We start from the raw sequence: 144179 nt of genomic DNA, 5'->3' as shown, positions 1-144179 counted from the left end.
CAGGCAGAAGTAATGGCGATTAAAGAAGCACTATCCTGGCTCAAAGAAAACGTTATATCTTGTAAGGATATACGAATCTTCTCAGACAGCCAAGCCGCTCTTAAATCTCTCGCGTCTGTCTCCACAAACTCTCAAATAGTCCACGATTGTCGATCATCTCTGAATGAGATGACGGAACAGTTTAATATTCACCTCATTTGGGTGCCGGGCCACAAAGACATTCCAGGAAATTGCAAAGCCGATGAGCTCGCCAAAAACGGAACACTTCTGCCTAATGTTAGACAAAAACATAACATAGGAACACCATTTGCTACATGCAAATATCTTCTCAAGCAATATGCTCTAGAATCAACAAATGCTAGACGGTCACAGAGTAGCACCTGCCTAGCAACCAAGCAAATATGGCCAAGCATAGGCTTAAAACCGTCAAAAAGCTTGATATCCCTGAGCAGACAGTATAAGCTCTACAATTGCAGTAATAACACAACACTGCCTAATAAGAAGACATGCCCTGGGGCTAGGGGTCTACACAAATGACTTTTGTAGAAGCTGCATGGACGAGGAGGAGGAGGAAACAGTCCAACACCTTCTATGTACATGTCCAGCACTCTCCATTAGAAGGAATAACTTTCTCGGTAATCCCTTCTTCGATAACACCAGTTAACTGGCAACGATTGACACAAAACGTCTCTCTAACTCCATAAAAGTATGAAATGGTTTGTTTAAGTTCATTACTCTCCCATGAGTAACCCCATTAGTGGTATCACAATGGACCCTTGAGGTCTACGTGCGTCAATGACAAATGGACAGCCACTTCAACCTAACCTAACCTAAGACCCGAAAATGATTCTTGAATCGGCATTGTGTGCACTAGAATCATTGAAATCATTCGTGGAATCCAAACGAAATGATTTTGATAATTACGGGGAAGCACAAGACGTAAATCTGTCACACAAAGAAAAATACAAAGTATCCGCCTTCATCTCAGTGATTGGCCAGCTATCCATTTCTCTTACTGAAAGATAGCATGCCTATGAAGCTGTACGTTCGAGATTTGGATTCCTGAATCACATCGAGAAGATGCAACAGATGCATTATTGAAAGTGTATCCGGATGATTTAGAGCCTAGTCTTGGATGAGTTGGTTCAATTTGTGTCTTTGATTGACTCAAACAAAAAAGAAAAGGAAACGCCAGAACTATTTTACTACCAAGTTCTTGAAAATCGAAATTTCAGAGCTACATTCCCAAACCTCGAAATTGCAATGAGAATGTATTTGGTCTTTATGGTAACAAATTGTACTGGAGAGCGCTCATTTTCAAAAATAAAAATTATAAAAAATAGGCTTCGAACCACGAGGGGACAAAACCGTCTATAGAAGCTTTCTCTCCTGAGCATTGAAAGCGATTTACTGCGAGAACTTTATTTAAACGATATCATCAACAATTTTTCGGCAAAATAAGCTCGAAAGGTTCCGATCGTTAACCCTAAAATTTTATTTTAGATAATTCTGTTTATGTTTCTATGTGTTTGTTCAATACTAAAGGAATCTACTTGGTTTCACAATAAATTATTTATTGAAAAACTCGAGTGAACAAAATTTGGGCCTACGCTTCTTTAGTGCCCCAAGGTTTCCGGCTTGCATATTATCAATAAAGCTTATGAAGTTAAGTTGTAAAAGTAAAGATCTAATGATTTGCTAGTAATTCAACGATATTCATAAAAAAGTCGTCTGATGTCAAAAACAACTTAAGTCATGGTTTTCACACAATTTAGAACATGTAAGAACTTTAAATGTAATGGCTACTTGAAAAACAATCAACGTTTCATGTCAACATATATATATAATATAAAAGCTTATTTGTTTTTGTTTAATTTTAAGAGAAATTATGTACTTTAATGCACCTATTTCCTTAAATTCAAGAACCAAATATTTGTCTCTATAAAATTTGTATGTTTTGTTGACACCTTTAAGATACAAATATTTTCCAAAGGTTTACGCCAAAAAGTAATCTTTTTTCGAAATTGTCTTTTAGCATGAGCTCTAATCTACGAGTAAGCAAATTTATAACGATAGCAATAGTAGACTCCCAAAAATTGAGTCTGGAAAAATTCGTCAAAAAAAAAACCAGACAATTCTTCATTCAGATTCAGTTTCATTTTCCAACGAAAAAATATTATATTTTGCAGGAAAACTTTCTCATTTTCTTAGTTTTTGCATCTATATTTTTGTAGCGTTCTTGGCATTTATAGAAATGCCCTGAACAGAATATTATTATTTTTGGAAAAAAAGCTACGTTTCTGATATTTCTGTGTGAAATGCATTAAAACCCTTTAAACTATTGTATTTTAACATTTTAATATGGCATATTTAGAATCGTGTTGGAGTCTTGGAATGCTTTCTATGCAGGGAGTCGTTTAAATTGAATAGTTAAACCGTATGTTGCTGTACAACTGCGTTCTAAAATCATCTAATAACTTAAGTTTTCACTTGGACTTAAGCCCTTGAAATATTTATATACATATATGTATAAGGTTAAGATACACATTTTGTTGTTTAAATTTTGTCAGCCTTCTTCAGATAACATTAAAAAGTATTTTTAAGCGGTGATCAAAAACTCAGTTATGTGTTAAGTGTGTGACCCCTTATTAAAAGTGTGGATCCGCCCTTGATTCTAAACTGTTATTTTTTTAAATTGCTACATAATTCCTGCTTGACAAAATTGACTTCTATTTGTATTTCATCAGCTAAGTAATAGATATTATTGAAGGAAATCTTTTTTCTGTTTTTAAACATTATCTACAATAAGAAATCCCAAGAAAAGAACAATTTCTGGAACGTTACGTGCTTTGGATGTGTTTTTTTTTAAATGGAGTGGTTAGTACTCTTTTTACCAAAGAAAAATAAAGCGTAAATTTAAAAGGTTTTAATTGGTTTTGAATTTTTCAATATTGCAATCTCTAACTAAGAAATAACATACAGATTTTATAGTCAGATATCTAGACGTTTGCGGTGTTTACTTTTTTTCTGTGAAACTTCTTCTATTATTACCGTCCACTTTGTGCAGACTCAAAGAATCTTTATTGATGATAACCAGATCATGTATATCCTCAGGAAACGTGTCATTTTTGGGAAAATCGCGTACATGATCGTTTCACAAGAGGTGGTTGATCATACACAAACCCAAAAATTCGAGATGACAAATGATGACAATATTGAGTAAGAAAGAAATTGAACATCTGAGCTAAACTATTCTTTGACAAGAAGCAGACAAATATTTAAAAATAACGGAGCACATACAAGGTCAGCCTATAGCATTTTCAAAAGAATGGAACCAATTCGTTAAATTAATTTTTAAATAAAGTTGTTATTTAGTTAAATTTTCAGTTATTTTTATATCTAATATTCGAGAATGATGATTATTTTTCATTACAAATTATAGAAAAATTATGAGTAGAAAAATTGTACCACTTATTTAAAGTTAATACAAAGGTGTGTGCAAATTCTCTGTTCCACACTGTATTGAGTTTGTGAATCAAAAAATCATTAAGTCATAAGCTAGTAGATTACTTATCAATTAAAAAGCATTTAATTCACAAGCTTGTAGGTAATTTATGAATTAAGAATCATAAGATTGTTTCAAGGCCAGTTAGTGACTAATGAATAAAAAAAAAAGGAATTCTTAAGCTAGTTAAAAATCATGTAATTCATAAGCTAGTTAGCATATGTAATGTGACTTAAAAAAAAAAAATATTCATACGCTTATTGGAAGGTTATGAATACAAAAAAATATTCATGACGTTCTTACTGACTTATGAAAAATTGATTGGAATTAAACAAAAATAGATTCATTACTATTAGTTTTCGTTAAAACATATAATTGGATTTATTGAAAAGCAATAATTTTAAAACTTGATGTAATGACTTGTGAACAATTTTGTAATTTGATCGTGAAAAAAATGAATATTTTCATGTATTAACCGGTGCCTACATATTTCCATACTTTTCATGTTTCTAACAACCTATTTTTTTGAGAAATAAAATACTAAATTTTGTTAATCTAATTAAGATGACAAGAAATGAAAATTTTGTAATACTATCGGGAGCATAAAATCGGGACCGGCTGAGCAGTGATCTTTAAACACGGACAGAAGATCAAGTACCATCCTCTGTAGCATAGTGAAGATTATGAATGTATACTTCATCAACTACTTCAGGGCTATTAATAAATGACTGACGGAAATTGGTTGCGAAAGCGTTACACCTATCAACACATTTATCTAATGAATTGTCCTTGTAAGTTACTTGTAACCAAATTTTGAAACTAGAGTATAAGGAATTAGAAAGAGAAGTTGATTGAAGACAATTCTTCCGTGTCCTAAGAGTGGCTAAAGTAAAAGTTGGTATATCTTGATTTCTTTAAAGATAGATTTCTTTCAAAATATGACTAATATTTTATAAAAATGTATTAAATCTTCAGACAACTGTAAAGCTCTGTGTCGGAAAAGCCTACTTAAGTTTTAGTAGTTTTGTCCTAAGTAATGTTTAGGTCCTATCACCAGATTTGTGGCATCTATTTTTCACTGTAACTGACATGGTCAGATAACCAATGACTGCATTTGTCAAGTTCGTTCTTTATTTTGTAAACTTTATTATCGCTCTTTTTGCAGCACTATCAACGACATTGAATAACTTGGAGGTTTTATAGTCAATTCTTTATTAATGTTTAGGTTTAAAGAATTTCGGTTTAAACCCATACTTCATTACAACTAAGTCGCAGTTATTAAAGATACCGTAGTCATCCAATCCATACAAATTAAAAACAAGTTGCACGGTTTTTAAGAACTTGTAACTTCCAATAGACTTGAATTCGATTCCGAATTTCCTTTATTTAAAAAAGTGTTTCTATATTAACGGCAAACAATAATAACATACACTAAGAAAATTTGCATTTAAAGTGACCTAGCGTAGGTTGTAACTTGAAACTTTCGCACAAAGTCCCATCAACATAAGCGTTTCGCTTCGGGATGAGAGAGAGTAAGCTGCAAATATATTTAAAGCTCTTTTTTGGTGTTCTCAACAATGTATAAAAAGTCTCATAATGTCGTAAGTTATGGACCATCAAAAGCTGCGAAAAAAAGTACCTAAACGATCTATACTGGGTCACTTTAAATCTGAATGCAATTTTTGTCGATAGTGTAATTCCCAAAACGTTGAATAAAATGTATAAATAATATTTGTTTTTTTAATTTTTTTTTTGCTTTATTGCACAGCCTTGTCAGCTTTTTATAAAGATTTTTAATAATCCTCCTAAATTTTGTTTTTGTTTTTATAATATTGGCTTAAAATATTTACTTTGTTTGAGGGATATGATGCAAAATTGTTTGATTCTTAATAACTAAAAACGTAAAACTATTTTAAACATAAAGAAAAATGTGCAGCATTGTGTTTTTTTTTTTGTAATATTTATTCGTAATTCATATAACGACTCATAACACATCTGACACTAATTGTTTAAAAAAAAAATCTTATTTCACAAGAGATTTTTGTGTTGATTTCTATTTTGAAATATATTTCTTTAGTGCACCCGCCCATACGTATATGCTCTAACGTTACTGTTATTTAATAAAACATAAGAGAAATTATATTTTAGTAGTCAAAAATACCTTTCTTTATTTTTACATAAAATCTATGATATACTAACTTTGTTTTGTTTTTTGAATTAATTGTATTTGTTATAAAAATATATACATTTAGTACGTCTATTTTTTTATTTGTTTTATTCTACTGAAAACATAAAAGAAGTGTCTAGTTGGTGATGATGAAAACTGTTTTTTTTAGTTATAATTTTTGTAGAGAGCAGAAATTAGTTGTTTTCTATTATATTGGCATTTTTCTTTAAAAAAATTTTTTTAATGTTGTAAATATGTTTTACTCAATTGCGATAAGAACTAAAAAAGAAGAAAGTATCGTACATCATTCAAAGTCCTAAGACGAAACAATATAACAAAGTTTCTGTTTTCAATTGCATTAAATACTTACATTGGTATTAAAATTTACCTGAAGATGTGTATCAAGACTTATTGATTACTTGTGTTTTAAAGGCATATGTTAAAGGTTTTTTTTGAATTCTTGAGGAAATTTCTTAAAATTATATACAAATAAAATATTTTAACGAATTTTGAAAAAGGCGAAATTATAATCCCAGAAATATTATCTATGAAGCAGTTAGTTTTCTTTCTGACCTTACATTATGAACCCAAAGAACTTTTATGGGAGATTAGTTTAAAAAAAACTTTGCAAGGTGTGCATTTATATACATTATGAACTATTGTTGAAGCTCATGATTTGGTGCTCCTTCAGACTTTTTCTTTCATTAATACCTATTCATTTTTACTTTCATTAGAAAAAATATATTTTATTTATGAATTCCATTTCCTTTTACAATATTTACTTATGTTCAAATGATGCTTTGCAATTTCTGGTACTTACAAAATCGAAGGATACATAAGAACTTACTTATTTAAAAAAGAAACTTTGCTATCTTATCGCTTTTTATAGAAAACTTATTGACCAAAAAAATGTAAAATAGAAGAAAATTGAAATTATTGTATTATCCAAAGTATTGAAAACTAAAGATTTATGTATGTAAAATAAATATGCCAAAAACAACGAAATTCTTTTATTTCGTTTTTATATTCCTTATTTTTTTTACATGTATAGTTTTATGAAGGAGAATTCGAGGAAAAGACACAGATATGTGAAATATATATAGCGGTACAAAAAAACTATTGTTTTCATTTTACCTCATATTTGTTATTCTTTTTAATAATCTTCTTATTTTGTTCCTTTTAAGTACTATTTCTAAATTTACAGATTTCAATCATTGTTGATACTCAAAAGAAATAAAACAATAATATACATAATAAAATATTTTGATTTGATTGGACATTGAGAAACAGATCACTATCACTTCAATTATTAGAAGAGGACATTTCAACACTCACTCCCCTAGATTCATTATTGTTGTTTTGTTAACACGTTATTTTTATTATCAAAACTCAATTCTGATAAAATAAACTTGATGTTATTAACAAATAAAGAATAATCTACTTAAATTACAATTATGTCCGAGCGCACACTCTTTTTAAAAATTATTTTGTTTTATAATAAATTTAATTTTTTGTGTATTGTGTGAAAAATAAAGATGATTTCTCATTATTTTTGTATAAACACTCTTTTTATGTTTTTTCCTTTCTTTAAGTTAACTTATTTGCGCTTGCTACTAATATTATGACACCTACTGCCCTTTTGTACTCTTCGTGCTTTCTTTGTTTCATTACTCGCAAGCAGACTTAGAGATGTAACATCTGCAGCGATCACTGGTGGCTGATGGTTTCCTGCGCCATCGTCAGGGCCAGCAACATTGAGATCATACACTATTGGTGATCCAGCCGTAGTGGACATATTTGCTGACGATGTTCCAGCTTTGTCAGTGGATCCATAAAACAAACTAGCTGGGCATCCAGTTGCTACAATGTTGCTGTTACAAACTACTCCTCCTCCTCCTATTGCAAACCATCCACTGTTGCTATCTTTAGCATTCGTGCCATTGCGTAACATATCTAAATTGAGATCATTTATGTTGCTAGAAGTCGCGATTGATGTGGATGCTAGCACTGTGCTCCGTTTGCCATTGGCATTGTCAATGTTCGCCATTAAAAGGTCACTATTTGCAAATGTTCCATTATTTCCAATGCATTGTAATTGATTGCCATTAAATGAACTAGAACTGCTAGTATTATTGATACTGCTGATGCTACTACTGCTGCTACTACTACTAATACTACTACTACTGCTACTATTACTACTACTACTATTATTGTGGTGGCGTTTTAAATTCTTTGATGCTGTATTGACAGCTATCAACTTAGCGGTGGTCGACTCATCAGGAAACGCAAATTCTGTACTCAACGATATAGTATTACTACTTGTGTCACTCTCATCGGTGTCGTCCAAATTGATGTTTATATCTTCGGGTTTGACACCTTGGTTCACCAAAGCTTGGTAATCCTCAGGTGGCACAATTGGTGTCATTTTTTGACCACATGATGTACACATAGGCGTAGCAGGGCTCTTTGATCGCCAATACTGAAGTTCGGTTTTACATTTGTTGAGTTCCTTAAATAAGAAAATGCGTAAGTGATTAATTATTTAATTATTATTAATTTAACTTGAGTTATAAGATTTACTTTAAAAGGTGCACTTACTATGTCTTTTTTTAAGATCTTTCAGGTTAGTATCTTATATTTTTAAAGATACGGTTAAACGGTTATGGTAATTGCTTTCGTATTTTAATTTTTTTTTTTTTTAATTTTTGTTTATGCAAACACTCAAGAGGATTTTACTATGATATAATGCAAGTAATAGTTAAGGAAGTGCTGTCGGTGCAAATATGTTTGAATTCCGGAACATTGCAATACAAATTAAAGAACAGTTATCGTTGTGTGTAACACAGCAACCGAGAATTTTGGTATATTTAGTTTACTTGATTGAAGTGCCACTCATGGAAAGTGGCAAAAATAGTAAATTAACCTTAAAATTACTTAAAAAGGAATTACATAAAATATTCAAGTAAATTAAACTTCTTGATCAAGGAAAAATAATTATATTTTGTTTGTATTCGGAACTAGGACTTACAAATTTCAAGTGCCAAGAAACCGTATTTGAATAATGGTACAAATCTGTTAATAAATTTAAGCTGTTGCATGTGTATTTTCTCTTGTAGGTACTTCGACAATGAGAATTAGTTGGTCCCGGTGCAGAATCACCAGAAATTAACCATATAAAATTGGCGTGGAGAATAATCAATCTTTTAATTAGCATTTTTAAAGGGTGTTTCGATAGTATTTTGCCATTTATAAATAAATTAGGTGGCGCAACAGTCCTTGGAGAACCGCTGCCTAGTGACTTTTAACTCTCAACCATTTGTGTGTGCGAGTAATTGCACACACGAATGGTAATATAGATATTCTTTATAGTAGTCTCTTTTTAAATGCGGTTTAATAATGTTTTGTCAGCCTGAATATAAATTTAAATTTAAGACATATGTATTTCCATACCTGCAACAAAGTAGAAAACTTCCTTGACATTTCTTCGTTCTTTTTATCATTTTCGTCCAAGCGATTAGCATATTCCAAAGCTTGTTTTTGCTGCTCTGCCAAAAGCTTTTGTTGTTCAGCAATTTGTTTTCCTTGTTCTGATGATTTCCTTTTGCAATTTCGTAACTCACTGCGTAGCATCGACAATTGATTGTTGTACATTTTCATTCCTTGTTTTATTTTACGAATTCCTTTTCGTAAAACCATATTACTCTGTGGAGGCGAGGGTGAATTTGAAGAACTATCAGATAGTTCTGACGATACCTTTAACGAACTACTACTTGCTATCGATAAAAAAAGTAATTTTAATTAAATCTACCAAAACGCACATGAGATAACTGTTTGTCTTACGTCTCTTTGTGCTTGGCAAATTAAAAAAATCCTTATTAAAATAGGCAATGTCAGGAAGATTTGGTTCAATATGATCCTTGAAATACTCCATGGCCATTGTTGATAGATCAAATAGTTCGTCAGTTACACGATAAGGTTTTTCTAACCTTGATGTGTTTCGAATGTAACTCAAGACATTATAAACTTCATCTAAAATCTTTAAAAAATCATACCTTAAATAATTATATCTTCTAAGAAAAGATGGATTTACTTACTCCTCCTGGGAAAAAGCAACAATGCTTGCGTTCGATATGTTTACCGAACGTCATTTGTAAAAGAGATAGCCTCATATAGCATGTCTCAATGATATCACACTCGCAAGCAAGCGGGTGGTTTCTGCGAGCAGATTCACGACGCGGCATCTTGGCTTTGATGTTTTGGAAACGATTTACCATTTGATTTATCAGTTTTGAAAATGTAGAATTCAATACTGCCATACATATATCATTCATTTTGTGAGAAACCTGTTAAAGATTATTAAAAAAAGTAATTTAAGCTAGAAAATTTGCATTTATTTACATCTATCTATATACATATATATACATAAAAGACTGTTGTTAGGCAATACACTTGAACACTTTACAATGTTACCAAGGAAACGCAAATAAAATTACATTATATAAAGCTATGCAACAATAATATTTTAAAATGGGTCTAAGGACTACCATTGAACATCGGTAACTCGTCATAAACTCTTTTAAAATGGCTGACCCCGTCAAACATGATTCCGGAAACAGTGCAGCATATCGTACAAAAATGTGTGCATCAAAATTGTTTGGAAAGCAAAGGAAGTAGTGCGCCGAAAAAACTATTTACTTAAGCAAATAACGCAAGGTAATTCGAGAAGTGCAACATAACCCAATGTTATCTGCTCCAAAGGTAGCTTCAAATGGTACTTGAGGAATTGGGCAAGTCGTGCAGTGCCAAAATAATTCACCGCTTGTTTTATAACAATGACTTTCATCTGTAATGTAATTTCAGTAAATGTCGCTGACCAGGAGAAAAAATGGAAACATCACATATATTTTCATTCTGAACCCATAATAGCCTAAAGATGAATCTCTTCAATTTACCATGATAAATGAAGGCAACGAGATTTTCGTTCAACGTATTATTTTGTATCAAATAATTATCTACATAAAAAGATATCGATATTTTGAAGTTTGTTCTGAAGGAATAAATTATAAATAAATTGGGTGGCGCAACAGTCCGTTGTGAACCAGGGCCTAGTGACTTACAACTCTCAACCATTCCTGTGTGCGAGTACTGTTGTAAGGAATGAAAGTTCTGAACGAAGTTGATCGAAAAATGGAACAGACTAGAAACTGCATTACTAAGCTGAGATTGGTGTTTTTTTAAGTTAAAATGCGGAAATGTCTTTATGAGTGCACTAATTTCACTTACCACAAAAAATATTTCTAAATATCATTGCTTTAAAAAACACTGAATAATGCTTAAAGCAATAACTATCATTTAATTAAAATGCTTCAAAGTATAAAAAAGTTCAATGTCTTTTTCTATTTATTTTCTAGTTCTCTCGATTGAGTGAAAAAAATACATCCACGTATTGACATGAACAATGCATACATGACATTTAAAATCAAAAGTTATCTTTCTCAATATAGAAAATTACTTATGCAAAAACAAAGTCTGACTTAATAAAATACAATTCGAAAGATAACTTACCACTCTCAATTGCCCAACCTTCTTATAAGTAACATAAGAGAAAATTTTGTCCAAGATTTCCATTGGCATATCTAATAAAAATATGTTTTGTGATGTAGTAGAAACATTAGATACTCTTCCAGCAGGTGTCATTAGAGTGGAAGCTGATGATTGTGATTGCATTTGCGGTTGTTGTTGGAAATTTGGATTTGTTAATCCATTATTTGAAGCTCTTGAAATAGTGGCGACTCCGCCTCCCGTAGATGTAGTTATCATCACATTACTACAAGAAGCTGCTTGCCTGGTTATAACTGAAAATCTCTGCATGGATTCCGCTTCAACACTGTTATTACTAGCTCCACTATTGTTTCCCGATAAACTTGTACTCATTTGACGCGTTGAAACCATTTTGTCTATTGTAATTGATTTATTTCGATCAATTTTTTTTTAATTTATTGGCACAAATAGCTTAAAGACTGATATTGACTTTATTTGAGTTATCTCTGAGCCAAATTAGTGGATATTCTGAAAAAAAAGAATACATTCATTATAGATATTTTGCTAAACATTTTATTTTATTCAAAATTTAATAATCGAATTGGAATTTATTTCGACTATTTGCACACATACAACATTGCAACTTTGATATTTTAAATTAAATAATAGGAAAATAAAACTTTGGGAAACTCGATGGAGTTGATGTTGTGCCATAGTTGGTCGCTATTCGGCAATTATTTAAAGAAACGTCAATATTATTTCGCCTTACCAAAGTAACGTTCATTTTGAAACAAACTCCTTTAGGTTTCTCATTCTAGTGCTTACTAAACTCCACTAAAAGAACTTGTGGCTGGAGGCAGAAAGTTGACCAAAGAATTTTTTTTAAATTAAAATCACCTACTCCATTAGAAAAACAACAAGTAGATCGGTAGGGAAAAAATTGGGCTACGTTTACAATCCCCGTTTTTCTTTTATACCGTTTAGATTTGATACCATTTTTACTGCATTTTAATTTATTTTCTTTTATTGATTTGCATAAGAAACCCCTTCCTATTATATTTACAAATGTTACACATATCACTGATGATTTATGCATTCAATATTTATACTTTTCGTTTAAGCTACATATTCAAGTTTTTTACTTAACACAAAGTTTTAGTAAAAGAAGAGAATAATTGGTAGGGCAAAACCAAATATGACCAATAGCGTGTAAGGGTATGTTGAACATTCTATACATCTAGGCAACTACATAATACAGATAGACACATTTTTTGTTTTATGTTTTATAGAAATTTCTCACTTAATAATAAAACACGACAACTTTGCATTCTGCCTGATACGAAAGTTCATAATACTTCAACAGAATATTAATTTGTAATTGATTAAAAAAAAAATTAATTGCAAATTAAAGAAAAAAAAATAAACAAAATTATTTCAACTCACTTAATTCCTTGTTTTTGGAAATATAGCGTATTGAGAAAAGAAAAAAAAAGGCCAACAATTTCCACTAATATGTTAATATAAAATAAGAGTTTTACAACTTTGTTTGGTCTACTTGAATAAAGTAGACAATCCAAGCGCTCAGTATTACGTAAAGTTGGGTTAGAGATAGAAATCCTAGATCTATGGCATGACAGTCCTACGAACTTGGCATCACACATAGTTTTGGTAAACAGCTTTATTAAAACAAAAAACTTATGTGCTTTATACTCGTACAGTATAATGTACATAGGGTCGCAGAGCGACGAAAGTTTAAGCACTGCGTGGACTGGGTCAAAAATGTTTTTAATAAAACAAATTGTCTGCAATTTGACGTTTTTTTAACTAAATCACAAAAGAAGGCAGAATAGAGAGAGAATAAACAATGTTGGTATGTGTCAAATTTGTAAGTGAAGAAAATTGTGATGTTAATTTAAGCAAAAATACCAATGGATCACAGATTTATTGAACTTTTAAAATATTTGTATTTATTTGAAGTCTACGTACGACGAATTTTTCTACCATTCCATAAATCAAAAGCGTTTTATACCAAAATAAATGATTTAATGTTGTTCAATTCTATTAATGTTACTCTGCATACTGACAAAGTTTCTACCATGCAATGATTTAGAATTATATAAAAAATCACCGACAAAAGTCGACATACGATAAGCAAGCGTTTTTTTTTTCTTGATGAATACTGATAGGACTTCATTTTTAATTTTCTTTGACTTCTAAAATACAGTATTTAGTTGAAAATTGCCAATTTAAGTCTATAGTACATAAGTCTTCAATTTTAATCATTTTTTCTCATGAAGAATTTTTAATTGAAATCCGAATTATGGTTCTTAAATACAAAAATGAATGCAAATATTTTGGTGAAATGAAAGCTTTTGAATTTTAGCAAGTCTTCAGTCCAAATAATCTTTATTAACTTTGAAAAGAATGTCACAGTTGAAAGATGCACAGTGGCCGTCGAAAGAATCTTAATTGTATATATGTCAGCAATATTTTAAAGGAAGTAAACAAAAATCTACGAATCATACAAAGAACCTTAAATAAAATTGGTTACCATAGCCAAAATCGAAAACTTAGCTTTGAATTCCCGCAAACGGGTATTGAAAAGGACATGTATTTTTGGAATCGAGTTTTGTTTACTGACGATTCGAAATACAACATGTCTGGAAGTAATGGTGTAATGGTGAGGAAGTAGAAGCAAAAGACCAGATATCGCTCTGAAGAACCAGCTCCAAAGATAACAGTCATGCGCAGGCCTCACAAGCCGACCATGAAAGGAAATTTTAAAATTTGATGAAAACACAAGTAATTGCCTCGGATGAACGTACTGATAATGTTGACAAACCCCCCCCCCCCCCCACAAACGAAAAACGTACAACGATTTACGTGTATTTACATGGAATGTGCGTACACTCAACCCGCCACGGAAAGCAGAGCAGCTTGCCGAACTCAAAGCTGACGTGACAGCATTCCAGGAAATGCGATGGAATGGGCCAAGCAGTAGGAATATTGAAGGCTGTGATTTTTAATATGGGAAGTGTCTATTCGATGGAAGGAAGCGCTTATTTGGATGTAGTATTGCTGTCAGAGGGAAACTAAGGCAAAGAGTTTTAAGCTTTCGGAAAGTAAGCGAAAGAGTGACATTAACGCCAAATGAGCCTTATCAGCGAGCATGCCCCGACGGATGAGAAGGATGACAATACATATGAACAATGTCCAAAAACGACGTTAAAATTCAGACATTAGATTCCGATAACTACCTAGTTGGTGCTAAACTGCGCGTACGAATATCCATGGGACCACTTAGGGGAATAACAACCACGAACAGAAGATTCAAAGTTGGAAGACTGCAGCAGGAGGGTACCGCCAATGCCTTTGCCTAACGAGTATCCCTAGAGCTTGCGCGAAACCCTACAACGGACGAGATGTGCCCATAGACCCACTGGCAGCTTTGCAAACAATGCTGTAGAAGAGGTGCAGGTTCGACAAGAGAAGAATGAGAACCGCTTGGTCAGATGTTTTAACAGGAAACCGGTGCGGAGCTTTTATAGAAGAGTCAAAAAGAAAACAACGAAATTCACTAGCCGCCCTGGAGCCTACAAAGATAAGGAGGGGAATACCGTAGTCGAGAAGCAGTCAATGCTAAAAATCTGGAGTGATCATGTCAACCAGCTGCTTAATGGAGATGAAGTCAACGATTGCGCCAGCAAGTAGCCACGTCAAATCCTTTTGGTTGACGATCTAGAGTTCAAAATAGCCGTCACTAGGCTGAAGTCGAACAAAGCGGCCGATGATGAACGGAGCTTTTTAAGTACACTGGAGCAGATCTGGTAAGGAGCATGCACCAGCTAGTTACTAAAATTTTGTCGGAAGGAAGCATGCCCGACGAGTGGAACTTAAGCACCATCTGTTCGATCCATAAAAAAGGTGGCCGCCTTTTTTGCACCATATAAACTTCGCATACAAGAACTTGTCAAGCGTATTATGTGAACGCCTGAAGCCATTTACTGACGAACTAATTGGCTCTTACCAGTCTGGATTCAGGTCTGGAAAATCTACCATCGACCAAATTTTCACTCTACTCTAAATTCGTGTCATGTTGAGTTTTGGTATCCCTACCAAACTGATACGACTTATCACGATGACGTTGGAAAATGCTCGTTGCTGCGTCAATACTGGAAGAAACTCAACCGAAACCACCAGAGGACTTCGACAAGGCGATGTGCTGTCTTGTAGCTGCTTCAATATTGTTCTTTAAAGAGTGGTGCGTAACACCAACGCCAATACAAGTGGCACCATCTATCAGAAATCCACACAATATTTTGGATATACAGATGACATCGACATTATGGGAAGAACAAAACGAGCAGCGGCCGGTGGAGTGATCAATTTGAGGCCGACGTACGTGGTATTCGAAACTGGAGGCAGCAAGCTAGAGATCGAGTAATCTGGCAAAGGTATTACTTGAGGCCCAGGAGCACAATGCGCTGTAGCACCAACTAAGGAAGTAATGGAAACAAACGTATGGCGAAAAACAATTTCAGTGATGTATCCGAAGAACTTAGTTGCTACTGTTAAGCATGGTGGAGGCAGCGTAGTTGTTTGGGGTGCTGTGGCAGCTTCTGGTGTTGGAAATTTGAAATTCATAGCACTTGGCTTGAATGGAGATAAAAGATGTGCAAAATAGTGCTGCATATTGCAAATTATTGCTTCAACTAGGTTGTGGAGTCGAAATTTGTTACCGTTTTCCAATTCATATAAATAAAATCAATAATAAAATGAATTTTTCGTTTTTAAGAGTACTAGCATGAAGAAAAAAGGAACGTTGATAGTTGCAATAATAACGAACAAAATAAATTAAGTATAATATTTTTAGGTTTGTTTGACTACGTGAAATATGTTGTCAAAACGTCCAGCAAAAAATACAAGTTTGTGAAAGTTGGTTTCAAAAATTTTAGGTCACCAAATTTACATCTAAACTATTGTAGTAGATTTTTCGGTATTAACTCTTATTCCATGGTTCAGTAAACTCGTGGAATAGAGGTTGACTGTTTTGTGTTTTTTTTTATTAATATTTCTGTAAGTTTCCGGACCATTGAGAATAATATTTAATATATTCTTAGTATTCAGAAAAGTGTTACTAGGTTCGGTTATGTCTGTCATGAATACTTAAAAAAATATGGCCCATTGTCATTCAAATAAAAAACTAAGTAAGTAAGTAGAAAAATAAAATGTCTTCATAGACGAAGCACTTTTCTCACTCGATGGTTATGTTAATAAGCAAAATGTTTGTATTTGGGGTTCTGAGAATCCTCAAGTAATTGAAGAGAGGCCATTACATCCACAAAAAGTCACTTTGCTCCGGAGGTGTGATTGGACCTTACTTCTTCGAAGACGACGATGGACAACTGTCACCGTCAATTCGTACCGTTATGGTCATATCATACGCGACTTTTTTTGCCAGCTATTGAAGAACACGAACTCAAATGAGATGGTTTTATTGCAAGAGAAATTTCCTGGCCACGTAACTTCTCGTCGATCATGCCATTTGACATCGCTGGACTTTTTTTGTTGGCTACGCAAACGTCCGTGTTTATGCAGATAGACCTTTAACTCTTTAGCACTTATAAAACAACATCCGTTAAGTTATGGCAGAGATACCGCCCAATATGTGTCAAAAAGTGGTCGAAAATTACCTCAACAGAATCGATGCTTGCAACAGTTCGCGTGGTGGCTATTTAAATGATGTAGTGTTTTACACATAATTTCAACGAGTTAACTTTATAAAACAAGAGAAATATCATGAAAAAAAAATATTTTATGTGTTTTATTTACGTTGACTTTTGACACCGCAAAATGGATAGCGCTGTATAATGCGAAAAAAAGGTCAGCCTAGGAATGAGAGATAATACGCTGGAAACTCTTTGTCTATCTTTGCCAAGATAGCAAATACACTTTGCTCCGTTAAAAACTGCTGCGAATCGTGCTCACCTTTGCCGGCGCATGCATTGAAGCATTATCATCGTTACTTTTTAAATGTAACCTATTTAAGCTTGTGGTGCACTCAGTAACTTTAAAAGCAAAATGTTTTCTCATCGTTGATTCCAATTGGATCATCTATAAACTTCGCAATCTAAAGTTTGTGGTGCATATCTTAAAGTTTGGAAGGATTATGGCAAATAGCGATGAATTTGTACATCTTAAAAGTGGACAAGGCATGTAAAAGATGTTCAAAATTATGTTAATATTGTCTTTTTATTTTTCTTATTTTCTTTTCGTTCACCATTTGAGTACATTTTGTGGGAAATTCGCATTACTAAAAACTAACTACTATCGTTTAAGAGTAACGCTCCCCAAGTGGCAGTATAAATGTTAGTTACCTATAACGGAGAATGACATCCTTCATTTCTAGATTGTTCAACACAGACCATCTTTTGTGAAATGATCATATAATTTTTGACTATGCAAGAAGTTTTTACTTCTTCCGATTTGTCTGTAATTTATTAAGCATTTATTTGTTTTAAACCCCAAAACAATTTTCTATTTTTTTGTCTTTTCGTGTCTCAATAACGCACTTGAGTCAATTAGATAGAATTGGTACCGTTGTCTCACTAAAACATCTCTCTAACAGAGCTAAAACCTCTCTTTTGTACCCCTATTTTTATATTCAATACTTTATTGAAATAGCCAGCCATGTTTAAAAAAAATATATACATTTTACTAACAAACTGGCTTTTACCCGCCTACTTCGCTGGGTGCTTTAAATTAATACAAAATGGAGAACGGATCAAGATTTTGCATTTAATATAAATACAATTTTAAAGAAGTTCCAAACCAAAACTTCATGGCGCTTGATAAAAGAGTGATTTAAGGGAATGTACATGCCATTGAAAACCTTATGGGAGACATCCAAATCCAGCTCTTGGTACCAGTTCAACTAGCAATGAAAAATTGACGAGTTGATGAGAACTTGATTTTAATATTAATTAAAACCTACAACTTTAATCTAGTCTAATTCAAACCACTTGGAAATTGCAGAAATCAAAATGCAGAACACGGAAATTCACTTCTTTTTAAGTTCGAACGAATAAAAATCGATATCGTCTAAAGTAAATTTTAGAACTCCAACTTAATGCTACTATCTTTTCCGATATACAGCTTGGTTCCACATTTAACTTTTTTCCGAAATGAAATTGAAATGTAGAACCCAGCTGTGTATTGGAAAGCGGAAAAGATTGTTGTGTCAAGGACCGCCGAGAACAGGAATGGGAAAACTTTATATAATAATTATAGAAATAAAATTTGAGAGTATTTCAAAATTAAATACATAGCAGAAAAGTTGAAAAAAATAAATAATGAGTTCTATTAAATACATTGCATCAAGTTATACCCACAAGCTTACATAAGTAACGTATTTTTACTTTTTAATAATATATATGTATGTATTTACATATACATATGTATATAATACATGTAATGTTTTTTTCAACTATTGCTTACTTCGTGAATGGTAACACTTAGCTTATGTCAGATTTGACACATAATTAGGTTTATCCTTCCGCTGAACGAATGTGGTTGTGTAAACGCTTGAACAACGTGGGAAAAACGCTTAGAGAAGATGCCGATTTTGCCAAAAAAATCATCTTGGGACATAGAAAACCGGCCCGCATATCTACTACCAAAACGTAAATGGACTTCGGACAAAGTCCAACATTGTTTACAAAAACATTAACAATCTTCCTCGCGATGTCATAATATTGACAGAAACATGGCTCAACTCTTTCTCGGACTCGGAACTTTTTGACTCCTCTTATCAAGTCTTTAGATCGTCATAACTGGTGGCGGAATTCTTGTCGCTATCAACAATATTCTCACTAGTTACCTGATAGACCACTTTCGATCAACAGACATCGAAATACTCTGCTTTAAAGTTAAAAAGGCAACAGGACATTTATTTATTGTATCAGAATATACCCCCAAGCTCCAAGAACGAGGTTTATGAAAAACTAAACAACGGTAAAGAAAGTATTTATATCCTCTTGGAGCTTGAAGACGAAGTTTATAACTTATTATGTACGATCAATTGGGATCACTTATTTTGTAACTTAAATATTGACGATATGTGTAACAATTTTTATTTAGCTCTTTTTGACTGTCTCTACAAAACGATTCCATTTAAAAAGAATCGAAATAACTTGAGTGTTCCACCATGGTTTGATTCTCACGTTAAGAACTTAAAAAACAAAACGAACAAGGCTTGGTTAAAGTACAATCAAACAAGAAATGGTGATGCTTATAGGACGTTCATTATAATAAAACAACTTTTCACTGACTACTCTTACATCCTATATGATGACTAAATTCGGAAAATTGAATTAAAATTTAAAACTAATCCTGATAGTTTTTGAAAATTCGGTAATCGTAAGAAGACATCATGTGGGTGTAGAATAATTGCTAACATGTTTGCAAACTACTTCAAAAATGCTTTTGTAGATTATAATACTATTAGTTTTCCTAACACATTTTTCCCACTTAAATTCTATCTATTTTGTTATTAGTGAAGATACTGTCCTTAATAGTATCTTACAACTTGACGAATGTTTTAGTCCTGGTCCCGACGGTGTATCATTATCCATTTTAAAGAAATGTGCTGCGTATTTAGCACACCCGTTATGTGTTTTTTTACACATCTTTCATAATACCAGTACACAAAAAAGGCCTTGAAAACGAAATAATGGACTACTAACCTATTGCTAAACTATCTGTGATACCTAAACTATTTGAGTCAATCTTATGTAGCGTCCTTTATTTTCACTGTAGTTCAATTATCTGTGATAACAAGCATGGTTTTGTTAAAAAGCGTTCAACTGTAACTAGTCTGTTTAACTTTATGTCCTTTTGTTTAGATGTTTTTGAAAAAAGTGAACAAGTAGATTGTATCTTTACTGATTTCAGCAAGGCCTTTGATAAATTGTGTCATAAAATATTACTTTTCAAACTATCACAGCAAGGTTTTAACGACAGTTTCTTAAACTGGATCTTCTCAAATTTGCAAGATAGACGTTATAGCGTTAAATTTAGTAATGAGTGTTCAAGTTCATTTGTTGTGAATTCTGGTGTCCCCCAAGGTAGTCACCTTGGTCCTATTCTATTTGTTTTATTTATAAATGACTTATTTTCGATCATACGAAATTCGTCCTAATATATGCTGATGACATTAAAATTTTAAAAAAAATTAACTCTACATCTGACTGTCTTCTCTTGCAAGAAGACTTAATATTATTCAGGAAATGGTGCAATAATAATCGTCTTCTTTTAAATGTTGGCATAAAAGTTCCAATCGTTTTTAGTTACATGTTTGATTCTTGTCCTTTAAGTATAGTTTATGTATTTTCTGACTTGGGGGTTGTCTTAGATCCTAAACTAACATTTAATAAACATATTAATAGAGTTCAGAGTTTTATTAAGAGATTTGGCCGTAATTTCCGTGATCCATTTGTTTTAAAATTACTTGTTTTTTCATTTGTGAGATCAGTCCTGGAATCTGCTTGTACAGTATGGTCACCTTACTATGCCGTACACGTCACAAGACTCTAAGGCACTCAGAAAAGATTTTTGCGTTTTTGTCTACGATCCCTTCCGTGGTTTCATGATATTCATAAATTACCGCCTTATTCACAGAGACTTTCTCTCATAAATCTTCCTTCTTTGACAAATCATAGGAAGTACTTGCAGTTTTGCTTTGTTGTTGGAATAATAAAAGGACAAATTTCATCACCATCAGTTCTTGGTAGTTTAAACTATAGTTTTAGCGTTCAAGTATAAGACTCCAGAAACCATTGAATACTAATTTTAGCAGATCAAACGATGGTGTACATAGCACCTTAAATCAATTAATTGAAATCTATAATAAATTTTACTCTTGGATTAATTCACCTAATGATAATATGAAAAGTATAAATTGCAAATTAAAATTTTTCAACTGTCTAGTTTAAGTTTTTAGATTATAAGTATATATTAAGAATTGTTAACGTTAGTATTTAAAGAATTATATATATATTATATAAATTAAATAAATGTGAAGCCAAAACGATTCGCAGTTGGTGCGCATTTTGTTGCAGAGGCATAATTGAGCCATTTTTCTTCGAAAATGAGCAAGGAGTGGCCGTTACAGTCAATGGCGATCGTTATTAGGCCATGTTGAACGAATTTTTGTTCGCAAAAGGAGGAGGAGGCTATTGGCAACATTTGGTTTCAAAGGGACGGAGCTACTTTCCACATTGCAAAAGCTACACTCGGTATTCTAAGAGCATTTTCAAAAAAAAAAAAAATGTTATTTGGCGGACCCCATATATGCCACTAATAGTTCATCAAATTCATATTCGCACAGTAGTCGAATTGTTTTACACTTTTTTAACCAACCCTTTATGCACAAATTATTTTTAACCATTAACTTTATTAACGATAAATAACCAACTTTTCGATTTATGTGAAAATATCAGATCAAATTCATATTTGTACATAATTTTTTATTCGCAAAAGTAATAACAAGTAACCGTTAAAAATAATGCGAAATACATTTCTATCATTTGGACGTCTGTATATTTCAGTATTGTGTTTGGGAATAAAACAATGTAAAACTTCGGTTTGGCTAAAAAAAAAACGATTGTAAAGTACCATAATGATGGTAAGTCATTAAAACAAGTATCGGACCTTGTTGGCAATCAGTAGTTATGTAAAAGGTTTCAAAATGAAAATCGCATTGAAAATAAGCCGAGAAACAAACGCGAAATTTTTAACACTCATGATAAACGTGTTATCATGCCTGAAATAACCAAAAATACTTTAGCAACAGGGAAGCACGGTGTTAAATCGGTGTTGGTTTGGGGTTGTTTTCCTGCAGCTTAAACTAAATTTGAGAGAAAGTGCACACAAATTGGGTCTACAAAACCAATTCACTTTTTATTATCTGGATGTGGCTGGTTTATAACTGCCCTAGAGTTATGGAAACTCCATTTCAGTCACTTGATATTAACTCAATCAAAAATTTATCGGACAAGCCACAGAGGAAACAAACCATGCAACTGATGTAAAAAGAAGATAGTACAAAATGGTTTAAAATTCGAGCAGAAACAACAAAAAAAAACTTGTCCAATCCTTACCAAATAGGCTTAAGAATGTGCTACAAAGTAAGGGATATGCCACAAAATAATTAAATGTTGTCAAGTTTTTTTTTTGCCAAGAAAAGTAAAATGTACAAACATTAATTTGCTATCTGTTAATTAAAAAAAAATTGATTTTTTGTGATTAAATGTTGTTTTTGTTAAAGGATTTATTTTTGTTTTTGTATAAAATAGGTGATCACCATATCCTTGCATTTAAAACCAAATAACACTCAATGCTTATGTGGTTCGTGAATTAACCGGAAGAGTTATTATTTTTTTTTATTGTAAATATTTATATTATATAAGTTCTATTAACATAAATGATTTTCAATTCACTCCTATTGAAGATTGCGAATAACAAAAGAAACCTTACTTAAGATACAAACGCAATATGGGTTATAATTTGCGAAGTTTTAAAAATTGTTTCTCTTCTTTTTCAAATTTGTTGATGAACATCTTTACACAAAGCTTTGAAAAATAATGAAATTAAGGTGTCAATTGAACGGAGAATCATAATCAGACTTTTATCAAAATGTTTAACTAGACTCTACTTGCGATAAAATTCACAAATCGATGAGTACATACTATAAGAGCTGATACAACATTTTAGCAGAGAATACATAACCCAAATAGGTGTCCCTAGGGTTACACAGAAAAGCGTCTTGATATGTAAGTTATTTCTTTCAGACTTTGTGAATTTTTACTGTCAAGATTATAACCAGTTCAATTCTAATAATAAATATGAGGATTGATGCAGTCAGCTATAATAATTATTTCGTTTTCTTTTTGACAGACGCCACTAAAACTGGTAGCAGCAAATCAATTCTTAATAAACGGCATAATAAAAATAAGAAGGGAAACCTATAGTTTACAGATGCTTGGCTTTCAACATTACCTCAGACAGACGTTCCCAAAAATGATCTTGAGCTGTTTTAAATGATAAAGGTATAACAAAATTTGTGAAACATACAAAAATTATAACAATTGTGCAGCCTATCGTCCCAGAACTAAACGTAACGTAGGTATGTACTTAAATAAAAGTTTTGCATTTCGAAAATGCTAACAAGTCTTCTTACTGTAAATAAATATGGAAGTCCTGTACGTCCTCAAATTCAATAATGAAAATACCATTAGTTAACATAAAAACAATAGTAAAACATACATAATATGCAAACTATGCATACCTGCATAGAGCATACATAATATATTATATGAAAAATATAAATAACAAATTAAAATATACATTACTGCATACATACGTTTATCGTCGAGAGGTTATACCTCTGACAAGAAGACATACAGTATAATATTCTATACTTATTTGTTTATGTATTAATTAGGGACATTCCAAGTTTCGTTAAATTTTGTTTTATTATATAATTTGTAACGATACAATTTGACGTAGGTACAACATTGTACATATTAAATTTTTGGAAACAAGTAAACTAAACTCAATTTTATATTCAAATTCTCAATACTAAATTTCCAAAGAATAGCAGTCGGACACGCTAGTGGTTAAATTAATGGTTAAATATTCCTGAAATAAAGCATTTTTTTTATTTTTTTTAAATCTAAATAAAAAAAGTGCATCTTTTCAAGACACCCTTTCCCTACTAATTCTTCCAGAAAAGTTGGCAGTCTGTTCTACTGTTGGTCGCTTCAAGTTAGTGTGTAATTATTCAGTTGTTGGAAATCGAGATATAATAGTTTTTGTTCTCAAATGGCTGGCTATACAGCAACAATTATTTCTTATCTTAAAAATAAAAAATTATTGCAATTGATTGTTGAAAAAAATATTAGGAAATGGAACCATTATTTTAATTTAAACAAAAAAAAAAGCTAGGGAGCTCCTTTCTCCTAACCGGGGAGGTCATTTATACTTTTTTTTTATTTCTTTTTCCAAAAGCACCCCTTGTAGGTAGACTCTCGAAAATAAACTTTTAATAATTTAATATAATTTATTTAAAAGAAAATCTTACCTTTTTCTTTTGTTTGTGTGGTTTAGCTTCCTTCTATATGCAAGTTAAAACAAACTATGTGAAGCTTAATGAAAACGCTCGCGATGTGATTTCGACAAAAAGGTTGAAGTAATTTTTAAAATTTTGATTTAACACATTTTAAAATTCACTTTATTGTTGCTTATTCCCCATGATGATTGAATTAAAAACCATCGTCTATATCTCGAAACACTTCTATATTCTTTTTTCTATAGAAATGTACAAATGGCTGCGCGATGTCATAAAGGAGAAAGAAAAAAGAAATTTCTGAAGATTTCAGATTCAATGGCAAATATTTTTTAAAGCCTCAAGATATGAAGGCAACAATCTTTGTGCATTCGGTTAACATCTATCAGAAAAGCAAATTTAATGCTTTGCCATAAAATAATTTTCAATTTATAGTTTTTGTAACATTTTAGTTCTTTTAAAATTATTTTAGAAAGAAAAATTCGGTTCAACTAAAAAAATGGCGGTTTCAACGATGAACTAAAACAGAAAATCTGTGGTATGTGGTTCTGTAATTGTGGACGGGAATCTCCGCGCGACTCAACACTTCGACAGAACAAACGGCAGAAAGTATGAAATTTTCTAATTCTCATATGTAAGAGCAGGAGAAATTATACGGAAAAGAGTGAGATAGCTATAAAAAAGAATTTTCCTTGAGAACTGTCATTTGGTTCGACAAAGTAATTTCACCAACTGTATATTAAGGGCTGTTCACTGTTGAAATGTATGCTGGTGAACTTAATATATACGAAAACAAACGGAGCCAGAAAATAGAACAGAAACAGAGCGGGTACCAATTTTCAAAAAGTGAATGATTTTCGGACCAACTTTTATGTTTCACTTTTGAACATAAATGTATCAGCAGTATCAAACATTGCGCACATAAGCAACTACGAAAGTAATAAACGAAATAAACTAATACACAGGAAACATTTATTCACTTTTTCTATCTCATATACACGAAGCAAAATAGTTTCAAATTTGTCCTTTGTTTTTGCTTATGGAAGAAAAGAGTAGATAAGTGGCAGACAATATTTGCCCAATCAGCATTTGGAAAAAACCCAGGAACTTCAAATCGATACAAACCATCTCTTTATCGATTTTAAAGCCGCGTATGACAGTATCTACAGGAAAGAGCTCTACCGAGCAATGTCTAATTTTGGCATCCCTGTCAAACTTATCCGTTTGTGCAGAATGACGATGGAGAATGCACGCTGCTCTATCAAGGTCGGAAAATATCTTACCGATGCATTTGATGTCAAAAAAGGTTTTAGACAAGGCGATGCACTGTCATGCGACTTATTCAACATAGTTCTGGAAAGAATGGTGCAAAACTCAACCGTCAACACTAGAGGCACAATCTTCCAAAGGTCCATCCAATTACTCGGATACGCAGATGACATAATTGGAAGATCAAAGCGTGATGTCAGTGGAGCGTTTTTGAGCGAAGAAGATGGGTTTAGTCGTCAATGAGGGCAAGACCAAGTATATGCTGTCATCAAAAAAGGACACTGAACGACGACGTCTTGGACAAAACGTCACCATGGACAGCTATAACTTTGAGGTAGTTAAGGACTTTGTCTACCTAGGCACCGCTATTAATGCAGACAACGACACCAGCGCTGAAATCAAACGAAGAATAACTCTTCCAAATCGCTGCTTCTTTGGACTTAGAAGGCAATTGAGAAGTAAAGTCCCCTCTCGAGCATGTAAAATCACCATCTATAAGACACTCATCATCCCGGTTCTCATTTATGGCGCTGAGGACTGGACCATGTCAAAGAAAGATGAAAGCTTCTTAGGATGCTTCGAGAGAAAAATTCTTCGGGTGATTTTTGGTCCCGTACGCATAGATGGAGAATGGAGGAAAAGATATAACGACGAACTGTACGGGCTGTACAGCGACACTGGCCTAGTTAGCAGAATTAAAGTCCAACGGCTTAGCCCGAAATGTCTTCGAATCTAACCCTGAGGGAGCGCAGTAGAGGAAGACCGCGACTCAGGTGGCGCACCCAGGTGGGAGAGGACCTCAATCAACTTAGCGTGCGAAACTGGAGACAGCTAGCTAGGAACCGAGCTGGCTGGAGACGCTTGTTGGTTGAGGCCCAGGTCCGCCCCGGAATGTAGCGCCACCTTAAGTAAAGTAAGTAAGCGCTTGTCAAATTAAGTTGAATTATTTAAAACAGTTATGTGTCAAAACTCAAACTAAAAAGTTGAGCAAATGGGCGACAGAATGGTTTGTGCATGTGCGCGGAATCTTATATAAATTTATAGTGCTAAGTTTAGAAACCAAACAGTTTCGAAACTAAAATTTGCATGTGCGCGCCTAGACTAACAGCAGAAAGTCTTGCAAAATTTAATAAGCCAAATGAGTTTATATCGGCGCTCGTAAAAGTCGTTTCTGACTTTGATATTACGTTTTTCAACAAAAGTAAACAATCATTAATTTCAGACAGAAAATAAATTGAAACCCAGTCATACACGAGTGAGTCAATTAGATCCAAGCCATTTGGAAACGGCAGAGACATATTTTTATATGGAAAGATATGTTTGTGCGTAGTATATTCAAATATTAGTTAATATACAAAAATAAAAAAAAACTATGAACATATCCTATTATTGTTTAATCATATTATGTGGGCCTTTATAATGATTAAATCTCTTTACTGGTGCTCCTGCAACTTACTTAAGCCTCTTGGATAGTATTGAACGTAGAGCATTTAAATTGATAGATGATAATATCATCATAAGTTCATTTACTTCACTTGAACATCGTCGTAAGGTCTCTTGTCTGACCCTTTTTAACCGTTATTTTAACGGCTTATGCTCTAGGGAAATCGCCAGTTGCATTTCTCCCCTTTAACAGTTCAACCGTAATACTCGCGATTCTAGGAATGCTCATCAGTTTACTCTCGATCCTTACCTTACCACGCTCTGTCTTTCCTAGTCATTGCAATATTCAGGAATTCAAAACGAATGTACACGGACATCTACTTTTAAACCCTCTCTCCTTTTCCTAGTGCTCACACTGCGCCTCTGCGTAATAAGGGTAGTGTGTTTATTATAAAAATAAAATAATTTGGCAGTTTCAATACATCTTTATGATGAACTTAATATTTTTGAATGTTATTTGTAAATATACATTTAAAAGTTAATCGTTTAAAATTGCTTTTTACTAATTACTTATACTAAATTAATCTTTTTATTTTAGTTTTATGTTTGTTTACTTTTTTCTTCGAGTCAATCACCGGTTTGACATTTCTTCTCGGCAAATAATTTCCGCATTTATGTATACAATGTGAACATACATACGTAACAAATTTCATTTATTTTTTCTACAAATGCAAGTGCTGCCTAAATATTGCATGAGATAAAATCAGGCGTCTGCAAGGCTGCCACCATGACCGCACTAAAAATGAAAAATGAAGTTTAATGTGTCTATTTGATGGATAAGTCAAAATGAGAAATTGAAAATTCTTCTTCAGTACGTTTTCAAAAAAATATTTAAAACTAATTCAAAATTTATTTACATCTATAATTATTTTTCGTCAAATTATATTTTTATAAAATAAATAAAATCAAAAGACCAGGCCATACAAATCAGGTTTTTAAAATTCATCAAAATTACCGCGTATAAGTAAATTTAGCACAGGCGGACCATTCAAGAAAAGCACCCTCAAGAACGTTCAAAATAAGAAAATCAAAAAATTAAATCTGCACAAAAAACTTTATTTCGTATGCATATTTATGCATGTTTAAAAGTGTTTCTCTTTTGCCCTGGCTTTGATTTAGTTTTGGATCTGGCTAGCGATCGTTGTGGAATCCAGTTCAGAATACAGCACTATTTAAAAACTAAGTAAAAAGCGGGAACAAGTCACCAATAATCCTTTAAAATATGGAAAAAGGTATGTAGATAATTTTAAAATTGTTTAATTACATAAATTAAGTTATTGACATAAATTAAGTTATTGTAATGAGCTTATGTAAAGTTAAATTTGTTTTTGAATTCAAAATTGAATTAACCAGTCTGCCGATGTTGACGAAAACAACAGGGTCGCCGCGGGTAGTGAGTCTCGTTAGCTATAAATACGGTTAAAGAAATTATATCAAAATTTTAGATACACTGATAAAATGATTTTCAAATTATTATAATTTAAAACTTATCATCTCTGCGTTACGCGGTTCTTTTCACAATGCAGTGTATAGAAATCTATGTGGGTATACAATGTAGTTAAGGGGTGGTATAATTTGATTCATAACTTGATACTGATAATAGAGAACCCTGAGGAGTTCCATTTTAAACTTCGGCGGTATTTGTGTCCAACTACTTCTAGTTATTGCTATAACACATCTTGTCTTTTCTAAGTTGCTTGGAATGCAGCGATGTAATTTGTTCTCTTTAAGTTGTCAAATAATTGGTTTTCAAGTAGGTGGATCAGTGGACTCTCCACTCCCATATTCGCCTTGCCAAATTCTTTGAGAGAACAGGTACCAAATAGATCTTTGGAATGAGATAAAAAATATTCCCTTTTCAAGAAAAAAGTGATACAATTCTCAATTTGATTCAATTTTATCGTTTTTATAATTCTGAGAATACAAAATTTAAAATTTATTCCTGAAAACTGCGACTTCATTGCAGCAAAATTTTAATAGATATGATTCCAAGGCTATGTTCTTGAAATAATATTCTCAAAACAGTATATTCATAGCTTAGCTGTGTAATCGTATTAAAGCTGCTCGTGTAGCTTAGTTTTTATATCTCAGTGTTTATTGTCTTTCTGTACAGACGTGACTACTCTAAGAATTTCTCTTCTCACCCTACCTCGAGCCACCTTTTATAAAACACTTCATTTAATCCTTTGGAGATATAACAATGTATGAGGAATTGATTCTTTTGTTTACCTTACTATACGCGTTATAGTTAAACAAAGAGCACATGTCATGATCAGAAATTATTAAGAAGAATGTAGTAATGGTTAGTGCATAGAACTGTCAAGTCCAAGGTCTTGCGCTCAATACCTTGACGAATTGACAAATTTTTCATTCCTGACATTACTCGCGCTCAACAATGGCTAAGGGTTGTAAGTCGCTAGGCCCAGGTTGTCTAGGAGCTGCTGCGCCTTCTAACTTATTTATTTTTTTATTTAGATGGATACTTAAAAAATACGTTAGTCACTTAACGTAATTAAATAATATAATATATAATAATATGTAGTTAAAATATTTTAATATCTTAGGAGTTACAGGGGAAATTAAAAATAACTTCTGAGAAAATAAATTCAAGCGCTGTCGCACCAACAACTCGATTGTGGTTAGGTGACTTCCGACGGGACTTGTTTGATGCAGGCACCATGCCTGCGTAGCTTTAATAGGCGAAAACTTGGCACGCGGTGACAGTAAACATCTTTTATCTTCACACTAATATTCAAATCAAAAAAGATGCTGAAATGCGACCCACACTGCTAACTTCCCATCCAGAAAATATTAGTATTTATAATAACAGTTTGTTCTTCTAATTCTTGATTCGAAAACCATTTCTTATCAGGTTTTGCTGTTGTAGTTGGCTTTCGTGGTTTGTTAAAAAGTTGTTAATTGTATTTATCTAAAAAATAAATAAAAGTTACAAGTTTTTGTTTCCGAGGCATTTTATTTGAAAGCTTAATTTTACCAATATTACATAGTAGGATTGCTTAAAAGTTTTAATTTATTATATACAAAAATTACAGATATTATTTTTCTAAGACCGTTATCTTAAGTTAACAACAAAATTTAATACATATTCAAATCATTTTGAAGTTAATCCCTTCATTTATTCAAGAGATATCGAGAATCAAATATCAATTTTTACCAATTTTGTGTTAATTGATTTTTTTTTTTCAAATACGTCACATTATACAACATTAAAGTTAATTGAAGTTGCTAACGTCAATTTAACTAAAGTTTCTAGCGTCATTCGTTCGTTAGATATTTTTGGTCAACCAAAATTTGCACTTTTTTAAAATTGCTATAGTAAAAACAACATCCACTCAATTTTTTTTAAAGTCCTTTCTGCACCTTTCTGTCTCTTTATCTGAAAAACGAAAATTATTTGAAGTTGATGTCAAATTGATTTATTCAGTTAAAATTACAATTAGTATATAATATTTATGTACATATGTATATTTATACAAATTTTAGTAGTTCAGTTCGTTATTTAAAATCATATAATATAAAATTACACATTACAAAAGTACATATTAATCTCAACTCTCAACTTTATGCGGGGTTCTTTGAAAATGACTTCGGAGTTCGAATCGAAACCTAGTTTCTCCATTTAAAGTTTTCAAGTTTCTAGGCAGAAGATTCCACAGAAGAAAAGCGTAAACACAAAATTGTTGTTCAGAGGTACGAAAGGAATAATGAGGGTGCATAAGCATTAAGGATCTGCTTGAGGAACTGAATTGAATCCTATTATATAAACTAGAAGGTTGTTGCGTGTTTATTATGTTACAGAGTAGGAGTAAAGTCCTGTACCGCATGAGATGATCGAAGGAAAAATTGTAAATTTGGCGTGAAAATTCCGACATACGATCAAAACGACGTAGACCAAAAATGTAGCGAGCTATGTTATTAAAGGCGACATTCAATTTTCTTCTACTGTTGGCATCGCAGTTGCTAAAAACTTCGCAACCATAAGTTAATATTGGGATCACAATCGTTTTGGCAATCATCATCCGAGTGTTCAAGGGCGTAAAATGTTGTGACGACCATAACATTCTAAGAACCCCATAATCCTTACCCACCGCCACATTGATATGGCTGTCCTAAGTAAGTCTCCTGTTAAACAACATGCCTAGATTTCGCGCATTCGATGTAAATTCAGTTGGTATACCATTCAAGCAGATGCTTGGAAAATACTCCGGATTAATTGCTGATTTATTGATGATAACACATTTTGACTTGGTAGGATTTAAGAAAAGACCATTATTCTGAGACCAGTTTGATATTTTTTCGAGATCTTGGTTGATAGTATAGTAGAACCTTTGGTTCGACAATTGCGTCTGGACAAGTCAGTTTCGTTTTAAACGTAAATTTAAAATCGTGATAATTAAACCAGAAATTTGTTTTTTCATGTAGCTTTCATAGATTTTGCTTCCGTTTAAGAACTGCCAGCAATGGTAGTTATAAGTAAATAAGTCGATGGAATGTAATGCGTTTTTGTGTTAATTAAGCAAATGCGTCTAATCTGACGTAATCGTCATGTTATGTCTTATTATGTATATTATTCGAGAGAATAAAATTATGTTTTTTTTTCAATATTTTAAAAATAATGGGCTTTCTACGTTTTGCTCACTTTTTAAAACATTTTTTTTTCACGTTTTAAATTGAACAAAAACTGTCCACACTTTATTTATCGAAATAAAATTTAAAAAAAAAATGTATAAACCTATTTGGTTTTTGATTTTACTAGTACACAAAGCTCACGGAAAAAAGCCAATATGCGAAAACTTTTTTCAAGTGAAGGTTTAAAATGCAGTTTTCTTATCTTGGAACGAGATATTTAAGGCTAAATTACTACATTTTATATTGTTAACACATAACTTTCAAAACTTAGATGCTATTGGTATTTAAAGATCATGCCCATTAAAAAGGCTATGACACTTATCTATCTCAAACTCATCGACTATAAGACATAATTTCAAATGAATATTAAATTACTAAGATGTCGATTTTTCTAGTGATCAATGTGATTTCAAATAATTGTATTCAATTGTTCGCTGGTATTTCTTTTGAAAAAATGTTTTTTAATGTTTTTATGAGTGAAGTTGAAAAGATTTTTGTGCGCAATGACTATCGATTGGGAAGTTTTAAATATAACTTGCACTTATGCCGCAGCAGGGGACATATAACAAATATATATAATAATATAATAATTTCTGTACGCGCTTCTATACGTATTTTTTTATGCAAGTGCCCGAAACGAGTAATCGCTACCTGGAAAATAACAAAATTGGGAAAGTACTTCTCTTTCGGTTGGATTTAAAACCGTAAGAGGCTTAGTAGGTTCTGAAGGTAAACTTCTTGTAAGTGTAGTCTGAACTATATATGTTCGCTGTAATAATAATTAAAAATGGTTTACTGCTATGATTAGTAACATTTTATGGAAACATAATCAAGCCTACAATCGATATCGATCTTAAGATTTAAAAGAAAGTTACTGCTGCTTTTTGTGTTAAAAATCAAATCTCTGAATACAAAAAATATACTCCAACCGCATTAAGTTTGGCTTTAAGTAGGTAGACACCAGTTGTGGAAAGATGCTGGTGTAGGTGCATGTTACAGTCGCCAAGAACAAGGTTCTTCAACCTAATCTTAGTGCTAGATTTTTAATTTCATTTATCCACACACTGAATATTACACTTTGTTTGATATTTAACCATATTGGCAAAGTAGAATCCAAATGATCACGAATGGTTCTCATAGCCTCGTTTTGTAAAACTTGCAGTTGATTTATGTGCTCATTACAACCTAAACATATAATTATGAAATGAATTGGAAGTGTAGTTTGATACTTATTGTATTACAAATATTAACGGCAAATTAGTCCTGAATTTACTAGATTTCACTTACTATTATGAATATTGTCCGACAAATAAAATGCCGGAATGATCTAGTATAATACTAATATTTTAATTTTTGACATTCTTTGAATGGTTTTCGATATTTTTCTCAGGACGATTTGATTAAATTTAAAAACTAAGAAAGTTAAAAACAAAACAAAATTATTTTAAATAAAAAGCCAACATACAACTGGACAAATTTTTGTAAGGATATTTTTTCAAAGATTGAATGTAAGTAATAAATACAAAATTTCGGAAAATCAATTATATATTAATATTGAATTTCCGAATGGTACCTATGGATGATTGTAAGAGCGGAGGATTGGGCGCATTCATAAAGCTAGTGACTCCGAAGTCAAAATTCAACTGGCTTTGTGAATGAAAATTACACTACAAAGCTGTCAATCTAGTTTATTAAAAATGGAAGTATACCAAATTCGAAACATTTGTTTTCTGCGAACTTTTAATAACCTTTTTGTTTTTTTATTCAATAAAATCTAATGCAAGACAGAGTATTAGTGATCTATTTTAGTATTTAAATACCAAACGATTAATTTAATTTTAAGTTTGTGGGTCCTTCTGAGCAGCTGATTGTGAAACGTCAAAATCAGTGTCAACTAACTTTGTAGCCGATATTCTTACACTACGTCAGATGGGAAATTTTAACTAATTTTGTAGTTGGAGGTGGCCAATCAGAATGCCTTCACTACGTAGTGACTACATTAGTAGATGCACCTACTGTCATGCTAGTGCTCTTAGGTTCAATTCCTGCTAAAGTTTTTTTTTTCACGGGTATTGCCTTACGCGTTAAGCACACAAATTGTAGTTTCCTTGCATTCCTGACATTACTCGCGCACAGGAATGGTTGAGAGTTGTAAGTCACTGACCGCTGGTTCCCTATGGACAGTTACGTGACCTTAATAACTTAATTTTATAAACATTCCAAAAGTAATGTTTCAAACTAAACTAATTGTCTGAACCTTTGAAATACTTTTTTCGAGTTCCTATATCAAGAAGTAGCAAATATATCGACTTAAAATAAATTTTGTATTGTAGAAATAATAATCATTTAAGAAAATCGAAAAAAATGATAATAATAAAAAATAAAAAGCATTTGGTTGACTCCAATGAGAGAGGTCCCAAATAATTTTGATCCTGTTAGCATTTCAAAATTGTCTTCTGAACCATTTTTTGTTTCTTATTAACAGATGACTAAAAAAATAATAAATTCAAATTAAAACAGACAAAATAAATCTTTCTCAAGTGACCTTCACTTGTGATCTCTACATATAAAGTAAATAAATAGTTATGCAGAAAAATAGATAATTAATTTCGAACGAAGTTAATGTGTTTGCAATATCAATATACATAAATGCTCCATTTTTAGTTTCATTAAAATAAACGTTCTTGTCATCTACATACATACAAAGAAGCTTGCGGTTTTTGAAGAAAAGAAGATATATATATAAAAAACTTACCATTGAAAGGAAATGCTTTGTTCTTTGTGATTTGGCTCTTTGTACACAATTTCACGCTTCATTTTCCATATTTTTTGTTTGTTATAAGTAGAGGTAGCTACGCAAACACATAAGATGAAAGCAGTACAAAATTGTTATGTTTCTAAATGCGAATTACAGGAAGTGCAGCAATACAGATATGAAGCTGTCTTCTTCCTTATGGAAGCACTCTTTTACACAATCATTTTTTTTTTCATAATTTCACATGAAAATCAGTTAATAATGAAAATTTATATCTACAATTATATTAAAATGATCAATGAAGTGTCAATCAATTTCAAAGATTTAAATTCAACTTCAACTGCAACGAAACAACGAGCTTGCTATAAAAACTTTCCATTATGTAGCGTAGATTGAAAGTGGATAGCTTGATTGTTATATTTTCAAACTAACTATCCATTTCTTTTGCAACTATCTAAAAATGCTACGATATTTTTGAAGTATTGATTTCTTGTTACTTTATATTCTTTGTTTTGTCAGTTTCTATCTGTTCTGTTTCATTTTTAAAACTTCTATCGCTGAGATAGGAATTTTATTAGCATGTTTTGCGATTGTTTTGTTACTTCAACAATTTTAAAGTATGTTTTAGCACCACTAAGTTATAAGTGTAAATGAGTTGATGGCTGTTATTAGTATTTTGATTTATAACGTTGGAAATCACTAGACTTGTATTGATTTCGTAGGTGCTGTTTTTGATGTTTCAATATAAGGCCGAAGCGTTAAGTTTAGTTCTTCGATTTACATGTAATTGCATACTTATTCTAAATTGTTACACAGGTCTTCAATAATTTTTGTTTGAAGCTATATTTTACATACAGTAAATTAATTTAGCAGTGATACATTTTCCATCCAATGTGTTTTCAAAGTTATGAATATGAATTAAACGAAAAATAATAAATAATAATAATATTTTTTCATTTATATAAATTAAACAAAAAATAATTCTTGTTTCTCTTTGAAAATTTGTTCACCTTATTCAAGTTGCTTTCAAATTGTTTTTTCGTAAATACACATCAAGAATGTTTTTCAATAACCGGGCGTTCATGAGTATACAGCTTTAGTTTTGTTGTTCTCCTATTGACCACCTGGTGGTGTTACTCTGTAACATGTCTCGCATGCTACTTACATTTATTTCATTGGAATTCAGAATTCAGAAACAATTCACTGACAGATGTCGTTCTAAATTTGACATAAAAATTCATTTCGATTTATTTTTCGTTTTGCAGTTTGTGGGGTTAGTTTTACGCAATTTTTGATCTATCTTTGTGGGAGAGGCCGAAGGAGCAAAATAAATTGTGAAATCCTTCAAATTGTATGTGAACATATTGTAGAAATCCAATAAAAAACCATATAATTATGTCGGGCTACGTAGGATTGCGTGCAGTTACTGCATTTGGACAAGCTTTGGTCAGACGAAACATCATCAATAAATTGGTTTTCAGTAGCAGGAATTTCACATGTGATTTCTGTCGTGTTGTTCCTTCGATTTCAACGGAGTGTTCAGGACCCTTATTTAATCAATCGTTTCGTAAATTTGCATCAGAAAAAAAGGTCTTCGAGCGTTCTAAGCCCCATTGCAACGTAGGTACAATTGGACATGTTGATCATGGCAAAACAACACTTACCGCAGCCATAACCAAAGTTCTATCTGACCGAAAATTAGCTGAGAGCAAAAAATATAATGAAATTGACAATGCTCCGGAAGAGAAGGCTCGTGGTATTACTATCAATGTGGCCCACGTTGAATATCAAACTGAAACCCGTCATTACGGTCACACAGATTGCCCTGGGCACGCTGATTACATAAAGAATATGATTACTGGAACAGCTCAAATGGACGGAGCTATCTTGGTTGTGGCAGCTACCGATGGTGCTATGCCCCAGACACGAGAACATTTGTTGTTAGCTAAGCAGATTGGTATCAGCCACATTGTAGTTTTCATAAATAAGGTTGACGCAGCAGATCAAGAAATGGTTGACTTGGTAGAGATGGAAATTCGCGAACTAATGACAGAAATGGGTTACGACGGGGACAATGTTCCTGTGGTGAAGGGTTCTGCATTGTGTGCATTGGATGACAAGAGTCCAGAAATCGGCTCAGAAGCAATTTTACAATTACTGAAGGAGGTGGACACTTTCATTCCTACACCAGTTCGTGAATTAGACAAACCGTTTTTGTTGCCTGTGGAGAATGTTTACAGTATTCCCGGTCGTGGAACTGTCGTAACTGGACGCCTGGAGCGTGGGGTGGTAAAAAAGGGAAACGAATGTGAATTCGTTGGCTACAACAAAGTTATTAAGTCTACAGTCACTGGTGTTGAGATGTTCCATCAGATTCTGGATGAAGCTCAAGCAGGAGATCAATTGGGAGCTCTTGTTCGTGGTCTGAAGCGTGATGATATAAAGCGTGGAATGGTAATGTGCAAACCGGGATCTGTGAAGGCTCTAGATCAAATCGAAGCGCAGGTTTACATATTGAACAAGGATGAAGGTGGTCGAACAAAACCATTTATGAGCTTCATACAACTTCAGATGTTCTCGCGAACTTGGGATTGCGCTGTACAAGTGCAAATACCTGATAAAGAAATGGTAATGCCTGGTGAAGATACCAAATTGATTCTAAGACTCATTCGTCCAATGGTTTTGGAGCAAGGCCAACGGTTTACATTACGTGATGGAAATTTGACTCTAGGAACTGGTGTTGTAACTAAGGTTTTACCTATTCTTTCTCCAACCGAACGAATGGAATTAACTGAAGGAAAGAAAGCACGCGAAAAGAAGCAAGCTGTCAAAAAATAGGAGGCTTAAAGTTTAGAATAGATATTATTTTGTATTTTTAGTTCTTATTTGCATATGTTATTTCGATAAAAAAGGTTCATTGAAACTATAATAAATTTAAATAAAATACTTAGTTTTGTATTTCAATGGTTGATGAAAAATATTACTTGACACTAGAACTCTCAATATATTTTAGTTATACTCAAAAGAATTAAAGTGCTAATAAATACCTTCTTAACGGGTGAAATCCCGATAGGAATAGCAAGGGAATTTTGCTCAAAGTGAGATCATAGAATTAGGTGAAAAGAGTTCAATAATTATGACCATTGGAAATGCAGGAAACGCACAAATCATTCTTATTATATGAAAAATTAATTCTCTAGTTAGGGACATGTATAAACACCACACTATTCATAAACTTCAGCTGCTACCGTAGCGTATAATGTGTTTGTACATATTTTACAAACATTTCAAGAAAAACATTATTGAAGTTATATCTAAATGCATTTTCAAAAACAAAACATTATAAAATTGCATTCATTGCCCAATAAAAGAAATTCGTCTTCAAAATTATAGACTTGCTATCCGATTTGATCTGTATACTCTAATTATTTTTTTATTTTATTTTGAAAATTTGGTTTTGCTAAAAATATTCAGCCTTATAACAGGCCCCGTCGAAATAGATTCGTAGTATGAACCCCGAAAAAAAGTATCATTGTTCCCGTCGTACTAAAAAATTTGCTACGAAAGTTTTACTATTGTTTTAATGTGAAGGCTGTATGAAATGTTTCAAGAAAAACCTGAAATTGCCTAGGCCCACCCTCTAAGGTGGAGAAAGGTAAATTGAATAGATTAGTCCAACCTTTTTTATAATTAGATTGGAAAGCATACATCAAGAGAACAACACTTTGTCATCAAGCTCCAAGGGGCTAAAAGCATCCCTTAAAATTTTGCGTGTTCGTCGTCTTCGTATATTTTCTTCATATAGTGCATAGATTGCAACGACAATATTATCCATTTTTAAAGACAAAAACAACTTATCGAAAGATGAAAAATTAACTTTTATTTATTTTTCTTATTTTCACGCAAATCGAATGATTTTGACACTCCGAAATTAGTATTTCTGTGTGGAAAAGCTTTTTTGTTTTCGTTCGGGGCCTAAAATGTATTCGTATTCGTAGCGGGACTCTGTGATAGGGGTGATTTTGTTAAAAATATAGTACATACTGTTAAGTTCGCATAAAGTGACTTCAATTTTAGCGACGAAATTTACACTAAGAAGATAAGTACCAAATTTCTTAAATCTTCCAGTTGTAACGACTTGGACCATAATGACCGAAATCAAAACAACAAAAGATTTTTCCTAGATTAGTCAATTTTTCTGTGAAGGTTTATTTAAGTGCATCAAAAGATTTGTTTATTTTATTAGGAGCTGTCGGCATAGTGGCCAACGCTTGGGATCGTGTTAGCAGCATCACGATTATTAACAGTCTCAAGCATTCTATCTTGTAGACTTTAAACAACTCTGGAGATGAAAAACTGTTTGTAAAGCAGTTACGGTCCGTGGAAAATACATTAAATGAGCACTGTAATGAGTACCCGTGGCATGATGGTTAGTGCGTTGGACTGTCATGCAAGGGGTCTTGGGTTCAATCCCTGCCTGTGCCACGTTAATTTAAAAAAAAAATAATTTTCGCGGGTACTGCCTCTTGCGAGGAATTGACAAATCCTTCAAGAGTAATTCTTGTCATGAAAAAGTGCATTCTCAAACTAGCCGTTCGGATTCGGCCTAAAATTGTAGGTCTCTTCCATTCCTGACAACAGTACTCGCACACAGGAATGGTTGAGAGTTGTAAGTCACTAGGCCCTGGTCCACAACGGACTGTTGCGCCACCCCATTTGATTTTTGAGCACTGTAATGATTATGAAGTTATTGTTTACGAAACAAACACTTTAATAGTTGAGGTGTTAAATGCGATCCATATTGTTAAGAATGTTTGTTTTTTTCTCGAAAAAAACAAACCAGAATTTTTAAATAATGTAATTGAAACATGAAGGAAATTATAGGTTTTTTACCTTAAAGCAAATTCATAATTTAGTTGTAGAAATTGGATTAATTTTATTTAAATAAAATGAAATAAAAATATGTCCCTTTAACAAAACGGATATTTTTAAAAATTGTCTCGTTCCGATTTAGCGACATCTGTTTATAGAGTCGCAGAAAAGTAGCCGTTACAACCAAATTCTTCTGCACTGCAGAGTTGGACAGTTTATAACATTAATCGATGGGATACAAATGCAAAAGAAAATTATTTCGTTGCTGTTGTTCCACATACCCAATTTCATCATTACAACCGAAGGTTTTGTGCAATATTTTACTAAACACAGGCATTGAACTTGTACCATAAAGCTGGAACATAAAGTGGCTCCACGTCTAATGGGAAGCATGAAATATAAATTTTCGCAAATTCTAATCGGCACATAAAATACATTTTTTTTTTTCAAATTTCCAGAAAGAAATGTTCTGTTACATAAAATATGTGTTCATTAGGAAACTATGTATATAAGTCTTTCATTAATATTTTTTTGTTACTTATGATTGGCTTTTTATAGTCTAAATGCCATTTCGGTCCTGACCTCGAAGAACTCTTCTTTTGGTTTTTGTTATAAGAGGGGGTTTCGTGGAGTAAGAAGCTTCTCATCTTTTAATTATGATACGGACTGTGGAAAGGCTTTGCACAATTTTTAGTACTTCTAGTACTGATTTACTGTTGAAGATAAGATTATTTTATTTAAATATAAGATAATACTACGTTTAATCTCAGATAGATAGGGCATCCGGATAACTTGTTGGTAGTGGCTTACGTGTAAAACAACAGCTGACATAAAACAGGTCGTCCACCGAAAAAGTTATGCAAGGCTGTCGAAGAATTGGCTAATTTATTATTCTAAGATAATAATAATAGAGCAGGATAGTGAAATATAAACTCAATTCACTGTTCATTCTCACCTAACAATCAACTTAGCTTTGCATTTCTTTTCATCCTTTTTAAAGTGTTTTATAGACAACTTTTAAAACATCGAATTTGAAAATTCTGTTCTGATTTCTGACAGCAAAAGTGAGAAAGAGGAATGGGCATTTTTGTATGGGCCGTGGTCCCGAGAACAATAAAACAAGCTTCCTCTGATGACGCTCAGGTACCAAGTTCTATGCTGGCTTAAGGTCCAAAACGGGCTATGTTGCATTAAGGTTAGTGTAAGAGGGTAGCTAGCTATTCAAGGACTTTTTGCCAATTTTTTAAGTATAGGTTAAAAAAAAAAGACTTATCTCCACGAAATAATACTCATCTCAATGATTTAAAGCCATAAAGAGACATAACAAAGCTTTGTAGGTAGGGCCTACTAATCAAAAATAAAATAATTATACAGACCTTTAAATCAGCATGTTCTTGATATACGCTGCAAACCCTGTTCGTGATATTGATAGATCATCTTGGTGGTGTCTTCCGTGGTACAGGCCTCGCCAACACATCACACAGTTACGATTTTGCTGTTCCAGTCAATCCATTGTATTAGCAGATATCAACGTTTTAAGTGGGTAACAGAGCAGTGAAACGTCGTGAAGAGCACAATATGGATGAGGGACTGAGTGAACAGATTACTATGCATCCAAGGGGTGTTTTGTCTTATGTTTAGGGCGTACTAGATCGTAACCAAAGCACTCTATGTATACATAATACATATGTATACATACATAAAATATATAAAGTGTCTTTGATCCTTTGTATGAAAAAGTCAAGCAATTGCCCAATTAGATGTGTATAGTTGGAAGGCTTAGCCCTACATCATTTTTTTTGTATCAAGTAGCTTTAATAAACTGAAAACACCCAAAATAAATTAACTTTTATACCGATATCCAATCAAAGCGAGTGACATCATGGCTGGCGAATAATTCTGATGAAAAACGAGTTTAAATAGAACCGAGAAAATTCTGGAAGAAATAAAAAACGTGTAAATGCTTTGATATTCAGAAACAAAATGAAATATACATACATTTATTTTCATAATAAAAATAAATTACAAACAACAGAGAACAAGTAAGTATTCTATGAACAGTGTTTGAGCTAGAATTATACCCAAGTATTCATTTATTATTATCAGCTAAAAGTTTTTTGCCAGCTATTTCAATTTAGCTATCCCACTAAAAAATATGTTTTAACTTTTGGCAAAGCTAGTAAATTACTAAGCCAAGCTAGATAATTGTGCAAATAAGTTTTTTAGATTTAGTAAACTAAAGAAAGATTTGCCTAAAATTTTTCGAAGTTCTTTGAGATGCACGTTTACAAATTGGTAGATATCCGAAAATTTTGTTGATTGGGTTTAAGGACAGAAATTGTTATGGTTGTCTTTCAATATTGCGGTATTTTATCTACTTAAATCAAGGAATTATTATATGAATAATTAAATAGGTAAGTAGAACCCTTCCTGGGGGCTTTCCTTTTAATTTGCTGAGGCGGGATTCTAGCTTTACTAGCAAGACAATGTTTTCATGATAATCACTTGCAGTTCAAACAATGCTAACATTTTTGTTATGAACATCTATACACATATTTCTTGGTTCATTGAATTGAAAACAATTATATTAAAATATACTCTTTTAGATAGTTGATAAATTCTATATAAAATGTTATTTTGGTCGTAATTTTGTTTAAGAACATCATTAAAAGAATTCAAGGGTAAAGATATAAATATTTTAGAGCTGATTTTACTTGTAAAATTTGTACTAATACTACTTGTTGAAACTAAAATAATTTAAATACATTTTTTTTTCCTCAACAGATGAAGTGGACCTTAAAAATAATGAAATAAGTTTAGAAGATATCTTAAAGTCAGATGAAGATGATGCTGGTGACAGCAAAGATAACATGACAGAAGAAGATTTTGAAAACGAACTAGAAATTGAAGATCAACCAGAAGAAGACGATGAAATTGAAGAAGAACATGATGATAACACAAATGGTTTTGAGGAAGATTATAATTATGACGAAGAAATCGGAAGTAAGGAAGAAGAAAAGAAAATACAGACAAAACGACAACTAAATGAGAAATGCATTTTGCAAAATCCGCAAACTAAAACTATAACCATTGTTCGCAAAGATATCAAAAAATCCGCCGCGTCTTCATCGACATACAGAAACTATGGAACACAACCTACCATCTTGAACAATATGATGCAAAATAAGGTTTTAGGATCTTCATCAGGTTTTATAAGGATTGCTCCGAGATCAACTACAGTCACCAATACTTCATCTTCATCATCATCAATGACAACCGTTGCCAAAAATGCAAATGGCAAAATAATATACTTACAGAGACCGGGAGGTAAAACTGTCCCTGTTCGTGTTCCAACCACTATAACAACAAATACTCCCACATCCAATCCATCAAAGCAGACACTTGCAATTCATGTTATGCGCAATGCGGAGGGTAATTTTGTTCCCTACAAATCAGGTAAGGATGTCAATGTCCCAAACGCCATGCCGGGGAACAATAAACTAACTGCAAGTCCTGGAGGCGGAAAAGTACTCGTGAAAGCTCCAATAAAAGCTCTTCCTAACTCTACTACGCAGTCGGGATCAAGAGCAATGGGTTCAACTGTTATATCGTCCGTTGAATCAAAACCAAAAGTAAGACAAGTTGTAACAACAAGACAAATTATGGCGAATCCAAATAATGGAGGTGGCAAGGTATTGGTTCAAGGTACGTCTGGAAATGCTCGTCAAGTCATGGTATCAGGGAATATGATAAAATTGTCACCAAACACTTCGAGTGGGCAATTACAAACTGTTCAGATACCTGGAAAACCCGGTTTTCAGTACGTTCGGGTATTGAATAGCTCGCAGAGCGGAATGTCTCAGCATAAAATTTCCTCATCTGATTCTTCGACTACGCACAAGTACACAGTAGTAAACCAGGCTAACAAGCAATCAATAGTTGTTAAATCTCCATTAACTGACAAGGATAGGGTTAGTTTTAGACTTAAAATGTATAATTCAAAATATTATTATATTTTATTTAATTTGTTTAGCAAATAAAAATGACAACAGTTCCGACTTATCGTAAAATAAATGATGTAATAGTACGAACAAATGAAGGTGGAACACAGAATTTGGTAAGAACTCAGAAGATTTCCCAAATCAATTCGCAAATTGGGAGATTTTGCGGCACATCGAATACAAAGATCCAGATTAAACCTGATGCATCCCAAAATAAATGCTTTGTTGTATCGAAATCATCTTTGATTCGCAATTCAGTAACTAGTCAAAATCTGAAATTAATGCAACAACGTCAATCGATAATTGACTCCCGTACAGATACAGCATCCTCAGCCGTATCTAGGTCCAATATTTCACCTCCACCGGCAAAAAAACTTTATAGCATCCTTCGACCAACAAACGCTGAGTCACAACAATTTAAATCTGAAGTAAAGGCAGAACCCTTGCCTTCAAAGCAAAAGGCTGAGCCTTTTATTTCAAAATATGGTAAACCAACTACCACTGTTTCATCTAATATTGCTGTTGGCAAAACAACACCTAGGTTATCGCTGACAGGAACATCCCCACCACCATCTGACGACTCTAGCAACGTGACTATTAGGCGAAAACATTGTAACTGCACTAAATCACAGTGTTTGAAATTGTATTGTGATTGCTTTGCTAATGGAGAATTCTGTCAAGACTGCAACTGTAAGGATTGTTTGAACAATTTGGAAAATGAAGACGAACGACAAAAGGCTATACGAATTTGCCTAGAAAGAAATCCAAATTCTTTTAAGTAAGTAATGAATAACTATCAATTTAAAGTTATCGACTCATAAAGTACAGGACCTCAATAATATTAAAATAAAAACATTAAACATCATACAAAACGGATTACTTTTGGCATTTCGAGGTTTTGAATTATACCATACCTGGAAATCCTTAATAGTGGTTCTGATTTGTTTATGAAATTTTTTAAAGCTTATACACTCCTGTACTGTAAACTTCGATATAATATAATAATATAAAATAATTTATTAAATTAAAAAATCATTAAGACATTCAGTGGACTTTGGTGTAATATGTGGTAGAATATTTTAGTGAGGTAGAAAAAATGATTCTATACAATTTTTATTAAGTATTTAGTGATTTGGTTGAAAAATATTATTGTTTTAACGAGTTTAATGCCTAAATTGCCTTCTTTTTTGTCAAAACAATTAAGATAACTTGGCAACCGTTTGAGCTACTTTTGTCATAAACAATGGAAGCGTTTTCTCAGTTAAGACTTTTGGCAAAACCCGTGCTATTTACGACTTTTCAAAAAACGTTGTGATACGAGTTTGTGAAGTAATCCGTCGCGATAAACCATTTAGAATGTGTTTTGGAAAACAATCGAATCTATACCGGACGACTATTTGCATTTAAGTGTGCCTTTTATTTTTTTATTGATTCTCTTCAGTTAATGAGTAGACTCGAATTTTCCTTTCTAATCCCTATCTGTTCAATTGGAATAGTACAATTAATTATTACAATTTCGTTGATTGATTAACAAGCATAATAGCAAGGCAGTTAAAATCCGTTGAACAATTTTGATGATTTAAGCTTAATCAATAAATAATGCTTTGTGATATTCTTTTTGTAATAGTGACTGCGCTATGAAGTTTTTTTTTTTAAATTAAAATCTACCGTTCAAACTTGTTTTGAAATAATAGAAGATTTAAATATAAATATTTGTTCATAGTATGCTGTTTTTCGTTTGAATTTTTTTCATTAAGATTTATTTATTAAATCATAGATGGCTGGTATATGAGAACTCGAACAGAAAAATAAGGGAACAAAAGTTTTAAAATAAATATTTTATTCTAGACCAAAAATAACAGCTGCTGCCAACGAAAGTGACCAAAGGTTACACAACAAAGGTTGTAATTGCAAAAGATCAGGTTGCTTGAAAAACTACTGCGAATGCTACGAAGCAAAAATACCATGTTCATCTAATTGCAAATGTGTTGGTAAGTTGCATTGTGTTATTAGTTTTTACGTAAATCATTTTTATTTTTTTAGGATGTAGAAATGTAGATGACCATCCAGACCTTGACATGGATACAAAAAAATGTCCAATTTCCACAAATATTTCAAGCAATAGAGGAAAAAGAACATATGAAATGATAACACCTAAACTTCAGAGTACATCGGTACTTACACCGGCTGTGACAGCATCAATGGTTGCGTCTAGCGGCGCATCAGTAGAGAAACAACCTTGTAATTTCATCACTCAGGAAGTTGTAGATGCAACCATACAATGTTTAATAGCTCAGGCAGATGAGTGCGAAAAAGGTGAACTTACACCATATCAAACCGAAAAAATGGTCATGGAGGAATTGGGAAGGTGTCTTGTGGAAATAATTGACTTTTCGATTCGTAATACCGATTAAATCTTACACAATTCCCAAAAAGGTCGAACTAAAGTTAGTGTGTTAATAGATAATATACATATATAAATATATATATATTTATATATATATAGTACGTATAACAGTTATTAATGTTAGTTAAACAAAATTAACTTTGCAATTTATATTAGTGTATAAAGCTTTCAATATTTAGTTAGTTTTAAATCAAAATAATGGATGTTTAGCTCCAATTTTACTTTATAGTGTTCGTGTTTTTATTTTAATTAACCTAGACATTCTTTTCAAAAGAAATAACAAATATGATTGAAGTAACAGTACGATTATTAAACTGTTTCTATGTAAGATAAATTGTAATGTTGCGAGGATTTAACATTTATTAAAGAACTAAGTTAGAAAATAATATTAAAGTCTAACTGTGTTTCATTTTAAGAAAATCTGATTTTCACTTACTATTTTATACAAGTGCAAGAGCTCTCGCATAGTTTTGGTTCGAAAGTAGAGGTACCTATAATCAAAACTTACTTACTGAAAAGTTTAGGTGCAGACTTAAGCTACTAGCAGACGTTATATAGTACCCGTGGCGTGTGGTTACTGCGTAGGACCTGTCTTGTCACCTAATTTATTTATTTAATAACTATTGCATATAAAAACCGCACATATTTGGGGTTCTGACGTCATGTGAACCACTTTACGCAAATTTGCATTTAACGGTGTTCAGACGATGTGCGCAATCTGCCGCAAAAGCTGCACATTTGTGGACATAGGAGTGGCTTCGGCATCGCCAGGCAAAAGGATGATTCTGCGCGAAGAAGGCGATATTGAATGGCACATTACACATTAGGTACACATATGGCATATGCCCACGTACAATTTAAAAATTTGCGATTTGCAAGCAATTTTGATTGTTGTTTTTTGTTATTTATAAAAACGAAAATAAATATCCAAGTTTAAAAATACTATGTTTAATATTTCAGCATTTATTATTGTCTACAGTGAACAACAAATGTAGACCATCAGTCAACGTTGATCAGTTCCGTAAAAACCACATTGGTTGCATTCACAAAGCCAGTGGCTACGTAGTCAAGGGATTCTGATTGGCTAAATCCAACTACAAAAGTAGTTGAAATTTCCCCTCCGACGTAGTGTAAAAATTTCGGGTACAAAGTTAGTGCACACTATTTTTGAAGTTTCACAATCAGTTTCTCTGTAAGGACACAAGAATTCAAAATGGAATCAATCTTTCGGTATTTAAATACAAATATGAATCAATTATTTTATATCTTCTTCAGAAGAGGCGAGAGGAACACCGTCATCTCAGAGGGAGGAAGAAAGAGCATGAGAAGCGTGCGGTCGAAGATATTAAGAGGTTTAAAAGCAGGAATGAAGTTCGAAAGTTTTATGAACAGGTGAAACGAAATTTACAAGTACATAAACCTAGAACCGAAGACTGCAAGGACGAAAGTGGAAACATCATAGTAGAACCGAATCGAACTCCACTGTCAGGCCGAATGATCCATTGAACATAGACGACGAAAGCCAACTATCCCGTCCTCCCGACTTACAACACTTACGTCTCGGTCAAAACGTCACCATTGACAGACGTAACTTTGAGGTAGTTAAGGACTTCGTCTACCTAGGCTCCGCTGTAAACGCAGAAAATAACACCAGGGCTGAGATCAAACGAAGAATAACTCTTGCTAAGCACTGTTTCTTGGGTTAAAAAAAACAATTGAGTGGAAATGTCCTTTCTCCAAAGGCTAAAATGTCGCTATATAAGACCCTTATCATTCCGGTCCTGCTATACGGTGCAGAAACATGGACTATGACAAAAGCGGATGAAAGCACCTTGGGTCGTTTTGAGAAAAAAGTTCTTGTGATCTACGGTCCCGTAAGCATCGAAGGGAAGTGGAGGAGAAGATGGAACGCGAGCTGTACGGGCTGTACAGCGATGTAGACTTAGCCAGAAGGGTAAAAGCCTAAAGACCACGAATCAAGTGGCGCGCACAAGTGGAAAGTGACCTCAGCCAACTTGGAGTGCGCAACTGGAGACATCTAGCTAGGGACCGAGCTAGATGGAGAATTTTGTTGGGTGAGGCCCTAGTTCACATAGGACTGTAGCGCCACCTTAAGTAAGTAAGTAAGTAACTCTAAAGTGGAGTTTTTAAGGAGGAGATTTCGAAAGCAGTCATCTGGGAGGTTTTTTTGTGGCAGAGGCAGGTGAATCGTTTACAAACGAGATTTTTCTTCTTTTTTTTAGGAAGTATACATAGGTAAACACTTAATAATAAATCTAAAGTTATAATTAAGAACTTTTGGGTCCCAGACGTTTGAAGCTACGGCCCAAACAAGGAGACGGTGCATAATCTGACAAAAACACCTCCGAAAATATATTATTTGAATTAAACGATAGTGCAATCATTTTTTATATGCGAAGAAACCTAACTCAAAAATCCATAATTAATTTTATAATGTGTAAAGAAAACTTTAAATAAAATTGATTGAGTGATGATATGATTTTCGTTTATGCAATTAGAATTAGTCTGGAAATTCTAGCAAAAATATAACCGGATCCTCTAAATAATCAATTCATGAAATTTTATTATTGGAAAGGACGCACTATGGTATCCTAAGCAATACTTCAAAAGTCCACCAGAATCCACTGTTTTGACCTTTGGAAAAATGTTATTTTAAAGGTTGATAGTGGAAGGTGTAGATACAACAAACTGAAATATTGACTCTAACACAATCTACATGATTTCAGGGTAGTTGTTATGGCCTAACCTAATAAATTTCAAACCAAAGAAATTGAACCAACCCTTTAAAAGTTATAGCCCTTTTTATAAAATATTTTTTTACGAACAACAGGAAACATATTATGGAGGCGGCATTTAAGAGATGTATTATTTCCGGTCAAAGGGTGCTTTTTATGGAGAGAGTACGCGCAGCATTATTGCCATAACATTTTCCAATGACTTGATAGAAACATAAAATTCGCTTAAAATGATTTCAAATCCCTTTTATTTTAACAAGTGAACAAAATAGAGTTTCATCTTTTTCGTTTTTTTTTCTTTTGTGTTTTCAAATGTATTTTGTTTGAATGAATTTGATTGAATGATTTGGATGATTTGAATAGTTTTGAACCCAATTTAGTGTCCTTCCTTATCTATAAAATATATGGTTTTAATATTTGACATTTGTGGAGTTCTGAAAAAAAAACAGTCATCGTTTAAATTTTCGGCGCCACTTTTTGAAATCACTTTTTGACATCTCATTGACCAATTAAACAATGAATTTTTATTTGAAAACTCACGTAGTTGTGTGGTTTAAACGTTTGAGATAAATTTGAAATAGTATGTGACAAGTCAAAAATCCGCATTACATTGTCGGTTGAATCAGGACTTGGCATTTCACTTTGGTTGGACATTTCAAAGCTTTATTATGTTCTATAGTATGACCTGGTACATACAGATATACTTTATAGAAATTAAGTATACAAAAGTAGACTGTCAGCATTGGGTATCAGGGCTAACGGCGAATTCCAATCACCACAATATTTTTCACTGCTACATATATAATCTGGGTCTTCGTTTCATCTTTATTCAAAAAATTTGATGATATACCCATGATCTTGAAGAATCTTAAAGAATTACTATTTTAATTTTTTTTTTGGGTGATCGCCATGTCAATGTTTCTTCGTTTTACAATCATCTGTGCCTTCAATTTTGAATGCTTCTACCATTTTATTGTTCTCTTGAACTGAAAGTTCGTTTTCGAAAAACGCAAGTGAAACTGGAAATATTTTTCAGCGCAAGAACAGCAATTTTTTTGTCTAGTCTATACATTGATTATGTTTTTTCATTCAACTGGAAGCTGAACTTTATTACTCTATGATTTATTTATTTTCCGCACAACTTCATTTAAATCTTTCTGTAAAAGGGTTCCTTGTTAATTTGGAAAAGAAAAAACTAATATTTCTTTATAATACAAATCAAAAATCGTGGTGGACTTGTAGCTTGCATGAGGAGTGTTTTGTAGACAGTAATTTTGTTGGTATTTTTTGTACTATGAACTTAAAGTAGAGGTTTGCGTAGTATAGTTCTGAATTTGAAGTTCATGACACTTGAAAAATTAACTAGTTGCCTTGGTCAAAATGTATGTAAGTTCCAAGAATGAAGTTGACTGCAAACAAAGTCGCCTGCCAATGTCACGACCATAGTTGCTTTTCTGTCAATCAATTTATGTAGAGACATCAAGACTGAAAGCTAATAGACTGTTAGTAATGTTTTTTTTCGAGCTCGAGGCAGTTGCATCTTTGTGAATTTTGATTGGGAGTCAGGTGAAGTTTCACCTCCCCTTTGGGGCAGGCGATGACGAAAGAAATTATAATCAAGACGATTAGCTCTTTTCTGTTAAAGGCGGGACCTCTTTGTTTTCACTTTTCTACATTTTTCAAGGCGTTCTTTTTTCTCTTTTATTTTTATACATTTGTTTTATATTTCTTCTGCCCATTTACCCAATTAAAAATTGCCATCCATTTCGCTGCACTACTAATAAAAACTTTTCTTTTTCTTCTAAAGTCATAATATATGTATAATGCATCACGATAACAAATATCGAAATGCAAAATGCTCCGAAGATAATTAGAAAGTCGAAAAATGAGGACCACCCATGATACATGGATTAAATTAAAAGAAAAAAGTTTGTGTGGCTCTTTACTAAGTTAATTTCGTGCTTTAAAATATTTTAAATTACAAAAAAAAAGAATCTTAGGTGTACGTACCGTACAGTACCTGAAACAATAAAATGCTTAAGAACATCTCAACCTTTCGTTTAAACCAAACACAAAGTTATTGTCAAAGAACATTCAAAGTTCTTTCATCGTTAAAGTAGGATATCCTGTCAGGCGTTATTTGAAATAATGGCACAAAAAGTTTAACCTTAATAAGAGTATTTTACAACGTTCTTTGAATAGACAAGACATAGGTATGTAGGAGATAACCTCCACGTTATGTTAAAAGAACCAAAGCTATTTTCTTTGCTATAAAGAAGTCTTGCGCTTTGGCAGGGTGGCAAAACTATTTTTTTTATTTTCCGAAACCGTCGACAATTTGCATATAAAATAACGTATTATACTAGAATGGTGCAGAAAATTGTATAATTATAGTTTTAGAAGTTTTTATAAAATATTAAATAAAACATCATCTTAAATAAAACAAATATTGTGTAATTCTTTTAAACAGTTTTATTACACGAAACTATTATTTAAGTTTCGCAATATTTTAAAAACACTTTGCAAAAAATATGTAGAGTAAAAAAGGCATTTTAACATATTAAAGCTACAATTAAAGCAGATACAATTTTATTATTGTTTATGAACTAATAAAGAAGTTAAGGAAAAATCATGAGAAAAATGCAAGCAGAAGCTATACAGATACGAGTATACTTTTTATATCTACTCTATTATATATTGAAATTGCAAGGGAAACTCAAATTTTGTATATTTTTTTGTTGAGTGCATTTTTCTACTGTCAATCGAAATGATTTTGAAGCAATTTTAAACATTCATGGCGCGAAAACTTAGTCAGTAGTAAAATTAAATATGATGAATTGTTTTTTTTTTGTTCATAAAAACAAATTAAATTTGTATTTGATTAGCGGAAAACTTTTTAAAAATTGGTGCAGTTATATTTAATGTATTTTTTTTTCAGTATTTAAAGTGAGACTAAAACTTTAAAATTGTATCGTTTTTTTATGGTTAAATTATATATAATAATTGTTAAATTTGTATATTTATTTCAAAATAATTGCCTTAATTGTGTTCCACCAACAGGAACTCGCTATCTGATAATTTGCCTTAATACGCTTTATAAGATCTTCTAGGGATGTTATAGATTCGCTGTAAACGCATTGTTCTACGCAGAAAATATGTTTTATAAAAAAAAGGAAAAACATACATTTGAAAACAGCGAAGAGCAAGAAATGAACAAAAATGTACATCTTCAAATTGTGACGTTTCTCTATGAAATCGCTCACTGCATTGTATGTTGGGTTTGATAACATACATATATGTATGTATGTATATATTCATCATATATTTGTCTAGCTTTAAGATACGTTTAAGATTGAATTAATAAAAATGAATTAAAAAAAAGTACGTTGGACTATCATGCCAGAGGTCTTGGCCACCTAAAGTTTTTATTCACGGGAACTGCCTCTTGCGAGGAATTGACAAATTTTGTCATGAAATGTGCATTCTCAAATTAACCTCTCGGAATAGGCACATAAACTGTAGGCCCCCTCCATCCCTGCAATTACTTGCATACAAGAATGGTTGAGAGTTGTAAGTCACTAGGCCCTGGTTCTCTACGGACTGTTGCGCCACCTAATTTATTTATTTCATTTCAGTGTTATAGTGCATCATTTTTATCTTACTTACTTACTTAAGGTGGCGCTACAGTCCTGTGTGAACTAGAACCCAACAAACTTCTCCATAAACTCCGTCCCTAGCTAGATGTCTCCAGTTTCGGGCTTCAAGTTGGGTGAGGTCACTTTCCACTTGTGCGCGTAACCTGATCCGTGTTCTTCCTTTACTGCGCTGTCCTGTGGGTGTGAAATGTGGATTCGAAATCATTTCTCATCATTTGTATTGAAATAGTTTTTAGTGGAAGTAAGCCTTTATCTCTCTGGACCATCTATCTATAGGTATTCATTATTTACTATCTTATTTGGCTAACTAATGTGCTATGTGTGTCGCAACAAAAATGTGAATATGTACTTGGTACTTTTATTTCGGTATTTTATTGCCAAGTTGTTCAACTGAGATGAGCAGTAAAAAAAGAACTTTTTGTGAAGTGACATGCATAAAACATTACTTACTATATGTACGGTTTTGAAAGACAAACGTCCATTCTATAATCTAAAATCTGATTGAATATTTATGTTTAGTTTCTGAAAAAATTCACATGCGAACACAAAATAAAAAATATGACATAACCCATATATTTGAAAATAGTGAAATTAAGTTTGAATTTTTTGATAGCCCTATTTCTCAGAAATGATACAATTTAAATTTACCAAAACTATAGTTTTCTGTGGATTTCAAACTGTTGGGGTGTATGCATAAATGCAGTGCTAGCGCCAAGAATAACGGCACATAAACATTGGAGTATGTATGAGGGGAATATCATTTTTGACCAATTTACTTAAGAACGAAATCTTACCGATTTAGAATTTTATGACGAGATTAAAAACCAAACTTACACATCTTCCTTTTACACAAAACCATTGAGTTATACTTACGAGAAAGTGTATTAGCCGGTTTATTTAATACAAAGTCTATTATTCCACAAACAATTTTAAGCTCAAGATTACAATCAAACAGGACATTACGATGGTAGAGAAGCCGAAAAAAGTGGGTGCCCCGATCCCGTCCATCTGTCTGTCAGTTCTGACCCCTACTCTTAAATATGTAGGTCATTAATTATTTACAAAATTGAAATGTAAAATGTATATCAATAAGTTTCAATCCATTGTTTATCAACATAATTAAGCTTGCAATTTGAAAATCGTTCAATTAAGTGGAACAAAACTTCTTAATGAGGTCAATTTTCCTCACATTACCAAAATCTTCAAAAGTATTTCAAAGTATCCTTTGCATTTTTACACTGTCGATTAAGAGTATTACTAATAAAATCAGTTAATAATCAATAATAATAAAATCAATCTTGTCAAACGATCTGATTTAAGTGAGTGGATTTAGTCCCTTTTTTAATGATTTTGTGAAGTTTTGTTTATTTCGCATTGTTTTAATATTTTTGAACCATTTGAAAATGGTTGTTTAGTAAAAAAAAAACAGTTTTAACTAGTCCCCTTTTTCAGATAATATGATTTTTATTGTTTAAATTGTTATGAATGTTGTTCCAACTCTTAAGACCTCTAGATATCCAATATTTCAGCAGAATTGAACAACTTTAAGAAAAACGCAATACTCATTTTGAAATTTGTATTTATTTGAATTGTAAAAAGGTATTTTTTAAGTGTTTTAAAAAAAGTAAACTCTAAAATGCAAAACTAATTTAATCTCCTTAATGATTCATGCAGAAATAATGAACAATTTAAATTTTAATTTGAAAACCAAAAATCAAAATAATGGAAACATTTTCTTCAGTATAAAATAATAACATAATATCCGAACATACTAGCAATATATTACCTTCAAAACTCCACTTTATAAACATTCTCAGACTTTTAGGAATCAACACACAAAAATAAAACAATCCCAATTGTTTGTAGCTCGTTTCACCAACAACAGTTTTATTTATTTAATTTAACTTCATATTGTTTAACAATTTTAATTGTATAGGTATTTAAAATATCATATCAAGTAACTCTATTATTTTTTTATAAACTTAAGTAATATTTTCTTAACCTTAACTTTTAATTTTTAACTTTTAACATTTAAATACAAACGACTTTTGTTTCATTAATGTTTCCCTGTGTTTATATATCTTTAACTTACTATACACATGTAGAAAACTTTTAAATTATTGGATATAATATAATATGTGTAGATTTTTTTTCCTAAATTGCCTGAATATATTCATAAATTTGAGTTCATACATTTTGACTATAATGCTCATATTATTTTTTTTTTAATTTATTTTATTTTTCATTACATACATACATTTAAAGTTCTATGTAATATTTCAAATTATTAATGGAAGGAAAAACAAGGTATGCACCTTCATACGTGCATAGCACACGTTGTTTACGCAAACCAAACAATACGCTTCAAACTTTACCAAGGTGGTCATTGATTTCTTGCTAAAAAATTTGCATAAACAAAAAATTCAATAAATGTTTGTGTTTATTTAATTATAATTTTTTTTAATTACCTGCTAAATTTTTCACTTTTCCAAATAATAAAAGTTCACATCGAAACGCTAAGAGCTGACGATAGCTAAATTATGGCCACTTATTCTGTAACACCCAAGTTATTGAGTTTTCTCAAAACTATACTAGTTATACGATAAATATAGTTTTGTTTACAAATTTGACTATGTAAAATACTAATAATAATATTTTGATTTTATGTATGCACATTGTACATTGTAATCAAATTTGTCAAAAAAAAATTAAAAATTCGAACCTTTTAAGTTTTGAAGAAACTCAATAATTTGGGAGTTAGAGGATAAGGATACGTTTTTAGGCTACCAGAACACGGTTAATATAAATTGTTGCGTAAGGTTGAGGTTTGTATAATTCAAAATAGTACGAATTTGTCTCCAGCCAAATACATATACCTGTATGTATTTACTTTCATACATACAACCATTGGCTAAAACGATCTTTTAAGCTAATATAATAAATAAGGTTTTGGATTATGATTAGAATAAATGCAAAGAGTGGTTTGGTCACATTAGTTTGTAAAATTTTGTCTTATTAACAATAAGACAACACTGTTGTAGATAAATAGACATAAATATACATACGAGTAGTTTTAAAATATAAAAAGTTAATTTTACAATAAAGTGTTTCTAAGCACAAAATCCTGTGGTAAATATACATATTATGATCCTAGTTTCATCTCCTTATTTTTACTGGAAATGTTTAGTTATAATTGTGTTTAGTCTTTGACCCCATACCAGCTTTAATAAGTTTTAATAGTAATTTAATTTTTTAATTAGATAGAATAGATGTGTTTAATGTTGTTTATGTATTGTTGGGTAATATTTTTTAATTAATTTTTTTTCTGTGTAATTTACATATATTTCTTTGAATATTATGTTTGAAAAAAGTTGTTTTTTAATATTGTTATTGTCTTAACTCACAATAACTACGGAAGTTTTCCGATTTAAGATTTTGACTGTAAACACGTTAACTAAAAATTTGTAATATGTACTTTAAAAATGTGTCGTAATTACCACATAAATTAAAGTATATTTCAAGTAATTTTAATACCCTGTACAACGCCTTTGTGTAACGAATATTTATTTTTTAAAGAGGGTCTAGATTTAATTTTTAAAAATGTATTATTGCTTCATTAATTATTTTGCAAAATTTTCTTAAAACAAAAGCTTGTGGATATAGTATTTTTTTTTAATATTTGTAAATATTTTGGTTTCTTGATTGAGTTTGCAATTCTCGTAAGAAACAAACATCTAAGCGAGTAATGTTCTATTTTTGTTTAAGCAAAAACTTTATACCTTTACAAATTTGTTCAGTTGATTATTGTTGTATATATATTAAATGTAAAATTTATACAATTATCCTTTTTTATGGTAATGTTAGGCCTATATAATTTATGCAGAATATTGTGTTTTCTGTTTTATTTTACAATTTTTATACAGATACAATTATTCTGTATTACTTAATATATATTTATATGATTTAAGAAAGCTCATTTTCTGCTGCACTATTATTAAATTTTTGTTTGTATATACTTAAAATACTGTGTTTATTGCCTTAATACAAAAATCCACTGTAAGAAGAATTTTTTAAAAGTTACAATACAAGCTTTCAACATTTTTTTTTGATGCAAGAACAAGTAATTTTATTTGCTTACTACATTTAGATAATTAGAAAAATGTAAAATGAGCAGAACAAACAAGTATGGACAAAATAATTTTTTTATAATATATATTATTTTTAAAAAACCTGTTAATTAAATGTTGATATTTGTAAAATGTGAGGAAGTGTTTATTTATTTGTTTGTATGTACCTATTTATTTCCAAAAATATGTTCTCTGGTGTAAAATAAAACATTTTTCTAACTTATTTAATTTATTTTAAATGGTTTAAAAAGGTTTTGACATATATTAAGTTATTCAGCTGACCCAACAACGCATTGAAAATTTGCAGCCATTCAAATTTTCGCGAAGCAGTCTTACTGCATACAAACAAAAATTGAAGCCCTACTTGTTTTTGCATTTTAATATCCTTAAGATTACAATCAAACCAAAGATATGCTCTATTATAAAGTTTTTTTGAATAATTTTACAACATTGATAAAAATATAACATTTTGTTTTTATTTTGTTCCCATTAATTGTCAGATTTTAAATGTATATGTACACTTCTAATAAATTTAAGAATAATTACTTTGTTTAAGCTTACAGAGTAAAACATTGATTCAATAAACTTTATGATATGAAATAGAGATTTATGCTTTTGATCCTTAAGTAAATAATTTAATATATTTATTTTTGGTTAAGAAATTGATTTAGTTAGAAGGTTAAATGAACAAAGCATACGCCCTGAATATAATATAAGCAATTGCATTCTCAAATATATCAAATCATTAAATCTAAAATATTTAGATGTTAGTGACTGGAAAAATTGTAAAAGAAATGTATCAAAGACATTTTTTGATTCTTACTTTTAAGTGGTTTCAAGTTTTCACAAAAATTGTCTTTGAATGTTATCATTTTCGCAAATAATTATCAAAAACACGGCTTACTTGAGTTATGAAAATATCATAAATATACTAGCAATGTTTATTTGAAAGAACGTTAGAAAGCACTACGAACTTTACAAATTTAGACAAAATTAGAAATGTTTTCCTAATAAATTTAAACTTTAAAATTTTATTAAAACCACGTTTAGTAAAAATGAAGCAAGAATGAAAAGGACAACGAAAAAAATTAAAAAATAACTTCCTATGGGAAGTTAATAAAAAAAACACTTCACATTGAGAGAAATCAATAGGTTGGCGTAAAATAAGTTATAACTTCGCAACGAAAAATGATTAAACACCACCTTGAATGCAGGAAGAAATTAAAGTCGATAGGTTTAATTCATAAAGGAAATAAAAGATTTTATTTTGAATTTTTATAATTTTATCAAATTAAAAATTCCATAGCAAAGTGCTAAATCTTTTGTATTTCAAGAAAGAAATTGACAAAAATACTTTGTTCGTATAGAGCTGATTCTCGTAACTCTGCTCGTAAGTCTGCAATATATTTGAAACTAGGGCAATTGATGTAAATAAATTAATTGTTTTTAAAGTTCTTTCCCGTTATATAACATAAACAAAAAGTTTGATTTACCTAAGTGTACCGACTGAGCGGATACTTGCAACAATGATTCGGCGAATGAGTAGGTACAAATTATATAAAAAAAAACATTAATTCGACAAAAATGACATGACCTTGGCAAGCAAAGACAAAATCAACAGTGTGTATACCAGAGAGCCTACACTGTGAACAAAGGTGTGTTCCAAATAAAACCTTGCTATAATCTATTTGAAAATATCTAAAACAAGGTATCCGAACAAAATATCTAACTTTATCCTTTTAAGATTGAGATCCTACTTTTTTCTTCAAAATTATTCCTTACAAAAATTAAAAAGACGAAAATCTTTTAATTTAATTAAAAATCTTTATGGTTTATTGTTTTAAGAAGATGCACATCTATTTCAGCCATAACTCGCACATAAACTTAAAAAGGGTCGAACAGTATTTAGTTTTATCTGTTTATTCCTCTTGCACGAGAGGAACGAGAAGTCCTAGGCTAAAAATTAGAAAAAAGATTAAAGCTTGATAAAACTCGCTATTTTTATATAGATATGTCCAAAACGAAATAATTTGTTTAAGGTATCCTCTCAGTAAAACGGTTCTGAGATCCTATTATAATTTTGAAATGTACCGATTAAAACCACTGCACATTATAACGAGTTATAACGACAGTCACTTTTACTCCATAATGAAACAATTTATATTTTTTTAGAACTTTAAATTGATCATAAGTGAACTCGTTTAAATTACCGACTTTTTTGTAAGACTATCGGAAATTCCAAAAAGCCTAAATACAGAACGTTTTATACAACCAACTTAAATATCAAAATTGTTTTGAAAAAACAAACCGAGTATTTGATAATTCGAACCACGTAGATGTTCCTCTAGTTATTTTTTTTTGAATTCACCAAAACATTATAATAATAATTCTGCTTCAATTACAAAACCTGGATCAAGTAAAGAATCATTTGAAGATGGTGGAAAAAGAAAATATTTAAATCGATCAGAGTGCCTTATTCATCAAACACTATGCTCGACGATGCTCCACCAATTCATCAAACTGGACTTAGAAAGAGATTAAATAATAACCTTATAACAAAAACACAAACAGAATTAAAGCATACATTCAATGTCGATCATAATGGTGGATGCAAAGTAACTATAAATATCAATGGAGTTCCAAATAATCAAGTTCACATAAACGAACAAGCTGATCATTCCATTTCTTACTTTCAAAATAAAAGCCATCGCAATATGACATAAAACCCTCTGAATCTTACATTATTCACAGGGATGATACTGGTGCTAATATATTGATGCTAGTAAGCAAAAATCGTCTAGAAAACTTTTAAGAGAATGTTGCACTCATTCCATGATTCCACATAAGGAGGGGAAGGGCACAAACAAGGAGTTGAGAATTTCCCAATCAGAAGCATCCGTTGCAACCACCTCCAAATTAAGGATAATAACTAGATCACGGGATAATACCAGGTTAAAATTATCAAAAAAGTCCTCTTGAGTGGAAAATATTGCTTGTAACAAAAAATTTTGCAAGAGGACCTCATATCATATTAATTTTAAAAGGCCACCTTCAATCTAATGTCATACATAAGCCATTTTAGGTTATACAAATGTTGATATTGGGCTTGAAAGTTAGGTAAGTTTCTGGCATCTGTGACAAATTCAAAAAAGATAACGTTTTTGAAAAGTTGACTGGAAAGTTAGTCAAGAAAAATCTCCCTAACTATCAAATCAATTAATCAGCCCCTCACGTTTCGTAATGGACTCAAACTGGTTCCATTGACCTTAGGAGGAAGCCTCAAGATTCATGTGGTATCACGCTGGTCTAAGTGTGTCCGTTTCCATCTTGGACAGCCACTATAACCTAACCTAACCTATCAAGTCAATTCCACTTATGCCAGAATGACAACTAATCATAATTTTTCATTCAACTGAAAGCTGAACTTTATTACTCTTTGAATTATTTATTTTCTGTAAAAATCTATTATTATTTTCTGTAAAAATCTATTTGTTGTTTTATGTAAAAAAATAGTTAATATTTATTTAATATACAAAATACAAGTCAAAATAGACTTGAAGCTTGGCTGGGGAGTGTTTTGTAGACAATATGTTTTTGGAAATTTTCAGACGATCAACTGAAGGTAGAGGTTAGTGAACTAAAGTTCCGGGTTTGAAGGCTATGACACTTGAAAAAGAAACTAGTTGAATTGGCCAAAATTTAAGTTGAAAAACTTTTTTTCAAATTATTTGTTTTGAATCTGCTTATTCAAATCATTAAGAACATTTATAATTTGAATTTAAAAAAAAAGCATAAGTTTGTGCTCCCCTTGTTCACGCAGATAACGGTTGGTATTTTCCCAGTTTGGGCCCTAATGTAATAGTATTTCAAGCTAATAGCATCTATGCAAGTCTTAAATAATAAATGGAGTAAATAGATTTAATTGTAAATAAAATTGCATTTAAAAGCTAGGATAAATGCAATTAAAAACCCAAAAATATTTAAGCTATTTTTGTTGTTGTAAATACGATCCAAACCAAATATAAGGTGTAAAACCTATTTCTGTAGGTCTGATAATTTTAACGAACATAAAATAATATTGTTGCAAACTATGTACCCACTGAAAGTGGCATTATACTCGCCCTACGTTCATTAGAAATTGTTTCTATTCACAAAATAGATTGCTATTAAACCTTCTAAATTGACGACACTTGTTACATTATTGACCCGATAGGTAGCAATTTATTAGACGTTATGCACAATACAAATGCAATGGGTAAATTAATGATAAATGTAAATCCCTCAAGTTTACCTGTATAAGAGCATGATTTTTGCATGGATGTTTTCTTTTGTTGAAAATGTTATTGTTCGTTTTTTATGGAGTAATTTCAAAATACTTTTTAAATTTCCAGACACCAACATCAATAAATTTGATTGTAATTATCTTAATTTGACTAGCAATATTTTGTATCCTTCTGTTTAGGGAGTAATGAATAAAATAGTATTCATTGAATTTTCCGTCATTTCATATATTTTACATAAATATATCTTTATCCACTTGAGTATAATTGTTTATTTGTTTAGCTTTTAAAGTTATTTTAATTTGATATTCATAAAAGCGAGTAATTTAGTTCTCTTTAGTGGTTGTAACAATAAAATGTAGGTACTAGTTTTAAATATATTTAATAACATTAAATTGTTAAGCTTCAGTTTTTTTATAAGACATATTCTAATAACATAGTTTTGTTTTATGTGAATTGTAACCAGGTGCATATTTTAATTATTAAATAACCAATTTTATTTTTTTCTTTATTTTATTGTATTTTTATTTTTTTTAATAGGAATTTGTATAAGACGGTGGGATTTAATCCGCTCTGAATAAGTCAAGGGTTCACAATTGAATTTTTTGAAGCCGAAACAATTATTTTGTAAGGAATAAGATTGCATATGATATTCCTGATATTTTTGGTTGAAGTATTTTGGTATATTTTTGCTTAAATTAGTTTAATTAAAAGTGTAATGTTGTCAGTTTATCTTACCCAGTTATTATTCTTCCTCGACGTTTTGATATGTCACATATCGAATTGAAGATCTTTCGCCGATAATTAAAGACTGAAAATAAAACAATTAGATACATACATACCACGTATATTATTATTAGAATAAAACGAATGTTGAATCGCACAAGTAGTTAAGGAATTGATTGAATGCAAAAATTAAGTGAGAGATTTAATTACAAAAATAAATAAAACTTTTTAAAAGAAATTATCTTTTAAACAAAAAGAATACAAATTTAATTAAATGTATTATTTATCTTAATGAAATAAAGGAAAGTAGACGGTTCGTATCATCGATGTTACTTATTAAGGCTTATGTATATCATTGGAAATGTCAATAGTTTTATATCGCGTTAAGTTATAGCAATTATAAGTTAGAAATAATGCGTTTCTATTGATTTAGTTATGTACGCACTCTGCATCCAAACTTAATATCTAGTCCTTCAAGCTAATTAAGATATTTAATTTTATTCAAAAAGTTGAAGGAGTGCACAGTGATTGAGTTCACTTTGCAGAAATTCATCATTTACTTTACCTTTTCTAACTTTTAACACTATTTTATTTATATCAGCATGACAGGTCTTAACAAAAGTTTTTTTTATTTGAACTCAAGTCTGTACCTTTTGGAAGGAAACAATTATACATGAATTACTTACGTAACATTTTTAAATATTTAATAAAAATAATCTGATCTTAAAAATTGTTTAATCTGACGGTATTTGACATGTGCATGTATGCCGGGAAGGTTTAATAATTTAATTAAAACCGAATGCACTTATGACTAAGAAATGGTTTGGGTTTCAAAATTAGATTCGCCAGACTTATGTACATACCAAAACCTGAGCCCTGATCCAGGGTTTAAAGAAAACTCCGATACATATACAAAGATAACAAATCTCGCCTGATTTGCCAGGTACTGGAAAATGTAGTTGTAGGTCTCAGAAGTGAAGAAAAAAAGAGCACAGAACTCTCTCATATCAAAATTGCATTGGACGATACGCTTTCAATGGCAGAACAAGATTTTTTTCTTCTAGCAAATGAGGTGATCAACACAATTTACATCGGTCTGATCTAAAAATCATGGATTACAAATAATAACTGTTGCCTTTCAGAATTTAAACATTTAATAAATTTATTAGGTGGCGAAACAGTACGTTGAGAATTAGGCCCTAGTGACTTACAACTCTCAAGCATTCCTTTGTGCGAGTATGTTTTCAGAAATGAAGGGGACCTACAGTTTAAAGCCAAACATGAACTGCTTATTTGAGGCAAGAAATACTTCTGGAGGATTTGTTAATTCCTCGCAAGAGTCAGTATCCATAAAAAAAACTATAGATGACACAAGTAATGATTGAACGTTTGGCAGCTACAATCACGCCACTGATGCCACATTCATTTATATAATAAATACAAGACATCGGCCTTGCTGAACATATCATCAACTCGGACTCAGGAATATTTGTGAAATTATTTCAAAGACATACAAAATTACAATGAAATGCTTAAATTGTCTAAAAGCTTACGTCATAAAGTGGTGCACTGATGATCCGAGAAAGTCTTATGAAATAAAATGTAAATAATACAAAATAATACTGTTTAAAGAAATTATACGAGTATCTAAACGTTTCTCTCAAAAATAAAAAAAGAATAGCAAGTAAATTTTAAAAAATTTATTAATAAAATAAAAATGCACAAACATAATTTTAATGAAAACAATATTATAAAATAGAATTTTAAGCCACATCGTTTACAAATGCAGCATTAGACTGTACAACAACGTTCGTATCACTTGCAGGTACATTAGTATTATTATCAAAACCAACCTTCTTTTCTTCCTTAGTGGGTGGATTTTTGAGAAATGCAAGCAAAGGTGCATAAAGGAAGCACAAAATTGCAATACCAAAAAGCATCCATTCGAATCCAATACTATTCACCAGAGTTCCGCTCAATGCTGGCCCGATAGCAAATCCCATACAGAATGCAACATCACCTAAAGCATAAACACTACCATAGACTGCTGAATGCCGAATATCCACCAAGTAACCAAGTTCAGGCATCATGCAAGAGTCAACCATTCCAATGGCGAAGCCGAGACCGGCATTTGGGATAATCAGATGGTTAATGTGCGTTGCCATAGGAATCTGTTTAAAGTTATCAATGAACATTTTAAACAAATGTTTTTCGTAAAATCTTACCATAATAAGACATGAGCCAATAATGAGCAATCCCAATAGTGCAGCTAACCACCTTCCGATCCGGTGACCCAGCGGTCCAAACAGGTTTGTTCCAATAAGATAACTTATTGATGCTGGTAAAAATGTAACGCCTTGTTCCCAACGACTTGCACCCATGTTATCCATCATCCATATTGGTAAAGATGGTTCCAACATTGCTATACCCATGTTTGCAAACGTTATGGCTCCTAAAAGAGGATAGGTTCAAAATTTGCGTAGATTTTTTTATTGCAAATGTTCATAAGTTGGCAGGCATGAAAAAAAAGAATATAAACCATGTTTGTTCATACCTGCGGCGATCAAAATGTAGGGATCACTAATCAATGCCTTTAAAGAAGGTGGATCAGAATCACAACGCTGAATTGATGGTTGAAGCATGAATAATTGCAAAACTCCGTCCCCAAGAGCCAAAGCCGAAAGAATCAAAAAAGGTGCCGATTTTCCAACAAATTCATACATAATTCCTCCAAACGGCGGTCCTATCAATACGCCAAGCGCAAGTCCTCCTAAAGCTATACCCATCGCATTTCCACGTTCTTTGTCATCCGTGTACCTATCAGCCAACATACCCATACCAGACACTGACGAGCATGAAGATCCAATACCTTGCAAAGCTCGAGCCAAAAATAACACGCTGTACGATCGACCAAATGCGAATACTTAAATAGGAACTCAATATTAACCAAAGAAACTTTCCCAATATTTGAAAATAAACTTACTAAGTGTTGACAAAAACATAATAATAAAACCAGCAAACATTGGAATACTATATCCAATTCTAGAAAAAAGTGTATGTGTAATGTCATTTAAATTTTGTTTCTAAGGACTTCATTTACTTATGCGTCAGAGGTCCAACAATGGGATTAACTAAGAGCTGCACAAATGCCTTCGACGCGAACATCAGACCAACTTCCACGGTTTCACCAACAAGTTCCTTATGTCTTTCCTCCATCTCCCTGTACAGTGTTGCATTTTCTAAATAATTGGTATTTTATAAAAATAATATAATTAAATGAAATACTTAACAAAGAGTACCAATGATATTTCTTCTTACCAACATCACTAATGGTTACATACTCCATTTTGGAAGAAGTTGGCAATACCTCATCCCCATTTCTTGAGCAAGGGGATAAAGTTGGTGGTGCAGGTGTTATTATTGACAATGGTGTCCTTGGGAAACTATCAAGTGGAGCATCGGGATGTCGAATGTCGTAAAGGAACTCTGGTATGATAGGAACTGCAAGAGAAAGAAAAATAGTTTGTTAATGAAAAATAAATAAATAATTAAATAAATACAAGTTATTTAATTTTGTATTTTAATTTTTAATTTTACAACTTATTTTTAATATTATATTTTATATCTGCGACGCGTTTCGGAGATGCTTCTCCATCATTGGGCGGAATACTTAAGTTTGTTAAGATGGGATCAGTGTAAATGACAACATTCAAATTTCCCCCAAAAAAAATCGCTCTTTTCAACGATATTTAAATAAATAAATATATGTGTATTTGCTGTCTTATTTTTTGGAAACATCGTACTGATGATATCGGGTTCTGCTTGTTAACTTTTCCTGAATATGCAGAATGATAGAAGATGAGAATGGAATACAATTTGTAGTCAATATTAAAGTACTAATTTACTATTGGAAGCGATGGAAAATAAGAAAGACAGATAAATGTAGTTTGGTTCCCTATGTACTTTTTCACGGATTCTGAGCATATTTGAAATGGGAGAATTTACTTGAGCTAAGGAAAATCAAATTAAATTTCTTGAAATGCAACGACCAATGGTTGCACTTTTTCAAATCTGGCGGTTGTGATTTGTTGGGAAGTTGAACATAGAAGAAAACCAATTATTTTTAATAAATATGATTTAAAATCATGAAAATGAAATTTTTATTTTTCAAATCATAAAATGAAAATAAAAATAAAATAAACCAGCATAGGTGTTCTTATATGCGTTTCGCCCTGATGTAATGGTTGGGCTCATCAGAAGGTGACTATTACACCTTGTCTTGACGCATATATTCTCGAATAAATCGAGATTCCATATAATATGAGCTACATAGAGCTACTGTGAATGTACCAATTTGTGCTTATTTGTGTTAGGTCATCACTCCATCTTTTATTGGGTCGTCCTACTAGCCTATTGTTCTCTGGTCTCCAAGTTGTTGTTATTTTTGTCCATCTTTGGTCCATTCTAAAATATGCTCATAGCTCCAGAATTATTTCCAGCTATTGGTGATGCGGCTGATAATTTCTTTATTTTCTTAATCCGTAAATGATTTAAGCTGTCCCAAATATATGTATGTTATCTTCTACGTACTCAATTTTTTCCTCGTCTAACGTTATATCGTCTTTTGTGTGATTTGTCATTTCATGACTTTAGTTCTCGATTTGCTTATTTGAAGTCCATAATTTTATCACAAGGGAGTTAGTTCCGTCAATATTTCTTGAATGTGTGTAGCTTTTGCAGATAAAACTATAACGTCTGCAAATCTTAAATTTTGTAGAACTTGTCCACATATACTTATTCCATATTTTGCTTTTCAGTTAGTTTGTTTTTGGAAAAATGAATTAAGTTCTTTTGTTATATTAAAATGCGTTCTATATTCTCTGTTTTCATTCGTGCTGTGTTACTTTTGTATATATTTTTAATCGGCTCTACTGTATTTGGGTTAATGTTTTGATTTTTCAGGGAGAACCATAACATTAAGTGTTCAACGGAGTCAAAAACAATTTAAAAAAAATATAAACTTGTAGTCTAAATTCATTGCATTTTTCTATTAGCTGATTCATTGTCTGCAAGTGGTCTGTTGTTGAGACACTTTCTCTAATTCAAGCTTGTTATCTTGGTTATTGTTATTAACTTCTTGTTTGATTTTTGAAGAGCTTGTTAATTGTCGAAATGTTACTTATAGGTCTGTAGTTATTGATATCGTTTCTTCTTTGGTTTTTGTGTACTAATTATGGTTGTTTCATTCCATGGTTCAGGAATTTGTTTTGTTTGTACTATTTCGTTAAATATTTTTGGTAAAATATTGGAAAGTGAGTTTTCTCCATAAATAAATTTATTATAATAAATAATTAACCGCCATCCAGGAAATACGATAGGATGGGCCGTGCAAAAGGTGGATGAAAAACTGCGATATTTACTATGGTGATTGGTGACTTAGGCAACAAGTCTTGAGGTATAGGTGCATTAACGAGCACCTCATGACCATCCGCATCAAGGCTTAATTCGGCAACATTAGCCTAAAATGTCCCCACAGAAGAGAAGGATGACAACATCAAGGATATAATTTTCGAGCTCTTAGGCAAAACATATGAGCAGTGTCCTAGCTGCGATATTAAAACTGTCCTGGGCTATTTTAATGCCAAGATAGGAAGGGAAGACATCTTTGGCGGAATAATTGGGAACAATTTCCTGCACGATATTGCGATCGACACAGATTGACCATGACTTTCCGAGGAGCTAACATCCACTCAGACTACTATTTCGTTGTAGCCATGGTAGTACTTCGGGTTTCCAGACCCAATGCTTAACAGGGTGGGAGATACTACGATCCTTAAAAATGTGGTAATATTGTAAAATCGCCTTGGTAGACATACCAATCAAAAATTAAATTCAAATTTTGACCTAAAAGAAGCCTTGGCCTAAATTATTGTAGGAGTAAAGTAGGATTCTATACCTTTTCAATAAAAAAAATCGAAGTACAACGAACACTCAAATAATTGTTTACAAAATAATCCAGACAATAATAATAATTCAGACCTAATATTTAATAAAAAAAAACTTTAAATTTATAAAATTTTAATTTTTGTAGCACACCAATTAGAGAATTAATAAACATAGCGATATTATTTAAACAAATCATTTTTAAATTGATAATTCTGTCTTGCATAAAATGTCAAAACTTTCAATCAGTCAATTCGCTTCTCAGATTATTATAAGTATTGACATATTGGAAAAATAAAAGAAAACAGTGAATATTTTACAAAAATACAAACATGTTTAAAAGGCTAAATAAATTAATTTGTACATAAGAAGTAATGAATAAATGTAATTATGTGCATCTCTTCTCAAGAAAATATACATTTATGTTATAAATAAAATAAAACAATAAATTAGCTTGCGCAACAGTCCGAGAACTAGGGCCTAGTAATTTGCAACTCTCAACCATTCCTGTGTGCGAGTAATATGTTATCAGGGTTGGAAGTGATCTGCAGTTAAACCAAATCCGAACGGCTATTTTGAGAAAGAACTTTTTCATGTTTTTCAGTATCTTTTTATATAATGTACTTAAATACTATTTAAAAATACGTCCCTAAAATAAAACTTAAAACTAACTAAAACCACCTGATCTACTTATAAACTAGTTAAAACTAGAACCTTGTGCCATGACGTCCCAATTGTTAAGGAGTCGCCTATCCACGGTTCTTAGTCTGATGTGGTAGATAAGCCGAACAGCTAATCTATCCTGTACCAGACATCTATGAAAAAGAGGAATGTCTATGTTGGAATGAAGCCGCTGAAGCGTACGTTCCCAAAATACTTGTTGTTCGGATGGAACGCCCCGAAAATGATGTTTTTGGTCGAAAAAATAGCTCTTATAATGTGCCCTCGAACGAGTTTTATCACGATATTGTCAATTCTGTTGATTCGAGTCCTGTTGAATAGGGCCTCGTTAAGTTAATAGTCTTAGACAGTTTCGTAAACACTGCCTCTCAAACACCCCCAAATTACCTTCACTCTGGGACTACTTTAAGACATTCGTTTCGCAGGACGACCCTGGTCAGAGCAGCATTTATATGTCTGTCGATGCGCGTGAAGATTAACGGTCACTATCTTGCCCAAATCTTGCACGTATCGCTTGTGACCCTAGCCAATTGAGTTCGAAACAGGATTGTCTCCGACTTCTGGAAGTTTATTTTGAATTTCCAGTCCTCGGAATATCGCTGAATCTTGTTGAAATCACGCTACAAGAGAATTCTAATAACCTCAACATTTTGGGACGTTCTGTGCACAATTAAATCGTTGGCGTACGCAATTGCTTGGTTAGACTACCTACCTGGTATAAATGTTGAAGATAATCGCCGAATTCACCGCTCCCTTTTGGAGACCATTTTTAATTTGGAATGTTGTGGTAGAAGTTATATTGCCACTATTGGCAACAAACTTTCTACCGCTAAGCATATCATAGAACAGATATAGTTTGCTGATGCCGCGCCTGCTCAGTTTTAGATAAAGACATTGTTGTTGCATTGTTCTTTTTTCAATGTATTTCATAGGATATCAGAAACAAGTCTACATGCAGCATGAAATGTGTTATGACCCGCCTTGAAACCGAACTGTTTGTACGGAATTATTTTATCGACCGCAGCCCACTTAGTCAGAGCACTTTTGATGAACTTCTCGAAAACTTTGCTGGTGCTCGGAAGAAGACTTATCGACGGAAGATTTGGCGATTTGGAGTTGTCCTTTTCCGTTTTCGGGAGAGTATGAACCCCAGCATTATTCATTATTGAAGAGTGTGGTATACATGTCAATTGCCTTCAATGGTACATGTCTTTGTACAACTGTGGAGTTGACTTTGTTGAGTTGAAGATGAGATGGAGCTCAATCTTCTTGATTAACTATCCTACTACGGGAACTCCATGTAGGTATATGTTATACGAAGTATAAATTAAAAAAAAATGGAGGTTCCCTTAAAATCCCCACCCATCCCGTATATTTGACTAAGTTAATGATGGTCTTTATGATATTAACATTTCAAACCTCTTAACGTTCAACAACACACAAGTGATTACTTGATTTGAGTGGTTGATTACCTTGCATGTACATTACTGTGAAAAATAGTTTTCAAAACTTCAATCCTTTCCCGTAAATAAAGTAGGTATTTACTTAGAAACAAATTACCATATTCATTTGAACAATTATCTCTTGCGTGCATCTATACTTTTGTAACATTATAAGACACTCTTTTACATAGCCGTACTGCCTTTGTTGCATATGTGAACCTCCATGCATATATTATTTATTCTGCGGAATTTTGTATGCTGAAATTTCTAGTCCTTGTACGTCAGTATTTTGACTGGATTACTGACTCATTTAATCTAGGAGTTGCGTTTGTCAATAAATTCAGATTATACACAGTCAAGGCAAAACAAAATTTTAGGAGGCATGGCAACCAGTTTTGCATCATTTTCTACACAACATTGAATTAAATTTAAAGTTCTCTCGATTTAATACGGAACTGTATTAAAATAACCGCACAGCAACCACTGAACCCCACCCGTGAAAATTAATACAAATTTAAGAGGATCAAAATATGAAGGTCTGCCTGCGCAATTGAGCTTTATTGATATGTTATTACTTTTTGATAACGCAATTGAGAAAGTATTTTTCATCTGAAATAATACAATACACATACATAGATAGATACATGTGCATTCAGGAAAATATAAGCTTTTACATATACATATTTTTTTTGTTTTTCTCTGATATTTTTACGGAGGTAACTTCGTAACGTATGGCTTTTAACATTTTATACGTATTGTGGTAGTGCAGTTAAATTTCAGTTCAACCAAATAAGCTTAAAAAAGGACTAAAAAAATAGTGTCTTTGAAACTTAAAATAGGTCTGCATTTGGCTGTAATACTTATATTATACACTTTTTTGATTTTTTAAATTTAAAGGATATCGATTTTAAATACTGTCGAGCATACTGAGCAAATTAAGCACAATTCCATAAAAGCTACATAGATTCTGGTATTTGTCTATAAGACATGCATGGAACAACTAACGCATAGTAAGAGCTACCCATTTATACTTATGATGGATCTGTTCATCTTAAATAGTAGGTACTACAAAAAAAGTCAACCTGAGTACAATACATATTGATTATTTATTTCAGTTTTTTGTAGAACAGTTGATACTTAGGAACCTAAAAAGTTACATGTTAAGCGTGTTCAGCAGGCGTAATATAACAAAGAAAAAACCTACATAAATAAACCGTTAAAGCAAATGCATTAAACAATTTGCAGTTTTATGTGGCACTAAATAGTATATTTTTTGCATCACCATTAATCATTATATACGCTATGGCCCAGATGTACTTATTATCCTCACAAGCTATAACGTTTATAATACTTATTATAATTAATACATACAGTCTCTGGCCATATTATTAGACGCACTTTAGATTTTATGCAAAATTTAAATTTTCTGCTATTTTAATCAGGTTTTCGAATATTGTAATGTATTTAAATTATTTTGTATGCAGAATATAAACTATTTCTTACTTTTTTTATAAAAATAAAACAACAAATTTATTGAATTTTGTTTCTATAATATTTAAAAGTATTGCGTAGTTAGTAGTTATAAAAATTCTGCAGTGCATCTAATAATATGGCCAGGGACTGTATATACAAATTTGAAAAAAGAGGCTGGAATGCGACATTCATAAAAATATTTTGTGTAAGATAAATAATTGAAAATGATCATCTTTCTTTGTTCTCCCAATACTTGGGTTGAAAACCATTTCTTATCAGTTTCTTGTTAAATACATGCATATATTTTTGTTAACGAGATTTTAGTGGCATTTCCTGAGATTTTATTCTTGCTTATATGAACTTATAGAGATTGGATTTCTCTAAGAAAATTAAGCCAACAATGAAATCATTTTGAAGTCAACACCTTTATTTATTCAGAAGATATCCAGAATCAAATATCTTTTTTTTTACTAATTTTGAGTACTATTTTTGAAGATTTTAACTTTTTTTGAAAAAAAAACCAACTGTTAGACTTTCATACAAACTTTACTGCATGTCAAAATCAGTATTTTTATATAAAATAAAAAGAAATTAAACTGAAAATCAATTTTTACTAAGTTTTACTAATGTTTTTTTTGTAGGTTTTATTTTTATTTTTTGTAAAAAATTCGATTTTATCAAAATTTTACCATATGTCGAAAACGTTATCTTTGCATACAATTATTTTAGAGATAAAATCAGTTTTTGTTCATAAAATATTGTATGTGACAATCATTTTTTTTTTCATTATTTACATTTTTTTCAAATTATATCAGTTTGGTATCATGTCACAATGTATAATATAAAATTTAATTCAGATTGCTTCAGTAATTGGTTTGTGAGATATTTTGGGAAAACCAATATTTTAATTGTTTGTTTTAATCATTAAAAAAAACATAGACTAAATTATCCTTATAACGAAATTTATTTGAAGTCGACATCATTAATTCTTCTTGAGATATGGGCGACGAAAAAAGCACACATACATAATTACAATAAATTCGCCGTTGGAGAAGAAAATACGAAATTCGAAATACTAATCCTGCGCTGATGAGGCGTCCGCCCCTTGCTAAAGCATTTGCAAAGAAAATTATTCAATGATATTTGGATTAAATATTTAGAAAAAAATCATAAAATAAATAAATAAGTCCTTTTACGTTCTTCTACCTTTTTGTACATGACTTGATTTTGCATTTTTGTCACACATTTGAACGCGTCAGTCGGCACATTTCAGAGTACTTTTGAAAGAACATTTTAATATCGAGTTTTGAATTACTTTATCACTTCTTGGTTTTTGTACATTTTATAAAAAAAAATCAAAAAGACCACCAATTTTAAGTTAAAATTGGGCACACATTTTGTCCTGCAGTGAAATAACGCCAAATTTGAAGAATCAGCCTTATTTCACTTTTGTACACTTAAACAAAGTAAAATAAACCCAACTTGGTTTTATTTCACTTTTAACGGTATGGTTTGTCATTTATGTAAAGACATATTTTATGCACTAAACTTCGCATAGTGTGCCCAAGCAGAGGGAAAGTGCAATAAGGCCAAGATTTGAAAGATGGTCTTATTTTACTTAGCCTTACTTTACGGCACCATATTTTGTCACTTTTTTTAACTACAAACAATTAGCTTAATATCGCAATATTATTTTCATCGTTTAAATAATATTTTTAGACGAATTTATTTTACATCGACTGTTCAGATCATTACAGACCATCTCCTCATTTATAATCGTTTTCTTTGGTAGACTCGGCATAAAAATGTGTAGCTGTCTTTTAGCGTTACGAATTGCAGAGCTCTCCCACTCCGCTTTGGGTTTTTTTGTATTAATGCCATTATACGTGAAGTTCCTTCTAGGACATGTTGTTTTTGGTCTTGGTCTTCGATTCTCTGTAATTCGAGCACCACTGCTTACCTCTCTGCAAATATTTTCTTCATATAACCTGCCTGATGCCAAACTACCAGCTAAACGTCTAGCAGCTCCAGCACTGCTTGAAATCGCACACAAATCAATATTTCTCGCTGGTCTATTGAAGCGAACGGGAACGCCTTCTTTATTGAAAATAATTGTGATGTGTTTTATTGAGTCATTTCTTTGAGAACAAACAAATTTGGGTTGCATCTTTCGAGTTGATTGATCTTTTTTAACTTTTCTTTGAACAGAATCCGCAGAAGTTTGGTGAATTGGGCGAAGTAAAGGTGCCTTTCCAGCTAGATCCAGCCAATTAAGAACTCTTTCTGCAAGTTTTTCATCAGAATGTGAATTATTGGTAAAAACTGAACTAATGTCATGCAGGGAACTTCGTTTGGAAGGTGCTTCTTCTCGTAAGAAATCACATCTTTTTTTAAAGTGGTCAATGAAAGGATTTCTAGATGATAATCGACGATAGGTTCCTGTTGTTGCGTTTTCGAATTTGGGCTCTGAAAAATTCTGTCGACATTGAACTTTGGAAGATCCAACTAAACGAAGCTCCTCATCAAGTCCGGAGTATTCACAATATGCTGAAGATTGTACTGTAGCTAAAAATGTTGAAGATTATGTATAAACTAACATCCCTAACCAACATTTCTTACTTACAACGTTTACTTCTCAAGTTTGAGCTTGAATCCAGTTTTTGCTTTGGCTCATAGTCTAGTATAAAATGGCGTTGCCCAGCTTCCAACCAAACAGATTTTACAAAAAGTGGCCTGCTAGCTGATTCCCAGATTGTGGAGTTTTTCATTATAACGAAAAATGATGCTTACTTTTTTGTAGAATTTTCTCGCTTAAATCCAATATGAAATGTATTTCCGTCTCCACACCATGTCATCGACTAAGCAAAGGAACTGTCTTTGGTGGTTTCAAAATGGTAAATTAAAAGGGTAGTAAATACTGTAGGCGCTTTTTTTCATTTTCCAAGTTTTTGTTGATTCTACCATGCAATATTGCCTCACTACCGCGCACCGCAAATAGCTTTTTGGGAAAGTTTTTTTTTGTTGGAGGTTTAAGAGTCCTTTGCACGCGACTACTACAATCCTCAATCAATGAGAAACAAAGCCTTCGGAATACCGACGACGCGACGTATTCACTAAAATGTGTCTCTTTAGGTATTTTTATAGGTACGTATGTATGTATATAACATTTAAATCAGGATATGTCTGGTTTATTACTGCTTTGGTATAGGCTATAAAAAGTCCCTAGAACAACTAAGAATAGATTATGCATAAACTAAGTTTTCTAAAACACATATCATATAAGTAATGTGATACAGAATACATTTTTAACGTTCTTTTTTTGAAAAACTGCACATTTTCTTGCGTTTTTTAGGCAAATTTTTTGAATTAGTATATTCTAGTCGTAAAAATGATTTATAATTATATCAAGAAGCATGCTAGATACGGCATACTTCATAAATAATAATATGATACATAATATTTTAGCATAAGTTGACAGGGTGTGCGGTATCGTAAAGGTGCACATTGAATATGGTGAAAAGTCAAGTGATGACCTAACCGAATTTGTTAACAATTCTGTAACGGTTATCGATTAACGGTTGTTTTTACTAAATATTGAAAAACATGTGCACTAGTCGGTTTTTTCACTCACCCTGTTACAATAATTTTTAGTAAACAAAATTGGATGGACATTGCGATTTCGCTAAGAGTTAATCACTACTTTGAGATGTAAATCAAGTCCAATTTTGTACTTCAGTTCTTAAAGTCTTATTCAGACAAAGGTTATTTTTTAATTAAATATTTGCGGTTTGTATCAAAAATGTTTTTTATTCTTAAACTTCCTAAAAAGTAATGAATTCGAACACAAATAAGATCAAATTCATGGTTTTTTTTTACACTTCAGAATTTTCAGAAAGTAGCTTATAGCAAGCTTCAAAGTACGATCAGAGGCTCGTCATAAGTGTATGTGTTAGTTGTTAGTAAGAAAATAATACAATTAAAGCCTAACACATGCATAAAATACAAACATAATTAATGATCATCCCAAGGAAGAACCTTTAGGGCAAAGCGAATGAAATTATGTTCAATTGATTCAATACGTTTTCTATGAACTTCGTAATAGGGCGTCCATACCTGCAAAGCGTATTCAAGATGAGGACGCAGATGACAATTAATTGTACAAAGAAAGAGTAACATAGGGATCATTGAACTCCTTTGCCCAGCGTTTTATAAAACCAAAAAAAAACTTGCTTTATTAACAATAAAATAAATGTGTTGTTTAAATTCCAAGTTGGAACAGAAATGAACACCTTAATCTTTAAATGTGGAGACGCTACAGATTTTTTCCTGTGATATACAATAATCAAACACACTACAAATTCGTTTTTTAGTAAGAGTTATCGTCTGGCATTTTAAAGGTTATGCCCATTTGAACCCAGTACAGAAAAAAGAATACTCAGCCTTATTGTTAGCAGCAAAACTTTCTCCATTTCTCATTCATTTATGTTTTTGGTGTGTTTCAACAAGAATCAAAAGTGTGCCTAAAGTTATAACAACTTAATAAAAAGTGCGGGTGGATGCAAAATTTCTACATTGTTGGGAACTGTTTTATAATTTTGATGATTTGTCATTCAGTTTTTGTGATTTTTGAAGTGGTTCACCCTAAGAACTAAATTATTTTTATTTAGATACATAAATTATTACAATTTTACACTTATTACTAAACTGATTTTATTATTAGTTTTTTTGTTTGAAGTTAAAAATTTTTAATATAGGGTCCGCCATCTAACCTTGTTTTTTAACTAGTGCCTATTTCGTGAATGGTAACACTTAGCTCATGTCTGATTTGACAGATAATTACTTTTATCGTTCCACTCAACGAATGTGGTTGTATATACGGTTAAACAACACTGGGAAAAACTTTTCAGATGATCTTGGCGGGTATGTAGATAGATAGATTTTTTATTTTCGTATTTGGATTACATTTGCTAAGCTATCGCACAGTTTACATATACAGAGATTTGATATAAGATAGATACATTACTTCTTTCTACTGAATCAGTATTTATATTATTAAAGTTAAGAATTGTATGGTGATATAAATATTTGAAGGAAAGTACAAAAGAAAAAATGTTCAATATGAAAAAAAAGTGTTCAGGTACAGTGTGCCTTAACATAGTTTTTAAATATATACATATTTGTTTGAAATAAATGGGTAAGTATTTTGGGTTAGTAACAAAATTCATAAATAATACTTATGTTTATATTTTAGTATAAGTTAGTGACTTTATAATTGAATATATTGATAAATAAATAAACAATTAAATTATTAAGTTATAATGAAATAAATAAATAAATAAATAAGTTAGTTATTCAATAAATAATTTTATAAATACAAAATAAACAATCAAACTTTACTGCACAAAGAAATTGATGAATAAAAAAAAAAATTATTTGATTGCAATAAATTAAAAACAAGTAGATAAATAATTGTGTAACTCACATAGAGGTAAATAAATAATAAATAAACATTAAATCAAATAAGTAAATTATAAAGTAGAAGTTAATATCACATAGTGTTTAAGTAAATAACATAATTTAAATATCTAGAAAAAAAACAAAAGGAAAACGAAATATAACAATAAGTAAAATTACAAGTTTTAACAGAAAATTATAGTAGTTGGCAGAAAAATGGTTAGTATATAAGTTGGCTGATCAATGGATTATCCGAAAAATCGCATTTTAATACAAATGAATTATTCAGCTTTTCAATTCTATCACACATTTTTCAACATTTGCTCTTGCATGCAAGTCGGCTGTAGAATAATAACAAGGAAGATTAAGAATCATTTTAAGCAATTTATTTTAAGATATCTGCAGTTTTTTGATATGACACTTTGCACATTTTCCCCATATCTGGCAACCATACAAAATAATTGCCTGAAAAACCACTTTATAAATTATAATTTTATTGTCGTTACTAAGACCGGACTTTCTATTGATACAGGGATATAGAAGTTTTATCGCTATACCAACTTTCTTTAACGTTTTTTCAATATGTTCTCTGTAGATAAGTTTTTGGTCTAAGCAAACCCCTAGATAATTTACACTCGTTTCCCAGTTTATGTTAACACCGTTAACATTTATTTAGTTACTTGGAAAAAACAAGACTTTCTTTTTTTACTAAAAAAGATAGCTTGTACCTTATCAGCATTTAGTTTTATTTTCCATTTAGAATAATACTAATAATAATAATAATAAGATCAATTGCATGGGTTAAATTTGTCTCTATATTAAGAAGAAATTCATGCGATGAAAAAATCGCAGAATCATCAGCAAAAATAGCTAATTGACATTCAGGAAGCTTGTGTTCCACAGATCCTTGTGAACACCATGTTCAACATGGTAACAATTTGACAAACAGTTTTAACATAAACACTAAAACACCTATCAGGCAGGAAACTTTGAATAATTTGTATTAGATAAGTAGGAAATCCTAAGCAAACTAGTTTATGGACAATTCCATTGTACCACACAGTATCAAAAGCTTTTTCTATGTCTAGTAAAATGAGGCCAGTTGATTTGTCAAGCAAATATTCCTAATATTCATTAGCAATAATATTCAATTGATCAGCAACTTCTAATATTTTTTTCTTTTAAAATCTATTCCAAAATTTTACTAAGACTACTTAACAAACTTATTGGTCGATAGTTTTGCGGAAGTTTTAAGTTTTTCCCAGGCTTTGGAATGGGTATAACCTTAGTTTTTTTCCAAAGCTTGGGAAAATATTGTGTTTTTAAATATACATTGACCAAAAAGACTAAAAATACAAGCCCACCCAGTGTGTTTATAGGACTTATTGTTTGCCTTACAAGGTTTTTGGTTTCATCATCACTGAGATGTTGGGACACTAAATGGTTATTCAAAAAAGTTGTTCCGAGGACATTAGCCTTTTGTGAGTCTTCATAAGCTAAATCATTGCCATTTTCTAGATTTGGAATATGTCTGTTTTTGTTTTTAGTTATTTTGGCAATATTCCAAAATGGCTTTGGATTATTATCTAGTTTCCTAAGATTTTCATTCCACTTCTTATTGCGAAACTTTTGTATTTCCTCAGTTACCTTCTTATGGTAAAGTTTAACTTGAATCTGATATAAAGGAAGTCGATAGCGTTGTCATGGTCTCTTAAAAGAATTTCCAATACGAATATAGTCAAGAATGTATTTGGGCATCTTAAAAACAAAAGATTTTCTTATTTTCTTGGAAGCGCATGATTCTATTGTTTCCAAAATAGTATTAGAAAATGCATTTATCTGTGTGTCTATATCATTTTTTGAACATAATCTAAGTTTTGACTTCATTTCTTTTTTATATCGTTTACAATTTGCATTTTTAACATCAGGTAATAACTTTTACTAACTTCCGGTGTTTGAAGCATTTTAAAACATACGGGAACATGATCAGAATTTAAACGTTGCATAGTCTTATGTGGGTTGTGTGAAAAAAGATGGAATATTTGTGATGAACATGAATAGTTGAAGCACGGAAGGACTACCTCCATGTATGCAAATAAGCAAAATTGTCGCATTTGGGGCACAGAAAACACGAGCCAGCCAGAGACAATTGACGCTTTAAAGGACTATATACGTGAAGCCATTGGTGAAATACAGCTGGCACAATCGATAATGTTTACCGATTATTTACCATTATTAACCGGAAAGATTGTACTTTCAAATAAAAAAGAAATTTGAGAAAATATTCAGCAGTTTTTCAATAGCATTTTCAAAAAAAAAAATGTTACTTGGCGGACCGTTTATTAAGATAATGTTAATATATATAAATTACGTGTCACGATGTTTATCCGCGATGGACTGCTAAACTACTTACCCGATTGTAATCAAATTTGTACACCGTGTGGCAATGATACAGTTTTCGGTGGTACTCTCATTCTTTTGACCGTTGGTTTCGCCAGACCGTATAAGTTTTATCTCGCTCTTCTTTTGTGGAAGAGTTTAATATATGTTAATAATTCTTATGGCGAAGTGTTGAAACACTTCGATTGACCATAAAGATACGCCTAGTATTGCAAAATGATCCAACGGCACTGCAACCAAATACGCAATGCATTAAACTGCCTGACAATTTCTGCACTGTTCTTCAGGGAATGATTTCAATCCGAATATTTTTCCGGATAGAAAGAGTAATTACTTGAATCATAATTGGCTCAGTCATCTGGCTATTTTGGCAGCCAAAAATGTTTATGTTTTAATGAAATTAATTTCCAGATACAACAGTTGTTACTAGTTACTTAAATCAATCGATTCTGTTGTTAATGAAAATGGTAGTGTACGCTTTCCAATTGAATGTTTAAACTCATTAGATATACCTGTAAGACCGCCACACAATCTTTGATTAAATATTTGTTCACGAATTATTCTCCTGGATAATTTGAACCCTCCTCAATTAATATACCGAAAGACAGGGTAAAAAAAATATTGTGCACCGATTAGTTTTAAGAAAAGAGGCTGGGATGCGACCCACACTGATAACTTCCCATCCCGTCTGTCGATTTGTCTTGCTTAAAAGTTTGTCTATATGCACTCGTATCAATTTTAACCAAATTTGCGTACTATTTTTTGTAGATTTTATTTTTTTTTTTGAATAAACGGACAGTTGTATTTTTATATAAAAATTACTGAATATCGAAAACAATATTTTCTGTGAAATAAAATAAGTTTGAAGCCAATATTTTTAATTTTTGAAAAGCTATTTGAGTCGAAAGTAAATTTTTACCGTTTTAGTATTGTTTTTTTTTAGAGTTTTATTTTTTGTAAAAAAAAACTTTCAATTCGATTTTTTTCAAAATTTTATCGAATGTTGTTAATAATATTTCCTATAAGATAAAATTAGTTTAAAGCCAATATCTACAATTTTTGAAAAGATATTTGAGTCGAAAAAAATTTTTTACCAACTTTTATACATTTTTTTTAGGTTTTTATTTTTTGAAAAAGAAACTGTCAATTCGATTTTTCCCAAAACTTGTCCTAATATTGAAAACAATATTTCTTATATGTAAAAATAAGTTTGAAGCTATTATCTCAAACTTTTGAGAAGATATTTTAGTCGAAAATCAATTTTTATCAACTTTTATTACTTTTTTTTAGGTTTTTAGTTTTTGTAAAAAAACTGTTAATTCGATTTTTCTCAAAATGTGTCCTAATGTTGAAAACAATATTTCTTATAAGATAATATAAGTTTGAAGCCTAAATTTCGAGTTTTTGAAAAGATATTTGAAACGATATTCAATTTTTATCAACTTTGAGTAATGTTTTTTTTAGATTTTTAAAAAATCTTTCAATTCGATTTTTCTCAAAATTCTTCGTTGTACAAAGTTGTTTTGGAGATGAAATCATATTTTAGTCTTAAGATTTTGGAGGTGAAATTTTGTTTCAGTTTTTTTGATTTATAAGATATTGTAAGATATTTAGGGTCAACCAAAATGTTCACCTTTTTTCAAACTGCTATGGTAAAAAAACCACCAACGCAATTTTCTTGAGAGCCCTTTTTGCATCTTTCTGCCTTATTATCTGTATAACAAAATTTATTTGAAGTCAATACCTCTACTAGTTCTTGAGCTATGGAGGACGAAAAAAACGTCGCGAACGTACGGACGTACGGACCTCATTTATAAGTTTAACTGTCTGATATTTATAAACTTTGTAATATATACTCATTTTTTACAAAAAAGAATAAAAATACGTTTTAAATTTAATTATTTTGTATTGATTTTTGCTTAACATCAACTGTACGAAAGTTTTGATCAAACCAGTAAATTTGTATACCAGCTGTAAAGTTTCCGTCTTCGTTCGTTTATAATAAGTTCACTGTAAAAAATCCGTCGTGAAGGTCACATGTTTTTCCTTTAAGTTTACAAGTTTCCAAAAATGTGTAGGATTCTGTTTCATTAAGGTACCCATATCAGAAATATAAGTAGCGTATACAAATTAGAAAGAAACTTAAATCCATTGAAGTGTCCACATAAAAAGAGAAGTTGATTGGAGACAGAGTTTTGAGGTAAGTTTTCCATGCCTTATCTCTTTTGTTATGCAGTAAACGCAATTCTTTCGTGTACCAAGGGTGACAAAATATCGTATTTCTTGATTTTTTTTAAAGGTAGATTTTTTCCAAACTACTGTTCAGGATCTTATAAAAAATTGAAACTGCTTCGTCCATATTAGAAAATGTTAAAGTATCAGCAATTCCAGAAATGATTAAATCTTTAGACAACAACTGGAAATTAGCTCTTCTTAAATCAACATTATATAAGCAATCAAAGGAATTACTGATGTGTTCAGTAAGGTGATTACTTAAGTCAAGAAAAATTTCCTAATCTAGATTCTAAAACAAGAGTACTAATAGCGTCAGAAGAAAATACTTAATCGAGAATTCGAAGAGAAGAAAAAAGAGAGGCTTAAGGCAGTATTCGTCATCAGATGGAATCCAGTCAATTTGTGGTAAATTAAAATAACCTCAAAGTAAAATATTGGTATCAGAGTAGGACAAGTTGATAAGAAAGTCAAATGCCAAGGAGATTTCGCTATAAACGGACTCTAAACTTTTTGGAGGAATGAAACGTTTAAAATGAAAATAGTCTTAGTGTGTACCATTATCTTTCCACAGACCAGCTCAATTGATAGTTCAAATGGAAAAGATACAGAAGCAGAGAGAAACGGCATATATGTACAAAATCATGGTGGTAATTAAAAGTTATCAATATTGGGTATTGACCGTTGTACCAGTTTGTACTTATTTTTGATAGATCGTCACTCTATCTTTTATTTGGTCGTCCTGATGGTCTGTATTTCGTTGTTTTTTTGTTCATCTTTAGTCCTGAAGACTAGATACATAACCTGCATAGCTACATTTCAGCTTCCTTGCTCTATTTTTCCCGTTTATTGTGAATATCTTCATTTCGTACCCTTTGACTTACTCGTATGTTAAGAAGTATCCTTTTTTGTCTAACATATCCTAACTGGTCAAGTGTTCTTGCAGTTTGTAGTGAAAAAGTAAAAATCGGTAGAACAGCATAGACTAAGATATACTTCATTGTGTCTGCACTTTGGTAAAATATGTTTAAGTCTCCAGAATTGTTTCCAGCTATATGATGCGTCTGTTAATTTCTTTATTTGTTTGCTCCTTAAATTATTTTATTTAAATTTGAGTCCTATACTCTCTGTTTTTATTAGTGCTGTGATATTTGTATTTATTTGTTTTTAATCGTCACTACTGTAATTGGGTTTATATTTTGATTTTTCAGGGAGGACGATATCATTTCGTGTTCAACGGAGTCAAAAGCTTTACTAAAGTCAATAAATACAAAATAAACCGGTAGTATTAATTAATTGCATTTTTCTATTAGCTGATTCATTGTTTGCAAGTGGTTTGTTGTTGAGAATCTTTTTCTAAATCAAACTCGTTCTCTTGTTGATTATTATTAAAGTCTTCTTTGAAGGTTCTGTAAAGCTTTTTGGGAAGAGCTTGTAAATTGTCGCAATGTTACTTATGGGTCTGTATAGTTATTGTTATTGTTCTTCTTTCGTTGTTCGTGTATTAATGTTATCGTTGTTTCTTTCCATTGTTCAGGGACTTAATTTGCTTGTACTATTTCGTTAATTATTTTTGTTAAAATATTGGAAATTGAGTTTTTCCCATAAATAAATTAACATTTCTGATGATATTCCGTCATTTCTGGTGCAAGAAAGACAAATTTCTTCAGATCGTCTGGGGTCTTTTCGACAGTTTTTTTTGCTGAACATAGGGGTGTAGGTTTTTAATCTTTGTTGTCTATTATATCATCTTCTGTGATATTTTTAGTCAAGGTGAACAGTTTTTCAAAGAATTTGCTTGCGTTTGCATTGATGTCGTTTCTGTTTGTTAGAACAACTGTGTTTTGGTCTTTCATACTTGTAATCTATTCCATTTTATTTGTTTTTCCATTTTCTATTATCTACCCATTTGTCGAGATCCAGGTCCATTTACTGCTATCTTTCTTTTTAAAGAATGATTTCTCGAATTTCAAATTAATTTCTTCTAGCCACTTGAAGAGTCCTCTCTTATATTTCTTGATCCAAATCACCTATTACGTAAGTTAATTCTTTTTTGTTATTATTGAATGTCGTGAAATTATATCATTTCTTCGTCCTCAGCCTTTTCTAGTAAATTTTGTGTTGAGTGTTAAGCTGTATACTACAAATTCTTCCAGTAAAGAATTGTATGTTAATTATTTTGTCTTTTAGTTCGTTTTTCTTTGTACAAGTAATCTTATTTCGGCTAGTACTATTATATCCCAGGTTTTTCAATGATAGTTTTAATCTTTCCGTTTTCTGTTCTGATGGTGAATTTTGGTTCCAGGGAAACTTCATAAGTCATGTTAAATTTTGTCTTAGTTTTTGAAAAATAAAAAAAAATGGAAAGTAATGTTTTCTTAGAAAATTATTTTTGTGTTTGCTTTATCTTTGTACAAATATGCCTGGTTTTATTAGGAAGTAATATAAATAATTAAGTAGTAATAGTTTTACATTTACCATTTTATTCTAATACAATTGAATGATATTAGAATAAATGTTCGATACCATCGCCACTATTAGGGCTATACTGCAATTTAACTCCCCCGACTTTAATGCGTTTCTTAAGTTATACCAAAGAAGAAATTTAAACTTCATGAACATAATTCTTCATTATTCCCCTAGCATAAAGATCCAAGGGAAATTAATCTCTTAATTAATTTCTAATATATATTTTGCCAAATAGGTTCTCACAGAAAGGACAATTCGATAATCTTGGAAGAAAGTGCTTTTCCTTTTTTTCAATTTGTTACACATTTAATAGATCTTACTATTTTTTTAAATTAATTAGAGCATTGAATTTAAGAAAAAAAATATTCTCAGTTAAATACAAGAATCAAGTGGCTGGAAGAAATTAGTCAGTTAAAAAGAAGATACATTTGATTCTTTTTTATTTCAAATTTAAAAATTTAATTTTGAAAAGCTATTCACTCGAACAACTTAAAAAAATGGTTTCCGACTTGTTAAATTATAGCATATCTCTTTGTAGGTATTATTTGTATATAATGGAAGGAATCCCAATAATATTTCGTGTGGTGATTTTTACTGCAACTTGTTAAATTACAAAATTTGTATGATTATTTTCTTAATTTTTGATATTTAACTTAAAATACCCGCCAAAAATTTTGAATATTGAGATTTGAAAACAATAATTATACCGCTTCTTTCTCAAGAGTTACTTACTTGCTTAAGCTGGCGCTACAGTCCTGTGTGAACTAGGTCCTCACCCAACAAACTTCTCCATCTAGCTCGTTCTCTAGCTAGATGTCTCCAATTTCGCGCTCCAAGTTGGGGGAGGTAACTTTCTGCACCGTATAGCTGGACGCGGATGATGAGGGTCTTATATATCGACACTTTGGTCACTCGAGAGAAGGCTTTACTACTCGATTGCTTTCTTAGCCCAAAGAAACCTTCATAGTTATATCTTAGTGCCATTATTCTATCCTCACCATGGTCTAGCTGTTTACGTCCGTAATGATGTTGCCTATCAGCTTCTACCACAGTATGGCAAATATATTAATGTAGGATATTTGACTGGACAACGACGACAACATATGACGGCAACAACTGCATATAACAACGACGACAGTATATAACAACGACGACAGTATATAACAACGACGATAGTATATAACAACGACGACAGTACTAACACTTACAAGACAGCAGACGAAGAAGAATAGGAGAAGGTAGAATGAGTCAGAGAGTGGTAGAACATCATCGTGAGCAGACGCAACCTCGAATCTATGTAGTTATTTCAGTGAATAAAAAATAAATTAGTAGTAAAGTTCTTTCTTTTTTTTTGTTAAATAATATTTTAATAAAATCCTACTGTATTTATTTAAAAAAGTAGTTGTGTTTTAATTCTGTGGACGAACCCCACAGAATTTGGGGGCTAAACCGTGATAAGCTACTAATAGCAGACGATTTGAGTGCTACATCTATCCCTGAAAAAAAAAACTCCTGACGCCAGCAAGCAGACGGAGTTGAAAAAGCGAAAACAAAAAACAACAACAAAAACAAAACAAACGGTGCTCGCGCAAAGAGAACAAATAAATACATACATTTTTATGTGCAGTGTGCGCGCAGCTGAAGATAGGGGAGATAAAATAACTTAAATTGTGTTGTGTGTGTGCGCAGCTGGAAAGTAACTTCCAACTTCCAAGAGGAGAAATAAATAGACGATCGAAGCTGAAAGACGGAAAACAGTAAGAAAAGAGGAGGATAAGCCGAAAGAAAGAAAACATTAAGAAGAGATTCAACAGTAGCGGCCGTAAATATTGGTTTTATTATAGTAAATAAAATTAAATTTCAAAAACATTTAAATTTTTAAAATCTTTAAATTTTTTAATTTAAATTAATTTTAATTTATTGATATTTATAAACTTATTTTCAAGCTTATTTTTAAACTATTTTTAATTAAATTATAATTTTTAAATAAGTATTCTAAAGTGTACAGATAAGAGGTTGCGTAATGGATGCCGCATCAATAGCACTACTTACGGTAGAGGAGTTGAAGGGTAGATTGAGAGAGTTAGGGTTGTCATCGACGGGCAACAAAAAAGAATTAATAGAAAGATTGATAGGTCACCATCAAGTTAGATCTATTGATGGTTCTGATGAAGATTTTAGTGATGCTGTAGGTGGTGGTGGGGGTGCGCATAGGCAGGAAGGGTCCCATAGGCGAGAGGCGATGACTGGAGTTGGAAGTTTGCCATCAAGCTCTTTCAGCTTCAGAGACATCGAGGACGCCGTTACTTCATTTTCGGGCGAGGATACCCAAAGTATATCCGACTGGATTAGCCAGTATGAAGACACCTGTTCGGTGCTGGGTTTCGGTGAGCTGCAACAGTTTGTGTTTGGGAAGAGACTCATTACTGGAGCTGCTAAGCTTTTTATACAAGGGACTCAGGGGATAAGAGATTGGAGTTCGCTGAAAGAAGCACTGAGGAAAGAATTTTCAATTGAAGTGAGCTCATCCGAGGTGCATAGGCAGTTGAGGAGTCGTCGTAAATATACGAACGAGACTCTCAGAGAGTACCTTTATAGATTAGTAGAGATTGCCAAACCGATCCAAATAGATGACGCGTCTTTAATAGATTATTTTATTGCTGGGCTCAAAGACGATAAAGTAAACAAAATTGTGCTGTACGAGGCAACTACTCTGGAAGAGTTGAAAGTTAAGCTCAAAGTTTATGAGCGAATGAAGCAGCAGACGATGGCGGACTTCTCCCATAGGACTCCAGTTGCTACAGTGAAGCAGGAAGCATCAACTTCTGCTAAACGTTTTGACTCTAAAAAGTGTTTTAAGTGTGGCGAGCAAAATCACCTGGCTAGAGCGTGCCCACAGGGGTACAAGTGTTTCAAATGTGGCGTTATGGGGCATAGGTCGTTTGAATGCAAGGGGCCGCCGGACACTAAGACGGAACCAAAAGCCAAAGCTCATTTTGGAAGCAGGATAGGTCATCTAATGAAAGATGTTAGTTTGATGGGCGTAAGCGTGACAACATTGATTGACACAGGTTGTGACTTATCTTTGTTGAGGCATGAGATGCTATTGCATTTTCCAAATATAACTTTGGAAGAAAGGCCAACTATCTTGTCGGGGCTGGGCAATCAGCAAATAACCACACTTGGGTATTTTGATGCAACTGTGACAATCGACAAAATTCAATTTGAGGTCAGATTACATGTTGTGCGTGAACGTGACATGCTATTCTCGATGGTGATTGGAACCGACGTCATAAGCCAAGCTTCTGTTGTCATTAAGGGTAATGAGGTAAGGTTTTGGTGCAAAAAAGATGAAGATGAAAAAGAAGGTGAAGATGAAAAAGAAGATGAAGAAGAAGATGCTAGGCCAGGGTGTAGTAGAATATCTTCATGCGTAGGTGGGGCTAAGAAGGAGAAGTATGATTTGGGAAAAGAAGTTGGGAAAGGCAGACAGGTTGAAGAAGAGAAGGTTGCACCGAGGGTTGTAAGAACGTTGAAGGAAGACGTCCTCACGAAAGAATCAGCCCGAAATGCAACAGATAAATCGAATTTAGATGCGATTGCAGAGTTTAGAAAAGAGTTTCTAGCTATGAGTAGTTGGGCGGTGGAAGAAGATTTCACGTCCGTAGTTGACCTGTCCCATTTGCCCAAAGAATTTCAGGAGAAGATAAAGACGCTTGCCCAAAATTATGAACCGAAGAAAGAGGAGCAGTGCCCTATTAGCATGAAAATAATTTTGAAGGATGAGACGCCGCTGTATGAAAGAGCGAGAAGAATTTCAGCACCGGAGAAGGAAGAGGTCGAGAAGCAAGTTTCTGAATGGCTGGCAAAAGGAATTATTCAAGAAAGTAAATCCGAATTTGCATCACCAGTGGTTTTAGTGGCAAAGAAGAATGGTGAAAAACGGATGTGCTGCGACTTTCGAAGGATAAATGCCAGGATGGTTAAGGACCATTTTCCAATGCCGCTGATAGACGATGTTTTAGAAAATCTGCAGAAAGCCACCGTTTTTACAACCCTCGATCTAGTAAACGGATTCTTCCATGTTCCCGTAGAACCTAGTTCAAGGAAGTACACCTCATTCATAGTACATAATGGCCAGTATGAGTTTTTAAAAGTTCCTTTTGGTCTCTGCAACTCTCCAGCAGTCTTCACAAGATTCATTACGACCGCACTTAAACCTCTGATCAACGAAGGCGTGGTTCAGGTCTATATGGATGATGTGATCATTCCAGCAGGAAGTTATGAAGAAGCATTCACTCGTTTAGAAAGAGTTTTGGAAGTTGCAAGCAAGAATGGACTAGAGTTGAATTGGGGAAAGTGTAAGTTTCTCCAGCGGAAAATCGACTTTTTGGGCTACGTCATCGAAAATGGAACAATACGGCCATCAGAAGAAAAGACCAGAGCAGTGGCAAACTACCCATTGCCAAAAGATAGAAAAGCTCTCGAACGATTTTTGGGACTTACATCGTATTTCAGACGATTTGTAGAAGGGTATGCTATACGAGCAAAGCCATTAAGCGATTTGCTACGAAAGAAAGCAAAAATTGAGATGGGACTGCAACAGCAACAAGCTTTTGAATGGTTGAAGTGCGCGCTTACTAAATCACCAGTCCTTAAACTGTTTGATCCAAACGCCGTAACTGAAATCCATACAGATGCCAGCATGTACGGATATGGAGCTGTGTTACTCCAAAAAGATAATGACGACCAGGAGTTCCACCCAGTGCAATTCATGAGTCGTAAGACGAATCCCGCAGAAGAGAAGTTCCATTCTTATGAGTTGGAAGTCTTAGCAATTGTGGGTGCTCTTAAGAAATGGAGGGTATATGTTCTGGGCCGGCACGTGAAGATTGTCACTGACTGTAATGCCTTCACCCAGACAATGACAAAGAAGGAAGTACCCATGCGAGTGACCAGATGGGCGATGTATTTACAGGACTATGACTACGAGATAGTACATAGAAGTGGTACCGCGATGCGACACGTCGATGCACTGAGTCGGGTTGCAATGTTGATCATTGGAACGCTGTCTTATAGAATAAAAGAAGCGCAGGCACATGACGACTTTTATAAGGTAATGGGAGAGATCCTGAAGGAAAAACCTTACGAAGACTTTTTTGTTAAGAATGGCGTTATCTGTAAAGATCCGACTTTGGAATTGATCGCTATACCATCTTCAATGGAGGATGAGATAATTCGGATGGTACATAAAGAAGGTCATTTTGCTGCTAAGAAGACGCAGGACATACTGGAGAAATCGTATTACATCCGAGACGCCAAAACGAAAATTGCGAGGGTCATCAGGAATTGTGTTGAGTGCATATTGGCAGAGCGAAAGGGAGGTAAGCCTGAAGGGTTGTTGACTCCAATCGACAAAGGAAGCTATCCCCTTGAGACCTACCATATCGACCATATTGGACCGTTAGACGACACTAAGAAGAAATATAACCATATCCTCGTGATTGTCGATGCTTTCTCGAAGTTTGTGTGGCTGTATCCAACTAAGAGTACAGGCTCGGAAGAAGTATTGGATAAGCTCCGTAAGCAAGCTGCCATTTTCGGAAACCCAAGAAGAATCATATCGGATCGTGGAACGGCCTTTAGTTCGAATATGTTTGAAGAATACTGCAAAGAGCAAGGAATCTCGCATTTAGTGATAACGACTGGAGTGCCGAGAGGCAATGGCCAAGTGGAGCGGGTGAACCGTATACTTGTGCCGATGTTAACCAAGATGACCCTTGGAGATGCTGGATTGTGGTACAGGCATGCGGATAAAGTACAACAAATACTGAACAACACACCACCAAGAAGTACTAAGATCGCACCATTTAAGATTTTAACAGGAATCGACATGCGTTTGAAAGAGAATCTTAATATCCAAGAGATACTCAACGAAGAGATCTGCGCGGAACTAGATTTAACAAGGGAAAAGGTGAGAGCAGAAGCGAAGTCCAATATCGCAGAAATCCAGAGAGAGAATTACCGGTATAACCTGAGAAAACGCAAAGAGGCTTTAAAGTACAAACTGAATGACCTCGTTGCTGTGAGACGAACGCAATTTGGTCCTGGGTTAAAGCTTAAGTCGAAATACCTTGGACCCTACAAGATCAGTAAGGTATGCAAGCATGATCGGTACGAAGTGGAGAAGATTGGGTATCATTCTGGGCCTGGGCGCACCACTGCTGCTGCCGATGGTATGAAACCTTGGCCGAAGTCATTCGGGGCGAATGCCTAAGTAGGATGGCCGAGATGTAGGATATTTGACTGGACAACGACGACAACATATGACGGCAACAACTGCATATAACAACGACGACAGTATATAACAACGACGACAGTATATAACAACGACGATAGTATATAACAACGACGACAGTACTAACACTTACAAGACAGCAGACGAAGAAGAATAGGAGAAGGTAGAATGAGTCAGAGAGTGGTAGAACATCATCGTGAGCAGACGCAACCTCGAATCTATGTAGTTATTTCAGTGAATAAAAAATAAATTAGTAGTAAAGTTCTTTCTTTTTTTTTGTTAAATAATATTTTAATAAAATCCTACTGTATTTATTTAAAAAAGTAGTTGTGTTTTAATTCTGTGGACGAACCCCACATTAATACAAATTTTAATGAAATATGGTTTAAATTTACTGATCAAAGGCGCATCCTACTTGTTTTATTTATCGTAGCCCAAGTTTGGATAGTAATTCGACTTCAAACGAATTTGATGCACTGTCCGACTCTATCCAGATAATTTTATCCCATTTTCCGCACAGTGAGATTGTTATTACGGGTGACACTCTATATGTAAGTTAATTTGCTCGCAGCACAGTTTGCTTTTAATTCGATGCTGGCAACGATTCATTCTATGGGACGAATCTTCTTTCGCACTCTTTCAGTTGCTAAAGTACTTAAATATCTTGGCATTCATAAATCCGCTGGCCCGAATAGTATCCCCGCTATTGTTTTGAAGAGGTGTTCTTGAACGCTGGCAAAATCACTGCGTAGCTTGTCCATCTATCCTATTCTACAGATCTTTCCGAGTGGATGGAAAACTGCATTTGTCCAGCCTGTCCCTAAAAAAGGCGAATCCTCCTCCCCCTCTAACTATAGTCCAATTGCACTTCCGTCTCTTTTTTCCAAGGTCATGGAAACGCCGATTAATTTTCAGCTTGAGAAATATCTTCAAGAACGAAAGCTTCTTAATGACTGGCAGAATGTCTTTCGTAGCAATAGATCCACTGGTAATCTCATGGTGTCCCATCAGGGCTCCGTTTTGTCTTTGACGCTCTTCCTTATTTTTATAAATAATCTTTTGTCTGAAACTTCTAACCCAATAAATTGTTTCGCTGATTACCGTAGCCTCAGCTTTTCATATTCGTTCTTAAATTCTAATCCTTGTCCTTTGGATGTGGACTACCAACGCATTGTTCAATGGGGAATCAAAACCGGTGTAGAATTTATTGCTTCGAAAGCTTTATGTTCTCTACAAAGCCTATATTTGCCCAAAACTTGAGTACAATTCTTATATTTGGGCAGGTTCTAATTATAACTCACTAAAGTCACTGAGATCATCGAGCATCGTGCGTCGTCGCAAGGTTTCATGTCTCCCATTCTTTTATCGCTACTTCCATAAGCAATGCTCTAATGAAATAGCCAGTTGCATTCCTCCCCTCAAACAATTCAACTGTAATCCATCAATTTAACCTTGAGCCCAATTGCTTTCTTAGCCTAAAGAAACAGCGGTTAGCAAGGGTTATTATTCGTTTGATCTCAGAATTGGTGTTGTTTCTGCTTTAATAGCGGAGCCTAGATAGGTGAATTCCTTGACTACCTCAAAGTTACGTCTATATCAAATGTCTTATAATCTTAAATCCCATCGATTTCGTAGAAACGGCAAGAAACTTAATTTGATTTTGAACCGGAATTTTACTTGAAAAAATCATGTTGTTTGCATAGAGGACAAGGCATAATAAATATTATGTTTGAATTCTTATCGATCTTAATTATTTTCTATGCTCTAACAGTTTTATCTCAGAAGAACAGTTATTTGTTATTGCTACCGCAGATAAGAATCTACATCTTTAAAAACCAACTTAAACCATATTTTTCTTATTTGTAAACTTGACTTGACTTTATCTATAAGATAATAAATATTTATATGTTTCTATAAGCAACGCTCTCAAGTTTGTAATTTTTACTTTTAATTTAACTTTTCAAACATATTATAGTAGTTATTGTTGAATAGCTTCACTTAAAAAAGATATTGTATCTTACAGTGTAGCTCAACATGAACTAAATAAATAAATAATAAAAAAAGTGTCTACTGTTTTTTCTCGCTTGGAATAAAAACTTTTTAAAAATTATAAAAAGTCCAAAATCTTACACCTAATATGTTTTTCAGTTTTGTATGATGTTTAAAGTTAAATTGTCGATCTTATCTTATAATTAGCCCTGTTCTACGGTACTAATTTTAAGTGGTTTATGTGCGAACTTTATAACCGAAACAATTATTTTTGCTTTGATTATTCTTTCGCTATCCCGCTTATAATAACATACATTACATTATGTAGTTTAATCCATCATCACACGCCACCCTTTTCCATTTTCTTCTTTACTCGTAGTTAATTTTTATTTCTTATACCATATTTTCTACTGCAAAGCTATGTCTAATTGTCCCTCATTCTCCTATGGAATACACCTTGTTACCTTACATGCGAGTATTGCTAATCCATTACACCAGAAAGCGCTTTTTATCTTATTGTTTTATTATTGTGCTACAAATACATAAAAATACTTTTACTAACTTCACTTTTTCCATATAAAAGCGTTCGAAAAGATTAATTTGAGAGTCATTCAGTTCCACCTGTCCAACAGAAATAAGTGTCATGTTCTTGCAAATAATTAATCGAATTTCCAAGGCTTGGAAACAATTCAGCAACCCTCACGATATTGAAGCTGCGTTTAGCATTTCTATTCTTGCTCTACGATTAAGTGGCTTATTTCCTTTTAAGAGAACTAATGGATTTTTCAAAATATCATATCCGTATTTTGGAATAACCTTATTGCATGTCACAATATATGGCTACGTTAATGCAGTACTGGTCTATATGGATACTTTGGCCTATGCAAAGCCTCTGATTGTCGATAGTACATTAGCAGCTAGTAGTGCGTTTGTGGTCAAAATACTAGGAGTAATAATATCATTAACGATTTTTGCACCAACTTTGTTTGGGCCTAATTATGTGACAAAGAGACTTAACGTTTATGCTAGTCTTGTGGAAGTGTTGAGTGAGCTAGAAATCAACATCGCTCACATTTGTCGGAAGATTTTATTTATATCTACTTTATCTACGTTAATAGTTATATTATTGTGTTTTTATAATTTATCACATTCTGTTTTGTTTTATGAAAAAATAACCAAACACCCGGCATCTCTCAAATTCTTTTTTGTAGTAGTTTTGTCGAATTTTTATAAAAACATGTGCTTATTTATAATGGCAATGCATTTATTTCTGGTGTTTTTGGTTTTGTTTTTATTAAATAAGTTTTTGGATGAAATACTTAAGTTACGCATTCAAACTAGCATGAAAAAATAAATAAATTGGGACTATAAACTAAAATTATAGTTTTAATCACTTATAATGTAACAATTTAATTTTCTTTGATTCCTTCATTGCAATTGCTAGAGAATGACTGAAACGATCTTTCGAAAATAAACTAAACCAAAACAATGATACTGTTAAAACTGCAGCAATACAAAATTTAATTTAAGATTGCGAAAATGTTTTCTTCAATATTGTATTGTGTTCTATAAATGTAATTTTGATTTAGCTATATAGATTTATTGTTATTATTGTGATCGGTACGAATTGTCGAATTTTTTACAAAAAATAAAAACGTGATTTTCCACTCAAATTATCTTTTTAAAAATTAAGGATATTGGCTTGAAATTTATTTTATCTTACAGAAAATATTTTTTTTCGACATTTAGTAATTTGTTTATAAAAATCCAACAATCAGTATTTTCATACTTAAAATAAATCTACAAAAAAGTATGCAAATTTGGTAAAAATTAATGTTTGGTTCTTGATATCTCGTTAACAACAGACGATAGTGACTTAAAATGAATTTCATTCATCCAATTTGTATTTTTTTATATAAAAGTAATGCTATTAAAATTGGTAAAAAATGGTTTTCGACTAAAAATCTCGTTAAAAAAAATAGATATCCAAATCAAACTATTTCATTATATGCAAAATATTGTTGGTAGTTTTAAAATTTTTAAAAACAACTCAACTTACAACTTTTTAACAAAACTCGAAAACCTACAAACTTTGAAGCAAAACATATCGACGGACGGAATGGGAAGTTATCACGGTGAGTCGCATGGCAGCCCCTTTTCTATTTTATTGTTAAGCAATATTGATTTTATTAAAAGTAAGACTCATTACTATAGAATAGGTATAAGATATTTACATGAACAATGATTTTTTAAATTCATACGTAATCATGTTTTTTGCTGAATTTTTGTTTAGATTATACACATTTAAAGCGAATAAACTTTTTTTAAGTTGAAAGTTACCTATACATATAGAAGCATTTTAAAATTGCGACTTAATTTATTTTCTACTTGTAGGATAGTAGTATAAACAATAGTTGAACAAAAAAATCACTATACCAAGTTTATTTACATACAAATGTTTATATTTATATGTGGGAACTTAAACCCTTCGCATAGAACACAACTTTACAGAGAGTGGGAAATAAATTTACTTTTTACGAAGGGTGAGAAAAATATTTAATGATAAAGAAAAGTGAAAATCTGTGAATATTCCCCTCTTTCCGCTGAAAACAAATCCATAGATATTATAGTTGTACGAGTATCTCACAAAAGGTGAATTATTTCTAATGTGCAAGAACTAACTTCAGAAGAAAAGAGTCAGGCTATTTTCCTGCACCGTGTACAAATTTAAATAATCTTAACCTTATTTTAATTATGTCTGCTACTAGTTTTTCTTTTCAGCCGGATCAAAGAGCAATTGTGAAGTGGGAGCGAGTCCTTAAATGTCTACTAATCATTACGACCATAGCATTTTGCATTAATTTCTTTTTTCACAGCACCATATTAACCTTCAGTAGTACCCGTGGCATGATGGTTAGTGCGTTGGACTGTCATGCGAGACGTCTTGGCTTAGATCCCCATCTATGTCATCTAAAGTCTTTTCACGGGTACTGCCTCTTGCGAGGAATTGACAAATTCTCCAAGAGTAATTCTTGTCATGAAAAGTGCTTTCTCAAATTTGCCATTCGGATACGGCTTAAAATTGTAGGTCCCTTCCATTCCTGACAACAGTACACGCACACAGGAATGGTTGAGAGTTGTCAGCCACTAGGCCCTAGTTCTCAAACGGACTGTTTCGCCACCCAATTTATTTATTTTATTTATATATTAACCTTCATGTCACTCTTATTTTGGTTTCATGTCAAGAGGCATTAACAGAAATGAAAGGGCTGATCACTTAGCCCAGCAAAGATCGCTGTGAATGAAAAAATCGTGTCTATTTTTCTGACAAAATCCAATCACATGTAGAAAAGTCTAATCGACTTTATTATATACCAAGGAATATATGACCTTTTATGTAGACCAAGGCATGATACAGCCAGAATCACTGCAATATGTATCGGGCAGTGGGCACTGTCTAATAGAAGAGCAAGTAAAGCTGGCCACTCCTAACAATTCTCATTACCGTAGTTACTTATCAAATTTTGGTAATTAAAATTGTTTTGTGCAACAAAGAGTACGTTGGTTCTGACTACGTGATATACTTAAATCGATATAGTCGTAGTATAATAAAAAAAGGCCAACCAATCGTTTTAATTTTGGGTCATTACAAAGTTCTGAAGTTGTGTATATTTAGTCTAAAGGTTCTTAACTAAGCCAACGTCTAGAAATTGCATCACGTTCAATATTTTTTGTTGCCAAAAGACAGCAACTGGCCTTGGATTAGGTCTTGACATCAGGACCTTTCAATTTGCATTTTAGATGCAGCATTGCTAACTATTGCCAAGAATATGAACTTCTTAGAGCTTATATTTTCAAAAATATGTATATTAAGCTTTAAACACTTAACAAATTACTATGAGATTTTAGCATTTAAAAAAGTGCTCATGATTATACACTTTTCCCAAAATTAATTTTAAATTTATTTTATTTTAAATTTAATTAAACTTAACCAACGTTTTCAAAAATAGAGATTTTTGTGTACTAAATAAAACACATTAAAATAATAATCTACCAATACTTATAATATTTGAAATATACGCTATTATCGTGTAATATAATTTACCTAATGCTGTGACTGATTACCTTCTTACATTTGCGACCGAAAGTTGTTTTTATTTTTGATTCAACTTACTGAAAGCTTTTCCAAACTTGCGTACATCGAATGACAAGGAAGGCAATTGTAAACTTCATGAGACTTTTCCAACATAGGTTCTTTAAGACTGTAGTTTTCCATTTGACTCTGTTGATATCAATCGAATTTAATAAATTATGGCTGAAGAAGGTTCTATAAATAAAATAACAAAAATACAAATTAAAAGCCCGGAAAAGAGGCGTCATATTAGTCCGGATATTCACCCTCAAAGTAATTTTGAGAATCGGTATAGTAATATCATAACTGAACAAATATTGGACAACAGCATTAATACGGAGGAAATTAGAAGGCAGTTGCAGGCTTTCCTGCCCCAAAGCGGTCATTCTACACCAAACAAAGAAAAAGTTGAACTTTGTCCGGAAAATAAGAATTCTTAAAATTTAAATTCTATAGTTGCTTTGATGTATTAAATGTAATTCATATGTTAAAATAATAATAAAATCACTCGTCAAAGGTTGACTCAGTTTCCATCAATTACATAAATCACTCTAAGGTAATTTTATGATGGTATGTTTAAAAATAAACTAGCATTAAAGGAAGAGCTCAAGTATACTGATAAAAGAAAAGTAATGACTCAAATAACTTTTGTTAAAAGGTACTGTCCACTGCCTCCCTTAAGCCTTACAACAACAAGGTAAACGAACTTGAAAGAGGAAAATTCAAGTGCTTTACTATTTGAAATTGGTTTTATGTGCTTCCGCTGGACATACGATGTTTTTTTTTTACCACATTGGAATATAGAAAAATGTGCTCTACATACTTAAGAACTATACAAAAAGTGTTTATTATTCATTTATGTACAATCTCGAAATAAAACTCGAGTAAAATGTCTTATTAAATCCAATATGGTAGCTAACAATATTTACGTACTCCACGATATTGTACCTAATTTTTTTTTGGAGCAAAAAAAAGTCATCCCCATGCTTTGTGACCTTCTACAATCCGGTCTTGACAAGCTCAACAGGTCGGACAGTAATTGCAGACTCAATGTTAGTTTACTTATGACAAAACTGGTATTATTCACTAGAAAACGTAACATTTAAAATATAAATTGCTCTTTTAAAAGAATGCAATCTTTTGTGAATGCAGTCATCAGAAATTATTAAGTGAATTCATCTAGAAGATTCCAATTATCATTGAATTCACGCAGACATTGGAATTTCAAATAATGCAATTACCAATCATTTGACTTGAAAATGATTTCAATAATTTTTCCTTTATCGACTGACTGCACTCGATCGCAATCAATTGTGAATTTATGTGTGCTTTGAATTTTACTGTCAAAATATTTATGATTTTGCAAATTTTAATTCTCAATCTCTATGTGAATTTCAATCTTAAAATTTAGTCATCCAAATTGTATTCCAAAACGTTTGCATTCTTTAAAAATCCTGATGCTTGGTATGGTGGCCAGCACATCACATGACAACCAATTTCGAAAACACAAACAAAATCAGAGTTCGACTCGATCTCTTTGTGAATGAACCCAAATTATTAAAATTTCTAGTTTTTGTAAATCTATTGCTAATAAGAACAACTTATAAAATGTGCTTAAAGACATTCCTTGATTTATAATCTACATTATTTTTAGAAACAAATATAAGATCTAAGTAAATAACCAACAAGTATAGCAAGAGTCGGAAAAGAAAAAGTATGTCTCTGTTGGAATAAATCGATTCACCAATTCCATTTCCTATTTCTCTGGAAATATTCCCACCAGAGAATATATATACGCACTTCAAAACTTGTTGAATTCAAGAAAGATTTAGCGAACAAAAATAAAAGACTCGAAACGTTTAATATAATTTAAAATGCGACTCGTAAAAAAGCCAATTTGACTCGATTTCTTAACAGTCCCAAGATATACATTAATGGCAGAATTGGCACCCAAGCCATATATAAAGTGGGAAAAATCACAATTGCAAATGTAAACGGATGCCGTTGCAAGATTGTGGAAGCATCATCTAAAGGTAAACCTCATAAATAATACATAAGAATCACGAAGTGTGAACTCGGGGATGCCACTCCACTGGCAGCGTTTAATGGATTCAATCTGAGATTCAATCGTTGCTTATAAATATTATCCTCCTGAAATTTCCTGAAAAGGTTATAAATATATAGTCTTTTCTTTAACCTGTTTTCCTTATGTTTATACTGTAGTCCTGATGGATGATTAACATGCCTGTAAATCGCCATGCTTTGCGGTGTGATAGAAAACGGTATAAGGGTTGTTCCGTTGAAGCAGAGGAAATATTCATTTGGCTAAGTGCCTCTGGGAATAGTCAATGAAATGAAATTCTTTTTCGTTGAAGTGGAAGGGTATTTATCTCCAAGGATACTTCTGTATTGACAAAATAAATTCTTTTATGGAGTACTATGACTTACCTACAGTTGTAAGGAGCATATTGTCCAACAGCAAGGCAATTGCCACTATTACCAAAACCAACCGCCTAGAACCCCTCCATTGGATCATCCAAGCTTTGGTGGCTGCCCAGGTCCCGGCAGCTCGATAATCCTCCTGCCGGTAATTATCCGATGGTGGTAAGGGTGGTGATGTCATTTGCGGACCATAACTATGATAGGTAGTATTCCGTTCGGTGGATGTTTGTTGGGGTAGGTGCGATGTATGAGATAGCTCGCTCGAGTCCTGCGATGTGAGAGATTCGGTGTTGGTACCATTTTGATAGGATGTTGCTGCTTGACGCGATGGCTGATTCTGATGTTCTAAGTGAGCCTTGAAGGGATTTCTATTGGGTGTAGAATTGGCAGGAGATGGATTGTTATTTCTCGGTCCACCAGGATCAGTCGATTGCATTTCGCCAAGCACTTGTTGCTAAATTGTGAAAAAAAGAAGAAGAAAATAAAAATATAAATTCTTTTTATCCTTTCTAAGCTTCTTGCTAATAATTAAGAAAAGTCCCCGAAAAAGATTTGTCTCAAGTACTTTATTTTCAGTAATTCCAATTTGTCTCTTGAGTAAGGAATAAAAAAAGGAAAGAAAGGAAAAAAAGGAAATCCGGAAGAAGAATTCAATTTCACGAACTACACCATGGATAAGACATATTTCTAGTTCAGTACGATTATTATATTTGCTCAGACTCGTGTATTTGTGTTTTTTTTATCTTTAAGGCAACAAGACTTGTTTGATGTATTTTCTTATGGCAATGAAAGGTTACCTATATAACAAAAAAATATTCAAGTAATCTCTTTAGGATTATGTAAAATTGACTGTTCTTGGAATCATTGTAAGGAACACTTAAAAATTAAATTCAAATCGAATCAGGATGTAATAAAATGATAAAGTTATGATTGCTTGGCGCAAGGATGTATTAACAGCAGGGTTGGAAGTAAAATAATGTTTCAGGCTTACATGCGATGTGCATTATATGTATACGACTAATATACGACATTGATGAAAAAATTGCAAATTACAAATAGTTTAATATTCATTTTTTTTAAATATAAAATAGCCTTTTCTATAAATACTTTGACGAAATGTTTTATATCTCCACAACTTCCCGTGAATTAATGGTGGCATGCATGTTTTATATGAAAAACTATCAAATTGGATTTATCTAAAAATCTTACCAAATGTTAAAAACAATGGCGCAAAATTGTAAACAACCTATTGTTAAGGGTTTACAAGTCAGCAATTTAATAATTATTTAGCAATTTACTAAGTAAGTCTTATAAGAATAATTGTACAGATGTCATAAGGATTTAGTCAAATGCTAAAAGTTAAAGTAGCCATTCTGTGATTTAAGCTTTAGCATATTATAGACAGAAAGATGTTAAAATTAGATTAATCATTTTTTACGGTTAGTTGATTGCTAAAAATGGCTTTAACATTTTACTACTTCGTTTAAAATTGTGCACCATTGCTTTTAATGAAATTTTTGTCAATAATTCATTCGAAGAAAATTAATGTTTTTTTTTTAACTGAACTTATGCAACATAATGACTTCACTATATACATTTTTAATGTATTATTGACGCTATTTTAAATCCGGGAGGAGATTCTAGGAGAATTTAAAATTCATTAACCTAGAAAAAACCTAACTGTGTAAATTAAAAATATTACTTAATAACTAAGAAAACAAAGCAAAATAAATATAGATAGATAGATTTTTATTTTCGGTATTTAGATATACATTTGGTAAGCTACCGCACAGTTTACACACAGAGATTTGATATACTATAATAATATCTTTCTACTGAATAAGTATTTTAATTTAAATAAAGTTTACAAAAAAAATAAAAAAATTACTTTGAAGGAAAGTACAAATAAAACCTTCAATACAAAATAAAAAAAAAATCAGGTACATTTGGACTGGAATTAACAATTCAACTTCAAAACTATAGTATGAGGTTAGTATGAATTGGGTTAGTAAATAATAATAATAAATTAATTTATAAAGGTATATTAGTACTTTGTTAGTAAATAGATAAATAAATATACATATATAACATCCCCGCTTCAAGCCAATTCCAATTCCATCCGTTCCCCAATTGAATAAGGAAATGTTCATAACTGGAATGGGACATTACTCACTTCTCATCTACAGCTCGACCTAAGAACATCCTTCTGCGCATTGAACTTACATTTTCTATTAATAACTTACATTTTCTATTAGTATTTCAATTGATTTCGTAAATTGTAATTAATTCTTAATAAAATAACATTAAATTCTTTATAAAATCAGAAGTGGGATAATCAGAACCTGTGTTTCGTAAATTGAAGACTTACGGTTGGTAAGAAGTTTAAATTAGTTACAAAAAGGAAGATGCAATTATATTTTGGTCTACAAAATATGATTCATTCTCAGTCGCTTTCCGACATATTGCGAATAATTTTCGTTTATTGGATGCATGTTCAGACGTGTTGTATTATTCGGTCGCTCATTTTGTTGGTCGTATTTTGGGCTCAAAATTTGACTTGTTGCTATGTCGCTTATAACGTCGTTCACGTTGTTGTTGTTGCCTCTTTGGACTCCTTTGAGCTGGGATGTTTTATTTTATAAAACCTCTCTTTCCATTGAGCGATACAGGAAGAGCGATATATTTAATTAAAAAAAAAAAGAGAGAACAAAAAAAAAAAAAAAAGTTGTTTGCACTGAAACAAAATGTCTGAGTGGACATTTTGTTCCTGAAACTTCTTTGGAAATGAAGAGAACGGAAAATGGTTGACTTTTGTTCTAGAAACGTATTTGAAAAAAAATGAAATTAAAAAAAAAAAAATGTTTGCTTTGTAATGGAATAGATTTGGAACATGCGAAAAAGCAACAGAATGTTCCAGGTTGTTTGAGCATGCGTCCAATGAAGTTTAGCTTACGTTGAATGCGTAGATTTCTCTGAATATATTGCGTTGTAGGTATAATAAAAAAAATTGTTCTATTTATGTACGTACCCAGTTTTCTTCTGTTTACAGGTATTTGAAAAGAAGAACATAATTTTTAAATCAAAATATGCTCACAATGAATAAACAATCGATCAAAGAACTAAAAGACGAATTAATAAAACGAAACTTACCTCATAATGGTACAAAGCGACAATTGCTTCAACGTATACTCGAGTATGATAACGTGCAACCTAAATCAACAAATATTTCGCAGGAAACTGCATCAACAGAATGCTCTTCCAACAGTTTCATAGATGATGATGCGCTTCGTGCCAGAGAATGGGACATGATTCGTCGTGAAAAAGACATCATTGCAAAAGAGCGACAATTTTTGGCTCAGGATAGATTACTGCGAGAAAAATTAATGTTGTTTTCAAAATCAAGCGTACCTGCATCCGAGCAGCGTGTACATAAAATCCAGTGCAGCATTCGAGAAATTGCAGATACAATTCCTTCGTTTTCACCCAGCGACATAACATCGATGTCAGCCGAAGCATGGGTTACTCGCGTTGAAAATTTAAGGAAAGTATACGAATGGGAAGAAAAACCTCTCCTTATGGCTGCTGCTTCCAAATTGATTGGACCTGCAAAGTTCTGGTGGGATACATTGCAAGAGTCGACAATATCTTGGGAACAATTGGCAAGTGGATTAAAACTTAATTTCCCAAATCGATATAATGAGCTAGAGATTCATCAAGAACTTATTAAAAGAGTTCGACGTCCAGATGAAAATATCGAAAGTTATTGTTTCGAAGTAAATATGCTAGGTAAAAGAATAAACCTCACAGAAAAATCTATAACCCAATATATTTTAACTGGATTAAACGATCGCGAGATGAGTGCAAATCTTGCAGCAAGTAGCTTCAAAGATATTCCAGATCTTGTTGACAAAATCAAGTTGTGTGAAAACATAAGGAAAAGTTCCCGGTCAAAACCAATTTCAAGCCACGTTATGACACCAATGTATTCTAAGCCGGCAATAAACAGAAGTTTTAATTCAACTTACACCCCTAATACGAAAAGAAACGAAGTATGCTGTTACAATTGTAATCAACCCGGACACTACGCTAGGCAATGTACGCAGACGAGGAAAAGGCAATGGCAAGCCACCGACTACAAACCGCGACCAACAATCCCAGAAGAAAGAAAATCAACTAGAATCAATGTCATCTCATTGACCGATTGTTACTACAAACCAGTAAAAATTAATGGTTATAAATACACAGCGTTACTAGACTCAGGAAGTGAACGTTCTATCGTTTCTAAAACTGTGGCCTCAGAATTAAACTTTCCCATTAAAAAGTGTAACGCTGTTTTACAGGGGTTTACTGGAGGAAAATGTAAAACATTAGGATGTGTATCATGTGAAGTGCAAATTGACAGCGCTACCTTTCCTATTTGTGCTGTAGTTGTTGCAGATGAACTCCTCTCCGACTATGTTCTGATTGGAAAAGATATACTCAACAATCCTGAATGTAAAATTAAAAAAGAGGGAGACATTCTTACCATCCAACGCAAAGAAACTCATGATCTCAACATTTGTCACATTCAGCAAACTTTGTCACCTGTTGATATCACCATCGCCGATTTAAACGTCAACCCTGAATTTGAAGTCGAGACTCTGCTTGCACTTCTCAACAATTTTCGGAATTGCATTGCTATGAACCTTCAAGAAATTGGCAGAACAGATTTGATCCAAATGGAAATTGAATTGTCACCACAAAAGCCAATAGTCCACCATCCATACAAAATACCCTATGCTAAAAGGGAAATTCCCGCATCTATGATTGCCGAGCTTCTCGAAAACGATATAATAAAAGAATCAGAGTCTGATTTCGCTTCACCAGTGGTACTTGTTAAAAAGAAAAACGGAGAAGACAGAATGTGTGTTGACTACAGAAAGCTTAACTCTGTAACTAAAAAAATCAACTGTCCATTCCCACTTGTTGAAGAGCAAATCAATAATCTTGCAGGCTACAAGTACTTCATAGTCCTGGATCTAGCATCCGGATACTACCAGATACCTATAAGAGAAGAGCATACTCATTTAACTGCCTTCATAACACCAGATGGCCTATATGAATTTAAAGTTATGCCGTTTGGTTTGGCTAACGCACCTGCATACTTTCAAAAATTAATGTGCAAAATCAAAAATAAAATGAAGAACGAAGCCGTGGTAAGCTACATGGATGACTATGTGTTGCTCGCAAATTCATTCGAAGATGGCATGAGGAAATTGGAAAAATTCCTAAATGCTTTAAAAGAAGCTAATCTCACACTTAATCTTAAAAAGTGCGAATTCTTCAAAACAGAAATTGAGTTCCTCGGCCACATTATAAGAGATGGATGCGTTCAACCTGGGGCTGCAAAAACAACTGCTGTGGAAAAATTTGAAAAACCAAGTAATGAACATGGCGTCAGACAATTTATTGGATTAACGAGCTATTTTCGCAAATTCATACAAAATTACTCGCTAATCGCAATGCCATTAACTAATCTGACTAAGAAAAGCTCGAAATTTCAATGGGGTGAACAAGAACAAAAAGCCTTTGATGAATTAAAAAGGTGCCTTACCAACAAACCCGTTTTGGCTTTGTACAACCCATCTGCAAACCACGAACTACACACCGATGCCAGTAGTCAAGGTGTGGCGGGAGTTCTTTTGCAGAAAGACGATAAACATTTACATCCCGTTGCTTATTACAGCAGAAAAACAAGTCCAGATGAATCAAAATATCATAGCTACGAGCTAGAAGCTCTAGCTATCGTGGAATCTACAGATAGATTTCGACAATATTTGTTGGGGAAACATTTCGTGATTGTCACCGATTGTCAGGCTCTTAAAACGACTATGAACAAAAAAGAAATTATCCCTCGAATTGCACGGTGGTGGCTCCGCATGCAAGAATATGATTTCGACGTGCACCATCGTCCAGGCATCCAGATGGCCCACGTCGATTCACTTTCAAGGAATCCTTGTGAAAATACAAACCAGACCGAAACCGTTTCTATGGATGTTTTGAAAGTCAGCATTAATGAATCAGACTGGCTTTACTCATTGCAGCTGCAAGACAAAGAAACCGTCGATATTATCGAAGTACTTGGGAAGCAACCGTCCTGTGAATCTGAAAAACAAATTCATACAGATTACAAATTTCATGAAGGTCGACTTTTCCGAAGGGTAAACGGTGAACTCAGACTCTTCATCCCAAAAGGTGTGAGAAATCGCGTGTTAAGATATAGCCATGATTTAATGGGTCACTTCTCCGAAAGGAAAACAACAGAACATGTAAAAGCAAGATATTGGTTCCCGCGAATAACTCAATTTGTGAAAAAGTATATCAAATCATGTGTCGAATGTGCATTCAACAAAAAAGAAACACAACCACGAGGGGAACTCTACATGATTGAAAAAGTGGCCGTGCCTTTTGACACAGTACACATGGATCATCTTGGGCCCTTTATTAAAACCACAAAAGGCAACGCATATTTAATAGTGCTAGTTGACGCTTTTACCAAATATGTCCTTATCAAAGCACTGCCCAGTACTCAAACGAAGCCAGTTTTAAATTTCTTCACAGATGTAATTCATTCTTATGGAACTCCTCGACGTGTTATAACAGACAGAGGCACTGCCTTTACTTCAAAATCGTTCGCCGACTTCATGAAGAGTTACGGCATCTCCCACGTTCTTAATGCAATAAAAACTCCAAGGGCGAACGGTCAAGTCGAAAGATATAACAGAACAATATTAAATGCTCTTTTAGCAACGGCTGAAGATGATGAAAGATGGGATCTGAAGATAAAAACAGTGCAATGGAGCATTAATAATACCATTAACGCGACTACTAACAAAACTGCACATCAATTACTCATGGGGTACATACCAAGAGATCCTTTTCCTGACGTCCTTGCTCAGAATGTGAACCTCAATCAGAATATCCAAGACTTGACAAAGCTACGTAAGGAGGGATTCGATGCAATAACATATAATCAACACAAACAGAAACAGCGACACGACTCGAAGCACTCTAAGGCCAAGCAGTACCATATAGGAGATTTGGTAATGACTCTCAACGACGCTCCAGCTTCTTCCGGAACCTCAAGAAAACTGGATGTGAAGTATCGTGGTCCATATGTGGTTAAAGCTGTACTTCCTCATGATAGATATGAAGTTGTGGACATGCCTTTCGCACCTAGAACGCAAAAACCGTACCAAGCCATATGGTCAGCCGACCGTATGAAGAAATGGATACAACTTGACGCAGATTTCGACGAGGACGACGAAAATGATAGGATGGCCGAGTCTATAACATCCCCGCTTCAAGCCAATTCCAATTCCATCCGTTCCCCAATTGAATAAGGAAATGTTCATAACTGGAATGGGACATTACTCACTTCTCATCTACAGCTCGACCTAAGAACATCCTTCTGCGCATTGAACTTACATTTTCTATTAATAACTTACATTTTCTATTAGTATTTCAATTGATTTCGTAAATTGTAATTAATTCTTAATAAAATAACATTAAATTCTTTATACATATTTGTATGAAATATATAATTAAATAAATACAATAGTTAATTAATAAGAAAAACAAATGAGTAAATAACTAAATAAATAAACAAATAGTACCTATGTAAATAAATAAATAAACAAATAAATATGACTGAGCTACATGAATGAATCAACATATAAGTAAATATGTATAGAAAATAAAACTAAATAATTACAACAATAAATAAGTAAATAAATAGATAAATAAATAAATAAATAAATAAATAAATAAAAAATAAATAAATAAGTATATGTGAACAATAAACATATAAGGATCTTATAATAACACGTATATAATATCAAAAATATGCTTAAGAAAACAATTGATTAATTAATGGATTGTCAGGAATTTCACAATTTCGCAAAAATGAATTCTTAAGTTTAACTATTCTTTCAGATATCATTTCAACATTTGCTCTAGCATGTAAGTCCAGTGTAGAATGGTATCGAGAAAAATTAAGCATCATTTTAAGTAACTTGTTCTGTGAAATTTGAAGTTTTTTAAGATGACATATGGAACAATTTCCCCACACTTGGCATCCATAGAGAAGGATTGCTTGAAATATTACCTTGTGAATTATTATTTTGTTAGTGTTGTTTAAACATGACTTTCTATTTATAAATGGATAAAGCATATTGATTGCTATGCTTACTTTGCGCAGCGTTTGAACAATATGTTCCTTAAATGTAAGTTTTTGGTCTAGATAAACCCCTAAATATTTCACACTAGAGTCCCATTTGACATTAACACCATTAACAATAATCCGATTACTGGGGAGATAGCAAGTCTTTCTTTTTCGACTGAAAAAGATAGCTTGTAATTTCTCAGCATTCAGCTTAATTTTCCACTTTTGATAATAATGCATCATAAGTTCAAGTGCATGTTGTAAATTTGTCTCAATGTTGAGACTAAATTCATGCGATGAAAAGATGCCAGTATCGTCAGCGAATATTGCTATTTCACATTCTTGCAGTTTGGGAATATCAGATGTGTAGATGTTGTATAAAAAAGGACCCAATACTGATCCTTGCGGAACACCTGCATTAACATTATAAGAAATTGAAGTACAATTATTAACATAAACACTAAAACAACGGTTAGAGAGAAAACTTTGAATAATTTTGACCATATACATACTTACTTACTTAAGGTGGCGCTACAGTCCGGGGCGGACCTGGGCCTCAACCAACAAGCGTCTCCAGCCAGCTCGGTCCCTAGCTAGCTGTCTCCAGTTTCGCACGCCAAGTTGGTTGAGGTCCTCTCCCACCTGGGTGCGCCACCTGAGTCGCGGTCTTCCTCTACTGCGCCGTCCCTCGGGATTGGATTCGAAGACCTTCCGGGCTGGAGCGTTGATGTCCATCCGCTCTACATGACCTAGCCATCTAAGCCGTTGGACTTTGATTCTGCTAACTAGGTCAGTGTCGCTGTACAGCCCGTACAGCTCGTCGTTATATCTTCTCCTCCATTCTCCATCTATGCGTACGGGACCAAAAATCGCCCGAAGAATTTTTCTCTCGAAGCATCCTAAGACGCTCTCATCTTTCTTTGACAGGGTCCAGGCCTCAGCGCCATAAATGAGAACAGGGATGATGAGTGTCTTATAGATGGTGATTTTACATGCTCGAGAGAGGACTTTACTTCTCAATTGCCTTCTAAGTCCAAAGAAGCAGCGATTTGCAAGAGTTATTCTTCGTTTGATTTCAGCGCTGGTGTCGTTGTCTGCATTAATAGCGGTGCCTAGGTAGACAAAGTCCTTAACTACCTCAAAGTTATAGCTGTCCATGGTGACGTTTTGTCCAAGACGTCGTCGTTCAGTGTCCTTTTTTGATGACAGCATATACTTGGTCTTGCCCTCATTGACCACTAAACCCATCTTCTTCGCTTCCGTCGCAATGCTCAAAAACGCTCCACTGACATCACGCTTTGATCTTCCAATTATGTCAATATCATCTGCGTATCCGAGTAATTGGATGGATCTTTGGAAGATTGTGCCTCTAGTGTTGACGGTTGAGTTTTGCACAATTCTTTCCAGAACGATGTTGAAGAAGTCGCATGACAGTGCATCGCCTTGTCTAAAACCTTTTTTGACATCAAATGCATCGGTAAGATCTTTTCCGACCTTGATAGAGCAGCGTGCATTCTCCATCGTCATTCTGCACAAACGGATAAGTTTGACAGGGATGCCAAAACTAGACATTGCTCGGTAGAGCTCTTCCCTATAGATGCTGTCATACGCGGCTTTAAAATCGATAAAGAGATGGTGGGTATCGATTTGAAGCTCCTGGGTTTTTTCCAAGATCTGCCGTAGTGTGAATATTTGGTCGATAGTGGACTTTCCTGGTCTGAAGCCACACTGATAAGGACCAATCAGGTTGTTGACGAATGGCTTCAGACGTTCACATAATACGGCAGAGAGGATCTTATACGCAATGTTAAGAAGACTTATGCCTCTGTAGTTGGCGCAGTTTAGAGGGTCTCCTTTCTTATGTATCGGGCACACTATGCTGAGATTCCACTCATCGGGCATGCTTTCTTCCGACCAAATTTTGCAGATGAGTTGGTGCATGCTCCCTACCAAGTCATCGCCTGCTGCTTTGAATAGTTCGGCAGCGATGCCGTCAGCTCCAGCAGCTTTGTTTGACTTAAGTTTAGATATAGCTATCTTCACTTCGTCAAGGTCGGGTAGGCGGAATTGTTGATCTGCATCGCCGAGGTTGAGTGGTTCTATCTCCCTTACAGCGGAATTCGGTTCGTCATCGCCGTTATATAATTTGGAGAAGTGATCTTTCCATATTCTCAGCATCGACTGTGGTTCTACTACGATGTTCCCTTGATCGTCTTTACAGGCTTCGGTTCGTGGCTGGTACCCTTGGGAGGTTTTTTTTACCTTTTGGTAAAATTTACGAACCTCATTCCTGTTGTGACATCCCTCTATCTCCTCGATCGCGCGCTTCTCATGCTCTCTTTTTTTCCGTCTAAGAAGCCGGTGTTCCTCTCTCCTCTTCTGCTCGTAGAGCTCGCGAGCAGCTCTCGTCCTTTTGTGCAGCGCCGTTTTGTATGCCTCTTGTTTCGCTGCGTGAGCTTGTTGGCATTCGTCGTCAAACCAGGGGTTTCGCTGTGGTGGCCGTGTGAAACCTAGCACTTCAGAGGCGGCATCTCTGATGGCTGCAAGGCAATGTTGCCACTGGTTTTCAATGCTTAATGCAGGAAGCATAGGACTCCTTAGGAGGTTATTAGAGACTCGATCGGAAAAGGACATGGCAGTCTCTTGCGATTGTAGCCGTCTAACGTCGAATCTTCTCACAGTACTTCCTTGTTTTGGCTTGGATCGTGATATCCGTAGCCGTACCTTGGCTACAACGAGGTAGTGGTCCGAGTCAATGTTGGCCTCTCGGAATGTTCGGATATCCTGGATACTGGAGAAGTGTCGTGCGTCGATCGCAATGTGGTCAATCTGGTTGACGGTTGATTGATCAGGAGATTTCCATGTCCCCTTGTGGATATTAAGATGCGTGAACTGCGTACTAGCTACCAGAACGTCTCGCCCCGCAGCGAAATCGACCAGCCTGAATCCGTTGTCGGAGGTAGTGTCGTGCAGGCTGTATCTCCCGATTATGCCACCAAAGATGTCTTCTCTTCCTAGCTTGGCATTAAAATCTCCTAAGACAATTTTAATGTCATAGCCAGGGCACTGCTCATATGTCTTGTCCAAGAGCTCGAAGAACATATCTTTGGTGTCTTCATCTTTCTCCTCTGTTGGGGCATGCGCGCATATTAGGCTTATGTTGGCGAATTTAGCCTTGATGCGGATTGTCGTGATGCGCTCGCTCACACTGTTGAAACTCAAGACTTTTTGCCTGAGCCTAGTTCCAACAACAAATCCACACCCAAATAGACGCTGTCTTTGTTCTCGGTAGCAGTCGCCGTAGTAGATATCGCAGTCTTTTAGTTTGCGTTTACCCGGTCCATCCCATCGCACTTCTTGGATGGCTGTAATATCTGCCTTGCAGCAGTTTAGGGCTTCCGCTAATTGTTCGGCTGCACGTGGTCTGTTAAGGGACCTAACATTCCACGTACATATCCGAAGTTCGTTGTCCTTATTTCGTTTGCGTGGGTTGTCAACAGTGAATCCGTCCGTATCCGAGGCTTGTTGTTGCTTCGAGACTATGATGTTTTTACGTGGCCAGGAAGTCACCCCGACGGCACAACCCCCAACCTGGAGGGCCAGATCCTTAGTATAACTCCAAGGAAGGGGAGCCGGATGAACCGCTCCTTATAGGCCTGGGCTCCGAATATGTCGAAGAAGCCCTATAAGGTGTTCACTAAGTAGTTCGACCTTACTGGAACTGTAGACGCCACCGTTGATTCTATCTCGAGAATTCGTCCGCTGCCGCCTGGATAAGGAGAGGTGCCTTAGTGGAAACACCTCTCCCCCCCTCTCTCGTTTGCTGCCCCCAACAACTTTCCACTGGGGTTGGAACCCAATCTCCAGTTGAGGTACTAGGCACCCGATGTTCACCGCGGGGAGGTGAGAGTAGGAGTTGATAGACAGAGGTGGGTTTTGAGAAAAACCTGTGGACGCTTGTGTCCTCTTGAATGCACATGTCTACCATTTGACCATATACATGGGAAAGCCAAAATGTATCATCTTGTGGACAATCCCATCATGCCACACTGAGTCAAAAGCCTTTTCTATGTCTAGTAAAACAAGGCAAGTTGATTTACCTAGAGAACGATTTTTCTTGACATGTTCACATAGTCTTAAAATTTGATGAGAAGTGCTGTGATGCATCCTAAATCCAAATTGTTCATTTGGAAAAATATGTAAGTTTTCAACGATTTGCAAAATTTTAAATTTAACAATTTTTTCCAATATTTTACTTAGACAACTAAGCAAACTAATCGGTCGATAGCTAGTAGGGAGTTGTGCTGGTTTCCCAGGTTTTGGAATTGGTATGACTTTTGCGTTTTTCCATGTCATTGGGAGAAAATAAATACATGTTGTTGTTATTCTTTACCTCATGCTCGGAAACACAACAAATATCAAGAAACAAATTGGACATTAAATTCAATCATTAATAAAAGTTTCACGTCATCACTGTTTCCATTGCAATGCCTCCAATACAGATTTCATCATCTGCTAGAAGGCGAAAGGGAGCTTTAACTGAAATAAAAAGATCTTGATCTATGTTTTAAATCTTTAATCTTTATGCGGTCACACTCAGTACAGGTGAATATTTCTTTACACCAGTAGTAAGAAATCTAAGGATTGGCCTTGAATTACTCACAAATACAGATATCCGAATAAAATTAAAAAGTTGCTTCTTTTGGTGCTTTTCTCCAATGAGAACACAGAACAATTATATTTAAAAATCGTGAGTTAAAATGTTTTTTTATGAACCCAACTAATAGTATTGTATAATTATACAAAACTTGATAACATTGGTGCACTTACATATATTGTTTTCGAAAATATTATATAATATACATAGGCCTGGGTATAATTAGCTACAATATAACAATTTGTTTACGCTTAGCGAAAAATTTAAAATAATATTAGAATATACACAGACACATTATTGCATCATAATTTTTACCAAACAAACATTAAAATTTAAACTTAATCACTTTCAATTCCCTTTGCCTGTATTTTTTCATGTTATTTTATTACATCCCCACCGCAGACCGCTGAAACTTTGTTAATTACAAGACATTAAATAAAATATCAATTAGATAAAAACGACATGAGTGTTTAAAAATAAAAAAAAAAAAATGTTTAAATCTCTTAATTGATGTTATACTTTGATTTGTTTTTCTTAATTAACAACTCCGCTCCGGATTTAGGTCTATTGTAGTACTAGGCGCGGTTGTTGTCTGGCTTAAGCCTAATATTTTTAGCTCTCGTTTGTTTATTGAGCTAAAACTGTCATTTTCGTATCCGAAACGCAAAAGCAAGCGAATTTAGATCATGGTTTATCAAATCTGTATATGGTAAGTAATGTTTTAATGTAAGAAGTATCATTTGAGTTTTTAAACTTACTTAGCCGATATTTGATGGATAAGTCAAAAAAAAGTTCTTTTAATATCTTCATTCAGCTGTGTACTTTACATGAGACCACTACTCATAGAGCTACTCGTATATGGAGCATCTCGGTCGTTAAGCTTCAAATTTAGTACGAATACAGAACATTTTAATGTTATTCCTTTAAGCTTGCACTGTTGTGCTTTTCTATACCGGATTTAAATATTTTTATTAGACTTTGTATCTGTAGAGCAAATTTAAAAAACTACTTCTGATGGTTTTGTGGGTGAATTGATAGGATGAGGCAGGAGAACCACTTTTGGTGGCTTCAGTCGGCACTTGATAGTGGATAGTCGGGGGTTTTAAGCCTCGGCCGGTTAAAATACTTGTTTTATAGTTTAAGGTTTTAGTTTTAAGTAGAATAGGCAAGGTGGCACAAAATAAAATTTAAAAAAAAAATAATAAATAATTAAAACAAAAATTTAAAAAAAGGAAAACAAAAAATGTTATATAGTTAGATTTGCTGCTGTAGTTTTTCTAGTTTTAATAAGTTCATAGGTAGATTAAGTTAGTTTAAATTTTATTTTAAAAGACCTTATTTTAAATAGTTTTTAAGTCTGGGATGTCATGCCAGATGTCTTGGGTCCAATCCCTGCCTGAGACATCTCTAGTTTTTTTTTTACGAATACTACCTCTTGTGAGTAATTGACAAATCCTCCAAGAGTAATTCTTGTCATGAAAAGTGTTTTCTCAAATTAGCCATTCGGATTCGGCTTAAGAACCTTAGGCCTCCTCCATTCATGACGACATTACACGCACACAGGAATGGTGGCGGGTTGTAAGCCAGGAGGCATTAGTTCTCAACGTACTGTTGCGCCACCTTATTTATTTATTTTTTATCTTGTCAATTTAAAAACACACAAGGCCACAAATGACAAGAGTGCGGCGAAGATACTCGTTGTAACATCAATTTTGTATGCAGGCACATACACTTTTTGACTTTATTGGACAAAACATCTATTTATATTGACTGGCTCCTGACAGATTATTTTATTGTAAGAAGTTTGAAGCCAAGCCCTGCATATTCTCGTTCATTAATGAATATATTGTTGATGAACTAAGACTGGCCACTGGGTGTCCGAAGTCAATAATTCTTCAGCTGCGATCAGAGATGGGAGATGGCAGAAATGCGTTTTTTTTATTTACTACATTTGTTACGTCTGCTACATAAATGAGGTAGTTAATGTAGTTAAATGTAGTTACAGTAGTTAAATGTAGCAGACGTAGGGGTAGACTTTAAAAGGTAGTTTGAAATGTCCATTCAACCACCAAATTAACAAATTGCATCAAAAAGATAACTGTGAAAGTGTGAAAATCTAGCTCTCGAAAATTCGGAACAGGCTTAACCAAGAACATTCCAAAAAATTGATAGATATCATATACACTATATTCTTAAAATAAACGACAAAAATAAAACAGATGATTATTAAATTTGCATTTTTCTTTTATAAAATTTCGAATTAATTGATTTAGTTCATTTACGCAACATATTTGGTTCTTATAGTTCAGTGTTTTTCACTCGTTAGCAGAGATGGCAGAGTAGATTACGTCAGGAAATCTACTCGGTAAACTACTACTACTACTTGATTTGTTTCATTTACTACCCTACATTTGTTAACTGTGCTACCTTCACAAAATGCGTTAAATTTCAAAAAGAATTTAAAAAACTAGTGAATAAGTAACGACTAACTTAACGAGTGAAAAACACTAAACTATATATAAGAACCAGAGATGGCCGGGTAAATTACATCAAGTAGTCTACTCAATTAACTACACGTAGTTTATCGAGTAAACTACACCCTTGATTTGTTTCATTTGTTACCTACATTTGCTACATTTTTACAAAAAAAAAATAGATAAATAAAAACATACAATTTACTAGCCTACATGACTTTATAAAACTCTAAACGGATAAAAGAAAAGAACAATTACCAAATAATAAGTTGAAATATGAAATTGGCAATTTAAGTGAAACACATACAAATTTAATATTCATCCGTTTTATTTGTATCTATCATTTTTAAAAGAATAATGGTTGGCGCATTCATTACAGAGCGCTCCAATTCTTGCGTTTTCTAGCTTTACAGAAGTGAAGCCACCACTGCTCCAATAATTATGAAGTTTTCTTCCTCCTTGTGTAACCATATATTATTTAATATTTTCTTTTATTTATATATTTTAATCTTTTTATTCGAGTTAGAATTCTCACAAATGCACTTCGGACACCGGACACCGAACACACTTCTAAAATTATGATTTATGAGAAATTAAAACGAATTTGCCAATTTTGACAGTTAGCTCTACGTCTACTACATTTACTATGTTAACTACATTTACTACCTATTTCATGTAGCAGACGTAGTTAATGTAGCTTTTCAAAAAACATGTATTTCTGCCACCTCTGATTGCAATACCTTCATCAACAAACAATTGGCAGTTAGTAGGTTGATTTCTAAATAAAAAGCTTGGACACAACTCATACTCATAGCTTTCCAATGATCGTTTTAAAACTTGCACTTGAAAGTTTTTTATCATTGGTAAACTTCGAACAAATTCAATTTTAACCATTTTCAAATATGACAATAAGATTGTGTACAGAAATTTCACCAAATGTTTTGTATAAATTAAAATAAGTTAAAAGTACATAAATATTTTGATTTGTTCTGAAGATATTTGATTTCATCGACAAAACTATTTTCTAGTACTTTTAGCGTAGGTTTCCATTTTTAAAAACATTTTACCATAAGTCAAAGAAGTCATTATTTCAACGCTGGCTTTTATTATGAAATCTTATTTAATTCTTGGCCTGGAAATTAAATCATTAATTAAAATTATATTTTTGCGCCCTATACGTAGGCCTCAGACACGTACCCTAAATCCAGTAGTGCTTATGTATTATGTTGACCTAATGACTTTCTGAGTAAATAAAGAACAGATACATGCATTTAGATGCTCACTCGCATTATGTATATAGTCTTAAATCAAAACTTAAGATATCAGAGCCGGTGTATAATGGATTTGAATAGCTACTGCTACTAATAGTATACAGTTCAAAAGTTAACAACCTTATTAAACAATTTTAAAACTGTTCACCGAATTTTTAGTTTTTTAGGAAAGTTCATCGTGATTTGATTCCATCTGCGAAAAATACGTACAACACTTAATTTTTGAGGGTCTATCAGTTCTTGTTCTATTAAGAATTTTTACTAAAGAAGCTCGAAAAGTCCCTTTTCAGTATTTTGAAATCCAATCGAAAATTACTTTTAAACGAATTAGGGAGGTAATTAAATTGAATTCTGCTTCTGTTCTTCCTGCTTTTCGCAGTATCGCAGTAAGTTGAGCTACACTTGGTCGTATCTGTTTTGAAATAATGTGTTGCTGAAGGCATGGCGCTAGCAATTAAACGAAACGTTGTGTAGTCAGAACGATGCGATGGTTTGGGGTGTAATTTGTTTCCATCCCCGAATAGGAATATCACTTTAAATTGAAAAAGGGACAAATGATGTGACGAAGATGTTGATGGCGATGATAGCATGCAAAGGAGTATGAAGTGTTTGAGTTGGAGTGGGGACGACAATACTCCTCCTTTGAGTTTTTTCTTGTTAAATTGATATCGACAGAGAAAACATGGCATATGACATGCCTATTTATGCAGCTATTGATGCACGAGTGCTGCTTTTTAGAAGAATGGGTGTAATAGTCAATTCTAATTCAATTTTACTGAGACCTTTTCAATTTGGAAGGAAAATTTAAGTCTAATTTTGCCTACATATATTTAGATAAATTTGAAATAGAAGATGTGTATTAGTGAATCATATGCTCTTGTGTGTATAGAGAACAAAAGTACTGATTTTGGTTATGAACTGCGGTAGCCATGATGTAATTTCGAGGTAAAGTATTTCAAAAATATAAAAACAAAACTACTTTTTACTGTTAAGAACTTAATTTATCACGAGTTCAAGGTGTTTTTAGGTTAGAAATTCGCATTATATATTGTCTGTAAGAAGCCAGTTAAATTTTTAATGAATACTCGTTCTGAAGATGAACCATTTTTCTATAGAGCCTGGGCCCAGAATGAACATACATATTTTTTGTAAGATAGATACCAAATAATGGCATAGACTTAGCTGAATGTAACTGGCAAATATTTCCCAAAACCGTTTAAAAGATTTCCAGATATTGAAGTGAGAAAATAAAAATAAAACCAAAATGAAATCGAAAATAAGAATTTAGAAATAAACGTTAACTGTAAAAAAAAAAAACAATAATTATTATAAAGTAATTTGATATTTATTTTTATGTATGTAGATTCTTTGTAACGTTATTAATCAATTCCATTTTGTAGTTCTGTTCCAAACGATTCTACCTGAGAACAATTTTGAAGTTTAGACGAAAACTTTGATAAGTACAAATTAAATTGTATTCCAGCAATAAATACTAGAGAAAGTGGAAACTTTGATATAAACAAAGCTTATTAGGAATTGTTTGTTATTTTGTAAAGTTTGTAACAATAGCAGGATCAACAATTCTTAGGCTGAGGTTTCACAAATTAATGTTCCTCGGTCCAATTTGTTGAATTGAACATTTCGACGTTTCAATGTCCCTAGAGTCAAAATAAAAGATTTTTAGAAAGATGTCTGTGCTTGCGTGTGTACGTACGTTCGCGACGTTTTTTATTCGTCTATAGCTCAAGAACCAGAAGAGATATGGACTTCAAATAAATTTTGTTGTACAGATATGATGCAAAAAGATGCAGAAATAACTGTCAAAAAATTGAGTGGGTGGTTTTTTACCATAGTAATTAAAAAAAAGGAAAATTTTGGTTAACCTAAAATATCTCACCAACCAATAACGCTAGAGACTAGAAATAAATTTAATATTATATATTGTAACGCGATACCAAACCAATATATTTCTGAAAAAATCCAATTAACGATTTTTTTTATAAATCAAAAAAACTGAAAAAAAAAATATTTGTCACCTCGAAAATTGTATGAACGAAAAATGATTGAAAAATAATGCTTTTAATATCTTGTGAAATTTTGAAAAAAATCGAATTGACATTACTCAAAGTTGGTAGAAATTAATTTTCGTGTCAATTATCTTTTGAAAAACTTGAGAGTATGGCTTCGAACTAGTTTTATCTTTAAAGAAATATTGTTTTCAACATTCGGAAAAATTTTGAGAGAAATCGAATTGACACCTAACAAAAAAATCGAATATAAACCTTACAAAAAAATTAATAAAAGTTGGTAAAAAATTCAAAAATTAAAAATATTGTCTTCAAATTAATTGTATCTTATAAGAAATATTGTTTTCAACATTCGTAAAATTTTGAGCAAAATCGCATTAACTTTTTTTTTACAAAAAAATAAACATTGATTCACTCAAATTACCTTTTCGAAAATTAAGGATATTGGCTTCAAATTTATTTTATCTGACAGAAAATATTGTTTTCGACATTTAGTAATTTGTTTATAAAAATCCAACAGTCAGTTTTTTCATAAATACAAATCATAATCTACAAAAAAGTACGCAAATTTGGTAAAAATTATTGTTCGGTTCTTGATATCTCGTTAACAATAGACGATATTTAATTCAAATTAATTTCATTCATCTAATTTTTATTTGTTTATATAAGAAATACAAATTTTTATGAAATGCTACTAAAATTGGTAAAAATAGGTTTTCGACTAAACATCTCGTTAACAAAAATAGATATCGAAATAAAACTATTTCATTATATGCAAAATATTGTTGGTAATTTTTAAAATCGACAGACGGAAGTTATCAGTGGGGGTCGCATCCAAGCCTATTTTTTAACTGTCATCTGTAATCGATCGATCGAAAAAGCAATGGTGAATAATTTAGGTTAGATGATGTTACAATGATGCTATTAAATTTTATAAAATATTATGTTGGAGTAAAAAGAAGACCCATGCAGAATAGCAAGCAATTTAACAAACAGCACAAATGTATTTGTTTTCTGGAAACAAGTTCGTAGCATTAATTGAACGAGTTACACCATAAGCAAAACCCTAGATGCTGCTGCTTTGGGTGATCACTTTAAAACATTGTTCATGCACTTAGTTCTTCGAATTCGGCCCAATCTGGTTCTACTGGCTTCGAAGATTTTTGGAAACACAAATCACAGTTGCAGAAATATACGCAGTGATAAAAGATATCAAAGATGGCAAAGCACCCGATTTGGATCGCACTCCTAGAGCGTTTTATAAGAATAAAAACTGTACTACCCGTGGCATAATGGTTAGTGCGTTGGACTTTCTAGATTGGCAGTTCAGCTTATCTACCATGCCAGACGACGAACTGTGGGTAGGCGACTCATGTACAATCGGCACGAGGCGGAGCAGAGCTCCTTCGGTTCAGTAGGTCTGAACTGATAGGGTGCAGCAGGAGAACCAGTTTTGGTAGCTTCAATCGGCACTTGATAGTGGGTAGTCGGGATGGGGTTTTAAGCCTTGGCGGGTTTACATAATTGTTTTATAGTTTTTAAGGGTTTATTTTTAATTAGAATAGGCATGGTGGCACAAAATAAAATAATTACACACAAAATAATTTAAAAAAAATTTAATTTTTTTTTTTCACGGGTACTGCCTCTTCCGAGGAATTGACAAATTCTCCAAGAGTAATTCTTGTCATGAAAATTGATTTCTCAAATTAGCCGTTCGGATTCGGTTCAAAACAATAGGTTTCCTCCATCGCTGACAACAAAGCTCGAGCACAGGAATGGTTGAGAGTTGTAAGTTACTAGGCTCTAGTTTTCGACGGACTATTGCGCCACCTAATTTATGTATTCATTTTTCATACTGTAACAAGTCTTATCAATTACATTTTCGAGAGCGGCGCGGTGGCGTTGTCCCTTGAGAGTTTAAGAAGGCGTTGATATTTGCAATACACGAGAAAAATGATAAAACTTATCCGCGCCTTACAACTTGGATCAAACACACAAATGTTGAAAGAGTTCCAATCACATACATATTTGTACCTAGCATCTCAGGGAAGAAAATGATAGAAGGCCATTGTTGTAAATATTATATTGCAAAGGAATGTCACATACATTTGGAAAAGTTATAAAAATCCTTCTAGAAGGTATGTACGTGGGCTCGTGAAGTTCTGTATGAATGGTTCCAAACTAAGGTGGGAGTGAGACACTCTTAGTCCTTTGCTGTTTGCACTTTTTATCGGGGATGTAAATGAAAAACTACCTTTTGGGATTAAAATTGACAGAATTACCATTAAAGAACTTCTGTTTGCAGAAGACAAAGTAAAGTACTTTCAGCACATTAAGACTACTATTCGTTAAACCTAAATACTAGATTATCTCTTGTTTACTACATAAAACTCAAAAATCATAAGCAGATTACGTAATCAAAATATTAAACACGAATGACACAAACTTGACACAAACGTTTTACGATATCATATCCACATATTAGATGTAAATACTAGGAATAAATACGAAATACAAGCAAAGATCATCTTCATGGATACGTGTAGAGCAGACTACAACCTAAAACAGGCAAAAACTACTTTATTTTTTTTAATTGTGTTGTAAAATTTTATGTTTACTGTTTTGTTAACTTCCCATAGGAAGTTATTGTAATGGGTCCGATTTGTCAAATTGATAATTTTGACATTTCTCGACGTTTCAAGGTCCCTAGAGTCGAAATAAAAGATTTTTAGAAAGATGTCTGTGCGTGCGTGTGTACGTACGTTTGTACGTCCGTACGTCCGTACGTTCGTGACGTTTTTTTTTGTCGTCCATAGCTCAAGAACCAGAAGAGATATCGACTTCAAATAAATTTTGTTATACAGATAAAAAGGCAGAAAGATGCAGAAAGGGCTCTCAAGAAAATTGCGTGGGTGGTTTTTTTACCATAGCAGTTTGAAAAAAAGGTGGAAATTTTGGTTAACCCTAAATATCTTACGAACCAAAACGCTAGAGACTTGAATTAAATTTTATATAATGGATTGTAACGTGATACCAAACAAGTATATTTTTTGAAAAAAATCAATATAACGGTTTTTTTTTTAAATCAATAAAACTGAAAAAAAAAATTTGTCACCTCCAAAATTTTACGACTGAAATATGATTTTATCTCTAAAACAATTTTGTGCAACGAAGAATAATGTTTTTGACATCTGATAAAATTTTGAGAAAAATCTAATTGACAGCTTTTTTTATAAAAAATAAAAATCTAAAAAAAACATTACTCAAAGTTCGTAAAAATTGAATATCGATTCAAATATCTTTTCAAAAACATTAAATTCAGGCTTCAAACTTATTTTATCTTATAAGAAATATTGTTTTCAACATTCTGAAAAATTTTGAAAAAAATCGAATTGACAGTTTTTTTTACAAAAAATAAAAACCTAAAAAAAAAATGTATAAAAGTTGGTAAAAATTGATTTTCGACTCAAATATCTTTTCAAAACTTAGAGATATTGGCTTTTATTTACTTTTATCTTTCAAAAAATCTTGTTGTCAACATTCAGTTAAAGTTTGAAAAAAATCGAATTGACAGTTTTTTTTACAAAAAATAAAAACCTAAAAAAAAAAATTATAAAAGTTGGTAAAAATTGATTTTCGACTCAAATATCTTTTCAAAACTTTGAGATATTGGCTTTAATTGACTTTTATCTTTCAAAGAATCTTGTTGTCAACATACAATTAAAGTTTGAAAAAAATCAAATTGACAGTTTTTTTTACAAAAAATAAAAACCTAAAAAAAAATGTATAAAAGTTGGTAAAAATTGATTTTCGACTCAAATATCTTTTCAAAACTTTGAGATATTGGCTTTAATTTACTTTTATCTTTCAAAAAATCTTGCTGTCAACATTTAATTAAAGTTTGAAAAAAATCGAATTGACATTTTTTTTACAAAAAATAAAAACCTAAAAAAAATGTACAAAAGTTGGTAAAAATTGATATTTGACTCAAATATCTCTTTAAAAATTTTAAGTATTGGCTTTAAAGTAATTTTATCTCATAAGAAATATTGTTGGTAAAATTTAAAAAAAATCGAATTGACAGTTTTTGTTACAAAAAATAAAACTAAAAAAAAAAAACAATACTAAAACTTCGTAAAAATTTACTTTCGACTCAAATAGCTTTTCAAAACTTAAAAATATTGGCTTGAAATTTATTTTATTTCACAGAAAATATTGTTTTCGATATTCAGTAATTTTTATATAAAAATCCAACAGTCCGTTTTTTCATATAAAAAATAAAATCTACAAAAAATAGTTCGCAAATTTGGTAAAAATTGATACGAGTACATAAAGACAAACTTTTAAGCAAGACAAATCGACAGACGGGATGGGAAGTTATCAGTGTGGGTCGCATCCCAGCCTCTTTTTTTATTTTGTTATGAGTGCACATATGCACGGAAACCGAAACGATTATAGATCGTAACAGCGTCACCTCTAGACAACTTAGTAAAACGATCTTGATTGAATTCGAAAGAAGTGCAATTTTTGTAATGTACTTATTTAATTTGAAAGCTTTTTAGTTTTGAAGATAACATCGTTTAAAAGGTGACCCTCATTTACGATGAAAGTACGAAGGCCCAAAATTATCGTTCACTTTAATCAACATAGTGGTCAGTTTTTAGAGCTTCTAGGTCTCGAGGTTTATGTTCGTATGTACTTTTGACGCTAAGTATCCCCACAGACAAAAATCACTGACGTAGAGCTCGAGTGAGAACGACGGGCACACGATTTTGGCGGCATAATCAGATTGTAGCTTTTGAGTATACAAGATTTTGTATGGATGAAGTAAAATATAAATAAAAATCCTAGTAAGGATAAAATGAACAAGAAAGATACACTTTGCTTCAACTGAATAAGCACAAACATTTTTGAAAATACTTTGCTCCGTTCTATTGATACTAACTACTTTCTTAAGATGCTAAGATAAAAATGTACAAAGAATTATCCAAAAACAGCGTCTAATTTTTCTTCACTTTGCATTCTACTATAAACTATAAGACTTTTTTTAAGTAAACTGATAAGATACAAACATTTAAATTGTTAGTGGAACTCGAATACAATTAGTTTCTATTAGGTTTTGTAGTTGGAACTTCCACCTTCAATTTTAATCATTCTGTAAATTAGTAAGGGCATGAATTATGCAGTAATACCAAACTAATACAATTTTGAAATAAAATCAACAAACAGTTTTTTTTTATAAATCAAAAATGTGAACAATAATAAAATTCAGTAAAATTTAAAGAAAAATAAAATTGACTTTTTAATTACAAAAATAATAACCTAAGAAAAAAAAACATTACTAATGATTTTGGACTCAAATATCTTTTCAAAAATTAAAGATATTGGCTTTAAACTACTTTAATGATATAGAAAATATTGTTTTCGACATTTTGTAAAAATAATAAAAATCTGACAGTCAGATTTGTTCATATAAATTAATACTACGTTTCCACCGGGCACTAAACCGAGATTTAGCTAGATTTGTCACAAATCTCCTTGAAATCTCACAGATTTACAATAGAAATTTTAATCTCCTCAAATAAAGATTTCAAATAAAACTCATTGAAATCTACTTGGAAACATTAGTTTGTCAAATCAAACAAACTTTTGTTTCGGAGAATAATTGTTGAACAGACCCATTTAAACGCCAATTTTGTTTATTGCCTCACCATTACGATTCAAATTGAAAACAATAAACAATAAACAACTCAAAAACGAAAACGAAAGAAATCAAAAACGAAATAAAATGTAAGTATACAAAAATAATAAATACATAGGTACAATAATAAAATAAAACTAATAACGATTGGATTAATCTCCTTTTCTTTGGTGGAAACACCTCATGATTTATTTTAAATCATTTGCCTTAAATCTCGGATTATTTTTTGGTGGAAACGTACTATAAGATCTTAAATTCAAAATTTATAAAAATTGATGTTTGATTCTCGATATTTCGTTAATAAATGAAGGTATTAACTTCAAAATGATTTCATTCTGTGATAAATTTAGAAAAAATCTTATCTGTATTTGTTTACATAAGAAATAAAAACTTTCAAGAAACGCTACTACAATTGGTTTTCGACAAAACTTCTAATTAACAAAAGGATTTTGAAACCAAACTATTTCATCATATGCAAAATATTGTTGCCAATTTTAGTTGATTTCGTATAAAAATTCAACTGACAATTTTTTAACAAAATACAAAACAACAAACATTCATATGAATGTTTTGTTAATGTTTTCAGCAGAACAAATTGACAGACCGGATGGGTAGTTAGCAGTGTGGTAGTATCCCAGCCTCTTTTTATTTTCTAAAACCATGAAATCATCAGAATCATAAAAATTTAACAGGCTTCACTTTCCGTTATTCTTCACGGAACGCGATTTTTCTTAAGTTTGGTTCGTTTAATAGGGCGTAAATTATTAATAACTCTTAAAACTGTTGAGCAACTTTATACCAATTTTTAACTTCCCATAGGAAGTTATTGTAATGGGTCCGATTAGTCAAATTGAAAATTTTGACATTTCTCGACGTTTCAAGGTCCCTAGAGTCGAAATAAAAGATTTTTAGAAAGATGTCTGTGCGTGCGTGTATACGTACGTTCGTACGTCCGTACGTTCGCGACGTTTTTTTCGGACTCCATAGCTCAAGAACCAGAAGAGATATGGACTTCAAATAAATTTTGTTATACAGATAATAAGGCAGAAAGATGCAGAAAGGGCTCTTAAGAAAGTGAAAGCATGAGTGGTTTTTTTACCATAGCAGTTTGAAAAAAAGATGAAAATTTTGGTTAACCCTAAATATCTTAAGAACCAAAAACGCGAGATACTTGAATTAAATCTTATATAATATATTGTAACGTGATATCAAACAAATACTTTTTTTTTAAAAAAATCCATTTAACGGTTTTTTTTATAAATCAAAAAAACTCAAAAAAAATTTGTCACCTCCAAAATTTTACGACTAAAATATCATTTCATCTCCAAAACAATTTTGTGCAATGAAGAATAATGTTTTTGACATCTCATAAAATTTTGAGAAAAATCGAATTGACAGTTTTTTTTATAAAAATGAAAATCTAAAAAAACATTACTAATAGTTAGTAAAAATTGAATATCGACTCAAATATCTTTTCAAAAACTTGAAATTCAGGCTTCAAACTTATTTTAACTTATAAGAAATATTGTTTTTAACATTTTGAAAAATATTGAGAAAAATCGAATTGACAATTTTTTTTACAAAAAATAAAAACCTAAAAAAAATGAATTGGTAAAAATTTATTTTCGACTCAAATATCTTTTTAAAACTTAAAAATATTGGCTTCAAACTTATTTTACTTTACAGAAATATTGTTTTCGATATTCAGTAATTTTTATATAAAAATCCAACAGTCCGTTTTTTCATAAAAAATTAAATCTACATAAAATAGTACGCAAATTTGGTAAAAATTGATACGAGTAGATGTAGACAAACTTTTATGCAAGACAAATCGACAGACGGGATGGGAAGTTATCAGTGTGGGTCGCATCCCAGCCTCTTTTTAGTTTTATTTTTGCAACAGAACCAAAATAATGTGATGCAGGTACGAGTCTTTATCGTTTAAGTAAGAGTAAACGCCATTAAAACTTCGGTCAATTGTATCAGTGTCTACAGAATTCCATTTTAGGTTTTAAAATACTACAAAGGCATGTAGATCCACCCATTTGTAGTATAATTTTACATCAGAAATTTCAAACTTGCAGTTTTATTTGGATAATTTTTGTATTTTTTTTCTAACTTCTTGAAGCATCAACAGATTACAGGAAAATGCGCATTATTGGGAAAAAAATGCTCATATGTTTGTGCGTATTCAGTTGAAGTGGAGTGTTAAAGCTTCAACAAGGGAAAAATAAACGTAATATCAAAAGGCTCGTAATGGAGTTAAGAAAGATATATTTCAAGATCAAAGATGGACGGAGATTACAACAAAATGGAAACCGGAAAGCAAAAGATCAACATGACGATCGAACTAGAGATGGAGTGACAATCTACCCCGTGTCAGTTAAGATTGCTTTAATGGTGCGAGAGATTAAGACCTATTAAAAGTCTTGGGGAGGACCGATGCTATAGGAATACTGATTTACCTTACTGATTTCTAACAATTTTCAAATTCAAAACCATAAAATTAACCCTTTAACTCAATCTTAAATTGTTTGTTTACATATTTTTTTTATTTTGCATGTAATTTCAATGCAAAATATAATAATTTTACAAAACCCGGGCTGATATTATTTATCGAGTTTAGAGTCAGAATTTTCTGATTCAAATTCTTGCTGAAATATCTCGAATTTACAAAATCAGTTTTAATAATATTGGGCAGTTCTACTCAGCTCAGTTTTAGTTACCATTTGTAAGCTATCTCATTACTATATTTGCTTTGAGCCCGAAAATGGGTAAACTTGTTGAAAAGAAATGACAAATTAAAGCTTATGTAACATGTGTACGAATAACATAACATAAAGGACCTATATGGTAAGTTTTGCACTCGTACAAAAATTCAAACTCAAATTAAATTAAATTAAAAAAAAAACTATTATAATAATTTTTTTCTGCACGAGCAGAAATTATTGTCTTAAAACAACTTGATAACCAAGAATGTAATTTTTTTTTTGGATTTAAAAAGAATATATTTTTTTTCAAAATTCAATATTTCGAAAATTGGTCATTATTTTCTACAAAAATCAAATTTAAAAAGTAAATTAACAGCTTTTAAGTAACTGCATACTAAATTATTTTTAAAATAAAATTAATAAAATAAAACATATACAAAATTACTTTAAAAACAAAACCGCTCTTAAGATTTTCAAAAAAAAAAAAAAATTTAACACATCAAGGTTTTTCTTGATTATTTAAAAGGCTTTTATATTTTTGAAGACAAACTTATTTCACAGGTACATTTTAAAATATAAGGACTGTTTGTAAATAGAGTCTTTACCGTCATGAACTTGGTTTATTATATATAAATCCCACATTCAACTATGTATAACACAACAAAAATCAATCCCAGCCAGGTTGATCACCGTGGGAAGAGTAGATCAACACCCCCCATATTAGAACAATGAAACAGAAAACTGTACCCACAAAAACCAACACGGAACTCTAAAGATCTGTACTTTCAATGACAGGACACTTTCCTCAGATGAAGAAACAGAAGGAATTGAGAAAAGCGCTGGAGAAAATTAAATGTGACATTATAGGACTATCAGAAACAAGATTACTAGGACAAAAAATAATAAATAATGAACATGATATCTTTTGCTGCGTAGGAGAAACTAAAGGCCTCTACGTTGTTGGATTCCTTATTAAAAAAGAACTTAAAGCAAAAATAACTGACATCAAGCTACATAATAAAAGAAAGTGCAGCATACAATTGAATATAAAAAACACCAAAATGACAATTCAAGTATATGCACCAACAGAAAAAGCTGATGACGAAGAGATGCTAAGGTTCTACAAAAACTTAGAGGAAATATATAAAAAATACCAAATCAGAAGTAATGTATGTGATTGGAGACTTTAACGCTATGCTTGGAAAGAGACAAAACGAAGAAGGACCCTACGGATATGGAGAAAGAAACGAAAGAGGAGAAAGGGTAATACGATCGATCGAAGAGATGAATTTGAAATTTGGTAACTCGTTTTTTAAGAAAAAGGACAACCGAATGGTTAAATAAAAAATGAAATAGACTTGATTCTGACCAACAAAATTGAGACAATCAAAGACATATCCGTGCTCAACAACGTAAAGTTCGACAGGGACCACAGATTAGTAAGAACAGAAATCATTATAAGCCATAAGACACTGAAAAGGAACCGACAAGTCCATTTCATCCCAAAAATGATTCCCGACCAAAAAATAGTAGATTATAACCAAACATTGACAGCAAAGATAAATCAATTATCAACTTCAAAGCGTGAGATACAAAGCATATATGACGAATTAGGAAAAATCATAGAAAAACCCTGCAAAACTATCAATTATGGACACCAAAACATCAAAAGATAAATTATCCAACAATACAAAAATCTTAATCTCAAGAAGAGATACTCTACGAACCAAGCAACAATTACTTGACCAAGAAAAACTGAACTAAAAGAATTAAGAAAAACTATCAAACGATAAATAAGGAAAGATATGAACAAGTTCAACGAAACAATAGCTAGAGATACGATTAGACAAACTAAATCAATAAGGAAAACAAAATCATTACTTAACAGTCAACAGAATTGGATTATTAGCTTAAAAAGCCAAAATGGCAGCAACATAACAAATAGAAAAGAGTTAAACGAAAAATGCTACTTAGTTCTTCGAAATCTATCCTCCTCGCCCAAAGATGTAACCGAAGAAGAAAATATGAAAAACATAAATATCAATCTCCTAACAACGCAAACTCTCATGTTTAGCCAAGAAAATATTGAAAGGACCAGAGACGATTTGAAAAAGGACAAATGCACTGGAAATGATGGAATCTCTGCAGAAATGGTAATATATGGGAAAGAATCGCTTTCTTAAATCTTAACATTTATGTTTAACGAAATCATAAGAACTCAGCTAATCCCTAAGCAATGGAGAGAAACAACCATTACACTTATACATAAAAAAAGGAAAATAAGACGATTTGAACAACTATAGACCTATAAGTAACATTTCGACAATTTATAAGCTGTTTTCAAAAACAATCTACAGGAACATCAAACAAGATTTTAACAATAAACAACCTAGGGAACAAGCTGGATTCAGAGAAGGTTTCTCAACAACAGACCACCTACAGACGATGAATCAACTAATAGAACAATGCAATGATTTTCAACAACCAATATACTTTTTTTCCATGGACTTCAGTAAAGCATTTGACTGCGTTGAACACGAAACAATATGGACATCCCTAGAAAATCAAAATATGGACCCAAACGTTATAAGAACTATCAAAAACATATACAAAAATAATGTAGCACAAATAAAAACAGTGAGTACAGGACGTAACGCACCGTATGATCGAAATTATGTATTGAAGTCAGTTGCTCTTTTTCGAAAAGTGAATAATAAAGAGCTATGTTTGCAAGACATTGACATAAACTCCACAAGAGGAGAGGCTTTAACGAAAAACAACCTGTCAATATAACAGCATGCAATGTCTCTGAGAAAGCAAAAAAACTATGCACTGTGTTTGTTTCGAGAGGAGTTGTTTACATCAAGCGACTAATGAATGAAGATGCTCAACTGATCGAATGTTTGGAGGATATATTGCCAACTCTGAAATATAATGTTTAATATTTAAATACCTACTTATAATATATATATATATATATTTTTTTTTTAATTTCTGCTTTTACTCTATACATTTTTTTACTTTCATCTCTTATTTGTAACATTACTTTCTCATTTCTATTATATTTTTTATTACTGTCTTTAATAAGCTTTACAACTTCAATAATATATACAATTTAGCATACAGTAAATCTTCTTTGTTTTTTCTTTGTGCACTTTGAATTTTATTGTGTTCATTTGCGATGGATGATCTTAATTTAAGCACCATATTTTGAGTGGACATCAAACTGGCCTTAGAGTATCTCACATCAATGCACAAAGTTTGATATGTAAAATTGACGAGTTTCGCTTTACATTTGAAGGTTCTGCGGTTGACGTGGTTTGTGTATCTGAAACTTGGCTTTCTGAATCTCAAAACAACAACATATGCTCTCTCACAGGTCATAATTTATATCGTTCAAATAGAGTACGCTGCAGAGGTGGGGGAGTGGCCGTGTATGTCAAAGAAACATTAAAATCTTGTAACGAAAGTGAAATGGAATTCGCTTTCGTAGAAATTTCGAATGGTGAAGAAAAAATTTTAGTGGGAACAGTATATCGACCCAACAGAACCGTTTTTATTTCTCCTCTTATCTCTACTTTAAAAGAGGTTTCAATTTCGTACTCTAACATAATCCTAAGTGGTGATTTCAATTGCAATATCTTAGAGGAAAATAACTTGTATGACCAATTTCTGACGCTTAATCTATTTTCTGTAAACACATCTGAGCCTACAAATTTCCCTAATAATGGTAATCCTTCATTGTTGGATCTATTTTTAGTATGCGATCGAAATAAAGTTATTCACTACGATCAACTATCTGCTACAGGTTTTTTAAAACACGACCTTATTTTCTTAGTTTATGATTTCCACGTTGAAAGACATAGGCAAAACCATACCATCGAATACAGGGATTCCCGTAATTTGAACTACGCCGCCACCTTGGAACAAAATCTTAATACTGTAAGTTGGAACTCATTGTTAGATATTTCTTCGCCCTCTTTGCAGGTTGAATTTTTTACTGACAAAATTGATGAACTTTATTATAGTCATGTGCCCCTAAGAACTAAAACTTTCAGTCCAAGTAGCAAACCGTGGATAACGAGAAGTATTCTCTCTCTCATTAAAAAAAGAGATTTATTCTTGAAACGCTGGAAATTATTTCGCATTAACAGTTTTATGTAAATTATTCCAAACTGCGAAACAAAATTATTCAGGAGATACGCAAGGCCAAAGCTTAAACATATTCAACACGTTCCAATGCCGCATTGGGAAAAGCAAAGAGATTTGGAAGAATCTGAAAAACATAGGAATACATACAGATTTGCTTGACAAAAATGCCCTAAACTTATCTTTCGTCTCAAGCACGACAGGCACCTAGCATTTTACAGACCGGGTTAATTCATCGGAGAATAATTTATCAAATGCTAGGCCTAATACACCCCTTTTCGACTTCTCTCCCATTACCCCGGAGGATGTAGTTGAGGCCCTTCTATCGATAAAATCTAACGCTGTAGGACTCGATATGATGCCCCCTAAGTTCTAAAAATTGTTCTCCCTACCTTGCTACCATTCATCACACTCATTTTTAACTCCATTTTAAGAACACGTGAATTTCCTTCTCTATGGAAAAAAGCAAAGGTTATTCCTATACGAAAAAATTCCAAAGGAGATGAGTTTAGACCTATATCTATATTGCCTTTCTTGTCGAAAGTTTTTGAGAAAATACTTCAAAAGCAAATAAACGAGTTTCAAACACGGTTTGACTTATTGACCTCAAGACAATCCGGCTTTCGAAAGAAAAATAGCTGCTTGACTGCCTTGTTAAGTGTTTCTGAGGCTATCAGAAAAGCAGTTGATATGGACAACGTTATTTTTCTAATTCTTCTCGATTTCTCTAAGGCCTTCGATATGGTAAATCACAACATTCTTTGCCTTAAGCTCTCAAATTATTTCAAATCTGCAGTCTATCAATTGTTTTCTTATTTAACAGAACGTGAACAGTCGGTTGAACATAATCAACAAAAATCGATCTTCTTATCTGTAGCGAATGGTGTTCCACAAGGGTCAATACTAGGCCCCTTGTTCTTTTCAATGTATGTGAACGAGTTGCCTAAAATTGTAAAAAATTGTTCCATTCGCATGTATGCCGACGACACTCATCTGTAAATAAGTTGTGCCTTAGGGATGATTGAACACTACGTTGCATGTATTAATGAAGATTTAAGAAGAATAAATAAGACCCTGACTTGGGAGGACCATATCAATAGAACTGTGGGTAAGTGTTATAGTGTCCTTCGTATGCTTTGGCCATCTCAATATTTAATTCCAATAAAAATCAGTTGTTTCTGCCTTTATTAACTTACGTTGACTGTGTCGTATTTAACTGTGCTGTTCGATATGTTTATGGACTTCGACGTTTTGATCGAATATCCAATTACGTGATTCAATATCTCGGAATTACATTTACAAATTTTCTTAAATATCGAACTATAACTTTTTTCTCTGATATTTTTCAAACCCGCAAACCTAAATACCTTTATAATGAGATAAGATTCCTAAACCCAAATCGGTTCGCTCAAGTTTTGGTCCGAATTAAAACTGTACTTAACTTAGCAATTAATTACAATTAAAACAATTAATAATACATTTTTTAAATTCATCTTTTTATAAAATTTTATAAGTACGAGTACCTATTCTTATTAATATTTTTGTTATTATTATTCTCTTTCTTTCTTTTTGTAATTTGATGTTTTAACATTTTAACTTATATTTATTGTGATACAAAATGCTGTAGCTGCTGTACACTTTAAAGCTATATTATAAATAAGAATTTATGTTCTTACAATATTAGCTAATCATGATTAATAAATACTAAAAAATAAATTTAAAATAACAAGAGGCGTCAGACAAGGAGACCCACTTTTACCACCACTATTTAGTGCAGTCTTAGAAGATATTTTTCAAAAGATGAACTGAAAGACAAAATATGGTATAAGGATATGTGGACAACAACTTCTAAACAACCTAAGATTTGCGGACGATATAGTACTAATATCTACAAAAGCTAAACATATACAAAAAATGACAACAGAACTTACTAGCTTGTGCAGAAACTATGGACTACAAATCAAAACAACAAATCAAACACAAAAGTGATGACAAACCACATCAGAGAAGATATTTCTGGACCATGAAAAAATAGAATACATAGAGGACTACATATACTTGGGACAACTTAAATCTTTTAAGGACCAAGAAAAAAAAGAAATCAACAGATGCATCACAAACAACTGGAAACAATTCTGGAGCCTCAAACAGATTTTAGATCTGGACCAAAGTGTAGTAACACGAAAATATCTCTTCGACTGCTATTTTGCCGGTGCTTACTTATGGACTACAAAGCCTGAGCTTGACTACGAAATCTCTTGACCAGCTAAGGATCCTCAGAATAGGACCCAGTGAAACGATAAGAAATGAAGACATCCGAAACACTACTCGAACAATTGACGTGATGTATAGGACCAAAAGCTAAAAATGGAGTTGGGCTGGACATATTTCAAGACTACAGGATCAAAGATGGACAAAGTTAGCAACAAAACGGAGACCGGAAAGCATGAGACGAACAGGCCGACCGAACAAGAGATGAAGCGAAGATCGTTGCCAAATAAACGAAAATTGGGAGGCTTACGCCAAAAACTAATAATAAAAATTTAAAAAATAAATAACCAAACATTAAAATATCATTATCTTACTTTTCCATTATATAATTAAAAAGAGGGTGGGATGTGACCCACACTGATAACTTCCCATCCCGTCTGTCGATTTGTCTTGCTTAAAAGTTTGTCTATTTGTACTCGTATCAATTTTTACCAAATTTGCGAACTATTTTTTGTAGATTTTATTTTTTATGAAAAAACGGACTGTTGGATTTTTATATAAAAATTACTGAATATCGAAAACAATATTTCTGTGAAATAAAATAAGTTTGAAGCCAATATTTTTAATTTTTGAAAAGCTATTTGAGTCGAAAGTAAATTTTTACCAAGTTTTAGTACTGTTTTTTTTTAGAGTTTTATTTTTTGTAAAAAAAAACTTTCAATTCGATTTTTTCAAAATTTTATAGAATGTTGAAAACAATATTTCCTATAAGATAAAATTAGTTTGAAGCCAATATTTCAAATTTTTTAAAAGATATTTGAGTCGAAAATCAATTTTTACCATCTTTTGTTAACTTTTGTATGTTTTTAATTTTTTGTAAGAACTGCCTGTTCAATTTTTTTTCAAAATTTTACTGAATGTTGAAAACAATATTTTTTATAAGATAAAATTAGTTTGAAGCCAATAACTACAATTTTTGAAAAGATATTTTAGTCGAAAATCAATTTTTACCAACTTTTATACATTTTTTTTTAGGTTTTGTTTTTGGAAAAAAATTGTCAATTCGATTTTTCTCAAACTTTGTCCTACTGTTGAAAACAATATTTCTTATGAGTAAGAATTAATAAGAAGCTAATATCTTGAAGTTTTGAAAAGATATTTGAGTCGAAAATCAATTTTTACCAACTTTTATTCATTTTTTTCAGGTTTTTATTTTTTGTAAAAAAAAAACTGTCAATTCGATTTTTCTCAAAATTTTACTGAATGTTGAAAACAATATTTCTTATAAGATAAAATAAGATTGAAGTCCAAATTTCAAGCTTTTGAAAAGATATTTGAATCGATATTTATTTTTTTTTATTTTGAGTAATGTCTTTTTTTGATTTTTATTTTTTATAAAAAAAAAACTTTTTTTCTCAAAATTTTATGAGATGTCAAAAACATTATTCTTCGTTGCACAAAATTGTTTTGGAGATAAAATCAAATTTTAGTCTTAAAATTTTGTAGGTGACAAATTTTTTTTTCAGTTTTTTCGATATATAAAATAAACCATTAGATGGAATTTTTCCAAAAAATATATTTATTGGTATCACATTACAGTTTATTATATAAAATTTAATTCAAGTCTCTATCGTTTTTGGTTCGTAAGATATTTAGAGTTAACCAAAATATTCACCTTTTTTTCAAACTGCTCTGGTAAAAAAACCACACACGCAATTGTCTTGAGAGCCCTCTCTGCATCTTGCTGCTTTATTATCTATATAACAAAATTTATTTGAAGTCCATATCTCTTCTGGTTCTTGAGCTATGGAGGACGAAAAAAACGTCGCGAACGTACGGACGTACGAACGTACGTACACACGCGCGCACAGACATCTTTCTAAAAATCTTTTGTTTCGACTCTAAGGACCTTGAAACGTCGAGAAATGTCAAAATTAAATTTGACAAATCGGACCCATTGCAATAACTTCCTATGGGAATATAATTCTATAATAATATTTGTAATTTGTATCATTCTATCAAATAATTTGTAGAAATTGTAATGAAAAAAATTTTTAAAATTGTATCTAAAGATATATTTAAATGTATTTAAAACGATAAGGCAATAAAAAGCTTATGATAATAATAGTAATAAATTGTTTCATTTGCATATTTACTTCCCATAGGAAGAATCGAATCCATTTGTCGAATTGAAAATGTTGAAATTTCACGACGGCAACGTTTCAAGGTTCCTAACATCTAATTTAAATGTTTTTAGAGAAAAGTGCGTGCGTATAAGTATATTTGTACGTTTTAAAAAATAAAAAGAACATATTGGTCAACGAAAGTATCTTTCGAATAAAAAAATATATAACCTGCAAATTGTATTCATCTAGGAATAAAGTTTGTGACATATTGCGAAAAATTATAACGATAGTTTCCCTATTGAAAGAATTAAATATATTGTTTTCAATATTCTATGAAACATTGCTTTGCATTCTGTATTTTAATTTATAAAAATATAATTAAAAGGTTTAAAAAAATACAAACTTCAATAAATTATTTCACAAAATAGGTAGTTGGTTTTAATATAATGCCTCGATAGAAAGATTGAATTTAAAAGGTATATTTGCTTACTCCTTATAATCTTCTAACTGATTTACTTTTTGTTCTAATTTAATTTATTAGTTTTTGAAGCCGTAATAAAAAGTAGACACACACGAACAAAATTAATTTTCTAAAATGTATTGTAAATGTATCTTCTCCAAAGAAATCAACCTCACAATTCAAAGATGTTGTATTAATAAACATTATTGACAATCAAGTTATTCGCTCATTTTATTATGAAGCATTTTTCGAAAAAAAAAGTTAATTTCGATTATTTATTTATACAGAATTACATACATATGTCTATAAAATTTAAATTTTTACTACTCACATCTTAACAAATAAAAGATTATTTTTTTCATTATATCTTTTAAAAAGTGGGAATTCATCACAATAATTGATATTGATAAATTTAAATTTTATTCGGTTTAGTAATTCTTTATTTTTGAAATTCAAAAGACGTTGTTTTCAATAAAAATTTCAAAACTAACAAAACACTTCCTGCGTGTTTTTACTTAAAAGTTACACTACTTCAATGGGTTATAATTGTGTAAAGCTTGACATTTTAATGTAACTTACATAACAGTAACAACTAATTATATAATGAACTCCTATACAAATACAGTTAAAACAGGACAGCTTGACTTTAAATGATCCGCTCTTATGATTATTACCCCACTTAAGAATAAAATAAAAAAATTAAAAAATATAAATTCAGAAAATCGACACGAAAGAACTTTAAGGTGATATTGTACAAATATATTTATAATTTAAATTGTAACTCCCTAAAGAAAACAATTGTTTGTCTTTTTTTAATAACGATGCGGTCCCGAACTGATAGTTAATATATTTTACTTTTACCCGTCTCTTTCCAAGCTGGGACTTTAATTATTTCTTATCGTCGCTACACTTCCATAAGCTTTTCATTATATCCATTTACGACTTGCAACAAAAAACGTTAAAACTGTTGTTAAACGCATTGAGTGGGACTTATACACGATTCTATAATTATTAATAATTTTAATAATTTAAATTTAATTAATATTTTGTTAATTTATATTTAAAGAAAATTCTAAGAAATCTAAGCTTAAGTTAGTAGCTCATCTATAAAAAGAAAAAAAAATATTTTTATATAACATTACCATTTTAATTTCGACAATTCTAGTCTTAATTTTAAACCAGTTCGTTTTTTTGTTTTTATAAACAAATATTTAATTAATAGATTATTTACACATTGAAACTTTAAAAAAGAAAATATTTTAATGGGCACATGTATTTATTTGTTAATGTTTGGAAATAAGGTAATATTACGTTTGCATTATATTTATGTTTTACATATCTTTGTCATCTGTTACTGTCGTTTTGCTACCTTAAGAAAGAAAAAGAAAAAGGTGTAAATCTTCTATTATTTCAAAAGGCCGTGAGTACTGTGTTTAATCAACCATAAAGTGATACAAATTCATAAACGGCTTTTCTAATCCCAGACATTTCTAAATGTTTTATTCCTTAAAGTTTAAATGAATAATTTAGTAAAACATTGAAACAAAATATTTGGAGACCTACCTACCAATTGTAAAAAAAGTAATGATTAGAAGATTAAATGATCTTCTTTTATAATAGTCCATTCACTTTTGGTTTTACTGTCATCAAAATAATAAAAATAAACAAAACACAATCACTTAATTAAAATATCGTCCTTATAGATATACGAATGTACATATGTTAGTTCTAGTCAAATCACATTGACATCACATGAAATGCGCGCATATTTTCACTGTCACGGACTCTGTCAGATGTTTGAAGAAATAACGTAACTACAAAAACACCGCCGGCTTTAGATAAATAAATTCTCGGGAAATATGTAATGCTCAAGTTGATTTGGATCGACGACGACGAGTACGAGACGCAGACGTTGACGTGGACGTGGAGCAAGCTGATAGCGACTCTATCAAACTAAATAGGCGGCAAATTGACGATTATAGCAGCGTGAGTAGCAAATTATAACTGAGAAACTGTGTTACTGAGGAAGGTAGTTTAGAGTGTTTATTGAAAAAGATGGTTAAGAAGTGGCGCCGTAGCGGGTATGGCTGCAAGTTCATCTTCTTTGAAATAGGTTTACTTTCGGGTAGCTGTAGGTGTACGCTTTTTTACGTTTTAAATGGGCTGTTTGCACCTCGTATAATTAAAATAGCTAGGTAATTAGTTTTGTTGCAATTCTGTAAGTTTACAACATCAACAATTGAATTGAGCTCTTTTTATATTAGATGTACCTATTGTTTTAGTAGGATGTGTTTAATGTTCTCGTCAGAAAATTGGAAACGGTCTTCGAGGCTCAATTGATCTATTTAGTTTATTTAAAACAATATTTTAGAAATCCTATAAAAATAAAATTGTTGTTAGTTGGAAAAATAGTTGTTGATTTCAACGAACTCTTTCATGTGATGAATGGAATGATGAACTTGTATCACAATTTATAAATAACATTGAGGTTGTAATTCTATAAAACACATCTCCCTAAAGGTATTCAAGGGCATTCAAACATAAAATTATTAACTTAAACAGGAAAATTAGTGTTTTGTTATTGTGAATGGCTTAAACAAAAGTAATTGACAAAAATTTACAGCTGTTCTGTGTTTGTTTAATGTGGTACCTATAATCGACGAAAGTACCAATATAGAATGATCTGTTATGTTAACAACAAAATAGAAGCATTCTTTATTTTGTTTTTAATATTTTTTTTAATCTTTGACTTATTTTATATATCTACATAGATACAGTGATGGCCAATTCTAAAGCACGAAAAAATATCAATTTATAAATTTTGGAAATAAAAGTTAGTTATGATATTTTTGCAATTTTAATTTTTCTTATTTTAAAAATATTGTTGTATGTTTTTATTTTTTTTTAATTAAGGTGGCACAGGCAGGGATTGAACCCAAGACCCCTTGCATGACAGTCCTACGCACTTTTTTTGTTTTTTTAAATTCATTTTTATTTAAAGCTAGACAAAAATTCATAAAACTAGCCTAATTATCCATAACTTACAACTAACTTAATGGTCCCATACGGACACTCTAAGTTAAACTATAACAGTCCAACGCACTAACGGGTACTACAAAAAAAATTATTCTTATACTTCCTCTAAAAAAAATAAAATTAAAAAAAGGATTAGACTTAAAAATCTCGTCTAGCATGATCCGGCGAAGAGCGGCAAGCCGCGGCTGGGAAGCTTGTCGTGCTTCAATAAGCCATTTATTTCCCTCAAAAATACACGTGCACGACTACGATTTGCCAAAATACTCCTTTACTAAATAATAAATAAATTAGGTGGCGCAACAGTCCGTAGAGAACCAGGGCCTAGTGACTTACAACTCTCAACCATTCCTGTTTGCCAGTAATTGCAGGGATGGAGGGGACCTACAGTTTATATGATGAATCCGAACGGCAAATTTGAGAAAGCACTATTTCATGACATGAATTACTCTTGGAGAATTTGTCAATTCCATTTGTCAAGAGGCAGTACCCGTGAAAAAAACTTTATGTGGCGCAGGCAGAGATCGAACATGACAGTCCAACGCGCTAACCAGATAGAAAAAATAGTTTTTTTTCTCTGGCCCTAACCATCATGCCAAGGGTACTACTTTACTGGACGAGTGAAATGTAGAAGAAGGTCCTTTTTTCGGATGAATAAAAGTTAAATCCTTCAAAACGTCATGCTTCCGTATGCAGAGGAGAATAAATTGTAGATCAGATGATTGATCGAACAAAATGTGATAGTTTAACTTCACTGCTCCAACAAGTTCAAACTACTTGGGAAAAAATACTCATTAACATAATTGACAATGTCTCGTCGATGTGATGCAGTTATCAAAAATAGTGGTACTAACATTACAACTTTTGTTTAACTTAATTTGTACACAAAAACAAAAATGTGCTTTAGTTTTTTTCAGCTAATTTTTAATGAGTTTTTAACTTTTTTATTTTTTTTTTAATATGTTAAGATTTAACTTTAACCTAACCTGAAATGAAAAATTATGAAGAGGGTAACATAATAATGCATTTAACAATATATTTTCCCTTTGATTCTTCCGTTTCAAGCAATGTTCCAAGTTCACCATGTTTCCTGACCTTGACCACTTAGGCAATTGTTAGCTCTCAGTACCTGCATATCAAAACTTCCCAAAAAGTAAATACAAACATTTTAATAACTCTTTTATTTTTAAACGTAGGTACACTTCAATTTTATTAGGTTATGTTCGAATAACGTTTGAACTAAGGGTGAGCAAAACATTTATGGATAAGTTAAAACAAGCGGTTGGAAAACCAGTTGTTAACCTTTGGAGGTGTTAAGTGTTAAGGAGTTCATTATTTTTAAAAATATGGTATTGAGCAGTTAGTCCAAATTATTTTTTTTTCTCCGGCAAACATGAATTTTTGGGCTTTTTTCTTCGTCCACATCTCAAGAACCGGTATAGAGATATCAACGTCAAATAAATTTAACTATACAGATAATAATACAGAAAGATGCAGAAAGACCTTTCTCACGAAACTTCAATTAAATATTATAATACATAATGTAAAGTGATACAAAACTTGTACAGTTTTGAAAACAAAATAAATGAACGATTTTTTTATAAATAAAAAAAAACTGAAACAAAAATTGTCAGCTCAAATATTTTACGAAAAAAAAAATATCTCTTAAATAATTTTATGCACGAAAACAGCTGGTAAAATTTTGAGAAAGACTGAATTGACACTTTCTTACAAAAATATAATCCTAAAAAACATTACTAAAACTTGGTAAAAATTGATTTTCGACTCAAATATCTTTTTAAGAATTCAAAATATTGGCTTCAAACTAATTTTATCTTATAGAAAATACAGTTTTCGTCATTCAGTACATTTTTTTCATAAAAATTATAATTAACAAAATTGCTAAAAATTGATATTCGATTCTCGACACCTCGTGAATAAAAATTAAAATTATTTTGTTCTTAACGTAGGATATTGTTAGAAAAATCCAATCCATATTTGTTTATATAAGAAATAAAAATGTTCAAGAAATGCAACTAAAATTGGTAATAGTTGGTTTTTGATTAAATATCTCGTTAGCAAAAATAGATTTTGAAATCAAAATATTTCATCCTGAGTAAAATATTGTTTGTTATTTAAACTCAGCCTTAAAAAAAATCAAGTAACAACTTAAAAAAAAACTAAAACCTTAAAAAACAACAAAAAACTGATAAGAAATGGTTTCGACTCAAGTTTTAGGAGAATAAAGTTAGATATTGAATTCAAAATATTTATCTCAATCAAAAAACTTTTGTAAATATTTTGTTTTAAACAAGACTAATCGACAGACGTGATGAAAAGTTATCACTGTGGGTCGCATTCCAGCCTCTTTTAAATTATTTACTTCAGCAGAGAAAACCAAGCTAATTGTATGCTGTTGGCTTTTGATGTAACCCTTATTGGACCTGATTTTGACTTTGAATATTAGTGGAAAAATACCGTTCATTTTATGCATACATTGTGCTGATCCATTAAGTAGTTATAGAGGGAAACCAGCTTGAATAGCAATTGAACGGTTGGGCTATACTCTTTTCACTGGTGGTTTTGAGTTTATAGGACAGAAGAACAGAGGAGAATGAAAAAAAAACACTTAGCCAACAGATTACCGTTCTTGATTTCGTTTTTCAATGGGAACCAATGCTAGTGAAGTGACTAAGCCATTACTTTTTTATATGTGGTTTGAAAAGTAAAACTATTCGCCCTATTCAGTCATTAGTGTGACTTAAAAGTGTTTTCAATAAGTTTTTGTCAACGAACGACATTGCATTATTTCGAGCGCCTCTGATAATAATTAGTTTTAAGTAAAGTTATTATTGCAAAGTATAGCTCCTTAACAAATTTGAGCTTATTACTTCCATTGTTAGAAATTAATTTGTTTCAAGCGTATGAAAAGAAGTTTCTAACTGTGGTTTTTATGTTCTGGAATTCAACTGTAAGAAAGAGTGCATTATCACCACGTTTAAAAATGATTTCTGGTAGGCTGGGCAAATTTGTTCAAAAAATCAACTGTCTTGACTTAACTTTGATATTAATCAATTCGTGAAGAGTCAAATAATTAAAAAATCATTATAAAATAAATTGATTGAACAGCAGTTGTTGGTAATATTATGCCCGAAAAATTCATCTTATTGTTTTAGTGATCGTTTTAATTATAATTAAGAATTTTGAAGAAGAATGTAAATCAATTAAAAAAAATGGAAATGCTTGTTTCTATATTTATATGCCCTTTTTTATATGTATTAACATAACATTTCCTATAGTCAAATCTCTTTTCAACAAGCTTCCCGTTCGTATCATCTACAGGGTGATTAACACCCACCTGGCAGTAGATTCCTATTCAAAATCTTGACACAAAGTCTGTATGATACTTAAATTAATCGTTTATGCTTGCACGAAGTTGAAAACATTTTTTCAAGGGATGTGATGTTAGCCTAATTAATAATCCGATTTTGCGATCTGGAGCGAAGAACACAAGATGTCCAAAAATCAGAAACAGAACAGTGAAAATGTATTTATTCCACAATTTGAAGTCACATAAATTAACTACAATTTGAGCCTTGATTGGGTCAATAGATGTTACGGTTTTCAGAACACAGTTGTCAAAAATTCAAAATCAAAAATCAGAAAAAAATCCTTATTTATTACAAATCTCACATTTTTTTCCAGTAATCAATGTCCTTCACAATTATTGATTATTTATTATTATATATTATTATTTTAGTTTCTGACTTTCTCAGCACAGAAAGAGACGTTTCCGTAAATCCGGTAGGTCAAATTTTTGTTTCTTAGTGTTTGTGCCGTTAGTGTCATAAATAATCGAAGTTTTCGACCACGAAGTCAGAACGCAACAGGGATAAAATTGACGAAACCGGAAAAATCTTTAGTTTGTTTCAGGTATTGCTGATTTTACCGGTTATTTGATAGTTAAGCCTTCCTTACCTCTCTTTTAACATTCCCCTTTTGGGATTGAGGTCATGTGATCAATCAGCCCAAACCATAACTTTAATAGCGTTTTTAGGCCGCTCGAATCGTATGGTTTGTTTCATTAACCTGGCGGAACATCCATTTAATGCATTTTTAACGAAAGACACCAAAGTCCGTCTTAAATATCAAAATAGACTGTTCAAATCTTTAACAAGTACAAAATAAACTTTTCATATGTACAGATTGTAAATATCAGAGATTTGATAAGTTGTCGAATGCATTACTGTTATTTTGAACACAACTGTAAATACACATGAATACTATCGAAGATTATGAGGTATAATTCTCAATTCATTTGTGTATAAAACGTATTAAACTTCAAGAACATTACAAAAAAGGTATTTTAAATGTAAATAACTCAGCTTTTTATATAACATTGATCTAAAGAGTAAGAATTTGCGGTTTCTAAGCAAACCCATGTACAGTAGACGCTTGATTAAGTGAATATCGTAAAAATTAATAGTGAGCACAACACTTTTATTCAAATTTAAGGTTGGAATAACTTAAATCGGTCCCTCTCGAAAAAATAAACAGACTTGTTTATTTTTTTTACTTGACTATATCTAGACGTGCGATTTTTATATTTACAAAACCAAAATTGAGATACATTCTCAAAGCATTATGTTATTAAAAACATATCTCATTAACACTTTATTTACGACTGATATTAATTTTGTGGGAATTATGCATATCGACATTGTTTTTCCTTATAGAACCTACATACAAACTTAAATTTAACACGTGCTTGACTTGTTTTTGTTTTTTATCTCGCAAGAACAATTAAGTTTAAAAGAATCTTGAATAATCAATGAATTGAATTGATTAGTTTTTAAAATGTTTTTCATCGTTAATTTTTACTTACACGCAATAAAAGTTATTTGTTTGGATATAAAACAAGTAATGTTTTATAACATTCTAAATAACTTTTCTTTTTGTATTATTTCATTTCATAATTGAGTATTAAAGTTATTAAAAATGAGAATTACATTTCTATACTTGAATTTCATGGGAATGGTATGAAAATGTTTCTAATAACAGCAGTTTAATAATTCAATATCGTGTGAGAAATGTTTGAATTTAGTGTCAGAACATGTTTAATAGATGTACATAATAACATAAATTAATTTTCATATAGTCTTTTATTCACAAGACTTTTATCATCAGGTGGGAGGCCTGTTATAACGAAATTTTCTTGGCACTTGGACTTTGTTATCAATTTGTCCTGCTGACAGCAATATCTTACTGTTAGTAGATTTTAATTTGCCAAGTAATGACTGAATTCCATCTAAAGATGAATCCTGCCTTTAAGCCCCTTTTTCTTCTTTACAATTGAAACTATTACATATTTCTCGATAAAGTTCTTTTATCTGATAAGAAGCAAACAAACTGTATTAAAAACACCAACAACTCAACTCTCGATTTAGTATTTTCTTCATGAAGCTTCTAGAATCAAGATAAGGGAACACGGCTCTTTACGTAGGAAATTTATTTCTTTGAAAATTTTAATAAAGGTTCTCGTCTTTGATTTCCAAAAATTGTGCTGCCAAAATATGTTTCCTCTAAACGTTATTTAGTAATTTTAGTATTTCGCACAGCAAGGAATGTCTTCTGCCTAGAAGTCTTAGATAGGAGATTCAATAATTCATCATTTAAAAGTAGTTGAGTAATGTATCATCTTATCATCTTTGTTATAGTTTTTGTGTTTGAAATCTCTCGTTTCATCTTGCTCCTTGACCCTACTGATTTTTTAAGTTTAAAATCCAATTGAGTGCAAAATGGTCTGTTTGAAAAAGGAACTGTTTTCCATAACTGTACTTACAGCGTTTAGTTACAAATGTCAGAGTAAGAAGTTTTCTCCCGATCACGCAATAGTTTCTTTCTTCTTTTGAGAGTACTTTTCTATAGAAGTTCAGGAGTTGATCATTTGGTTGGTCAATTTTCCACAGTGTCAACTTCTTCATGATTAGTCTTCACTCCTTGGGATGAGATGATAAAATCCAAATATTAAAGCTTGGTCGGAGTTTTTTGTACATAGCCTTAAGATTACCGCAATGTTCATTAAATGCTCTTGAGTACAAAATTGCCACAGACAATTTCCCTTTGGAGAAAGCCGCCTTTTCCCAATCTTTCGGAAACGTCTTCACCTGCCAGTAGCCACTCTTTGAGTAGAAAGTTGAGAGCCTGTTTGCTCCTTCTATTGGATCCAGATTGTCACTGCTTCTTGGCAGAGGGTAGTCAACACAAATTATAGTGCTTCCATCCTACAAGAAACACTTTTGGAATTTTTGATCAGCTTATCTTTCTTTATTGTCGGTATCATATCTTCAATGCCATCACTTTGTTTGGCCAAAAGGAGACGTCTCGTTGGTAACGAACCGGTCTCGTGTCACCTGTGTTAATTTGCCCGCTAGGGGAAAAGAACATATCAGCATATTTAACAGGTAGCGTTCCAGCAACCTTGACCTATTGTTGATTCACGTGTTCTTATATGTCTCTTCGTTATTTAAATCGCCCCACGACTCCTGCTTTCCTAAACTAAATTTGTTGTTTTTTGATACCACAATAACGAAAACTTTTAACAAGGGATTCAGTCATAATTCTTCTTTGATGAAAGTCTTAACTACTGTTGACTTTTCGTTGCTAAAGTCCATTGTAATCTCATTTCGGTATTTCAGGACTTTATTATTGGTCCGTAACTATTATTTGCTCATTAAGTGAATTTTATATTATGCACTCTTTACCGTCGTCGCTACGAAAATTACAAGCAAAACATCAAGTTTTGCCATACGGATCGTTAAACTAGCTTTGCCGTTATCTTTTTGTGGCGGTTTTCAGATGGCTGTGCCAATAGTCATGGCTTTTGCATCAGTGTCGTTTATAACCAAATGGGTATTTGA

General features: G+C 32.2%; 5 protein-coding genes and 1 long non-coding RNA gene across 9 annotated transcripts; 2 read left to right on the top strand and 4 right to left on the bottom strand.

The window, feature by feature from the left end:
• Positions 1-5240: 5240 nt before the first annotated feature.
• On the bottom strand, positions 5241-24933 carry LOC129949656 (uncharacterized protein DDB_G0271670). Its single transcript, XM_056061241.1, has 6 exons — positions 24355-24933; positions 11238-11741; positions 9767-10015; positions 9513-9708; positions 9123-9445; positions 5241-8181 (listed from the first exon to the last, which is right to left on the bottom strand). The coding sequence occupies exons 2-6, from the start codon at positions 11622-11624 to the stop codon at positions 7270-7272; spliced, it is 2067 nt and encodes a 688-aa protein (XP_055917216.1). The 5' UTR covers positions 11625-11741; positions 24355-24933; the 3' UTR covers positions 5241-7269.
• Positions 24934-27835: 2902 nt separating this feature from the next.
• Positions 27836-46122, top strand: LOC129949059 (protein lin-54 homolog). Its single transcript, XM_056060267.1, has 6 exons — positions 27836-27862; positions 28171-28283; positions 42113-43299; positions 43362-44107; positions 45178-45320; positions 45373-46122. Exons 2-6 carry the CDS (start codon positions 28274-28276, stop codon positions 45741-45743), a joined length of 2457 nt encoding a protein of 818 aa, XP_055916242.1. The 5' UTR covers positions 27836-27862; positions 28171-28273; the 3' UTR covers positions 45744-46122.
• On the bottom strand, positions 30164-50776 carry LOC129949061 (uncharacterized). Of its 2 annotated transcripts, XR_008781999.1 has the most exons (3): positions 50503-50776; positions 40705-41264; positions 30164-30448 (listed from the first exon to the last, which is right to left on the bottom strand). It is a non-coding gene; the product is annotated as an uncharacterized LOC129949061 (long non-coding RNA). The 2 variants fall into 2 exon arrangements; XR_008781998.1 differs by lacking the exon at positions 50503-50776 and having other exon boundaries at positions 40705-42096.
• LOC129949060 (elongation factor Tu, mitochondrial) lies at positions 35690-37406 on the top strand. The gene has a single exon (XM_056060268.1). The coding sequence runs from the start codon at positions 35852-35854 to the stop codon at positions 37292-37294; it is 1443 nt and encodes a 480-aa protein (XP_055916243.1). The 5' UTR covers positions 35690-35851; the 3' UTR covers positions 37295-37406.
• A 12190-nt stretch (positions 50777-62966) lies between the features above and the next one.
• LOC129952786 (synaptic vesicular amine transporter) lies at positions 62967-136236 on the bottom strand. 3 transcript variants are annotated; one of them, XM_056065609.1, is made up of 8 exons: positions 135790-136236; positions 98243-98690; positions 64600-64782; positions 64382-64520; positions 64265-64323; positions 63836-64204; positions 63507-63733; positions 62967-63452 (listed from the first exon to the last, which is right to left on the bottom strand). In XM_056065609.1, exons 2-8 carry the CDS (start codon positions 98670-98672, stop codon positions 63045-63047), a joined length of 1815 nt encoding a protein of 604 aa, XP_055921584.1. In that variant the 5' UTR covers positions 98673-98690; positions 135790-136236; the 3' UTR covers positions 62967-63044. The 3 variants fall into 3 exon arrangements, with proteins under 3 accessions (XP_055921584.1, XP_055921583.1, XP_055921585.1); XM_056065608.1 differs by having other exon boundaries at positions 135794-136235; XM_056065610.1 differs by lacking the exon at positions 135790-136236 and adding an exon at positions 134806-134944.
• Positions 70435-74525, bottom strand: LOC129952787 (uncharacterized). Its single transcript, XM_056065611.1, has 2 exons — positions 73444-74525; positions 70435-73385 (listed from the first exon to the last, which is right to left on the bottom strand). The coding sequence occupies exons 1-2, from the start codon at positions 73586-73588 to the stop codon at positions 72523-72525; spliced, it is 1008 nt and encodes a 335-aa protein (XP_055921586.1). The 5' UTR covers positions 73589-74525; the 3' UTR covers positions 70435-72522.
• Positions 136237-144179: the final 7943 nt, after the last annotated feature.

Source organism: Eupeodes corollae, chromosome 3 (assembly GCF_945859685.1).
Source record: "Eupeodes corollae chromosome 3, idEupCoro1.1, whole genome shotgun sequence".
NCBI classification, from domain to species: domain Eukaryota; kingdom Metazoa; phylum Arthropoda; class Insecta; order Diptera; family Syrphidae; genus Eupeodes; species Eupeodes corollae.
This window is presented reverse-complemented; position numbering and strand designations above follow the sequence as displayed.

Coding starts and splice junctions, on each gene's coding strand:
- LOC129949656 (XM_056061241.1), bottom strand. CDS start 11,624: ATGGTTTCAACGCGTCAAATGAGTACAAGTTTATCGGGAAACAATAGT. Junction 9,709..9,766: donor GTTGCTTTTTCCCAGGAGGA/GTAAGTAAATCC, acceptor GATTTTTTAAAG/ATTTTAGATGAAGTTTATAA. Junction 9,446..9,512: donor TTTGCCAAGCACAAAGAGAC/GTAAGACAAACA, acceptor TTTTATCGATAG/CAAGTAGTAGTTCGTTAAAG.
- LOC129949059 (XM_056060267.1), top strand. Junction 43,300..43,361: donor CATTAACTGACAAGGATAGG/GTTAGTTTTAGA, acceptor TAATTTGTTTAG/CAAATAAAAATGACAACAGT. Junction 44,108..45,177: donor AGAAATCCAAATTCTTTTAA/GTAAGTAATGAA, acceptor ATTTTATTCTAG/ACCAAAAATAACAGCTGCTG.
- LOC129949060 (XM_056060268.1), top strand. CDS start 35,852: ATGTCGGGCTACGTAGGATTGCGTGCAGTTACTGCATTTGGACAAGCT.
- LOC129952787 (XM_056065611.1), bottom strand. CDS start 73,588: ATGAAAAACTCCACAATCTGGGAATCAGCTAGCAGGCCACTTTTTGTA. Junction 73,386..73,443: donor AAACTTGAGAAGTAAACGTT/GTAAGTAAGAAA, acceptor CAACATTTTTAG/CTACAGTACAATCTTCAGCA.
- LOC129952786 (XM_056065609.1), bottom strand. CDS start 98,672: ATGCAATCGACTGATCCTGGTGGACCGAGAAATAACAATCCATCTCCT. Junction 64,324..64,381: donor GTTGGACCTCTGACGCATAA/GTAAATGAAGTC, acceptor ACTTTTTTCTAG/AATTGGATATAGTATTCCAA. Junction 63,453..63,506: donor TTGGCTCATGTCTTATTATG/GTAAGATTTTAC, acceptor AACTTTAAACAG/ATTCCTATGGCAACGCACAT.